The sequence below is a fragment of the Macaca mulatta genome, chromosome X (genome assembly GCF_049350105.2).
Source record: "Macaca mulatta isolate MMU2019108-1 chromosome X, T2T-MMU8v2.0, whole genome shotgun sequence".
NCBI classification, from domain to species: Eukaryota; Metazoa; Chordata; class Mammalia; order Primates; family Cercopithecidae; genus Macaca; species Macaca mulatta.
In genome coordinates, this window is record NC_133426.1 from 160,658,563 (window position 1) to 160,795,645 (window position 137,083).

The window sequence follows — 137,083 nt, forward strand, 5'->3', positions numbered from 1 at the left end:
CTCCCACCTCAGCCTCCTGAGTAGCTGGGTGTGTAAGTACACTCTACTATGCCAGGCCCTTTTTTTTTTTTTTTTTTTAAATAGAGATAGGGTATCACTGTGTTGTTCAGGCTGGTCTTGAATTCCTGGCCTCAAGTGATCCTCACCCCTCAGCCTCCCAAAGTATTAGGATTACAGGCATGAGCCACTGTGTCTGGCCAGGTGAGATGGAATCTTATTATTTTTACTTTTTATGGTTTTTTGTTTTGTTTTGTTTTGTTTTGACGGAGTTTTGCTGTGTTGCCCAGGCTGGAGTGCAGTGGCATGATCACAGCTAACTGCAAGCTCCACCTCCCGGGTTCACGCCATTCTCCTCCTCAGCTTCCCGAGTAACTGGGACTACAGGTGCCCAACACCACACCCAGCTAATTTTTTATATTTTTAGTGGAGACAGGGTTTTACTGTATTAGGATGGTCTCAATCTCCTGACCTCGTGATCCGCCCGCCTCGGCACCCCAAAGTGCTGTGATTACAGGCGTGAGACACCATGCCTGGCCTTTTTTTTTTTTTTTTTTTTTTTTTTTTGAGACAGGATCTTGCCCTGTTTCCCATGCTGGAGTGTAGTGGCAAAATCAACTCACTGCAGCCTTGATGTCCTGGGCTCAAGTGATCCTCCTGCCTCAGCCTTCTGAGTAGCTAGGATTACAAGTGCTTGCCACCATACCCAGCTGTTTTTTTTTTTTTTTTTTCTTTAGTAGAGATGGAGTCTTGCTGGTCTTGAATTCCTGGGCTCAAGTGATCCTCCTGCCTTGGCCTCCCAAAATGCTGGGATTACAGTTGTGAGCAACTGTGCCCAGCCAAGTGAGATGCAATTTTAAATAGGGTGACTTGGACAGCTTGGAGGCCACCTGAGTTGGGTTTAAAAGCTGCCAGTTCCAGCTGTCCAGCTATGGGGCCACAGTGCCAGACAGTGGTGGTGGTTACAGGACTGTAGGTATTTACCAAAACTAGACACGTCCACGTAACAACCAACTGCACAAATAAGGAGTAAAATAATAAAGAGATGGACGTGTGAGGCAGGACTGGATTGTAGCCCAGGATAAAGAGAAGTTGTGGGATGACAGCTGTGCCATTGGCCCAGACAGAACCATCTGGACAGGGGACAGAGGTAAGGGAGATGGTTGAAAATATTACCATCATATGATAATAACAACTAAGCCACAGGAAAACAAGACAGTTTTTAACCTCAGGGGAAATCCTTCAGAAATTAATGGAATCTAACAGAAGCATCATGAGAGGAAGAGGAAGGGGAACAGAACTAAATTGGGGCCAGGTGTGGTGGCTCACACTTGTGATCCCAGCACTTTTGGAGGCCCAGGCGGGAAGATCACTTGAGCCCAGGAGTTCAGGACCAGCTTGGGCAACATAGCGAGACCCTCTCTCTACAAAAAATAAAAAATGAGCCTGGCGTAGTGGCGCATGCCTGTGGTCCCAGTTACTCAGGAGGCTGAGGTGGGAGGATTGCTTGAGCCTGGGGGAACAAGGCTGCAGTGAGCCATGATTGTGCCAGCCTAGGTGACAGAGCCAGACCCTGTATCAAAAAAAAAAAAAAAAAAAAGATTGGCTGGGCGTGGTGGCTCATGCCTGTAATCCCAGCACTTTGGGAGGCCGAGGCCAGTGGACCACCTGAGGTCAGGAGTTCGAGACCAGCCTGACCAACATGTTGAAACCCCGTCTCTACTAAAAATACAAAATTAGCTGGGCATGGTGGTGCATGCCTGTAATCTCAGCTACTTGGGAGGCTGAGGCAGGGGAATTGCTTGAACCCGGGAAGCAGAGGTTGCGGTGAGCCGAGATCGCACCATTGTACTCCAGCCTGGGAAACAAGAGTGAAACTCCGGCTCAAAAAAAAAAAAAAAAAAAGTGAAAGATCTATACTGTCAACTATTCATCAATAATTAGTCTAAAAAGTATTAAGAAAGGAAGAAAGGGAGAGAGGAAAGTGTCATCTTCATAAGCTGAAGACCAGTGCCAACGTCACCACTGGCAGAGCTCCCCAGATTCTACAAAGGGAAACTGTTCCTCCATATGGAGTAATAGGGACTGAATATGTCCTGCCACATGAAAGAACCCCCCAAACCAGACAAAATATATGGACTGCAGAGTGTAAAGAAACTGGCTGTGGGCCAGTGAGGGACAGTGAGGTGTGTGAACTGGGAAACAAGGTAAGTCATGCGGCTGGCCCAGTGTCATGTGTGGAGTTTCCTGGTGGAGCCTGGCAGACACTCGGACTTTAGGAGTTGAAACTCTGATTCAGAGAATCCCAGCAGCTGGTGTTTGCAGGGCAGAGAACCAGAGAGAAGAGAGCTGCACGGGGAAAGAACCCTGGATATCCACAGAGGCTCCTGCTCCAGTATTGAGCAGACTACGACTACTGGTGAGCACAGGCACATGAGGAAGCTACCCAAGGCCAGGGAAGGCCATCACCCCAGCAGGAGAGGATGAATGGTAACTCCAGTGTGCAAGCAGGACAGGGACTAGCAGCTTTCCCCATCCACCAGGATAGAGAAGCTCATGTTCACCTAGGGAGCATTGGCCAGGGTGCCCAGAATGGTGTTTGTTGCTTCCGTAGAGGGAAACTGAAGCCTACACTAAGAGCTGCTCTGGTCCCACACAGCACATCTTCAAAACAAGATTCAAAAGGATCAAACCATTTCCATGTTTTCTGAGAATAAAAGCAGTTGTACTTCTTCCTTTCCACTCAGAAAATCTGATAGAATCTATGAAAGAGCCCTAAGACTGAGTTTAGCAAGGCTGGAGACACTGTATTTTCCAGGGAGCCAAATCCTTGCCCCAGACACTAGTCAATTGCCCCAGCACTTTCTTCACTGATCGTTACAGGAAAACAGCTCATGTTAGATTTGAAAATAAGGAAAAAAAATTTGACACTAAACTTGCAAATATTATGTGGTGTATATTAGTTACACATTTACTACGTAAATGCAACTGTAAAACTGAGGAAGTATTCCAAAATGTTGACAGTAGTTAATCCCGAATGACAGAACCCAATTGATTTTCATTTTCTTCCATTTCCTAAATTGTCTTCAATTTCCTCGTACTCCTTGAGTATCTGAATTCTGGAACCTCCCCTGCAACCCAAGCACAACGACAAGAATATTGGGAGGTGCTGCAGCTGAAAATAAACTCAGACTTGGAATAGTAGCTCAGTTTTATTTTCTGTAGTAACAAACATTTAAGAACCAGATAAAACAAAGGGCCCCTGAGCACCCAAAGGCCAGTACAAGCCGACCATGAGGCCCTCACAAGAAAGTAGCAACTGGGAATTCCTGCCCTAGGGAAGGATGGATGATGCACTGCCTAGGAGGAGAGGTAAAGTGAGACCTCGCCCCATTTTCCCAGGCCAGGCTTAGCGGGAAACTGGGGGCCCGAAGCGCTGCATGGTCCGCACCACCAGGGAAAGCTGGTCGAGAAAGTTGATGACGGAAATTCGGAGCAGGCGGCAGTCTTCAGCTTTCCAGCGGCTAAAAGGGGAAAAGAAAATCAAATTGGAGGTAGCAACTCCTGGTCCCTCGCTCTGCCCCTCAGGCACCCATTACAGCAAACCCTTGGGAGCCCTGTCATTACACAGCCCCTCAGGCAGAGACCAGCCCAGCGCACCTGGCGCTCCTTAGGGCTCATCCTTGGGTGTTCCCCATGTCTCCGTCGGCCGCCTACCCCAACCCCGGTCCCCTTCAGAACTTACATGGCCAGGATCCTGCCGCTCACTGTGAGCTCCTTCCCAACCACCCTTTGGTGGGGCTCGGCATCTGGAGCCAGGGACCCATGGGCGATTTCCGCCTCCAAGGGGGTTGGGAAAGGCACGCTGAGGGTGCTGGGAGTCATTCGGTTAAGGTGCCATCTGATACGACTTTGCCTATGTCTCAGGCCTTCTTGCTCCTCTGAAGCCCCCTCTCAGGTCACCCTGCCCAGCATCACCCGCTTCACTCCTTACCTCGCCCAGGCCACCGTTGGCAGAGCTTCTCTTCCTCCATTTCAATTTCTTCCCCTCCTCCAACCACCCCTGACCGTATACCCCAGCCCCTGGTCCCCCTGCTTCCCTTTCCGTCGGCCCCCGCCCCGCCCCGCCCCGCCCCGCCCCGCCCCGCCCCGCCCCGCCCTCCTTTCTTTCTCCCGGAGTCCTGCCCTCGCCCCGCCGCAAGCAGCCCCCAGACCGTTCCTTGGCCTCCCCTCGGAAAGGACACAATATGTGCGGCCGCATTCCTGGCCCCCTGGCCGCAGACGCGGCGTCTCTGCCGGGACCTGGCGCGTGCGGTGGGGGAGCTCCACTGGCCGGAGCTGCAGCTGTGTCCGCGCCCCCGGGGAAGCTGTGGCCACCCTGGCCATCCCCGCCATCTGCGCCTCCGCCTGCGTCTGCCTCCGCCTCCCACATGACCGCCGCCGCGCCGCTCCGACTCCACCCACGAAGCGCAGGCCCCACGCCCCGCCCTTTCTGTGGCTCCTTCCTGAAGCCCCTCCCCCTGCGCACGACTCCCTCCACACGCGCCTGCGCAGGTCCCTGGAGAGCCTGCCTGGCGCGTGGTCAGTTCCCGCCAAGCGGCCCTGCCTGGGGCCTTCTGAGACCCGGTCAGCGGTTGAGAGGCTGCGGTTTCCTCCAGAAACTCTGCCCCTTCGCTTGTAACTCGATCCCAGGGCGCTGGTGCAAACTGACCCACAATCGGTCAGGCCCCAGGAAGCCAGCCCTGACGGGGCTTTTGAAGACACCGTGGACGCCTAGCCCAGAGGCGCACCCCGCGAGGCTCCGCCCCTAACCGCACCTTGTGATCCTAGCGCGCCTGCGCTGGCAGGGCCTGCCGCCTCGGCCCCGGGGGCCCCAGTGAGGCCCTGGGGTACCTGGACGCTTCCCGCCCTGTTTCTTACCTGGACCCAAGATCCGCAGGAGATGTGGCACAACATCCATGCTGCGATTCGCGGAGGGAGGGTGGCAGGGTCTGGTAACCCCCAAGGATACTGCTCGCCCTCGACCCCATTGCCCAACCAAGGAGGCTTCACCATGGATTGTGAAGCATTGGATTTGCATTTTACAGGAAGCGTTTTAGAGTGGGTGGGCTGTGCAGAGCGGGAACCTGTCAGCAGAAGGCCTGCACGGAGGCGAAAAATGACAGGGCCTTGAACGAAAGTACTGGCAGTGGGTCTAGGTCTAATATAACGTGAAAAATCAGACTGCACAACTCTTGAGTATGAAAATGCCAGTTTAGGCCAGGCAAAGTGGCTCCCGCCTGTAATCCCAGCACTTTGGGAGGCCAAGGGAGGAGGATCAGTTGAGCCCAGGAGTTCAAGACCAACATGGGCAACATAGTGAGACCCCATCTCTACAAAAAATACAAAAATAAATTTTAAAAATTAACTGGGCGCAGTGGAGCGTGCCTGTAGAACTAGCTTCTTGGAGGCTGAGGAGGGTTGATTGCTTGAGCCCAGGAGTTCGACACCAGCCTGGGCAACCCTGCCTCTACAAAAAATACAAAAATTACCTGGGTGTGATGGTGCACACCTGTGGTCCCAGCTACTAGGGAGGCTGAGATGGGAGGATAACCTGAGCCCGGGAGGCAGAGGCTACAGTTAGCCGTGGTCGCCCCACTGTACTCCAGCCTGGCTGATAGAGCAAGACCCTGCCTCAAAAAATAAAATAAAATGCCAACTTAGTCTCTTACAGTACATATGTAGAGAAATCCTAGAACAATACAGCAACATGTAAATCCTCATGATCTCTGCTAATAGTATGGTGGGTGATTTTAATTTCCTTTTTGTGTTTTCCCTCCAATTTTTCCAAAGTGGTCTTTTATGACATTTACAATACAAAAAAAAAAAAAGTATTTAAAGTGACATCAGGCCAGGCACGGTGGCTCATGCCTGTAATCCCAGCACTTTGGGAGGCCGAGGCGGGTGGATCACTTGAAGTCAAGAGTTCAAGACCATCCTGGCCAACATGGCGAAACACCCGTCTCTACTAAAACTGCAAAAATTTGCTGCATGTGGTGGTGCGTGCCTGTATCCCCGCTATTCGGGAGGCTGGGACAGGAGAATCACTTGAAACCGGGAGGTGGAGGTTGTGGTGAGCCAAGATCACACCACTGCACTCCAGCCTGGGCGACAGAGGGAGACTCTGTCTCAAAAGGAAAAATAATGCAAATAAAAAATGAATAAATGAAGTGACATAAAATTTCCAACAGTGTTTGTCATGTTTGGACAACCTATTTTCCTCCTTTGCAGTCATAAGGAAGGATTGAACACTGAACTATATCAGCAAATCCTGTTGGGTTTCCCTCTGAAATAAGTTCCACATCAGCCCACTTCTTGCTCTCCACTGCTAGTCTGCAGTGGAAGCCAGCATCTTTCCTTGACCGCCCTCAACAGCTTCCTGGCTGATTCTCTTTTACACTTTCCCCTCTACAACCTATTCACCACAGCGCAGAATGACTTTTTAATTCTAATTTAAATTGCATGGGGCTGGGCGCGGTGGCTCATGCCTGTAATCCCAGCACTTTGGGAGGCCAAGGCAGGCAGATCACTTGAGGTCAGAAGTTCCAGACCAGCCTGACCAACATGGTGAAACCCCATCTCTACTAAAAATACAAAACTTAGCTGGGTGTGGTGGTGCACGCCGGTAATCCCAGCTACTCAGGAGGCTGAGGCAGGAGGATCACTTGGACCCAGAAGGTGGAGGTTTCAGTGAGCTGAGATTGTGCCACTGCACTCTAGCCTGGGCAACAGAGTGATATTCCCTCAAAAAAAAAAAAAAAAAAAATGCATGGGATCACATCCCTGCTTAAAACCCTAAAATGATTTCCCTTTGCACTTGACTAAAGTCCAAACTCCTTGGTCTATCTTCTAAAAGTCCAGTGTGACCTAACTCCCAGCTCCTTCCCTTGCCTCTTACCCCACCTGCCTGCTCCCTCATTCTTTGTGGCCGCTGGGACCTTCTCTCTGCTTCCGACCAAGGGCAGCCTGACCCCAGCCCTTTGCACTTACTCTTCTATTTGTAAGACTGTCCCCAAACTTTCCCATGGGCTAGCTCCTCCTCGTCATCAGGACCTTGTCTCCAATGTCACCTCCAAGAGGCCTTCAGGATCACCAGTGTAACTCAGTACCCGCAGCCATTCTTCATCACATTTGCCCATTTCAATTTACTATATAGTATTTATTCTTTCCCTCCCTCCCTCCCTCCCTCCCTCCCTCCCTCCCTTCCTTCTTTCCTTTTTTTGAGACAGAGACTCACTCTGTTGCCCAGGCTGGAGTGCACCAGCGCGATTTCAGCTCACTGCAACCTCCACCTCCTGAACTCAAGCGATTCTCCCACCTCAGCCTCCCGAGTAGCTGGGACTACAGGTGTGGTACAGCTGTGTGCCAGCACGCTCAGCTAATTTTTGTAATTTTTTTCTCCCCCACCCCTAATTTTTGTATCTTTTGGTAGAGGTGGGTTTTCACTATGTTACCTGTGCTGGTCTCCACCTCCTGGGCTCAAGTGATCTACCCGCTTCAGCCTCCCAAAGCGCTGAGATTAAGGCATGAGCTACCGTGCCCCACCACATAGTATTTCTACCCACCCCCCACCCCCCAAAAAAAGAATTGGCTTGGCCAGGTGTCTTGACTCAAGCCTGTCATCCCAGAACTTTTGGACGCTGAGGGAGGAGGATCACTTGAGGCCAGGAGTTCGAGATTAGCCTGAGCAACATAGTGAGACCCGGTCTCGACCAAAAAAAAAAAAAATTATTAAATTTTAGCCAGGCCTAGCATGGTGGCTCACTCCTATAATCCCAGCACTTTGGGAGGCCAAGATGGATGGATGGATCACCTGAGGTCAGGAGTTTGAGACCAGCCTGGCCAACATGGTGAAACCCCATCTTTACTAAAAATACAAAAATTAGCCGGTTGTGGTGGCAGGAGCCTGTAATCCCAGGTATTCGGGAGGCTGAGACAGGAGAATCGCTTGAACCCAGGAGGCGGAGGTTGCGGTGAGCCCGGGTTGCGCCATTGTGCACTCCAGCCTGGGCAACAAGAGCAAAACTCTGTCTAAAAAAAAAAAAAAAAAAAAAAAAAAAAAAAAAAAAAAAAAATTAGCCGGCTGTGACAGTATGTGCCTGTGGTCCCAGCTACTAGGGAGGCTGAGGCAGGAGGATTTCTTGAGCCCAGGAAGTCGAGGCTACAGTGAGCTATGATCTAGCCACTGCACTCTGCATAAGTAACAGAGTGAGACTCTATCTCAATCAAACAAACAAACGAAAAAGTCCATGATGTTCAGGAAATAAAGCAGAGATAAAGGAAAGGTTTTTATAGGGAAATGGCGAGTAATAGCTGTAGAAAAAACTATCAGAAAATTACCATTTTGCAACCGTTATTATCATTAATGTAATAATTAATTGTTATTAACTTAATAATTGATTCAGGATAGCCAGGTGCAGTGGCTCACGCCTGAAATTCCAGCACTTTGGGGGGCCAAGGCAAGTGAATTGCGAGGTCAGGAGTTTGAGATCAGCCTGGCCAACACACTGAAACCCCATCTCTACCAAAAGTACAAAAAAATTAGCCGGGTGTGGTGGCGTGCACCTGTAGTCTCAGCTACTCAGGAGGCTGAGGCGGGAGAATCTCTTGAACCCAGGAGGCAGAGATTGCAGTGACCCAAGACCACGCCATTGTACTCCAGCCTGAGTGACAGAGTGAGGCTCCGTCTCAAAAAAAAAAAAAAAAAAAAATTGCCGGGCACAGTGGCTCACGCCTGTAATCCCAGCACTTTGGGAGGCCGAGGCAGGCAGATCGTGAGATGAGGAGATCGAGACCATCCTGGCTAACATGGTGAAATCCTGTCTCTACTAAAAATACCAAAAAAAAAAAAAAAATAGCTGAGCATGGTGTCGGGCACCTGTAGTCCCAGCTACTCGGGAAGCTGAGGCAGGAGAATGGCATGAACCTAGGAGGCGGAGCTTGCACTGCACTCCAGCCTGGGCGACAGAGCGAGACTCCGTCTCAAAAAAAAAATTTGATTCAGGCAAGGATTGTCACTGGATGGCAAAAGCATTAGCTGAAAGGTTGTTGGGGACAGGATATTCACAAAGTCTCAAAATATTACCCCAAATTACCTGTGAATCAGGAAGGGAAACTGCATCTTTACAGGGGAGAGATCTGGCAGCCGCCACCTGGGCCATGTGATCAAACAGCCTCCCCAGCAGTGGGGCAGCCTGACCCTGCCAGCCGCTAGATGCGGGGCTGGGGGTGAGTGTGGTCAGAGGAGGAAAGGATACAGTATCAGCTGCCTTGGATGCTTCCAAAAATATTCTTGCCTGATTACCTGTGGAGAATGGCTAGTTGGGAGAGGCAAAGATGGCCTCCTGCTCCCTCAGAAGCCTGGCTGAGTGGCATTGCCATTCATCCAGGTGGGTCATGGAGAAAATGTGTGTGCTGAGGAGCTGGCCAGTGCTGGACGTGAGTGCCAAGAGGGAAGGGACTGCGTCGTCCAGTCTCAGGATTGCCAGCACTTGGGACACAGGGGGCACTCAGTGATGAGCAAGGTGTCTGCAGCAAAGTCAGGCGCTGTCTGGAAGACATGGGCTGGAGCTCAGGAGAGAGGCTGGGATGAGACATATACATGGGAGTGAAGCACAGAAATAGAAACAAAGCTAGATGAGCTCCCCCAAGAAGTGATACAGAGAGAGCTGCTATCTCCTGATGTCATCGTAGTCACACTATGGCCGCAGGGTCAGAAACTGTCCCGAGACCCCTCCCTGAGGGGCAGGTGGTGGATCTCAGGGCCCTTCACCGGGCAGGGGGCAGTGGATGACTTGGCGCTACCTTTCAGGGCCGACAATTGGCTCAGAGGGGCACAGCACCTGCAGTAAACATTCTGACCCCCGTTAAAGGATCTCAGCATTGGGGGGCTGCACCCTGTGGCTGCTCCATCTTCATGCAGAGTCCCCAGTGTCCTCTAATGATCCCCCCACTTCCTGTCTCCCATCCCTGCAGTGTTTCCTCTCTCTGGTGCCTTCCCTAACCAAAGCCTCAGGAAATGCTTTGCCTGTGTGATCTTGATGCCTCCAGCCCTCTCCTCCACTACCTGTAAGGTGGCCCTGATATGACACATGCATTTCCCCTGTAGTGGACAGCTGCCATTTGCTGCCACCATTGAGGACATCCATTCATCCAGCCCTCCCCCAGAGCCTTCTGTCCCTTGCACAGCCCATGTGTGTCCAGGGAAGTGACCCCATGCCTAGCTCCAGGGAGCCAGCCCTGATGGATAATCACCCCCTACCCCGGCCAAAATGATTGGACGCACAATCCAGTTCCGACCAACAAGGGTGTTTATTTGCTGGAGGCATCTGAGACAGCAGAGGTGCTACAGAGAAGGTGCTGCTCTGGCAGTGAGGCAGTGAGGGAGGGATTCTGTGGAAGCTGCAGGCAGCCACCTTTTCATCCTTGGAGGTGGTGGCCTGGGATGTGGCAGACACAAACGCAGAGGGAGGCAGGAAGACACTGGAAGAATTGCTCCCCTGCTGCCAATGCCGATACCACTGGGCTTTTCACTTTCATAAGCCAAGAAATTTCCGTTACTGATTAAACAAATTGCCTTTATTGTTAAACCAATGATTGGATATCAGAAACAGCCTAGCTAATATAGCTCCTTTTGGATAAAAGTGGAAGTCTCACATTCACCTTTAATGTTATTTCATTTTCCAAAATCAATTTCCTGGCACCACGCAAACAAGAGCACTGGTAAATGTATCACCTGAGCTGCAGGCCACCCATGCTCACAAGTGTGTCCCTGCCATAGGTGGCTTTGAAGCCATATACATGGCTCTCCAGCTCTCGTGGGGGGCCAGGGGCTTCTGTGTGCTCTTCAAAGCCTTCACCCATTGGGCCTCTGTCCATCTTTCCAGCCCGGGGACCCAATATTTGCCCCATCAGGCCCAGGCAGGAGGGCCTCCAGCACGTGCAGCCCCGACCACACTGTGAGCGGCTCACTTGGCAAGGGTGGAGGGCCCAGAGTGGCGTCCTCCTGCTGTGGCTTCCTTCTAGCCTCTACCACCCCTGGGGGCCTCCAAGGAGCAGGTGGCTAGATGTCCTCTTGTGCCCATGCACAGGGCACAGTGGAGAAGGAACCGGAACCCAGCCCATGTTTCTGTCCCCACCCTGGCACCCCAAGGTTTCCTCTCAGGCAACAAGGAGCACACGAAGTGAGCGGCTGTACACAGGTGGCTGATGTGTTCATCTTCCACAGGGAGGCGAGTGCTGGGGACGAGGACAAAGGCCTATGCCCAGCCCCAGTTCTGACATTGCCTTGCTGAGTCACCCATCAGCCCTAACGCTTCCTGGAGGAGACAAGCAGACAGGGTGCCCAGAGAGGAGCTGTGTCACTAAGGGCCAGGACACCCCATCTCTGGGTCACACTTGGCCACTGCTTCGCTTTTGGCTTCAGTTTGTTTACTGAACAGAAGGGAGGGGGGCACTGTGAGACGAAGGACACTGACTCAGGTCGGGGAGTGGCCCTCACTGTATAAAGTCCGTGGCTGGGGACCAAAGTGGCACTGAGACTCCCCCGAAGTCACATCACAGAGCTGGGGTGACTTGCTGACTCCCTGGCCCCAACCTGCTTTTTCATTTGTCGAAAGCACACTGGCTGCAGCAGCTGCTGGGGGTGTGGTGGTTCCAGGGCTGGCTGTCACTTGGCCTCCTGCAGAGGTAAGCTGAAGGCTATGTTGGACCCGCCAGAGGTCAGGTGACAGCTGCTTTCCCTTTCAGGATTGGGAAGGAGTCACCTGAGGGTATATTCTCAGTGGGCTAAACATGACATGCCAGAGCCCAGCTCTCCAAGCAGCCCCTTCCTCCTTCTCACACCAAGGCACTTTCAGAAGCCGCTGGATTCCGACTGGGGCTCCGCCACTTCACCGCCAGTGCCTCTGCTGTGCTGGCTCACCTCTTCTGAGGGTGTGGAAGCAAACCCAGGTCAAGCTGTGAGGAGTGCCTAGCACGTGGCCAGAGCCAGGTACATGCCAGCTATTATTATGAGCCCAACTGCAACAGGTGAACACACTTAGTGTGACATGCTGCTGTGGCCTGGCACTGGGCACCTCCCCATGCTCCGAGAATGCTATTTGGAGAAGCCTTTCTCCATCGTCTCAGTCACTTCAGGGTGCAGGAAGCGGCTGGCCAACCGTTCGATGTCGTCCAGCGTCAGGCGGCTCAGGGACCTCTCGTAATCCTGGGGAGAGAAGGGCAGGAAGATTCAGGGGCTGCCAGTGGGGAGCCATACACTGCAACAGAGGTAGGGGCTGGGAGGAACTGGGCCTGGAGAGGATACCCAGGGTTACCCTTCTCACCCTCTGTAGCTGTTCCAGGACCCTGCTGGCATCTGCCGCACTGAAGTGGCGGGCCAAGACTTTGGAGATTAGCTGCCAGACATGCGGGGGTGGGGAGTCGGCCAGCCTCTGGGCCTCGCCTTCTTCTAGTAGCACCTTCTGCAGGGGTTTGACCACTAGGTTGAGCTTGGAGTTGGGCCCGATGCTATAATCCGAGAGTCGTTTCCCATCTGCCAAAGACAGATCGATGGGTTCCTCCTCCTCCGCCGCCGTGGGGGTGGCCCGGGACGCGAGACCGCCTCGGGCGGCGGGAGCGGAGCGCTGCGGCATCCGGCAGTGAGGCATGCGGCCGCCTCCCTTGGGGTCATGTGGCGCTTGGCGCCGGCACCCCAACCCGTTACACGGCTGCCGGCCTCGGCCCGCGCACCCCAGTCCCGCTTCCTGCGGGGCTCCCTGGGCGTCTCCTCTCCCTGGGTACCTGCCAGGGCCTTGCCCTTGAAAAGCAGCCGTTGCTGGCGCACGGGGACGTTCAGCTTCTCGGAGACCAGCTGCTTCAGCGTGGACACCAGCTCGTCCTCCGGCACCTGGCCGCGCGGAGGGTGGGAGGCAAGGGTTGAGGCCGCGGTCCCCAGGCGGCGAAGCCCACGCGTCCGCTCCCGAGGGCAGCTCTCCCGGCTCCCAGTCCCCGGCCCGGCCGCCCCGTGCCCGCCCTTGGCCCTGCTGGTCACCCTGCCAGGAGCCGGCGAGAGAGCGCGCCGGACCCGGCCGCCCGGCCCGGGGACCCTACCTGCAGGCTGCACTCCCGGCCCTGCAGCGCCTTCACCGTCAGCTGCATGGCGGTCGCGACGGCGTCCACTCGGGCCGGCGCGCACCCCAACCACCCCCCGCCGCGCGCCGCCGCCCCGGGCGCGCGCTGGAACCGCCCGCCGCCGCCGGAAGCAGCGAGAGGGGCGCGCCCGCCGCCCGCGCTTCCCGGCCCCGCCCTCCTGCCTCGTCCACGCCCCGGCCCCGCCCCCCGGCCCAGTTGCACCCCGGGAGGAGTGCCCCTGGGGTCCCGCCTAGCACACGCGCAGCGACCGCCCTGGCCGGCGGACCCCTCCCAAAGCAACAGCGCCGGGGAGTTGGGAGCAGGAACTAGTCGGGCCAGGTTGGCGTCATCTGGGAGCTAGGGAATGGAGAAGGAAGGACCAGAAGGTACGCTCGCCCCCGCAGACTGCCTGGACCACCCCACGCGCCGTTACTGCTGGCGGAACCTGGCCCTGCATACCCACAGACGGCGCCCCCCCCGCCGGCTCCCTGCCTGGTGGCTTTCTGGCTCCTCCTTTCTGGTCTGGCTGCGAAACACCCCACTGAGCTTGAGAGGGGGTAGGGGGGCCAGCCTCTGCCCTCATCCTCCCACCTCTCCTACAGTGGGGACACGCCCCGGGAGGGCTGATAGAGAAAGCCTATGCAGGGGTCACCGTGTCACCCAAGCTGGCCCTCCACCCTGGTCCACACCTACCCAGCACACTCTTTCTACCCCCACGCCCAGGCCCCAAAGGGCAAAGATTAGAAGGGACCCAAGCTTGCTTCTCTGTTTTATTGAAATATATTTTCTGGGCAGCGCCCACCTACCTAACTCAGCATGGCCTCTGTGGCACTGAAAGCTGGAGAATAAAAAATCAGTAAAAAAAATAAGCCTGGATTTTTCTGAGTGCATAGTGCATGAGAACTTTGGTGGAGTGTGGGGGCTGGGGCTGATGAAAGCTTGACCCAGAGGCCTCAGGAAACTGGGAACAGGCTACTGTAGATGCAGTGGCCAATGACCAAGGCCAGCATCTCGGAGGTGCCGCTCAGCGCCACAATGAAGGGGGCCTGGGAGGCATAGTCAGCTTGAAGGCGGCGGAGGGATAGCTGCAGCATGGCCAAGGCCAGCAGGCTGTTCTGCACCCCTACCTCAATGCTGACCGTCCGCCGCTGGGCCACAGGCAGCTTCAGACATGTGGCCAGGCAGTAGCCCACCAACAGGCCAACCAGGGGCACTGTGATACCCACCAGTACGATAGGTAGCCGGACGCCTGCCAGGATGAAGACCCCCATGCGATAGGCCAGGAAAAGGCCGCCCAGGAGGAGCACAAAGCTGAAGGGCTTGATGACCTGCAGCAGCAGCTGGGAGAACTTGGGGAGCTTGGACTTGATCAGCACGCCCACTGCTATGGGGATGGCGATGAACAGCAGGGTGCCCAGGATTTTGGAGATGGGCACGTGGAGTGTTTCATGGATGCTGAGCAGGTGGCTGTAGATGGCTGAAGACAGAGGCAAGAAACCAGTGGCAGCCACCGTAGAGATGAAAGTCATGGAGATGGCCAGGGTGACGTCCCCTCCAAGAAGGAGGCTGAAGAGGTAGCTCCCTCCGCCGCCAGGCGATGAGCAGGTAATGATGAGGCCCAGAGCCAGGGCCTTGGGCAGCATGAAGACTTTGGCCATGAGGAAAGCGTACAAGGGCATGACCAGAAACTGGCCCAGGAGGCCCAGCAGCATGGGCTGGGGGCTCTGCATGAGCCCCTTCAGAACCTCGAGTTCCACTTTGCACCCAAACGAACACTTGTTGACAAAGATAAGAGGCAGGAGCAGGTAGAGTATTGGGTTTTCCGAGAAGTGGGCCAGGTCGGTGCTGAGGGGGGCGGGGCTGTCTTCAGCAGGTGAGACCTTGATGCAGAAGTCCCTCCGCTCCTCGATCAGTGTGGGCGGGGCCTCACGGGGGTCCAGGAGCTGGATGTGGAGTGGGGCCAGCCCAGCCAGGCCTGAGTGGATGCTCACCACAAAGCCACCCCCACCTCCCCAGGTTATGGCACTCACGTTCTTGATGGTCAGCACCTCTGTGTCCAGGGATGTAACCCTGAGCATGGGGCTGGGCACCGTCCTGTTGGCTTGGCCTGGGTACTGGCTGGAGATCACAATGATGCCCTCACTCTCCTCAGGAAACTCAAACTCCATCACAGAGCCATCTCCAATGCTCAAGTAGCGGCCCCCAGTCAGCGGCACAGTGCGACCCCCAGCAGTGCTGAGGCTGCTGCTGGCTGTCCCTCGGGCCCCCCACGGCAGGCTGATGAGCAGCAGGGCAGCTCTGAGCATGCCTAAGGGACCTGTGCCACCATCCTCGCCTCCCACACCAGGCCACTGCTGAGAGCTGCCCCTGCCCTGCATTAACACCATGGCTCTTCCTGGAGGGCGGATTCGTGCCCAGGCCCTCTGTGGCTTAGGATAACATCCCCACTGGTGCTGTTGGGTTGTCCTGAGAAGGATTCATGGGTGGGTCCCAGTCCTGTGCTGCCTTCCTTGATGGCAGGGCTCTCCCTGAGGAGGTAAGGGACACAGAGAGGCAGCTGGTGAGGGCGTGCAGTCAAGAACCCAGGAGCATGGGGATCTGGAAACCCGCTGCTAAGAGTAAAACTCAGCAGGGACCCTTGCCCCACACTCAGGAATGGAGAGGCAATGCCTAGTGCTGGCCCTTGAGTGCTGTTTGGCTGTGGCTCCCTGGCCTGCTCTACCTGCCCCTACAGTGACTCGATGAGGGTCCTGCTGGGAAGCAGGTCCTCCCTCCCCAGGGAAGTTGCCAGAATGGGCAGCAGGAATGGATCAGACAGAGCCACATGTCTACTGGGGGGCTTTCTTCTCCTTTTGTCAGAGCTCCCACTGGTCCCAGACTTTGAGACTCCCAGAGCCACTGTGATATATCTGAGAGGCTGTGCTCAGAGTCCAGGGCTCCCCTCCATGCTCACATGCGCCCCTACCAGAGCCTCAAAATCCCAATGGAACTATGAGTGTTTCTAGGGACCAGCAGCACCTCCTTCCATTTCTCAATTTGGGCAGTGACCACTGTAGTGTCACATCACCTGCTAGAACTGGGGCAACCAGGCTGGAGACGCAACAGCTTTACATCACCCCTGTCAGTTGCCTCATGCACTGTTGTGTCCCGGTCCTAGAAGAGGACTGCCTCTGTAGATCCTATCACTTTGGCACTGGCCTCCCGTCATCTGAGACTGGGGTGAAAGGCAGAAGTAGGGAGCAGAGGTTAGGTTAAGTCAAAAGTTCATCCCGGCGAGCCTCCCCTATCCCTAGCTTAGGATTACATGGTCTCTGCTGGCTTGAAGTTCGGGTCACTTACCCTGGAGGCCTTGGTCCAGCCATGTGTCTTATCTCTGAAGAGGGAGGCAGGAAAACCAGTGGGGTAGGAGAAGCAAAGTAGAGGAGCTAAGATGAAGGCACCAGGGCTGAAGCCACCAGGGTGATACGAACCAGTCAGAAGGGGAAGGCTAGGGGCCATTCACCCCATGCCCCATCCCTCCAGTAGGGCTGGTGGCTCTGACTCACTCTAAGAGGGGTTTGGCCCAGATCCCACACCATTTCTGCTTGAGGGGCCGACAGAGTTTGAGCAGATGCACCCCCAAGTCAGGGGAGGGAGTCCCGGCCCTTCCACACCGGCCAGGTGTTCGGGATAACTGGCAAGGGCTCCTCCGTACCTGGGAGTCCGGAAGTTGTCGGACGGGTCGTTAGCAGAGCTCTGGCGCGGACCTGGGAGGGAGGAAAGGAAGGGCACGCCGCCGTCCCACAGGCGGCGACCCGCTCGGGCCGTCTCGGGGTCTGGGGGAGCACCTTACGACATTCCTGGGCCCCGCGGCCCCGCCAGGCCTCGCGAACGAGCGGCGGCGGCCCTTCCCTGCCAGGCCCGACCGGGCGCCCGAGTGGGCGATCGCGGAGCGGGGTCGGGGCCAGAGGCCGCCTCCCTTCCGGAGGCTCTCACCTGCCACAGCCACGGCGCAGCTCAGCTGCAGCGTCTGCCTGGCCAGCAGACGCCCGCGAGCTCGGCCCGTCAGGGCCCCGCCCCACCGAGGCCCCGCCCTTCCCCGCCCAGCGCGTCAGGGCCCCACCCCTCCCTCAGCGTCCCGCTCAACTCCAGCGGCTTGCTGGGTTCCGACCGGTTGTGACGTCTCTGGGAATGACGCGCCCGCGCGGGCGCGGTGCGGGTAAGCCGGTCGGCGCCCGGCGCTGCCTGGACCAATCGCTTGGCAGCGCATCTGAACTTGTTGTGATTCCTAGGGCGACCCGCTCTGGGAGGGAGCCCCAGGCATTCCCGATTATGCTGCGACCTCTAAAGGCAGTGGGACAGAGGGTTAGCCGTTAGCAGGGCTGGGGCGCCCGTGGGCTGCCGCTAGGGCTGTGAGCCCGGGGTTAGGGTTTTGGCCACGTTGCCGCTCAGGGTGCCCAGCCCTGGGGCCTCAGGGCTGAGTTTGACCGACCTGGACGCCGGCTTCTGTGCGGAGTTCCTCCTTTCGTTCAAGCATTGACCGAGCGCCTTTTTCTATTTATCTTCTGACACTGAGTCTCGCTCTGTCGCCCAGGCTGGAGTGCAGTGGCACGATCTCGGCTCGCTGCAACCTCCGCCTCCCGGGTTCAAGCCATTCTCCTCCCTAAGCCTCCCGCATAGCTGAGATTACAGGCGCCCGCCCCCGCGCCCGGCTAATTTTTGTATTTTTGGTAGAGACGGGCTTTCACCATGTTGGCCAGGTTGGTCTCGAACTCCCGACCTCGTGAGCCGTCCGCCTCGGCTTCCCAAAGTTCTGGGATTACAGGCGTGAGCCACTGCGCCCGGCGAGGGCCAATTTCTATATCGTGGAACATTAAGTGAACTTGTCTGCCTTTCCAAACTTTGGCGCCACTAGCAAGGTGCGGAGGCTTCGTGGTAAAGGAATAGAAGGCAGAAGGTTGGGGACAAATATGATGGGAACGTGTAGAAAGAGTGTCGGAAGACAGTACAGAGGTGCAGAGCGAAGGGGGATCATATGTTCCCAAAGCTTGTTGGGGCAACTGGAATCAATCTGCACACTTCAACCTCTTGTCAAGACTGATGGAGTCGGAGGTATTTGCCGCAGGTAGGTGCACAAGACACATGGTTGCAGATGTGAAAAAAAAACAAAAACAAAAAACTGAACAAAACCACCCATGTCTCTAATGTTTCTTTTTTTTTCTTTTTTTTTTTTTTTTTTTAGACGGAGTCTCGCTCAGTCGCCCAGGCTGGGGTGCAGTGGCCAGATCTCAGCTCACTGCAAGCTCCGCCTCCCGGGTTCACGCCGTTCTCCCGCCTCAGCCTCCCGTGTAGCTGGGACTACAGGCGCCCGCCACCGCGCCCAGCTAAGTTTTGTATTTTTAGTAGAGACGGGGTTTCACCGTGTTAGTCAGGATGGTCTCGATCTCCTGACCTCGTGATCCGCCCATCTCGGCCTCCCAAAGTGCTGGGATTACAGGCGTGAGCCACCGCGCCCGGCCGTCTCTAATGTTTCAAATAAATAATATACATTTGATTTTATTATTTATTTATTTATTTATTTTTGAGACAGGGTCTCGCTCTGTCGCCTAGGCTGGAGTGCAGTGGCCTAAGCTTGGCTCACTGCAACCTCCACCTCCCAGATCCAAGCGATTCTCCTGCCTCAGCCTCCTGAGTAGCTGAGAGGTACAGGCATGCACCACTACCACCCGGCTAATTTTTATATTTTTTAGTAGGCCAGGCTGGTCTCGAATTCCTGACCTCAAACTATCCACCGGCCTCAGCCTCCCTAAGTGCTGGGATTACAGGCGTGAGCCACTGCGCCCAGCCAAATAATATACTTTTATTTAATTTATTGATATTTAAATTTATTTTAAAAGTTTATTTATTTATTTATTTAGAGACAGGGTCTCACTCTGTTACCCAGGTGCGGTGGCTCACGCGTGTAATCCCAGCATTTTGGGAGGCTGAGGCGGGTGGATCACAAGGTCAGGAGATCGAGACCATCCTGGATAACACGGTGAGACCCCGCCTCCACTAAAAATACAAACAAATTAGCCGGGCGTGGTGGTGTGCGCCTGTATTCCCAGCTACTTGGGAGGCTGAGGCAGGACAATCTCTTGAACCCGGGGTGGGGCGGAGGTTGCAGTGAGCTGAGATCATGCCACTGCACTCCAGCCTGGGTGACAGAGCAAGACTCCATCTCAAAAAAAAAAAAGTTTTTTGTGTGTGTTTTACAAAGTTCAAGTTAGTATGTGCACATAATATGAGCAAATATACGTATGCTGAAAGTTCTTATAAGGGTTTGATGTGTGGATGATCAAAAACATTTGCAACCATAACTCTCAGCCATTCTTTAGCCTCCAGGGATCTGTAAGGCAGAAGTGATTTGTGTGTTTGTACTTGGTGTTCTGGAAAGGTTGTTCTGTCCCTTTCAAATGGGGTTGAAGGCTCCTGATGGAAGTAGACAGTATTTAGACTAGAACAGGTGAGAGGGCTTGACTTGGCACATGCTGGGGCTGAAGACTGCAATTTGGAAAAGGGCAGTAAGGGTAGGGACTGTCTAAGGATGGGGTAAAATTGGCCAGAGGGAGAAAGGAGTCAGCTGGAAAACCCAAAGAAGGAAAACCAAAAAGTTGTGTCCTTTTTGAAGGAAATGTGAATTTTTGTATTCTACTTGCCTGTGCTCTTGGGCCTACCTGACGCTGTCAGTGAAACTCACCTGGAACTAACCACTTGGCAGCCGCCAATTCTTGTTTTTGCCAGAGGTCAAGGAGAGCAAATGCAGTCAGAAGACTGCTGTCTGTTATTGTCAATCACTTCAGCCTTCCCTGAAAAGCCCGAGTGGGCAGGTGGAATATCTGACATGAAGAATTGGTGGCTTTGTCTGCAGGAAAAGGGAATAGCTAAATTAAAGGCAAGAGAATGTTCCTAGTTGGTCTAGGGAATCAGTAGTTTACCCCAGGACTCGGTGGCTCACGCCTGTAATCCCAGCACTTTGGGAGGCCGAGGCAGGTGGATCACTTGAGCTCAGGAGTTCAAGAGCAGCCGGGGCAACATGGCAAAACCCCGTCTCTACAAAAAATACAAAAATTATTCTGGCGTGGTGGCATGCGCCTGTAGTCCCAGCTACTCGGGAGGCTGATGTGGGAGGGTCACTTGAACCCGGGGAGATGGAGGCTGCAGTGAGCTGGGATCACGCCACTGCACTTCAGCCTGGGCAACAAAGTGAGACCTTGTCTCAAAATACCCTAGAAGAGAAGGAGGAAGAGGTGAGGATATCTAGTGCCCAAAGAGAAGTCATTTGGACTGAAAAAACAGATGGAACAAATGATAGCAACAACTCTTGAGGCAGGGACCTCCAGAAACAGTTTTTTTTTTGTTTGTTTTTTGTTTTTTGTTTTGAGACAGAGTCTCACTCTGTTGCCCAGACTGGAGTGCAGTGGCACAATCTTGGGTCACTGCAACCTCTGCCTCCCGGGTTCAAGTGATTCTCCTACCTCAGCCTCCCGAGTAGCTGGGATTACACCCAGCTAATTTGTGTATTTTTAGTAGAGATGGGGTTTCACCATGTTGGCCAGGCTGGTCTCAAACTCCTGACCTCGTGATCCGCCCGCCTCAGCCTCCCAAAGTGCTGGGATTACAGGCATGAGCCACCGTGCCTGGCCCAGAAACAGTATTTGATAAATAAGGAGGCCAGGCGAGGTGGCTCATACCTGTAATCCCAGCATTTTGGGAGGCCGAGGGGGGAAGATTGCTTGACCCCAGGAGTTTGAGACCAGCCTGGGCATCATGGGAAGATCCTATTTCTACATAAACAGATTAAAAAATATTTTAAAAGGCATGGAAGGCATATGCTAGTGTAAGTATGAGGTACATTGAGTATCCACAGGGAAGTATGACACCTGTCACTTTTGCCTGCCGGGCATCAGGTTGCAGCACCTTAGTTTTCTTTGGGGGAACCATCTGTCCTCCACTCTCAGTATGCATGGTTTGCATGTGGATGGCCCCAGCGCTGGGCCCTGGAGTGGGCACATAAGCAGGTGCAGCCAGCCAGCCACTCAGACTGATGCAAACATAATGCCATAATCCAATCTGGACCAATGAGGGTTAGTCCCCAGGGACTTGTACTGAAGTGTTGGGAATGCCATCCTACGCCACAGAGAGGGAGACTAAAAGAAAATGATATTTGGAATGGGTATTGCAATGGGAATGTGTGTGCTGTAGTAAACTGTGTATATTCAGGGAGGTGAAGGGAGAAAAAGGTTTTTGTGGTTGTTTTTTGTTTGTTTGTTTGTTTTTAAGGCAGGGTCTCACTCTGTTGCCCAGGGTGGAGTGCAGTGGTGTGATACTGGCTAATTGCAGCCTTCACCTCCTAGACTCAGGTGACCCTTCCACTTCCGCTCCCTCAAGTAGCTGGGACTACAGGCATGTGCCACCATGCCTGGCTAATTTTTTTGTATTTTTTGTAGAGATGGGGTTTAACCATGTTGCCTTACACTGGTCCCGAACTCCTGTGCTCAAGCAATTCTCCTGTCTCAGCCTTCCAAAGTGCTGGGATTACAAGCATGAGCCGTGGCAGCAGGCGGACACAGGTGTTTTTGTTTGTTTATTTGTTTTTCAGATGGAGTTTGGCTCTTGTTTCCCAGGCTGGAGTGCAATGGCGCGATCTCGGCTCACTGCAACCTCCACCTACCGGGTTCAAGCGATTCTCTTGCCTCAGCCTCCCGAATAGCTGGGATTACAAGCATGGGCCACCATGCCCAGCTGATTTTGTATTTTTAGTAGAGACGGGGTTTCACTATGTTGGTCAGACTGGTCTTGAACTCCCAACCTCAGGTGATCTGCCCTCCTCAGCCTCCCAAAGTGCTGGGATTACAGGTGTGAACCACCGTGCCTGGCCAACAAAGGTTTTTAAAGAAAAAATGAGAATTACATAATTGTTTTCAGGTAATTATCCTTGGCTACAAGGATTAATAACAAAGGTGGCATCAGTCCAAGTTTGGACAGGCAGTTGCTGGGTAGATGTCTTCACAGAAGTATTCTCTCTGTGTCAGGTGATGATAGCCATTGTACGGGGTTATAGTTTTTGCAGAGTCTCATGATGGGTTTTGCTGTCAGGTATCACGCATGAGAACCTTCTCTTCATGGCCTTCCCCAGCTCCGGTTTTCAGGTTTTTTTTTTTTTAAGGTGGGGTCTCGCTATGTGACCCTGGCTGGAAGTGCAGTGGCTTTTCATGGAGCGATCCTACTACTGATCAGCATGGGAGTGTTTACTTGCTCTGTTTCTGAGCTGGCCCAGTTCACCCTTCCTTAGGAAACCTGGTGGTCTCCTGCTCCCAGGAAGTTACCATATTGATGCTGAGTTTAGTGAAGACACCAGATCAGAATAGCATACCACAGCCCAGAAATCCTGTGCTCAAGTGATCCTCCTGCCTCAGCCTCCCCAGTAGCTAGGAATACAGGTGTGTACTACCATGCCTGGCTAACTAAAAAAAAAAAAAATTTGTAGAGACAGGGTCTCCCTATGTTGCTCAGGCTCATCTCGAACGCCTAGGCTCAAGGGATCCTCCCACGACAGCCTCCCAAAGTGCTAGATTACAGGGGCGAGCCACCGCACCTGGCCTAGCATGGAAGTTTTAACCTGTTCCATTTCCAGCCTGGGCTGGTTCATTCCTCCCTAGACAACCTAGTGGTCCTCCACTCCCAGGATACTGATGCTGAGCTTTTTTTTTTTTTTTTTTTTTTTTTTTTTTTTTTTTGAGACGGAGTCTCGCTCTGTCACCCAGGCTGGAGTGCAGTGGCCGGATCTCAGCTCACTGCAAGCTCCGCCTCCCGGGTTCACGCCATTCTCCTGCCTCAGCCTCCCGAGTAGCTGGGACTACAGGCGTCCGCCACCTCGCCCGGCTAGGTTTTTGTATTTTTTAGTAGAGACGGGGTTTCACCATGTTAACCAGGATGGTCTCGATCTCCTGACCTCGTGATCCGCCCGTCTCGGCCTCCCAAAGTGCTGGGATTACAGGCTTGAGCCACCGCGCCCGGCCGATGCTGAGCTTTTTGTGGACACCTGATTGGCATGGCACACTATAGCCCAGAACTCCTGGGCTCAAGCAATTCTCCTGCTGCAGCCTCCTGAGTAGTTAGGACTATAGGCATGTGCCACCACACCTGGCAGGGATTTTTTGTTTTGTTTTGTTTTCTTTTGTTTTTTGAGACACAGTCTCACTCTGTCACCCAGGCTGGAGTGCAGTGGTGTGCTCTTGGCTCACTGCAACCTCCATCTCCCGAGTTCCAGCAATTCTCCCACCTCAACCTCCTGAGTAGCTGGGACTACAGGCCTGCATCACTACGCCCAGCTAATTTTTCTATTTTTACTAGAGACAGGGTTTTACCATGTTGGCCAGGATGGTCTCAAACTCCTGACCTCAAGTGATCCACCCACCTCAGCCTCCCAAAGTGCTGGGATTATAGGCATGAGCCACCACACCTGTTTTGTTTTTAATACAAGTGACTCCATTTTGCTTCTGGCAACTTTCACATTTCCCCTTTTTGATCGTGATCTTTCTTCAAAAGCAGTGGGTTTGGATTGTCCCTCAGTACTGGGATGGACCTGTCCTGGGCTGTTGGTCTGGTTCCAGATAAGAGGGAGTGATTGACAACTAGGAGTCAGTGTCAAAACCCCTTTAGGCACATCTGAGCAACACTGGAAATTCGGGGAAAGTTGCACTCAGACTAAGTCTACCTGAAGTCCATCTTTACGTTCAATTTTTTGTGTTCCGTGGTCTTTTGGCCATCGTCTGGAAGCCCCAGGCCAGCATATTCTGTTAGCAGCTGTACTTCTGCAGAAGCTTCACAAGTAATAAGTACAAATTGTTAAAAGGAAAATACAAATTAATATTAATAGTAATATGATACCCCCAGTTTTCATAATGGTTTTGAGCTATGAACCTAGGCTTAAAGGCAATCAAGTCAATAAATCAAATGACCATGGGGAATTTGGTGAGACCCATTATAACCTATGTGACCTGTTATAACCTATGTTTTGTAATTTAATGTATATGGGGCCTCAAGTTCTCCAGGGAAATTTAGCCAGGTTCAGCAGGTGCTATTAGCAATAGAACAGATATTTCCTGATTTAACCAATAGATACTGAAGGTTCTCTTAGGTCAGGTTCTGTGAGGTTACTGATAGAAGCTATTGATTGTGCAGTTTAAATTACACCATTATCCCGTCAACGAAAAGGCAGACATAAGAAAGGAAAAATTAAGAGTGACAAGATTTTCATTTTGATGGGTGAAGCTCTCAACTTTTTTTTTTTTTTTTTTTTTTGAGACAGAGTCTCGCTCTGTCGCCCAGGCTGGAGTGCAGCGGCATGATCTCGGCTCACTGCAACCTCTGCCTCCCGGGTTCAAGCAATTCTCCTGCCTCAGCCTCCCGAGTAGCTGGGATTACAGGTGCGTGCCACCACATGCAGCTAATTTTTAAAAAATATTTTTGGTAGAGATGGGGTTTCACCATGTTGGCCAGACTGGTCTCGAACTCCTGACCTCAAGTGATCCACCCGCCTCGGCCTCTCAAACTGCTGGGATTACAGGCGTGAACCACCATGCCCAGCCAAAAATCTCAACTTCTTGTTCTGGTTTGCAGTTTGAATGTCTCTGGTTATGGCATCAGGTGGTTTGGAGAACTTTCTGTGTGACCCATACATTAGGCATGAGACTTGTCCCTTGATATTTATACCAAGTTTTCTAGCTCCAGCTTCAAGGCCTTTAGCAACATAACAGGTTTTTTTTTTTTTCTTAGTTGGAGAGTTTTAGCCAAATATTAGAGGAAATTAGGAGGATTTGGGGTCTAGTCCTGTCTTCATGTAGATAACAAACAATGCAAAGGGCTGCAATCTAATAACAGTCATATTTTAGTGTTTTTCCTTTAGAAACAACTATTTCTGGGAGGCCAAGATGGGCGGATCACGAGGTCAGGAGATCAAGACCATCCTGGTTAACATGGTGAAACCCTGTCTCTACTAAAAATACAAAAAAAAAAAAAAAAAAAAAATTAGCTGGGCGTGCCAGCAGGTACCTGTAGTCCCAGCTACTCGGGAGGCTGAGGCAAGAGAATGGCGTGAACCCAGGAGGTGGAGCTTGCAGTGAGCCGAGATCCCGCCACTGCACTCTAGCCTGGGCAACAGAGCGAGACTCTGTCTCAAAAAAAAAAAAAAAAAAAAAAAGAAAGAAAAAGAAAAAGAAACAACTTTTTCTCTCTAAGGTCATCCTGATTTTTACTAAAGATAATCAGAGTAATACAAATTTGTTTGTAAAATAAGTTTACTTTGATCAAATTTTGCCTGTAAGAATAGTGATTTGACCACATAGTAATCTCAGATTTTTTTTTTTTCAGATGCAGTTTCACTCCTGTTGCCTAGGCTGGAGTGCAATGGTGCAACCTTGGCTCACTGCAACCTCCACATCCGAGGTTCAAGCGATTCTCCTGCCTCAGCCTCCTGAATAGCTAGGATCACAGGCATGTGCCACCACACCCGGCTAATTTTTGTGTTTTTAGTAGACAGGGTTTTACCATGTTGGCCAGGCTGGTCTCAAACTCCCGACTTCAGATGATCTGCCCACCTCAGTCTCCCAAAGTGCTGGGATTACAGGTGTGAGCCACTGTGCGCGGCCTGTTTTTTTTTTTTTTTTTTTTGAGACAAGGTCTTGCTCTGTCACCCTGGCTGGAGTGCAGTGGCACAGTCATGGCTCACTGCAGCCTCAACCTCCTGGACTGCAGCAATCTGCCTGCCTCAACCTCCGTAAGTGCTGGGATTACAGACATGAGCTACCAAGCCTAGTACTATAGAATCTAAACCATCTCTAGATTATTTATCATGCTTAATACAATACAAATGCTGTGCAAATAGCTATTACACTGTATTGTTTCTTGTTTTTTGATAGGATCTCACTCTGTTGCCCAGGCTGAAGTGCAGTGGTGTGATCTTGGCTCATGACATCCTTGACCTCCTGGGCTCAAGTGATCCTCTTGTCTCAGCCTCTCAAGTAGCTGGGACTACAGATGCGTGTCACCATGTCTGGCTAATTTTCTTTATTTATTTTGTAGAGATGGGGTCTCACAATTTTACCCAGGCTGGTCTCGAATGCTTGGGCTCAAATGACCTGCCCACCTTGGCCTCCCAAAGTGCTGGGTTATAGGGCATGAGCCACTGTGAGAGCCTACACTGTATTTTTTTTTTTTTCTTGAGATGAAGTTTTGCTTTTGTTGCCCAGGCTGGAGCACAATGGCATGATCTTGGCTCACTGTAACCTCTGCCTCCTGGGTTCAAGTGATTCTCCTGCCTCAGCCTCCTGAATAGCTGGGATTACTGCCACCACGCTTGGCTAATTTTTTTTTTTTTTTTGAGACAGAGTCGTGCTCTGTCGCCCAGGCTGGAGTGCAGTGACGCGATCTCGGCTCACTGCAAGCTCTGCCTCCCGGGTTCACGCCATTCTCCCGCCTCAGCCTCCTGAGTAGCTGGGACTACAGGCTCCCGCCACCACGCCTGGCTAATTTTTTGTATTTTTTAGTAGAGACAGGGTTTCACCATGTTAGCCAGGATGGTCTCGATCTCCTAATCTTGTGATCTGCCCGCCTTGGCCTCCCAAAGTGCTGGGATTACAGGCGTGAGGCACTGCGCCCGGCCACTGTATTGTTTTTTACTTGTACTATTTTTTTATTCTTGTATTTTTATTTTTTTCAAATATTTCCAATCTGTGGTTGGTTGAATCTGTGGACATGGAACCCCCATGGATATGAAGGGCTGACTGTATGCTAGTCTGTCTTCTGGAGATGTTTGCAATTTTCCATAGCAAATCTAAAGAGTGAAGTATGTATGATCCTGCAGTGGATCCATCATTACACATTTTTGTCCAAACCCATCGAATGTCCAACAGCAGAGTGAAGCCTCATGTGAGCACCAATGCTGGTTCATTGACAGCAACAGATGGGACGCTGGAGGCTGGCAGGGGGCACACAGGAACTCTGACCTTTCCACTCAGTTTTGCTGTGAACCTAAAATGGTTCTAAGAAAGAACATTTACAAAAAAAAAAAAAAAAAAGGGAATACATGTAGAAAGTTCCTGATACAGAGACAGGACTAGGTGTTGGCTGTGTGATCTTTTCAGTCCTGGAATCACCATCATTTCCTGCCTGGTGAGTCTCTCTTCCAAGGCACCCCTGTGCCTCCAACCCATGTGCCTGCTCCGGAAGCACTTTTGTCTTCTGAGGCTCTGTCTGAGCTCTACACTCTTCCTGGGGTCGGCTCTTAAGTCCATCGCCCCTAATGTGGCCCTGTCGAGGACACCACAGTGCCTCCCATCTAGGAACTGCCTTCTCTCCTTTCGCTGAACTCAGACTGCTTCTGGGCCTCTGGATTTTATTCCAGCAAAATTGCTTCTAACTTGCTGGCTCTCGCTCAGCGAAGGGAGGTATTAACTGTAACCTGCGAGACACGCGAAAAGCCCAAGTGACTCGACCCCTCAAACCCTGACTTCAAAGGCAGTTAAAGTCTGTGGGCGACACGTGCTCTTGGATGATGATGGGGGTGTGGCGGGGGGGCCTGGGCTGGTGTTAATCCCTGTCCCTGTCCCTACAGGCCTGCACTGGGTCAGAGGGAGTTGTTGAGTTTCCTGTAGCCCCTGAATGTGGAATCATGTCTCCCAGACAAAGCCATGGTGGCACTACCTGGGGCTGCTCTGATCACTGCTTGAGTCACATCTCAGTCACAGCAGGGCCTGTTGGTGACAGGAGCCCTTGAGACAAAAGGCTGTCTGCTAGGGCTGTGGGAGCAGGTTGGTTAAGACTCTGGAATCTGTCCTCCCACACCCCAGAGGACACCATCACCCCTGACTCCGCACTGACAACAGCATCTGAAGGCATTTCTTCTGTGGGGCCATCACTTTATTAAGGGGTCATCTAGAAGGTGGGCCCCCTGACAAACTACGGATGGGACCATGATCAGGCTCCAGCTGCTTTACCACCCCGGGCCAGCCTGCTCATGAAGCAGCCACCGGGTTTGGCTCACTGGAAGGAATCACACTGGAAACATGTTTAGCCCGCAGTGCAGAGGGTGCTTCCAGAAGGGAGAGGTTCTGGAAGATGTCCCAACCTGCCGGGGGCTGCTCCCAGAGTTGCACAGTGAGGGGCGGGCACCCAGGGCTGCTCCAGGACTCAGGATGGGGACGGAGATGGTGTGAAGAATGGAGGAGGACAGGGCTAGATGGGCTGACCGGGGGAACAGTGTTACGAAAAGGAGGCGGGTACCCTGGGCTCCCGTGACAAAGTGCGGCAGAGCTAGCCCCTGCAGCCCCCATATCCTCCACCACCTTGAGACCACATTCTGGTCACTGCCTCAGAGCCCCAATGTGTTGGGGCCACAGAGCACTCCTGCCCAGGCGTGGGGTGTGGGCCTCGGCCTCCGTCCACCTGGCAGCGCGCGTGCCTCCCTTGGCCTGGCCTCCCTCGGCCTGGTCCTGGCGCTGGCCGTGCTAGCTGGCCGTGCTTCTCCGCGGGATGCAACCTTCCATCTCCAGTGCCTCGGGCCAGCCTTCGTACTTGTTGGTGTGCTTACTGTTCTTCACGTGCTGCGGGGAGGGGAGCAGAAAGTCATGACCTTGGCCCTCAGGGACAGGGGACAGGAGTGGACCAGGGCCCAGGCTTTCAGTCACCTGTGCTGTGCTGGCCAACAGTGCACTCTCAGGGCACTCGGCCCCTCCACCCACCCCAGGGAAACATGGCACCAGCTGTGCTGGCCCACCCCTCATAGCTGGACTGGGGATGGTCCCCTGCTGGGGCGTGAGCAGTCGGGGAGCCGCGTGGCATGTAGGCAGAAGGGGCGACGGGCTGCCCTGTGCTGGTGGGGATGATGCCAAGCACCCACCATACCTGCTCAAAGGGGCTCTTGTTCTGCACACCCTTGGCCCCCACAAACACCCAGCTATCCCGGAAGGCCAGCTCCTTGGCGTTCCTGCTACCCAGCTCGCTGAAGAGCTTTCTGGTCTCTTCATTCATCCTGCAGCATGGGAGGAAGAGGTGTCAGCTGTCGCTGCAGAAGGGCAAGGCCGAGGCTGGCCTCCCCAAGTACTTACTTGGTGGCTGGGTCGTCGTAGGATGCCACGAACACCAGGGTGCCTTCGTGCAGTGGCCGAATAAACTTCAACAGGTCGTTGACATCTGGCGGGGGGCAGATGCCACGGAACAGGGGTCATCAGGTACCACTGAGCACCCTCCCACCAGCCCCTGTTCTCCAAACAAGGAAACAGAAGTAGGGATTGCCCTGGGACATGCCCCACCAAGGGACAGACTGGTATAGGAAGCTGAGGCATCCCCATGACCTCCCACAGCCTCTAAACCAAGCTGGTGATGCCCCTGTCATTTCCGAAACCAAGGAGGTGACTGAGAAGCCCCAAGTACAGACAGAGAGAGAGAGCAGTGTCTCAGGGGAAGCTGCCCAGGTCATTTTGCTGCAGTCAAAATGCAAGATGCTGCGCTATAACTCACCTCCGGCCCACATGTCAAAGGCCCGGGCCTCGATGAGCTCGCCGCTGACCCCTGTGTCAGGAGGGAGGGCCCTGCTGGGTGAGCCAGGCCAGCCTCAGGGCACGGCAGGCGGGCAGCAACGGGGGGGCAGCCCTTCTGGAAGCTTTCAAACGGTCCCCCAATATTCATTCATTTGTTCAGGCAGCTGCATCCCACCCCAAGCCATGGTGCCTCTGTCTGGCATTTGAGGCCCTCTGGGGGTTCCATGAAGCACCCTCGACCTCCCAGAACCCTCCCCAGTGCTTTATTTTTTGCCATCGTGCCTTTTTGTTCATTGGGTCACTCCTCTGTGGAGCCTTCGGCTTTGCACAGACTCCTTCCTGGGCCTCCCTGGGAGATCCTGAAGGGGAGGGGAAGGGAGGGCAAACACCCAGAGGTCTCCTGGGGAGGGAGCAGGGAAGGAGGGCGGCAGGCCACACTCAGCCAGGGGCCTCACCGTTCACCAGGGCGATGTTCAGCCCACGGCCCACGTTGTCCTTGACACTGCTCATCAGCCTAGTTAGGGGCGGGGGATGGGGAGATCCCACATGGGCACATCTGCTCCACTCTCCCTTGCAGACCCGGCCCTGGATCCCCCACTCCCTCCCTGATCCCCATTCACCCCAGGGAGCTCACATCTTGTCCTCAAGGCAGATCTTGGGCCCAATGACGTTGGCGGCCCCGCTGACCACACGGAAGGCCAGGTGCTCCTCAGGACATGGCTGGGGCAGGCCGCACTTGTACCTCCTGGCCCGTGGCGCTGGGCAGGGATAGCAGGTGTTACCCATGGGCCTGGCCCTGAGGTCACCTGAGATCTGAAGGGGAGGTCAGGACCAGCACACATGGTAGAACAAGTGACCGCAGAGCAGGGAACAAATAGGGGGATGTGGCTCAGGCCAAGGCTGGGGACACTTCCATACTCTATGTCCTACTGGTGAGGCCACAGGGACCCAAGACAGAAGGATTTTCTGTTACTGGTGGGAGAAAAGAAAGGATGCTGAGGGCTGGCCTGGGCCACTGCACAGCCAGGAACAAAGCAGGGGTGAAGTAAGTCAGGCTGGGGACCTAGCTGCATGGATGAGGCCAACCATAGCAAAGGCAGTGTGGCAGGGGGTAGTGTGGCAGGGGGTGCAGCCTGTCTCCCGATTTTGATGGGGGTTGGTTGGGAGGACTGCAGCAGGATGGCTTCCCTTATGGGTTGAATTATGTCCCCTCAAGATATGTTGAAGTTCTAATCTCTGGTACTTCAGAATGTGATGTTTGCAAATAGGCCTTTGCAGAGAAATGAATTCAGATGGGGTCATATTGGAGTAGGTGGGGCCTTAATGCAACATGACTGATGTCCTCGTAAGAACGGAAGTGTCGGCCGGGCGCGGTGGCTCAAGCCTGTAATCCCAGCACTTTGGGAGGCCGAGACGGGCGGATCACGAGGTCAGGAGATCGAGACCATCCTGGCTAACACAGTGAAACCCCGTCTCTACTAAAAAATACAAAAAACTAGCCGGGCGAGGTGGCAGGCGCCTGTAGTCCCAGCTACTCAGGAGGCTGAGGCAGGAGAATGGCCTAAACCTAGGAGGCGGAGCTTGCAGTGAGCTGAGAGATTCGGCCACTGCACTCCAGCCCGGGCGACAGAGCAAGACTCCGTCTCAAAAAAAAAAAAAAAAAAAAAAAAAGAACGGAAGTGACAAAGACACACAGAGGGAAGACAGCCATGGGACACTGGAGGAAGAGACAGGAGTGATACAGCCAGAGGCCAAGGTATGCCTGGGGCCACTGGAACCTGGGGAGGTCAGAAGGACCCTCCTGTAGAACTTTCAGAGTGAGTGCCGCCCTGGTGACACCTTGATTTCAGACTTCTGGTTTTCAGAATGGGGAGAGAATCCATTTCTGTTGTTTAAGCCACCCAGTTGAAATGGCAGTTCCAGGAAATGGATACAGGTTTTGGCACCAGGAAGTGTCATGCTTAGGTAACAAATACCTAAAAATGTGGAAATGGCTTTGGAACTGGGTAGTCAGTAGAGGCCTGTCTTAGTCCATTTGCTGTGGCCATAACAGAATACCACAGACTGGGTAATTTATAAAGACAACAGATTCATTTGGCTCATGATTCTGGAGGCTGGGAAGTCCAAAAGCATGGCGCTGGCATCTGGTAAGGGTCATCCCATGGCAGAAAGGTGGAAGGCGGAAGCAAGCATATGAGACACAGAAAAAAAGGGGGCTGAACTTCAAGGTAATTAACTTACCCATAATAATGGCATTCATCCATTCATGAGGGCAGAGCCCTCATGACCTAACTACCTCAAAAAGGTCCTGCTCTCAAGACCAACACATTGACATATTTCAACATGAGTTTTGGAGACAACATTTAAACCACATCAAGGCTGTAGAAGTTTGAGGTACATGTTAGAAAAGGTCTGGATTGCCTTTAAGAGACTGTTGGTAGGAGTATGGATGTTAAAGGTAATTCTGGTGAGAGGAGGGGAGAGCAATAGACACAGCCTCTGTGGTCTTAGAGAATACAAACATCATCATGAACAGAACGTTGCTAGAAACATGAATGTTAAAGGTGCTTTTGGGTTGGGTGTGGTGATTCACGCATGTGATCCCAGCACCTTGGGAGGCCAAGGCAGGAGCATCACTTGAGGCCAGGTGATCAAGACCAGCCTGGGCAACATAGTGAGACCCCATCTCTACAAAAAATACAAAATAAGCTAGCTGTGGTGGTGCATGCCTGTAATCCCAGCTACTCAGGAGGCTGAGGCAGGAGAATCACTTGAGCTATGATTGCACCACTGCCCTCCAGTCTGGGTGAGAGAGCAAGACCCTGTCTCAAAACATTCAAAAAATAAATAATAAAAAATAAAACATTAGCTGTGTGTGGTAGCACAGGCCTGTAGTCGCAGCTACTTGGGAGACTGAGGTGAGAGGGTCGCCTGAGCCCAGGAGTTTGAGGTTACAGTGCACTGGGATGATATCACTGCACTCCAGCCTGGGCAACAGAGCGAGACCTCTGTCTCTACAAAAAAAGAAAAAGAAAAAAAAAGGTGCTTTTGGTTAAGCCTCAGAGGAAAATGAGGGACATGTTTTTCAATTATTGGGCACTGGAGGAAAGCTGATGCTTGTTATAAAGGAACTTGGCCCAGGCGTGATGGCTCACACCTATAATCCCAGCACTTTGGGAGGCTGAGGTGGGAGGATCACTTGAGGTCAGGAGTTTGAGACCAGCCTGACTAACATGGTGAAACCTCATTTCTACTAAATACGAAAATTAGTTGGGTGTGGTGGCAGGTGCCTGTAATCCCAGCTAATCAGGAGGCTGAGGTGGGAGAACAGCTTGAACCCGGGAGGCAGAGGTTGCAGTGAGCCAGGATTCCTCTACTGCACTCCAGCCTGGGTGACAGAGCAAGACTCCGTCTCAAAAAAAAAAAGAAAAAAGACCTTGGTTGAATGTGTTCTAGTGTTTTGTGGAAAGGAGAATGTGTAAGTGCTGAGTGCTGAACTTGGATATTCAGCTGAGGAGATTTCCAAGCAAAGTGTTGAAAGCATAGCCTGACTTCTCCTTGCTGCTTATAGTAAAATGTAAGAGGAGAGACATGAGGAAGAAACTGTTGAGCACAAAGGAGCCAGAAAGCAAAGATGTGGAAAATTCTCGGCCTAATCATGTTACAAAAACTGCAAAAGTGTCCCCTGGAGAGAAGAGCAAGGCTGTTCAAGCGTTTGTCCCAGAGCTGAGGTATGTGACTTGTGGGTCCACTCAACCCTTTCAGCAGAAATCTGCAATGAAGATGGGGTTATCTAGGAAGCGTCTGTAGGAAAACTCTGGCTTTATAGCTTGACCAACAAGGCTCTTGAGAATCGTATACCAGCAGAAACACTGCTGACCTGGAGTGAAGGGGGTGGAGATGAGATGAAGGGACGGAAGGGTGGTCCCGAGGGTGGGGCTGTCTCCTGTTTCAGAGCATGGGGTCATTCTGGCAGGCCCAGAAAAAAGAATCTCAGGTCACAGAGGATTCCTGATTCCCCTCAGGCCTTGAAACCAAATGAATTTTGCCCTGCTGGGCTTTGGGCTTGCTTGGGACTGGTGACCTCTTTCTTCCTTCCAAGTTGCCCTTTTGCAAGTGGGAGTACCTATCCTAGGCCGGCCCACTATCACGTTCAGGCAGGAAGTCACTCGGTTTCTAGGTTTCCAGTGGTGAGCAGCCCCCGTGAACCGCGATAGCTGGTTTTGGGAGGAATAAATGGAAAACAGAAGCCCTACAGGACTGGGAGCAGGCAGGGGCATCACAAAGGGAAGGGAGGTGACAGGGGCCTTACCTGCAGTCACCGAGCTCTCTGGACCTGTGGATACAGAGTGGTTTCTGTTAGTGTGGAGCCTCCCAGGGCCTGCGGCAGGGCAGCCTGGCCCTCCTTACACCGTGAAGTGTAGACACAGGCAGTCAGGCTCAGGGGCTGGGGGCTAAGCCAGGCTGACCTTGGCATGCTTCCCGCTCAAGTGTAAGTCATGTTCAGATGAAAAACTCCCTACTCCAGGAACAGGGGGAAACGGATTAGAAAAAGTACTTAGATGACCTGGCCGGGCATAGTGGCTCATGCCTGTAGCACTTTTGGAGGCCGAGGCGGGTAGATTGCTTGAGCCCAGGAGTTTGAGACCAGCCTGGGCAACATGGTGAAAACCCATCTCTACTAAAAACACAATAATAATAATAATTAGCCGGGTTTGGTGGTGCACACCTGTAGTCTCAGCTACTCGGGAGGCTGAGGCACTAGAATCACTTGAACCCAGGAGGTAGAGGTTGCAGTGAACCGAGATCGCACCACTGCACTCCAGCCTGGGAGACAAAGTGAGACACTGTCTCAATCAAACAAATAAAAAAGTACTTAGGTGACCTATTACCAGTCAACAAGGTGTAGAGTCCCCTCTCCATTTCAGAGCCTACAGGGAGCAACCCGGGCATCACTCCCCATGTTCAGTGGAAGCTCCCTGCCCCTTACTCTGGCCCTACTGACTCCAGTTGGGCACAGAATTCTAGTGATCGGGTATTGGCTTTCCTAGATGAAGCAACTGGGTGGTGGGGGAGGCTGTGCCTGATGTCAGGAGACAGACTGGGGACAGCCAAAGGTAGCCTGCCAGGGATGAGATAGAAAACCCAAGTCAACCCCCAACCCCAAGCCTCAACCACACGCCCATGTGGCCACCTTGGTGGCCTCCAGAGAAGGATAAGGCGGGGTCCCACACTCACTGGTGAAGAGTTGCTGGATGCGAGGAAAGCCACTGCCAGGCCCACCCAGGAGGATGCTGACCACGATCCATGTGAGACCCACACTGACGACTAGGGCCACAATGCGGAGAGGGCCTGCAGGCAGGACAGATGCGGGGTGGGGTCACCTCAGATACCAGCGAACTCCAGAATGACCCCATAGCCTTGCATGACTGGATCTCCCCTGCCACTTGGGAAGATGGAGGACAAAGAGGTGGAGAGCTGTTGCCTTCCACCAGGCCTGAGAGGGAGACTTGAGCTCCCTGGCAGGTGGAAAGAGGAAACTGAGTTCAAATCCTAAGGCTGCTGGGTTTGGTTCTCCCTGGCGGGTCTGAGAGGGGACTCTCTGCTCGAGAAGGGCTCCATCCCTCTTTCCAAGAACCCCCTCAACTTCCTGCCTCTGAAACCACCAATATATTTGGGTACCCACCTGCCCCTCCTTTCCTCCTGTTGAGGGAGAAGGGTCCCTACTCCCTTTTTTTTTTTTTTTTTTTTTGAGACAGAGTCTCACTCTGTCACCCAGGCTGGAGTGCAGTGGCCGGATCTCAGCTCACTGCAAGCTCCACCTCCCGGGTTCATGCCATTCTCCTGCCTCAGCCTCCCGAGTAGCTGGGACTACAGACGCCCGCCACCGCGCCCGGCTAGTTTTTTGTATTTTTAGTAGAGACGGGGTTTCACCTTGTTAGCCAGGATGGTCTCGATCTCCTGACCTCGTGATCCGCCCGTCTCGGCCTCCCAAAGTGCTGGGATTACAGGCTTGAGCCACCGCGCCCGGCCCCTACTCCCTTTTAAGATCAGTCCCAGCCAGGCGCAGTAGCTCACGCCTGTAATCCCAGCACTTTGGGAGGCCGAGGCGGGTAGATCACGAGGTCAGGTGTTCGAGACCAGCCTGAAAAACATGGTGAAACCCCGCCTCTACTGAAAATACAAAAATTAGCCGGGCATGGTGGCGCGCGCCTGTAATTGCAGCTACTCAGGAGGCTGAGGCAGGAGAATCACTTGAACCTGGGTGGCAGAGGTTAAAGTGAGCCAAGATCATGCCACTGCAGTCCAGCCTGATGACAGAGCAAGACTGTCTCAAAAACAAACAAACAAACAAAAAAAACAGTTCCGTCATCTGCTGGGACCTGGATTGCAAGCTCCCCAGCCTTCTCTGATTTCTTGTAATAGTGATCACTCTCTCTAGCTCGCTCTTTCTCCTGTATTTTCAACATCTCCAATGTTAAGAAAGCAAACACTCTTCTTCAAAACCACATCCCCATCCTCTTTCCCCTAACCTTTCTTTTCCCTGTCAACCCCCTCAAAAGTCATCTATACTCATTCCATCATCTCACCTCCTACTCCCTCCCACCCTACTCCAGTCTGGCCTGGCTTCCACCACCCCACCAAATCAGCTTGTTGCCAAGGCCGCTGATGACCTTTGTGGTGTCACCACCCCTGGTCACCTGTCAGCCCCCATCTTCCTTGACCTCTCAGTGGGCTGCCCATGTCCTCCTCACAGAAGCACTCACTTCTCTGCTGGCTTTCAGGACAGCACACTCTCCCGACCCGATCTCTCTGGACACTCCTCATTCTCCTTAGTTAGATCGTCTCCTCTACCCTCCCCTTAAAAGCTGGACTTTCCCAGGCTTCCATCTCAGGCTGCCTTCTGGTCCCTACCTGTAGTGTCTTTTTTTTTTTTTAATTTTTTGAGATGGAGTCTTGCTCTTGTCCCCCAGGCTGGAATGCAATGGCACAATCTCGGCTCACTGCAACCTTCGCCTCCTGGGTTCAAGCGATTCTCCTGCCTCAGCCTCCCGAGCAGCTGGGATTACAGGCACCCGCCAACACGCCCGGCTAATTTTTGTATTTTTAGTAGAGATGGGGTTTCACCATGTTGGCTGGTCTTGAACTTTTTTTTTTTTTTTGAGACGGAGTCTCGCTCTGTTGCCCGGGCTGGAGTGCAGTGGCCGGATCTCAGCTCACTGCAAGCTCCGCCTCCCGGGTTTACGCCATTCTCCTGCCTCAGCCTCCCAAGTAGCTGGGACTACAGGCGCCCGCCACCTCGCCCGGCTAGTTTTTTGTATTTTTTAGTAGAGACGGGGTTTCACCGTGTTAGCCAGGATGGTCTCGATCTCCTGACCTCGTGATCCGCCCGTCTCGGCCTCCCAAAGTGCTGAGATTACAGGCTTGAGCCACCGCGCCCGGCCGGTCTTGAACTCTTAACCTCAGGTGATCAACCCGCTTTGGCCTCCCAAAGTGTTGAGATAACAGGCGTAAGCCACTGCGCCCAGCTGTCTTTTTATTTTTTTGAGACGGAGTCTCGCTCTGTCGCCCAGGCTGGAGTGTGCAGTGGCACAATCTCGGCTCACTGCAACCTCAGCCTCCCGGGTAGCTGGGATTACAAGCACCCACCACCACGCCCTGCTAATTTTTTTGTATTTTTTTTTTTTTTTTTTTTTTGAGACGGAGTCTCGCTCTGCCGCCCAGGCTGGAGTGCAGTGGCCGGATCTCAGCTCACTGCAAGCTCCGCCTCCCGGGTTCACGCCATTCTCCTGCCTCAGCCTCCCCAGTAGCTGGGACTACAGGCGCCCGCCACCTCGCCCGGCTAGTTTTTTGTATTTTTTAGTAGAGACGGGGTTTCACCGTGTCAGCCAGGATGGTCTCGATCTCCTGACCTCGTGATCCGCCCGCCTCGGCCTCCCAAAGTGCTGGGATTACAGGCTTGAGCCACCGCGCCCGGCCATTTTTTTGTATTTTTTAAGTAGAGATGGGGATTCACCATGTTGGCCAGGCTGGTCTCAAACTCCTGACTTCAAGTGATCTGCCCGCCTCGGCCTCCCAAACTGCTGGGATTACAGGTGTGAGTCACCGCGCCCAGCCTGTAGTGTCTTTTTAGATGATGTCATCTACTCCCAGCTCTTTAATTAACCACCATGTGTCAATGACTTCCTATTTTCTAGTTCCAGCTGTGGCCTCTCTTGAAACCACTCCCTGCCAGCTGGTTCCTCACTGGCCAGCTCCACTTGGATATGTCCACAAAGTTACCACCTTAGCAAGTCTGAAGTTCAATTCCTGAGTTCTTTCCACTCTCCACCCCGCCCCAACCTATCCCTCCCCAAGGATCTTCATCTTAGTTGTCCAGGTGACAGTAGGGCTGTCATCGGGTTCATGTCGAAGCCCACAGCCACTTTTGTCACTTCCCCTCTAAGATCACGCCTCTCCACCTGGACTCCCCACCTCCTCTCTCTCACCACTCATTTTCCAAAAAGCAGCTGGTCTACTACCTGCATTGGGAGATACTGACTATACTAATCCTCCTGTCATAGCTCGGGGAGCTGATGTCCTCAGAGGTGAAAGGATTTGCTTAAGGTCAAGGAATGAGTGTTTGTACAGAGTCCTCCGAAATTTCCAAAACCAAACCCAGTGGTCCACTCGCGCCTCTCCAGACACAGATGTCGGGACGCTGGGCCTCCATCCAGGTGCCCTTTTCAACTCCCTCCCGTTCGCTGCGGAAGCCACCCACCTGCCAACCTCATGTCCACTCTCCTCCTGCTGGGTTGGGACCGCCGGCAAGTGCACTGTTTGGGGGGAAAGCGGAAGAACGGGTTTGGGTGGGGGTCAGGGACAAGCCTGTGCAGGACCCCTGCTGGGGGCGGGCGCGATCGGTGCTACGACCTGTTTGTCCAGCCGCCCGGCCAGGCAGGGCTCCTCGGAAACGCGCGGAGAAACCCTGCCTGGCCAGGAGGGGCCTCAGGAACCCGTTGGCTCACGATCTTGCCCACAGGAGCCTCCGGGGCTGGGACGTAGATGTGGTTCTCCTGGGCTCGGGCCGTTCCTCCAAGCCTGGGGACTGGCGACGCGGGCCGGGCCGGAGACTTGTCTGGCCGTGGGGAGACGTGGGCTCGGTCAGGAAGGCTCCCTGTCAGGCCCGCTGACCCGCTCCGCCGGGCAAGAGGAGGCAAGGTCGCTGCGCAGAGCGGCCAGGCAGGCCCGGCAATGGCGGCCAAGGGCGGGGCCACAGCCCGTCGGCCCCGCCCCCGGTAGCAGCCGCGCCGTCTGGCTCCACGCAGGCCCCGCCTCCAGACCCGCCTCTACCGCTCGCCCTGGCCGCCTGATGGGAGGGGCCTGAACCTGCCCGGTCCCTGGATCCCTCGTCGGCCCCGCCTCCGCAGTACGTTCAGGCTGAACCCACCGCCCGCGGAGTGGGAGGGGCCGCGTCGGTTCCGCCCTGGAAGCCTCCCCTCGGCCCTTTCTCGGATGGGAGAACCCTGCCTACCTAGGCTTGGAGGGCTGGGGCTGCGCTTGCGCCCTGAGGTCAGAGGCGTGGGAAGACGCAGATGGATCTGGGGCGGAATTAGAACCTGTTCCAAAGTTGATCCATGCGCCTTGTAAGGGCAAGAGAGGCACAGAGGCGCAGACAGGGAAGACCGCAGGATCCAGCGTGAACCTCTGGCTACCTTTCCTTAGAGTCTGTTTTCTGTCCAGAAGCACGTTCTTGCTGTCTCTCGTATCACTTTTATAATGGGACGGGGCGCCTCAAACTATTTCGACATCCTTGAAAACTCTTGCCTTCTCCACCTGCCTGATCTCTAACACCCTCCCCCTCAGAGCTGCTCAAGCTGTTGTTTACGCCACACCCCACCCTAAAAGCAGAGGAGAATAAAACTTTCGGGGGGCAGTGGAGGGGGGAGTTAAGCGCTATAACCCGAGGCTTTCACAGCAAACCAGAATTTATTTTGAGGCCTCTCAGGGTCAGCTTTCAAGTCACGTGATTTTCGTGGCCTACACAACTCTTTTCACTTGAAAACAAGTGTGACGTCGTGAATTCCCTAACAATAGGAAAAAAAGAAGGCTCTAGAAAGAGCGGTGCTTGGCTTTCCCTGCGGCTCCAAGCGGTGCCGGCACCCAGCGGACTGTGTGGACCTGGGGTGGTCTCCAGCCTCAGGCAGACACGGCCCTTCGGCTTTTCTCCAGTCACTTCAATTCTGCCTGACTGCCTGGCTCTCTCCCCTCCTCGCCTGCCCGCACGCTGCCCCCACCCCTGCCCGGGCTCCCTCTGCCCATCAGAACCCGGGTCAAGCTCCCGTCCCTTCTGCCCTGCCGGCTGCCCCAACTGCGCCCTGACCGCCTACTGCGCTGACATGGCCGGGGCCACCCTGGCAGCTGATCCGTCTGGAAGGCAGCAGCAGGACCGAATGAGAACCACGGAAAACTCCCTGCCCTTTGACCCAACTTACGGGAATCTCCTACCCTCAGGGAAACAATGCAAAATATAGAGAAAGTTTATAGAGCCGGGCATGGGAGAGCCCTGGTTAGAATCCAGCAGTTCCTATACTGGAGCACGCAACAGGGTCAAGGTAATCCCTTTCAGCTGCCTGCTGCTGGAGCCAGGGCTTTGCATTTGCGTTTTGTCATGGAATTTGAAAGCCTCGCAAGTAATTATGGTACCAAATCTTGGGCTCCATGCCCTCCCCAGGGGGGGCCCAGTCGAAGAAGTTCCAGGTTACTCACATCCTTGAGCTGCCAGCCAGGCCCAGGGCGGCTGCCATGCGGTAGTTCTTCAAGGACAATGTTTACGTGTTGCTCAGAACAGGCAATTATGAAAGGTTGCTTTAATGAGTCCCCCTGAGCATTGGGAAGAATCACTTGAACCTGGGAGACAGGGCAGGGGTTACAGTGAGCCAAGATCACGCCACTGCACTACAGCCTGGACAACAGAGTGAGACTCTGTCTCCGAAAAAAAAAAGAAAGAAAGAAAATAAAAGAAAAGAAGAAATATCTATTGATAGAATTTTTTATTATTTATTTATTTATTTATTTATTTATTTATTTATTTATTTATTTATTTTTTGAGACGGAGTCTCACGCTGTTGCCCAGGCTGGAGTGCAGTGGCGCGATCTCGGCTCACTGCAAGCTCCGCCTCCTGGGTTCACGCCATTCTCCTGCCTCAGCCTCCTGAGTAGCTAGGACTACAGGCGCCCGCCACCGTGCCCGGCTAATTTTTTGTATTTTTAGTAGAGACGGGGTTTCACTGTGGTCTCGATCTCCTGACCTTGTGATCCGCCCGCCTCGGCCTCCCAAAGTGCTGGGATTACAGGCTTGAGCCACCGCGCCCGGCCTGATAGAATTTTTTAAAGAATATTTCTTTCAATATTTATATTTATATGGACATATATATGAACCCATAAAAGTAATACACGGGCCGGGTGCGGTGGCTCAAGCTTGTAATCCCAGCACTTTGGGAGGCCGAGGCGGGCGGATCACAAGGTCAGGAGATCGAGACCACAGTGAAACCCCGTCTCTACTAAAAAATACAAAAAAAACTAGCCGGGCAAGGTGGCGGGCACCTGTAGTCCCAGTTGCTTGGGAGGCTGAGGCAGGAGAGTGGCGTAAATCCGGGAGGCGGAGCTTGCAGTGAGGAAAAAAAAAAGTAATACACGGCCGGGTGCGGTGGCACACGCCTGCAATCCCAGCACTTTGGAAGGCCCAGGCGGGAGTATCACTTGAGCCCAGGAGTTCGAGACCAGCCTGGACTACGCAGGAAAACCTTATTGCTACCAAAAATACAAAAATTAGCAGCATGTGGTGGTGCACACCTGTGGTCCCAGATATTTGGGAGGCTGATTTGGGAGGATCACTTGAGGCCAGCAGGTCAAGGCTGCAGTGAGCAACAATCACACCACTGCACTCCAGCCTGGGCGGCAGAGCAAGGCCCTGTCTCAAAAAAATAAAATAGGGGCTGGGCGTGGTGGCTCACACCTGTAATCTCAGCACTTTGGGAGGCTGAGGCAGGTGAATCCCCTGAGGTCAGGAGTTCAGTACCAGCCTGGCCAACATGGTGAAACCTTGTCTCTACTAAAAATACAAAAATTAGCTGGGCATGGTAGTACACGCCTGTAATACCAGATACTTTGGAGGCTGAGACAGGAGAATCACTTTAACCTGGGAGGCGGAGGTTGCCGTGAGCCGAGATTGCACCACTGCACTGCAGCCTGGGTGACAGAGCCAGACTCTATCTCTAAATTAATACATAAATAAGGCTGGGTGCGGTGGCTCACGCCTGTAATCCCAGCACTTTGGGAGGCCGGGAGGCCAAGAGGCCAAGGCAGTCGGATCACGAGGTCAGGAGTTCGAGACCAGCCTGGCCAAGAGACCAGCCTGGCCAATATGGTGAAACCCCGTCTCTAATAAAAATACAAAAATTAGCTGGGCACGGTGGCGGGCGCCTGTAATCTCAGCTACTCAGGAGGCTGAGGCAAGAGAATTGCTTGAACCCGGGAGGTGGAGGTTGCAGTGAGCTGAAGATAGCGCCATTGCACTCCAGCCTGGGTGACAGAGCGAGACTCCGACTCAAATAAATAAATAAATAAATAAATAAATAAATAAATAAAATCCAACCCCAGCAAGCTATTCATTCAAGTTTCCCTCAGTGGGGTGTATCTGGCAAGAAAATTCCTTCAAGTATGCTGATAAATTTGGCTCTTTGAATGATGCTTCCTTGGGCTAGGAAATCCAGCATTAGGCAAACTGCCATACCAAGTTGCCCAACTTGGTGAAACCCTGTCTCTACTAAAAATACAAAAATTAGCCAGGTGTGGTGGCGGGCACCTGTAATCTCAGCTACTGGGGAGGCTGAGGCAGGACAATTGCTTGAACCCAGGAGGTGGAGGTTGTGGCAAGCTGAGATCATGCCATTGCACTCCAGCCTGGGCAATAAGGGCGAGACTCCATCTCAAAAAAAAAAAAAAAAAAAAAGCAGCTCCATTAGGAAGACTAAAATGATGGTGCGCTAACTTGAACAGTTAGGTTGTACAAGAAAGGACTTGAAAGTTCCTTTTCTGGCCGGGCGCGGTGGCTCAAGCCTGTAATCCCAGCACTTTGGGAGGCCGAGGCGGGCGGATCACAAGGTCAGGAGATCGAGACCACAGTGAAACCCCGTCTCTACTAAAAATACAAAAAAAATTAGCCGGGCGCGGTGGCGGGCGCCTGTAGTCCCAGCTACTCAGGAGGCTGAGGCAGGAGAATGGCGTGAACCCAGGAGGCGGAGCTTGAAGTGAGCCGAGATCGCGCCACTGCACTCCAGCCTGGGCAACAGCGTGAGACTCCGTCTCAAAAAAAAAAAAAAAAAAAAGAAAGTTCCTTTTCTGATGTCCTTCAAGACATGGGTTCCATTTATATGCACCTTGTTCTTTCCTCAGACCTGTAACTTCAGCCTGGAATTGAGCAAAAACATGGCTTCCTTGTCCTCAAGTCATTCTTGGGCTTCAGAGAGAAGGTGCTGGACCTTTATTTTATTTTATTTTATTTTATTTTATTTTATTTTATTTTATTTTATTTTTTGAGACGGAGTCTCGCTCTGTCGCCCAGGCTGGAGTGCAGTGGCCGGATCTCAGCTCACTGCAAGCTCCGTCTCCCGGGTTTATGCCATTCTCCTGCCTCAGACTCCCAAGTAGCTGGGACTACAGGTGCCCGCCACCTCACCCGGCTAGTTTTTTGTATTTTTTAGTAGAGACGGGGGGTGCTGGACCTTTAAATCAACAAGCAGGTTACTGGTATCTTTGCCCTGAGAATACGCTGGTGGTGCTTGTGGCTGCAGCATTTACCCCAAGATAACTTTGCTATGAAATATCTCGCTTTTATTATTTTTGCATCGTTCTAGTATATCGACTTTGGAAATGAAAGACATCATTCTATTTATAGCATTCCGTTTTTAGTGTTGGCATTTCCATTGACAGAAAAAATTAATTCTTGATTGCTGAAAATGTCAAATCGTAGAAAATGTAGCATTCCTATGCATTTCGTTAACACTGTTCTCCAACAGTTGTTAGCTGAAGATTCATCTGATGAATCAGATTTTTCCAAAATAGATGATTCTGATGTTAGTTCTGTTTAGAAATAACTCCAAGTACAGTTTTTATATATTAGTTTCACATTGAAAATCAGTCAGATTTGCTTCAACCTCAAAGAGTGTGTTTATGTAAAAATAAATGAGCACTGGCAGCCTCCGCCTCCCATGTTCAAGCAATTCTCCTGCCTCAGCCTCCCCAGTAGCTGAAATTACAGGCGCCCGCCACCACACCTGGCTAATTTTTGTATTTTTAGCAGAGATGAGGTTTCACCGTGTTGGCCAGGCTGGTCTTGAACCCCCGACCTCAGGTGATCCACCTGCCTCAGCCTCCCAAAGTGCTGAGATTATAGGCGTGAGCCACGGCACCCGGCCGGCTTTTCAATGGTATATGGGAATGAGCTGCTTGGTCAGCTGGATAAATGTACTGTCAGCCTCAGGACTGCCTGCATTCACCCTAGGAGGCAATCAAACCCCATATAATGGGTCATGAGATACTGGAACATCACTGTATTGCTGGCTTTGGAGAAAGATGGATTTTTTTTTTTTTTTTTTTTTTTTTTTTTTTTTTGAGACAGAGTTTCACTCTGTCGCCCAGACTGGAGTGCAATAGTGTGATCTCGGCTCACCGCAACCTCTGCTTCCCAGGTCCAAGTCATTCTCCTGCCTCAGCCTCCAGAATAGCTGGGATTACAGGCATGCGCCACCATGCCCGGCAAATTTTGTATTTTTAGTAGAGATGGGGTTTCTCCATGTTGGTCAGGCTGGTCTCGAAGCCCCAACCTCAGGTGATCTGCCTGCCTTAGCCTCCCAAAGTGTCAGGATTACAGGCGTGAGCCACTGCACCTGGCCAGTTTTTTTTTTTTTTTTCCCTGAGACAGAGCCTTCTCTGTCACCCAGGCTGAAGTGCAGTGACACAATCTCGGCTCACTGCAACCTTAGCCTCCTGGGTTGAAGTGATTCTCCTGCCTCAGCCTCCCGAGTAGCTGGGAATACAGGCACCTGCCACTAAGGAAGGAGACCACTACTACTCCTGCTGCCCTCCTCCCCCCACCTTGCCTAGTTCACAAGACAGGAGGAAAGAGAGAAAGAAACAAAAGTAAGATAAATAGCCAGACAACCTTAGCACCACCACCCGGCCCTAGGAGTTAAACAAAGTAATAATAATAACATCAACCCCTGGCCTAAACTACTTGTGTTATCTGTAAATTCCAGATACTGTATGAAAAAAGCATTGTAAAACTTTTTGTTAGCTGATGCATGTAGCCCCTAGTCACGTTTCCCACGCTTGCTCGATTTATCACGACCCTTTCACATGGACCCCTTAAAGTTGTAAGCCTTTAAAAAGGCCAAGTATTTCTTTCTTGGGGAGCTCGGCTCTTAAGACGCAAGTCTGCCGACGCTCCCGGCTGAATAAAAAACCTCTTCCTTCTTTAATCCGGTGTCTGAGGAGTTTTGTCTGCGGCTCGTCCTGCTACACCACCAAGCCTCGCTAATTTTTGTGTTTTTAGTAGAGACGGGGTTTCACCATGTTGGCCAGGCTGGTCTTGAATTCCTGACCTCGAGTGATCCACCTGCCTCATCTTCCCAAAGTCCTGGGATTACAGGTGTGAGCCACCATGCCCGGCCAAAAGATAGATCTTGTCTCATTATCCTGCCAGAAAGCTCCCTGAGGCTGAACATCTGAAAAAAGAACCCAAACAGAAAGAAGACCCCTGACATTTGCTGTGTACAGCGCTACTCAGAATTATTTGAAGAAAATGTTCAATTTCCTTCTTAATTTCTTCATTGACTCACTGGTCATTCAGGATCATATTGTTTAAGCAAATATTTCCCATAAATACCCTCAGCTCTGTAGGTTACACAAGTCTCTGTCATGACCACAGTCAGCCCTTTGTATTTGCAGGTTTCACATCCTCAGATTCAATCAACCTCAGATAGAAAATATTTGAAAAACAGCAACAACAACAACAACAACAACAACAACAACAACAACACATAACAGCACTGGGTAGGTGTGGTGGCTCATGCTTGTAATCCCAGCACTTTGAAGGGCCAATGAGGGCAGATCACCTGAGGTCAGGAGTTCAAGATCAGCTCGGTCAACATAGCAAAACTCCGTCTCTGCTAAAAATACAAAAATTAGCCAGGTGGTAGTGCGTGCCTGTAATTCCAGCTATTCAGGTGGCTGAGGCACAATAATCGCTTGAACCAGTGAGGTGAAGGTTGCAGTGAGCTGAGATTGGGGCCACTGTACTCCAGCCTGGGCTACAGAGTTGGACTGTCTCAGAAAACAAAACAAAACAAAACAAAACAAAACACCAAGCAGCAATACAGTGAAACAACTATTTACGTAGTATTTATTTTCTATTAGGTACTATAAGTTATCTAGAAATGATTCGATTATTTCAAGTATATGGGAGGGTTGGGTGTGGTGGCTCACACCTGTAATTCTGCACTTTGGGAGGCCAAGGCAGGAGGATTGCTTCCGCCCAGGAGTTCAAGACCAGCCTTGGCAACATGGCAAGATCCCATCTCTATTAAAAAAAAAAAAATAGAAATTTAAAAAGTATATGGGAGCGGCCGGGCATGGTGGCTCACGCCTGTAATCCCAGCACTTTCAGAGGCCAAGGCGGGCAGATCATGAGGTCAGGAGATCGAGACCAGACTGGCCAATATGGTGAAACGCCATCTCTACTAAAAATAGAAAAATTAGCTGGGCATGGTGGCATATACCTGTAATCCCAGTGACTCAGGAGGCTGAGGCAGGATAATCGCTTGAATCTGGGAGACGAAGGTTGCAGTGAGCCGAGTCTGTCACTGCACTCCAGCCTGGGTGACAGACAAGACTGTCTCAAAAAAAAAAAAGTATACAGGAGGATGTGCGTAGATCATATGCTGTGCCATTTTATATGAGGCACTTGAGCATCTATGGATTTTGGTACCCCAGGTGTCCTGGAACCAATCCCTGTGGATACCAAGGGAAGACTCCACTGAACTCTGCCACTACAGACAGTATGTAAGCAAATGAGTGTGGTTGGGTTCCCACAAAACCGTATTTACAAACAGACAATGTCTACTTAGGTGAGCTGCACATTGACCTCTTTAGCTCATTATTCCTTCTTGCATCTCAAATTGTTCCATCTAGTACTGGGTTTCTTCTGCTTGAGGCACACAGTTTTTGGTGAGAAAATGTTGGTGGCAAATTCTCTGCTTTTGTTTGCACTTCACCATCATGCTCTTTTTTTTTTTTTTTTTTTTTTTTTTTTTTTTTGAGACAGAGTCTTGCTCTTTTGCCCAGGCTGGAGTGCAGTGGCACAATCTAAGCTTACTGCAACCTCTGCCTCCCGGGTTCAAATGATTCTGCCTCAGCCTCCCACGCAGCTGGGATTACAGGCAAGTGCCACCACGCCTGGCTAATATTTGTATTTTTATTAGAGATGGGGTTTCACCATGTTGTCTAGGCTGGTCTGGAACTCCTGACCTCAGGTGATCTGGCCACCTTGGCCTCCCAAAGTGCTGAGATCACAGGTGTTAGCCACCACGCCCGGCCAGCAACCATCATGCCCAGCCAGCAACCATTATATCTTCAAGTTTTGCTTCTGCCTCACTTGCTCTTTTCTGTTTCTGTGAAATCAGTTAAATGCACGGAACACCTTCTCATTCTCCTTGCGGCTTCTTCCTCTGTCTTCAGTGTCTTCCCTGAACTTGTCTTTCTGGGTTGTATTCTGAATACTTTCTTCTGAGCCAGTTTTTGGTTCCCGCATTCTCTCTTTCATGTTCCGTAATTTGCCACTAAACCAGTCCATCTACTTTTAAACTTACAAGCTCATATTTTACCTTTTTTTGAGACAGGGTCTCACTATGTCGCCCAGGCTGGAGCACAGTGGCTTGATCTTGGCTCACTGCAACCTCCGCCTCCTGGCCTCAAGTGATCCTCCCATCTCAGCCTCCTGAGTAGATGGGACTACAGGCACTTGCCACCACACCCGGCTAGTTTTTGTATTTTTTGTTGCCCTGGCTGGCCTTGAACCCCTGGGCTCAAGCAATCCCTCTGCTTGATCCCTCCCAAAGTGCTGGGATTACAGGCATGAGCCTTGCAGCCAGCCTAGATGCTTCTATTTGTAATTTTCAGATACTCTATTGGGTTTACCAGATAGAGTAAGTTGGCAACATCACTTTATACAGTTTCCTGTTCTTTGCATCTGTCCCACCATGACTTCTTATTTCGTTAAATTTGGTAAGTACGGTTATTTTATGATGTCTGGCTAACAATTCCAGCGCTGGAAGACTGCATGATCTGTCGCTATTGCTCATTGTTTCTCTTGCAATGTTGTTTCTTGGTGCGCCCAGTTATCTCTGATGATGTGCTTGCTCTCATGCTTTAAAAAGTACCTGTATGAGGAAGGAGTCTCTCCTGAGAGGGTTAGCATTGGGTTCTGCCAGACTGGGCGTTGGGGAACTGCCCATTCAGGATCCCTTAAGCCAAGTGAAAGGCTTAGGATTCCATGGTCAATCCCGGGGAATTTGAACCCTGGCTCAGTTGCAATTCTGGGTTTACTCTCAGTATGATGGGGAAGCAAGTTGGGGGCCTCAAGATTTGATTTCTGTCCACTTCGCTTTATAAGGCTGTCAAGGAAAAGTTCCTGGGTGGGCAAAGGCAACTTGGGGGTTAATTTATATAATGGGGGTCCTAGTTTTCTCTGAAAATTTTGGCCTTACAAATATATATGTGTGCATATACATATTTATATATACATTATATATATATTTTATATTTATGTATACATCATATATATTATATATCAAATTATATATATAATACATATGTAATTTGAGATGGGGTCTTGCTGTGTGGCCCAGGCTGGAGTGCAATGGTGTGATCATGGCTCAAGCGATCCTCCCACCTCAGTCTCCTACATAGCTAGGACTATAGGTGTGTGCCAACATGCCTGGCTAATTTTTGTATTATTTAGAGACAGGGTTTCACCATGTTGCCCTGCTGGTCTCGAACTCTTGGGCTCAAGCAACATGCCCAAAGTGCTGGGATTACAGGAGTGAGACACTGTGTCCAGCCATAGAGTCTAACTGTCCTTACTGAAAGCCAGAATTCAGTCTGCTTCTTGTTCCCTCAAAGCTTCCTCAAGTGTTCTAGCAGGGGAAAGCAATGAAGCTCTAGGAGGCAAGAGGCCTTCTCAGGGACCCCAGCTTTGGCCTGTATGTCTGGGTGTGGTCCTGGGATGGTCTGGTCAGGTCTCATAGCTGAGTTTCTCAGCTTCTCTTCCTGCAGCACAGGAAGGACAATCCCTTCCGGCTGCTTCTCACAGGGAGAGGGCAGTGGTGAGCCTAGAAAATAAAGGCCCCAAGTCAGCCCCGCCCCATTTGTGCCTCTCCCTCTCCTTTTCTGCTCCTCAGAGCAGACAATGCAACAGTCGCCGCCACGCAGCTCAGCCTGAAGACCCCTTCTCCACTCCCATCCCTTTCTGGCTCAGCCACCGAGCAGTGGGCCAGGCTCGGATGGAAGGAGGGAGAGGAGCTGGAGAGAGTTTTAAGTACTCTCTGGGCTTCTCACATTGCTGGTTTCAGTGGTTGCTGGACGCAAATTGATGTGATGTCAGACACTGGCAGCAGAGGAGCTAAGGCATTTGGGTCTGTGCTGCTGTGGCACCTGGGACTCAGTGTGAAGGGGTCAGGCTAGGTTTGAAATTCTCCTCTGGCTTAATTTGCAGGTCTGGGCTGGGAGGTGAAGCTCTGAGTACACTACGAGTGTCAGAGGTCTGGCAGGGGGGCTCTTTCCAGTTCCTGCCCACTCCCACGTGGGGTGAAACCTTGAGAGATGAGACACCAATCCAGGGCCTCTGAAGACCCACGAGGTAGAGTACACTTAAGAGTAAATTGTTGACTGGGTGCAGTGGCTCACGCCTGTAATCCCAGCACTTTGGGAGGCCGAGGCGGGTGGATCATGGGGTCAAGAGATCGAGACCATCCTGGCCAACATGGTGAAACCCTGTCTCTACTAAAAATACAAAAATTAGCTGTGTGTGGTGGCGCACACCTGTAGTCCCAGCTACTCGGAGGCTGAGGCAGGAGAATCGCTTGACCCCAGGTGGTGGAGGTTGCAGTGAGGTGAGATTGTGCCACTGCACTCCAGCCTGGTGACAGAGCAAGACTCCATCTAAAAAAAAAAAAAAAAAAAAAAAAAAAGACTAAATTGCAGCCAGGCACGGTGGCCCACGCCTGTAATCCCAGCACTTTTGGAGGCTGAAGCAGATGGATCACGCGGTAAGGAGTTCAAGATCGGCCTGGCCAGCATGGGGAAACCCCGTCTCTCCTAAAAGTAAAAATTAGCTGGGCATGGTAGTGCGCACCTGTAATCTCAGCTACTCAGGAGGCTGAGACAGGAGAATCGCTTGAACCCGGGAAGTAGAGGTTGCAGTGAGCCGAGATCGTGCTACTGCACTCCAGCCTGGGTGCCAGAGCCACACTCTGTCTCAAAAACAAACAAACAAACAAAAAAACCCACACAAAAACAAACAAAAAACCTGGTAAATTGCCAGACTGGGCGCAGTGGCTCATACCTGTAATCCCAGCAGCTTGGGAGGCTGAGGCGGGTGGATCACCTAAGGTCAGGAGTTCGAGACCAGCCTGCCCAACACGATGAAACCCTGTCTCTACTAAAAATACAAAAATTAGCCGGGCGTGGTGGCATACACCTTTAGCCTCAGCTATTTGGGAGACTGAGGCAGGAGAATCACTTGAACCCAGAAGGTGGATGTTGCAGTGAGGCAAGATCACACCAGTATACACCAGACTGGGTGACAGCAAGACTCCATCTCAGAAAAAAAGGACATTGCGGGCCAGGCGTGGTGGCTCACGCCCATAGACCCAGCTACTCAGGAAGCTGAGGTAGGTGGATGCCTGAGCCTGGGAGGCGGAGGCTACAGTGAGTTGTGATTGAGCCACTGCACTCCAACCTGGGCAACAGAGTGAGATCCAGTCTCCAACAACAACAAAAAAACAAATTGTAACTGAATTCTTTGGCATTGCAGACAGAGAAGGGGTGAAAACAAGGCTCCAGCCTTGAACTGGTCAACAGGGGTCGGGCAGGCTGAGTGAGTCACCCTGTGGAATGGACCAGGGTGGATCTGGGCTCACAGGCAAGGGCCTCAGTGCTCCTGTGAGCTCCAGGGGGCTGGGGAGGACTGCCTTCTTGTTCAGGGTACAGCTCCTGTAGTGTGTTTTCTGGGGCTTATGTCCCTGTCTCAGTGTAGGCACCCGCAACTGAGGCAACAGTGGAATGCCCTGGCCTGATCTCTCATTTCTCTCCCATTGTGGCCCCAGCACTGCCCTCACCTGGGACCTCCTGCCTCCACCCAAGTAGGTGCTCAGAGCTGACGGGACAGTTGCCTGTTGTCCTCCACCTCCCAGGTTCAAATGATTCTCCTGCCTCAGCCTCCCAAGTAGCTGGGACCACAGGTGCCTGCCACCACATCCAGCAAATTTTTGTATCTTTTTTTGTAGGGACATATTTTTGTCATGTTGGCCAGGCTGGTCTTGAACTCCTGGCCTCAAGTGATCTGCCCACCTTGGCTTCCCAAAGTGCTGGGATTACAGGCGCGAGCTGCTGCACCCAGTCTTACTTGGGTGTTGTGCCCTGTCCTGGAATCTAACCTGCTTAGCCTTGCCACACCCCATCAGTCCCCAGCCCAACCCAGCTTTCAGCCTTGCCACAGCCCCTTCTGGAAGCCACAGGAACCAGGACAGAGGACTAAAACCACTGCCCCGTGGCGGAAGCTTGGCCTCCAATCTTATGCACACAGAGCCCATAAGAGCCCATGACCTGGCCTTGGCCCCCATCAAGCTCCTTTACCTATCTAGGGTCCAGGTGAACTTCGTATACTTCCTCCCTCTGAAAACTCAGAGGTGCCACTCCCCATGCAGGGGACAGGAAGAGCAGGAATTGAACACCGGGATGCAGCGTGTATGTCCCTGTTGCCACAGGTCTCACTAGAGGCCTCCTTCATCCTAGGACATCGGGCCCTGCTACCTGCAGGGCCCAGGGTGTGCGTTCTCACCCGTGCTGCAGGTAGAACACTCCTGCCTGGCCACTTCCAGGCCACTGGTTTGCTCTCCGCAAAGGACAAAGGCCAGCACCACCTGGTCATTTTGTTCCCTGCTGGCCTCACCTCCTAGAACCGAGGCCACGAGTACAGGTCTTGCACCATAGTGTCTGGTCTTGCCATCTCCCTGGCACGACACATGCTGCACTGAGACACCCAGGGGCTGCTGCCCGTGTGGGGAGCAGTGTAGGGGCTGAACAGCGGCCCCCAAATGCATGTCTCCTGGGAGTTCCCGATGTGACCTTATTTGGAAATAGGTGGTCTGCAGATATCATTACTTGAGTTAGAAGCAGGTCATACTGGAGTGGTGTCTTTACGAGGACACAGAAGAGGAGAAGCCGTATCATGGTGAGACCATGAGAAGACAGGCAGAGTGAGTGGAGTGAGGTGACCACCAGCCCAAGATGCCTGGTTCCCCAGGAGCTGGAGAGGGCAGGAAGGACCCTCCCCTTGGGCCTCTGACGAGAGTGCTGGAACATGGACTCTGGCCTCCAGAACTGGGAAAATCAGCCTATGCTGAGAGCTGCCCGGTGAGTGGCACTTGGTTACGTGCCTTGGCAGCCCCCAAACTCGGGCCCTTCTGCCTGGAAGGGGCGGCCGGGCCGTAGCTGTGTATCACTGTGGACCATCCCATCCCCCTTGGCCTCTGATATCAGTTACAAAACCCACCCTCTCTCCTTCCTAAATACTTCTGGGATCTGTGGACTGGCAGTGTTGCCGAAAACCATCTTGGGTGGGGCAGGGACATGGACAGTAAGAGTGGAAGGTGACCCCACGTCCTTGCACCTCAAGCCGGTCTCACAATGACAATATGCGTGGAGTGGAGGGGAACTCAAGAAGTGTCTCCGACACCAGGCATGGTCACGGCTGGACATGGGGTCAGAACGAGAGGTGAGGAACCCAAGGTGGGGAGTCCACAGAGGAAGCACCCGGGTGACTCAGGGAGTGGGACGAGGAAATGGGTCCTCAGGGAAGCAAATGACAAGGGGACAGGAGGGGCTGTTTGCGGATTTAATGGCAGGGGATTGAGGTTGGGAGGAGTCCCAGCTGCTGCTTCTGCTTTTCTTGTAACAGGGAGGCTGCCTATGGGTGGCACAGGGTGGCCACGGAGTGCAGAGTTGGTGGGACAGGGGACATCCAGGGGCTCAAGATGTTGCTGGTGACGAGGAATGTCAAGTGGCACTGAGGCTGGCAGGTTCTCTCACGTGGGCGCTCGCCCCTTTCCTCCCCCTCGTCCCTCCCTCCTGCCCCAGGCCCCACTCAGGAGTGAGCCCCAGTGACCGAGAAGCTCTGGGACAGACGAATGGGCACCCTCCTCCTTCCTTCTGTTGGGCTGGAGTGAGCGCAGGAGGTGGCTCAGCTCCTGGGCTCAGGCAGGGTCTGGAGGGGCCAGGATGGTCTCGAGTGCTTGGCAGCTGAGGAATGTAGCTGGGCTTGGGTAGTGGCAGCAGCGAGGGGCGGGCCAGGGTGGCCGGAGCCCAGGGCCAGGAATGTGCAGCTGAGGCCAATGGTCCCAGAGTCCTCCCGACTCAGGGTTGGGCGGCGGGAAGGAGGGTGGCCATGGCGAGGGTGGAGGTGGGTGCCCAGGCCTCAGAGCTTGTGGGGGTTCACCCACTTGTAGGTGCCCTCATACTGGAAACCCACTCTCTTCATCAGCTCATCTGCCTCCATGGGGCCTCGGCTAGAGAGTGACGGGTGGAGGAAAGGCATGAGGCAGCTCCGCCCTCAACCCGCCCCTGCCTGCTGGGCTCTGCCCCCAGACCCTACCCTTTCCTCACCTGCCATAAAGGTAGGGGATGGGCTTGGGCTTCTCCAGCTCAATCTGGTGTAGCAGTGGAGTGAAAATACGCCAGGCCTCCCGGAGCTCGTCGCTGAGGGTACATGGTACGGGGCTTGGGAGGCCGGCACACAGGGAAGGAGGGAGGGCAAAGGCCACCCCATTCCCCACAGGCACACAGGGGCCAGCAGCTGGGCCTCACCTGCGCACGAAGTGCATCTGGCTCCCGCAGAAGACGTCCAGGATGAGGCGCTCGTAGGCGTCAGGGAGCTTCACGTTCTGTGAGGGTGAGGGTGTCTCACTCATGTCACTGCCTGCCATCATGCTGAGTCCCCCGGGTCCAGGCCCCCCACCCTCCATGCTGCTCCTTCTCTGTGGGGCACCTTGTATCTGTTGCCGTAGGTCAGGTCCAGCTCCGACTCCTCGGGGTTGAAAAACATGCCTGGCTTCTTGGTCATCATCTTGGTGTACACAGCCTCATTGGGCTGCACGCGGATCACCAGCTCGTTGCGTTTGCACTGCTGGTGGAAGATGTCACCGGCCACATCATGGAACTGCAGCCTCACCTCAGCCTTGCGCTCGTTCAGGGCCTTGCCACAGCGCAGGATGAAGGGCACTCCTGCGTGGCAGAAAGGGCAGCCTCAGCACCAGCTCTCGGGGTGTGGACCAGGGCGTGAGTGTCTCAGTGGGAGCTCCAGTGCCCACACAGGCAAACGTGAAAGCAACTATAGCAGGGTCCCGTGTCCCGCACGGCTGGCTCCCCTGCCCAGCAGCAAGCAGGTCTGACCCCAGCGAGGGGTGTCTCCCGAGGGCATGCCCAGTTCCGCCTTGCTGGGCCTTGAAGGTGTCACCTACCATCCCACCTTTCATTCTCCACATAGAGGACGACGGCTGCAAAAGTGGCGGTAGTGGACCCGTGGGGCACCGTGGGGTCGTCCAGGTACCCTTTGGTGGCCTCGCCCTCTCCATCGGGGTTCCCCACGTACTGGCCCAGGACCACATTGTTGGCCTGCACCTCTGAGATACATTTCAACACCTTGACCTGGGAGAAAGCCAGGGGAGAGAATGGGCCCCTTGGGTGTTGAGCTGGGGTGCAGGGATGACTCTGGCCACAGATGCGCAGCCCTCAGGGCAGAAGGCGGCCCCTGCTTGGCTCTGCTCACCTTGCCAGAGGCCCAGCTCAGGGCCCCTCCCTGAGGGCCCTCCAGGACCACCCTGGTCCATCTCAAGTCTATTCTGATGGACAAGTTGAGGCCCAGAGAGGCAACGGCCTTCCCTAGTCACACAGTGACTGTCAGACCTGGGACATGACAACTTGGGCTTCGTGACTGCCAGTCCAGGTCACCTCTGGGAGGCCAAGCTGTGCTCAGAGCTGGTGACTTCTCCGGGGTTGAGGACACTTGCTCTACGTGCACACCCCTGCTCAGTGCCTCGTCACAGATGGGCCCGTGACGGGGCGTGGTCCTGGGGACTGGGGTACACCCCCCACCTTCTCATCACGGACGTCATCCGAGTTGGTGGAGGCGGGCTTCTCCATGGCCACCAGACACAGCATCTGCAGGAGGTGGTTCTGCATCACGTCCCTGGGGACAGAGGAGGCCGGGGCTCGCCTTAGCTCCCGGCCCTGTTCACCTGGTTCAAGGGCGTGGGGGCCCCAAACAAGGCTTCCTAGTGACAAGCTGCAAGACTCACTTCCTGGCCCCCCTTGTCTTCCAGGTCCTCTTAAATCAAGGAAGGACATGGTGATGCTGTCACTGAATCATGAAACCCTGGGGTGCTTGGCTGAGTTGGGGTCCAGCCCTTTCCAGCCCCGTCTGACAGCTCAGACACTCAGGTTTTGAACTGCATGGTGAGGAGAAGCTCCCTAAGACAGGGAAGGGCAGCCCTGCAGGGTTACTGGCTCTGCCACCCTGTGCCAGCCTCCCAGGAAAGGGGAAGAGCTCTCACCGGATGATCCCAAATTCATCGAAATAGCCCCCACGACCCTCAGTGCCAAAGGGCTCCTTGAAGGTGAGGATCACGCAGGCGATGTTGTCCCGGTTCCAGATGGGGCCGAAGATCCTGTTGGCAAATCTGCAGGGAGGGGCAAGGTGGAGGAACCGCCCTTGGTCCTCTGTGGTGCAAGGGCCACATGTGAGGGGTCACCCTTGTCCAAGTTCTGGAGGAATACGTCCTCGTGGAGGCAGTGGGCCAGGTGAGGCCCCTGAGCACCACCCCCACCCTGGTCCCCCAGCCAGGGCTTGGCCCCACCTCAGCACCATGAGGTTTTGCACCATCTCCTTGCCCAGGTAGTGGTCGATGCGGTAGATCTGGTCCTCGCGGAACAGGGAGGAGATGTGGTTGGACAGCCTGTCGGAGCTCTGCAGGTCCCTCCCGAAGGGCTTCTCCACAATGATGCGGTTCCAGCCTCTGCTGGGAGCCCGGAGCTGTGTTACCCCCTTGAACCCCTCTTCAGGGAGTGAGGGTCAGAGCTGCATCATTCAGGTGCCCTCCCAGGGGAGTAGGGGTCAGAAACTCCTCGCCTCCATGGCCACCTCCCCTGCCTTGTGTTCCCAGGTGACCCTCTGGCTCAACACCTTCTGGGAAGCCTTCCTACCCTGGGTGCCAGGGTGGTGTTGCTGGCATGCTGCTGGGGGCCCGTTCCCCTCCTGCCTCATGCTGGGTCCCCAGTGGGTCGGAGTAGCCTGAAGGCCCATAGGGGAGCAGAAGGAGGAGGCGTCCAAGGCATGGCTTCCTCATTGGTTTGAAAATGAGAAGAGGACCCTTGCTTTACTACCCCTGCATTCAAAGCCAGCCAGAAAACAAGAGCCTCTGCCTGGGTTGGGAAACCACCCAGCGTGGGCCATGCTGCACTCGCGGAGCGAGGCTGCCACCCTGCGGCCTGGCCGGGCCTTTGGGGAAGCAGAGCAGGCAGGTGGTGAGCGTTTCGTGGAGCGATGCTGCCACCTTGTGGTCCCAGTGGGGATGGCCCCGGCACCATGGATGCTGCAGGGGACAGACAGGCTGCCTAGATCCCCGGCCCCTGACACAATCGCGGTGGGGAGCACTGCCTGGGCCAGCCTGGGAGGCAGGAAGGGACGGCAAGGACAAGCCTTACATCTGACTCATGCAGGACTCGTGAATGTTCTTGGTGACAGCCTCGTAGACGGTGGGGGGCAATGCCAGGTAGAAGAGGCGGTTGGCCTGTGACCCCAGGTGGAGGGCATTCATGTGGCTGTTGAGGCGCTGGTAGGAGGCTGCCTCATCGTACTGGCCAGCCACATAGGAGTTGCGGGCAAAGAAGTCCTCCAGCTTGAGCTTCTCCTCTGGGGTGGCCTGGGAGACACGGACGGACAGACAGAGACAGATGTCAACCCCTGTCTTGGAGTTCGTGTGTGTTGTCCCAGGGAAGTGGAGGGTCTTCCCTGGAGGCCCAGGGAGGGTGCCCTCAGAAGTCAGTGTCCCCATCCCACACTGGGTTCAGCCCCATCTCAGCAGCTCTGCACATCCAGAGAGAGGGAGGCCAAAGGAGGCAGCACAGACACTGTCCCAGGCTGGAACCCTTGTGCCTTAGGACACAGGCCAGATTTCAGTACATTTTGACCTGGGAGAAATACACTGGAGAAAGCTCTCTCTCCAAAATCATGACACCTAACTGTGATTGGCAGAGAAAACGCAGCAGAGCACAACAGGATAGGACCCGTGAGTCCTGGTCATGGAGCTGGTAATGGGGGTCTCAAGGAAGTACAAGAGCGGGGGGGGGCGGGGCAGGAGGCGAGGAGAGCATCCCGGGATGGGATGGGGGGAGGTACCCTGGTGGCCACCTGAAGCTGGCCATGCTGGGGGCTGGCAGAGAGGGCAGAACCAGGCCGGGGGAGGCCCTGAGGCCACTCACCTTGAAGAAGGGCTCACTCTGTTTGCGGATGTCAGCCACTGTGAGGCGGGAGCGGGCGTAGCCCACGATGAAGGTGTTTTCGGGCAGAAGGCCATCCCGGAACAGCCACCTGAGGGCAGAACAGCCGTAATCAGTGCGGGCAGGGCAGGACCAGGCCTGTCCCTGGCGGGAGGTCACAAGGGCAGTGGGGGGACACACTTACCAGACGGTGGGGTAGATCTTCTTCTTGGCCAGGTCACCCTGTGGCAGAGGGAATAGGTGTGTGGTTAGAAGTGGCTGGGGACACAACCTACATACATCATCCTCCACCCTTGGTGATCTGGGCACTACTCAGGATCACTACTGGGCCATAAGCATATCTGTCTTGCCTGATATACAGACAGAAGAGCCCCGAGATTCAAGCCTGTGCCAGCTCTCCACCCCTGACCCAGAAGGCATAAACGCATCTCCTGTGTTCCAGAAGAAAGCCTGAAAATTCAATTCAGTAGAACTAAGGGACGACAGAAGTATCATGTAGCCAAATTTGTGAGATGTGACCTCAAATGCTTACATTAGCAAAAAAGAGTGGCTCAAAAATAAGGAGCTAAGCATTTCACTTAAGAAGTGAGAAAAAGGGCCAGGCGCAGTGGCTCACACAAATAATCCCAGCAGTTTGGGAGGCCGAGGTGGGTAGATCACCTGAAGTCAGGAGTTCAAGATCAGCCAATGTGGCAAAACCCCATCTCTATTAAAAATACAAAAATTAGCCAGGTGTGGTGGTGGGCACCTGCAATCCCAGTTACTCAGGAGGCTGAGGCAGGAGAATCACTTGAACCGGGAGGCGGAGGCTGCAGTAAGCTGAGATTGTGCCAGTGCACTTCAGCCTGGGTGACAACAGTGGGACTCCATCTCCAAAAATTAAAAAAAAAAAGGTGAGAAAAAGCATAGAATTGCAAGCCAAATTACAAGGAAGGAAATAATGACAAGTAAAATTAATAAAATGAAAAGCTAACCCAAAGAAAAGATGAACGAAGCCGCAAGTTGGTGTTTGAAAAAGACTAATAGAAACAGACAACCGTCTGGCATGGCTGCTTTTTTAAAAGGGCATAAACAACTGGTACAATAAGACAAAACCCCAGACAGGAAACAAGAGAGGGTTTTATGAATTTTATTCCTTGTCTGACAACCTAGATGAGATGGACAAATTTCTAGAAAAATCCAACCTACTAAAACAGACCAATGGGGCTGGGCACAGTGGCTCACGCCTATAATCCAGCACTTTGGGAGGCCAAGGCGGATCACCTGAGGTCAGGAGTTTGAGATCAGCCTGGCCAACTGGCAAAACCCCGTCTCTACTAAAACAGAAAAATCAGCCAGGTGTGGTGGCTAATAATCCCTGTAATAAATAAAGCCTGTAATCCCAGCTACTTGAGAGGCTGAGGCAGGAGAATTGCTTGAAACCCAGAGGTGGAGGGTGCAGTGAGCCGAGATTACACCACTGCACTCCAGCCTGGGCAAAAGAGCGAGATTCCATAAAAAAAGAAACAGGCTGGGCGCGGTGGCTCATACCTGTAATCCCAGCACTTTAGGAGGCCGAGGCGGGTGGATCATGAGGTCAAGAGATTGAGACCATCCTGGCCAACATGATGAAACCCCATCTCTACTAAAAATACAAAAATTAGCTGGGCAAGGTGGCGTATGCCTGTAATCCCAGCTACTCGGGAGGCTGAGGTAGAAGAATCACTTGAACCCGGGAGGTGGAGGTTGCAGTGAGCCAAGATTGCACTACTGCACCTCAGCCTGGGCAACAAGAGTGAAACTCCGTCTCGAAAAACAAAAAACAAAAAACAAGAAAACAACCAAACAGCCAGGCACGGTGGCTCACGCCTATAGTCCCAGCACTTTGGAAGGCCGAGGCAGACGGATCACTTGGGGTCAGGAGTTCGAGACCAGCCTGACTAACATGGAGAAACCCTGTCTCTACTAAAAATACAAAATTGGCTGGGCATGGTGGCCCATGCCTGTAATCCCAGCTACCCAGGAGGCTGAGGCAGGAGAATTGCTTGAACCTGGGAGATGGAGGTTGCGGTGAGACAAGATCAAGCCATTGCACTCCAGCCTGGGCTACAAGAACGAAACTCCATCTCAAACAAACAAAAAACAGAGCAATGGACCTGAGAGGGGACAATGGCCACAAATCTTCCTACATAAACCACCCCCTCGCATAGAGTGTTGCCAGTGGGTTCTACCAAAATGCAAGCACAAGAGAATTCCAGCCTGAAGCAAACTCTTCCTGCAGAAGGAAGAAAGGGGAACACTTCCCAAGCCACCTTATGGGGCCTACAGAGCTTTGGTATGGAAACCTGATGAGAAAGGCACATGGGAAAACTCACACGCCTCATTCACACACACATGCAGATGCAGAAATCCCACATGAAATATCAGCAGGCTGGGCACAGCTCACACACGCCAGCACTTTGGGATACCAAGGTGGGAGGATTGCTTGAACCCAGGAGTTTTTCTTTTTTGACCCCCCCCTTTTTTTTAAGACATGGTCTTACTCTGTCATCTAGGCTGGAGTGCAGTGGCACAATCTCAGTTCACTGCAACCTCTGCCTCCTGGGCTCAAGCAGTCCTCCCAACTCAGCCTCTAGAGTAGCTGGGACTGAAAGGTACATGCCAAAACACCCAGGTAATTTTTTGTATTTTTTGTAGAGACAGGGTTTCCCCATGTTGCCCAGGCTGGTCTTGAACTCTTGGGCTCAAGTGATCTGTCCGCCTCAGCCTCCCAAAGTGTTGGGAGTACAGGCATGAGCCACTGTGCCCCACTAACCCTGTCTCTTTAAAAAAAAAGAAAGAAAACATCAGCAAACCAAATCCTGCAATGTTAAAAATGGTAACACATCACAACCAAGTTGGGTTTATTCTGTAAATAAAAAGTTTGTTTGATATTAACATAGGAAAAAAATCAATCATTGAAATTCACTGTATTAGGAGATTAAAAAAAAAACCTCTAAGAACTCTCTGCCTACTGCTATTTTGCTTGTTGAAATCTAGCAATCTTGCTTAACCCAACAAATGTAGATAAAGTGTTTCAGAAATTACCTATTCATGATAAAACTCTTATCAGAGGAGGAATACAAGGGAACTTCATTAACTTGATAAAGAGCATCTATAAAATACGATTATGGCTGGGTGCGGTGGCTCACGCCTGGCAGCACTTTGGGAGGCCAAGGCAGGGCATTGCTTGAGGTCAGGAGTTTGAGATCAGCCTGACCAACGTGGTGGAACCCCATTTCTACTAAAAATACAAAACTTAGCTGGGCGTGGTGATGTACGCCTGTAATCCCAGCTATTCAGGAGGCTGAGGCAGGAGAATCGCTTGAACCCAGGACGCAGAGGTTGGAGTGAGCCAACATCGCACCACTGTAGCCTGGGCAACAAAGCTAGACTTCGTCTCAAAAAACAAACAAACAAAAAAACAAACAATAAAAACGCCCAAAACCATCATCCTTACAAATACTACAGGCATCACACTTATGGGAAATGTTGAAATATTAATAATTCCTTTAAGCAATCAGGAACAAGAAAAGTGCAGTAAGGCAAGAAAATGAAAACAGCTAAGGTTGAACTGTGAGGTGGTGCGGGTGCTCCCCGACAGTCTGCAAGCCTCTGATCAAGTGAAACACACACCTAGCATGTGACCTGGCCGTTCCACTCTAGGTAGTACCCAAGAGAAACGAAAGCGCAAGTCTACACAAAGACCTGCACACGAATGGTCACAGCAGCCTTAGTTCATAGCGGCCCCAAACTGGAAACATGTCAAACATTTGAATTAACACGTGACCCAGCAAACTGTGCATTCATACAATGGATACTACTCAGCAACACTGGGAAATCACAGCATCAGAGATGCAATCCTCTGTGAGCTCCCTCACATGGAGTTCTGGAATAGGCAAAACCAATCCATTGTGACAGAAATCAGATCAGCAGTTGCCTGGAGCAGGGGCAGACTGGTTGGGAATGGGTACCCAGGAACTTTCTGGGGAGATGACAATGGCCTTTATTGTGATGAGGGTGTAGAGCCAATTGTACAGTTAAGATTTGCGCACCAACAAAAGAGGGCGAGAAAACCAACAATGAAGCGGAGGGTGGGCAGTGGGTCAGAAATCACCCTTTGGGGGCCAGTGACTGTGAGGGCCCCAGGTGAGGGGGCTTCCTGGGTGCAGAGCATATTCTGTTTCTTGATCTAGGAGCAGTTTCTGTGGCTGTGCTGAGTTTGTGAAAAGTCATCAACAAGCTAGATCTGCACCATTCGTGTTCTTCATGACATATATTTTCTTTTCTTTTTTTTTGAGATGGAGTCTCACTCTGCCGGCCAGGCTGGAGTGCGGTGGTGCCATCTTGGCTCACTGAAATCTCCACCTCCTGGGTTCAAGTGATTCTCCTGTCTCAGCCTCCTGAGTAGCTGGGACTCCAGGCACCTGCCACCATACCCTGCTAATTTTTGCATTTTTACTAGAGATGGGGTTTCCCCATGTTGGCCAGGCTGGTCTCGAACTCCTGACCTTGTGATCCAGCTGCTGTGGCCGCCCAAAGTGTTGGGATTACAGGCGTGAGCCACCATGCCCGGCCCATGACATATATTTCATTAAAACACAGTAAAAACTAATAGTCTGGGCGTGGTGGCTCACGTCTGTAATCCCAGCACTTTGGGAGGCAGAGGAGGGTGGATCACCTGAGGTCACGAGTTCGAGACCAGCCTGGCAAACATGGTGAAACTCCATTTCTACTAAAATACAAACAATTATCCAGGTGTGGTGGTGCGCGCCTGTAGTCCCAGGTACTCGGGAGGCTGAGGCAGGGGAAGTGCTTGAACCACGGAGGTGGAGACTGCAGTGAGCCAAGATCACGCCACTGCACTCTAGCCTGGTGAAAGAACAAGACTCCATCTCAAACAAACAAACAAACAAAAATTAGCCGGGTGTAGTGGCAGGCACCTGGAATCCCAGCTACTCGGGAAGCTGAGGCAAGAGCATTGCTTGAATCCGGGAGACGGAGGTTGCTGTGAGCCCAGATCGCGCCACCAAACTCCAGCCTGGATGACAGCAAGACTCCATCTCATGAAAAAAGAAGACATGCCCTTCAAAGCGATCAGGCACTGCAACCATGGATGGGTCCATTTCTGCAAACCATTACAGAATGGGGGCCAAGCCACCAGGACAAATGCACCCGCCCAGAGCCAGGCGGTTAGGAAGCCACCAGAGGGCTTCCAGGAGGGAAATTGCTATGGTGTGGGTTCCTTGTGTGCTTGCGCTCTTCAGGGGCCCTGCTCCGCTTCCGACCCTCCTCAGGTGAGCTCAGTGCCAGGACTGCAGCCACATGGACCTCTCACTGCTGCATCCTTCAAAGTCCAGCAGACGACCCCTCACCTTGGGGTAGGAGCTCCTCCACTCAGCTCCTCACAGCACCCTGCCATAAGCGGGGCTGGGGAGGGGAACACTGCCCATGTCACATCAACTCACGGTTGGCCCCACACACAGAAAGGACCAGCTTGCTGGGAACTGGACCCTGAAATAAACGGTAAGAACCACAGCCTGCAAATACCTCTAAGCCTCACCCAAAGCAGGTCATGTTTGCTCATGACCAAATTCCAGAAGATTGGGAGGCATCAGGACAGACTCCAGAAAGGTGCTGGTGGCAGAAAGGTGCTGAGTCACAGCAGCCCCACGCTCCAGGCTGTTTGTTTCTGCTGCTCCTTTTGGGATTAACTGCAGATTGAACCTGCTCACCTTGTTTCAGCTCAGCCCCTGCAACCGACTATCTGCTGGGCTCCAAGTCACCTGAGAGGCGAGGTGAGGTAAGTCGGAGGACAGCGGGGGTGGGGGAAGGCAGGCCGCTCCCTCCCATGGTTATGGGGAGCTAAGCTAAGCTAAGCTGAGCCGGACTGAGCTGCTCTCCTGAGGGCTCAGGGGTAGCCCTGCCCTCCCAGCTGGCTGCGACGCTCTAGTGGGATTTTCTGGAGGAACAAACACGAAAAAACATCGGGAAACCTGACAGCTTGGTCAGGGGTCTACTCGCACCACATGGGTGGGGGCAATTCAAGGGGTCCTTAGTGAAAAGCAGCTGGGAGCTTCTCCTCTTCCCCATGCCCTCCTCTCTCCCGAGGACCACAGCAAGGGAGGGATCTGCCCAAGGACACAAGGTGACTTAGCAGAAGCAAGACATGATGAAGATCTCCAGCTACTGATCTCTGGCTAGGCCAGGGCAAAGGGACCTGGGACATGACCTGTCTGTTTTATAAACCCAAATCGCTGCAGCCCTTGTCTTGGCATGAGTGTTTCATGGTAGAGTGCAATGCCTGCTGGAGGGCCAGCAAGGGTGGGCCATCCCTGGCCCACCCATCCCCAAGGGTCACTGGGTTCAAGGACCTGCCCAGACTCCCTGGGTGGAGCCCTGGGCCTTGGCAGGGGCCCAGTTGGTTCCTGGCCACTGGGTCCAGAGAACCTGGGGGCTGCTGAGTTAGTTCAGCTGAAAAACCAAAAAAAGGGCCTCCCTCCTATACCCAGGGGCTCATGAGTCACCGGGGCTTTGGGGAAGTGCCAACATCATCATGACACAGCAAGAATCTTATCAGACCAATGGGGAAGTCAGCCCAGAAAAGTTCCGAGGAAAGTGGGGGCGGGGGCCGCTGGGTCATCCCTCACACAGGCTCATCATTGGGATGCGTCCTGAACGCCCATCAAGCCCAAGCCCATGGCCCTTGTGATCCAGGTGAGGAAACTAAGGCCCAGAGAGGTGAATACCCTGCAGACTCTCAGTCCCAGTCTCTTCCCCTCACTCCCTGTGAGGCTCTCCGGCCTCATCGAGGTCCCATCAGGTGGGGAAAGATGCTGTTCCAGGTGCACACTGGTCTACAAGGCCAGAGCTTTCTGGAAGGGGGCAGTAAGTACCTCGGCTCTCTTTCTGGTAGGGGTGGGAGTCCTGAGAAGGCGGGAAGTGGCCCACTTGGTAACTCTGAGGTGCCATCAGGGCCCCCAGGAAGGAAGCTGGGTGTGTGCGCAAGTGTGAGGTAAGCTGGCCAGGGAGGAGGAAAGGACAGAGGAAGGCCACGTGGGTCCAGCCTGCCCCAGGGTGTCCCGCTTGCCCAGGCTGTGGGTCTGCCAGCCACTTGCCTGCTTTCAGTTTCTAGGTCATGCTGAGCTTGTTCCCAACTTGGGGCTCCGGGCATTTGCTCTTCCTTCTGTGTGGGTGCTCTCCAGGCCCTCCTCGTGGGATCTACGTGCTCTGGGGGGCTGGGGACACACGGCCCACGTGTATCTTCTGAAACACACGCCAGCCTGTGCTCTTGCTCGTCTGCTTACTTGCCATAGTTTCCTGGCCACAATAACACATAGGTCCCATGAGGAGGGCAGGGACTGGCTGTTGTGGCCCAGAAGTACCCAATCGCTGTCTGCTGAATGAATGGAGAATGGGCTGCTTTCCTGGAGCAGCACATTCTAGGATCGTGTGCCCTCAAGTGCCACCCTGCCTACCTCCCACATTGAGTGAGGCATCAAGAGCAGAAGGAGCCTGGGAGCGGGAGCTGTTCCAGGTGCTGCCTGAGCACACCACCTCCCACCTCCCCCTCCAGCAGGAAGAGGAAGAAACAAACCACGAGGCTCTTCAGAGACAGGACCCCTTGTCCCCTACCCACAGTGCTGGAGCTGGCACTTCCTATTTCTGCTTTGAAAGCCTCAGGTTGTCACTCTCAGAGCAGAAGAGAGCAAAGGGGAACCCTACTGATTTCAACAAAACAAAGTTGCCCAACCCCAAGCTGGCCACAGGCGAAGGCAGTGAAATGACACAATCAGCTTGGAAAAGCCTAAGGACCCTGGGCACTCTTTTCAAAAGCTGTCATTTGCTATACGAAATGCTGAGGTTCAGGGAAAGGAAAACACTTGCTCCAAGTCACACAGCAAGCTTGCATGCTCTCAATGAGGTGTCTAATAAGAGCTGAAGGCCTGGAGTCATAAGCCATCATTACGGTCTGAGTTGCTCTGTTGCAGTGTCCCTGTGGCAGCATGGGGTGGGGACGGGGAAAGGAGGAGAAAGCAACCTCAGTTACCTTCTCCTCCAGTCTGCTTCTTGGACTAAGGGCTTAACAGTCAGAGTCCTAGCTGTTAAGGTTTGTGGCCGATGAAGGTATGGCTCTTTTTATTTATTTATTTTTTTGAGATGGAGTCTCACTCACTCGGTCGCCCAGGATGGAGTGCAGTGGCGCCATCTCGGCTCACTGTAAACTCCACCTCCCGGGTTCAAGCGATTTTCCTGCCTCAGCCTCCCAAGTAGTTGGGATTACAGATGGGTGCCACCACACCTAGCTAATTTTTGTTATTTTTCTTTTTTTTTTTTTTTTGAGACAGAGTCACACTCTGTTACCCAGGCTGGAGCGCAGTGGTGCGATCTCTGCTCACTGCAAGCTCTGCCCCCTGGGTTCACGCCATTCTCCTGCCTCAGCCTCCCGAATAGTTGGGACTACAGGCGCCCGCCACCACGCCCGGCTAATTTTTTGTATATTTAGTAGAGACGGGATTTCACCGTGTTAGCCAGGATGGTCTCCATCTCCTGACCTCGTGATCCACCTGCCTTGGCCTCCCAAAGTGCTGGGGTTACAGGCGTGAGCCACTGCGCCCAGCCTTTTTCTTTTTGTTTTGAGATAGAGTCTCGCCCTGTAGCCAGGCTGGAGTGCAGTGGCACGATCTCAGCTCACTGCAACCTCTGACTCCCTGATTCAAGCGATTCTACTGCCTCAGCCTACTGAGTAGCTGGGACTACAGGCACGTACCACCACGCCCAGCTAATTTTTGTATTTTTAGTAGAGATGGGGTTTCACCATCTTGACCAGGATGGTCTCGATCTCTTGACCTTGTGATCCGCCTGCCTTGCCCTCCCAAAATGCTGGGATTACAGACGTGAGCCACCGCACCTGGCCAATTTTTGTATTTTTAGTAGAGACTGGGTTTTGCCATGTTGGCCAGGCTGGTCTCAAACTCCTGACCTCAGGTGATCCACCTGCCTCGGCCTCCCAAAGTGCTGGGATTGCAGGCGTGAGCCACCATGCCCGGCCAGGTATGGCTCTTCTGAGGGGACCAGGCTGAGGCTGGGGATAAGGCCAAGTCCAATCTACTGTGGGCTCCACCTGGGTACCTCTCCCGGGTCTCAGGCTTACGGGGAGTCAAAAGACAACGGCCCCTCCTTACTCTCCCACTGGCAGAGCCCTTCTCCCTCGGCTGCCTCATTCCTTTTTGGCTCTCCTTTTCTAAGTTCTGATCAGAAGTACAAAGGTGTCAAGGAGTAGGTTTGGCAAAGTGTGACAACGCGTTGTCTATGTGAACAAAGAACCACTGAGCTCATCCAGCACTGAGGGGCGCACAATGTGGCAGAGCTAACTAGTTTTGACAGAGCTCCTTCTCAAGTTACAAGGTAAGTTAATGGCAAAGGTGGTCATACAGTAGTGAGCAGACAGATTCTTGAGTGCATCCAGGGTTAAAAGTGAAAACTGAGACCACGTGTAATTTGAGATGAAGCCCTTGTTCCACCAGCCCCTGCATAGTCTCACTGCCCCATGGGACACAGGGGAGGGTGCTCTAGTCTGGGGTGATGGTTGTCCTAGGACCACCCCTCCTTCCCCTCCCACGGAAATCCTCATGCTATACTATTCTTTGGTCTTTCCTATGAGTGCAAAATGGCGGTTCCACAAGCTGGACAATTGGGGCCAGGTGGGGTGAGGCAGAGCTTCTTGGTAGGCTTTCGAAACTGAGGCAAAGAGATAGTGTTTAAAGAAAGGTTGAGTGTTTGTATTGACAGAACTTGAAGTGTTAGTGAAGAGGCAGAGATCAGGCCTCAGATCCTGCCTTTGGAACTCACTTGTTAAGGCATGAAGAGGTTTGAAATAAACCACAGAATGAATAGCATTCCCTGTTTTCCCCAAGAAGTCCATCTAGACAGTCCCTAAAGAGCCTGCAACTCCAGGACTAAGGGCTACATTCAGAGGCTAGGCACAGGGTTCGGAAATGTCCTGTGGCCAGGTGCAGTGGCTCACACCTGTAATCCCAGCACTTTTGGAGGCCGAGGCGGGCGGATCACTTAAGGTCAGGAGTTTGAGACCAGCCTGACCAACATGGTGAAACCCTGTCTCTACTAACAATACAAAAATTAGCCGGGTGTGGTGGTGCATGCTTGTAATCTCAGCTGTTCGGGGGGCTGAGGCAGGAGAATCGCTTGAATACAGGAGGCCGAGGTTGCAGTGAGCCAGTATTGGGCTACTGCACTCCATCCTGAGCGACCAGAGCCAATCTCCGTCTCCAAAAAAAAAAAGAAATGTCTTGCAAGTGCACATGCACATCAGGTAGAGCTGGGATGATCCTGGCACACTAGCAGGAGCGGGAGGAGGAGCTCAACTTAGCAGAGCCTGTGTGGTCCTGCAACAATTAGTTGGAAAAGCTGAGGCATGGAGCAGGCACTTCCTGGCTTTCAAGACTGGGGCCTGGGAGAGACTCACCGATGCACCCATGATGATGAATATGTGTGTATCCGACTGATGGAAGGCATCGCCCTGGAACAGCTCTTCCCGCAGGATCCCGCACACCTGGGTCCGGCTCAGGGCCACCTGCTCTGCCATGACGCTGTCTGGTAGAAGAGAGGCTCGTTAACAAGGCAGAAGAACAGGAGAGCATTGAGAAGTTAGCCCTTTTCTTGAGAGTTCCTCTGGGGTCTCACCGGGATGACACCTGATCACCCAAGCCACTCCTTGTGAACGGCTGGGCATTGGGGAGTGCTTGATGGGTTAGAAACTGCTGGCTCTGGGCTCCAGCCACACTCTCCCAGGCAACCTTCATTCAGGGTGTACATTACAAAATTACCCAAAGCATTGGTGGATTCCGGCTAGAGCATAAATTCTGGACAACCAAGTAAAATCCTTGTGGGGCACGGAATTATGCGCCCAGGACCATTCATTCCCGACTGTAGCGGGAACTCCACAATGACCTGGACCAAGGGACATGATGCAGATGCCGGAGTTCAGCTCCAGCCCTCCCCTTGCCAAGCTGGGAGACCCCGGCCGGCAAGTCCCCTTCGCTCTCGGGGTCTCAGGGGCTCAAGAGAGGAGGTGCGGGGTATAAACGGATTAAGACCCTCTCGAACAAACAGCGTGTGTTTTACCGCCGCGCGGCGCAGCGCCGGGCAGTACGCTCCTCCGGCTGCGCGGCGCCCGCCCGCCCGGTTACCTGCGCTTCGTCGCCGCCGCCCTCCGCGCTCGCAGCCCCGAAGTGTACGGCCGTTTCCGGGGGCTGAGCCCCGCCGGCCCATTTAATCTGCGGGGGCGGGGGCGGGGGCGGGCGCCTGGGCTGAGCTGACCCGCCTCAGGCGAGGCGTGCGGGGCGGGGCCTCGACCGCCATCCCTCGTGCGGGCGGGGCGGCGACAGGGCAGGTGCGCGCGCATCCCAGGCCAGCCCCGCCCCTCGGGCACCTGCGCTGGAGGCCGGCCCGCCGGCTGCCTGCCATACCCGCTGCCGCTGCTCCGCATCCCCAGTGTCCGGCGGGCACGGGTGCAGCTCCGCGTAGTGCTCCCGCATCCCCATCGCCGCCCAGGCCAGGCCCCGCCCCTACTGTCCGGTTTTCCCGCCTGCCTCGGCGGCCTCCCGCACTCGCGGAGGGCTCCGCTTCCGCCGGCAGCGTGGCCACGCCTCCTCTGGGCTGTCCCTCGGCTCCTGGGCGGGGCCTTCTGGCGCGCCGCTCCCCCGGGAACCCTCGCCCGTTCGCGGTTCAAGCCGGCCCTATTGGGCAGTCTCTTCTTGACTCCTCCCCCGGAGAGGGCGGGGCGGCCGAGCGCCCCGAGGCTAGACGCCGCCGTCCGAGAGACGAGGGGGCGTGTAGGCCGTGACGCCCTGCAAAGTGGCCGGTGTGCTTATCATTACCGAGCTTCCGCGGGCCTGCAGAGCCTGGCTGACTCAGACTTCTCTCCGGAGCGGGATGCGGCCTTACCGCGACCTCGCACTTCTCGCCGGCTTCCCGTGTTCCCGGGGCGGGGCTTGTATGTTTTTACTTCCGGATCCCACAGCTATGACACCGGAAGCCGGAAGCGGGGCTTTCGACAGCGGAGAAGGAAAGGGCGACCGCGGAACTGGAACTTTCTCGGAGCGCCGGGGCCCTACCTGCGTTCACAGTCCGCCGCTCCCACCCTTCTCACGTCTGACCGACTCTGCTGACAGGTGTGGTCCTTTTCCCTAAAGACAGGGTTCCATCGGTGGGTGTTCCGCCGCTTCCGAGACTCCCCCGGACGTTCAGGCTCCCCCATCTGTCTTGGGCCCCAGCCCGTTCCTGCCGCGCGCTTCTGGAGCACTGGCCAAGGCGGGCCGATTCAGGACCCAGGTTACTTGGGCGGCGAGCTGGACTGGTTTCTGCTCCTCCCTTCTCTTCCACTGCGGGGTCTGACCCTACTCCTTGTGCGAGGACTTCTCTAGTTCAGAGACATTTTCTGTTCTCCAAAGTTGACTGCGCTCGATCAGGGTCGTTAAATTCTTCGAAAATGCCTCAAATATAGTTTGGCAGCTAGGTATCTGATCTCATGTGCCTGTTTTCTCGTTTTGCAAGACAACATCTGCCTGTTCTCATACTGTTTCTGTGATCTGAGAATGAATGGGCTGTCCTGGCACATTAGAGGAATAGCACGGAGGTCACTATAGCTGGAGCAGAGTGAGGGAGGGGAGCATAGTTGGAGAGGAAGGGATGGGGTACCCGATGGTACAGGGCCTTGTAGGCCGTTGTAGGGAGGTTGACTTTTACGCAGAAGGCAACGGGGAGCCATGGTAGGGTTCTCAGTAGAGAAAGAATGTGATCGGAATTACGTCTTACACTGATCGTTCTAGCAGTGGTGGGGAGAACAGACCATAGTGGGCAAGGGTAAAAGAAGGGCGACCTATTAAGAGGTAATTGCAGTAATCCAGCTAAGAGACAGTGCTTTGAGCATCTTATTATTGAAAATTTCAAAAATGTACACAAGTAGAAAAATTAGTATAGTAAATCTTTTTAGTTTGTTTGTTTTTGAGAGATGGAGTCTCGCTGTGTCGCCCAGGCTTGAGTGCAGTGGCACGATCTCAGCTCACTGTAACCTCCTCCTCCTGGGTTCAAGCGATTCTTCTGCCTCAGCTTCCCAAGTAGCTGGGACTGCAGGCATGCGCCACTACGCCCAGCTATTTTTTGTATTTTTGGTAGAGACGGGGTTTCACTGTATGTTGGCCAGTGTGGTCTTGAACTCCTGACCTCAGGTGATCTGCCTGCCTCAGCCTCCCAAAGTGCTGGGATTACAGGTGTGAGCCACTGTGCTCGGCCAGTATAGTAAATCTTACATTCACAGCTCCCAACTTCAACAATTGAAGTTATCAACTTGTGACTAATTTTGTTTATACCCCTCGCAATTCTCTCCCGTTATTATTTTTTTCTTTTTCTTTTCTTTCTTTTTTTTTTTTTTTTTTTTTGAGACAGATTCTCCCTCCGTAGCCAGGCTGGAGTGCAGTGGTGTGATCTCCACCCACTGCAACCTCCGTCTCCTGGGTTCAAGCGATTCTCCTGCCTCAGCCTCCCACATAGCTGGGACTACAGGCGTGCACCGCCACGCCCAGCTAATTTTTGTAGTTTTAGTAGAGATGGGGTTTCATCATGTTGGCCAGGATGGTCTTGATCTCTTGACCTTGTCATCTGCCTGCCTTGGCCTCCCAAAGTGCTGGGATTACAGGCATGAGCCACCGTGCCCGGCCTCTTTTTTTTTTTTTTTTTTTTTGAGACCCAGTCTCACTCTGTCACCCAGGCTGGAGTGCAGTGGCATAATCTTGGCTCACTGCAACCTCCATGTCCCAGGTTCAAGCGATTCTCCTGCCTCAGACTCCCAAGTAGCTGGGATTACAGGCATGCACCATCACTCCCACCTATTTTTTTTTTTTCTTTTTTTTTTTGTATTTTTAGTAAATACAGGGTTTCGCCATGTTGGCCAGGCTGGTCTCGAACTCCTGACCTCAAGTGATCCACCCGCCATGACCTCCCAAAGTGCTGGGATTACAGGTGTGAACCACCATGCCTGGCCACCATTATTATTTTCAATAACAGCTTGAGATATCATTAGCATGTCACACAGTTCATCAATTTAAAGTGTACAATTCAATGGTTTGTGGTATGTGTATTCACAGAACATTTTCATCACCTCCCCAAAGAGACCCCATACCCTTTAGCTCAGCTTATCTTCCCCCCAGCCCTAAATGGCTCTCCCCAGTAACCATTAATCCACTTTATGTCTCTATGGATTTGCTTGTTATAAACATCTCATATAAATAGAATCATACAGTGTTTAGTTTTTTGTGACTTGTTTATTTCTCTTAGCATATTTGCAAGATTTGTTCATGTTATAGCATGTGGATGTACTAGATTTTGTTTATTCATAGTTGGTGGACATTTGGGTTGTTTCTACTCTCTGGCTGCTATGAGTAATGCTGCTACAAGCATTCATGTGGAGACATGTGTTTTCATTTCTCTCGGGTATATACCTAGGAGTTTTCCCATTATTTGGAGGTGAATTCAGACATCATCTTTAAATATTTAAGTGTGCCTCTCTCTAAGACAGGACTCTGAAAAACAACCACAATATCATTATGACACCTAAAATAGTTAATGTTAATTGCTTAGTGTGATCAGATGGGTCGGGGGATACATTTTGACAGGATTTCCTGATGGATTAGATGTGCTCTTTGTGTGTGTGTGTGTCTGTGTGTGTGTGTGTGTGTGTGTGTGTGACAGAGAGAGAGAGAGAGGAGAGAGAGAGAGAGAGAGAATCAAAAAAGACTTGACAGCTGGAGGATGGATTTGCCATCAGCTGATAACAGAGGCGGCCTTGGGTAGATCTGAGTTTTGGGGACTGTCGGGGGTCTTAGAGAGGTTCGTTTTGAGAGGACTACTAGATAACCAAGGAGAAATGTTGAGATTGATAAATGAATGTGGAGTTTAGAAAAGAGGTCTAATTAAGCATCAAGATTGGAGTTCAAGGCATGAGACTGGATAGAATTCCTGCGGGAGCGAATGTAGTTACAGAGGAGAAGACGTCCTAGGACAGAGCCCTGGGGCACCCCAACATGAAGGGTGGGAACCCAGTGAGAGTGCCTGGGCAGGAGTAGCCAGCAAGATAGGGAGGAAACCAGGAGAAGGGGCTGTTCTGGAAGCCAAGGGTGGAGTGCAGTGGCGCAATCTCAGCTCACTGCAACCTCCACCTCCTGGGTTCAAGCAATTCTCCTGCTTTGGCCTCCCGAGTAGCTGGGACTACAGGCGCGTGTCATGTCACCACACCCTGCTAATTTTTTTTTTTTTTTTTTTTTTTTGAGACGGAGTCTTGCTTTGTCGCCTAGGCTGGAGTGCAGTGGCACAATCTCGGCTCACTGCCAGCTCCGCCTCCCGGGTTCACGCCATTGTCCTGCCTTAGCCTCCCGAGTAGCTGGGGCTGCAGGCGCCCGCCTCCACGCCTGGCTAATTTTTTATATTTTTAGTAGAGACAGGGTTTCACCGTGTTAGCCAGGATGATCTCGATCTCCTGACCTCATGATCTGCCTGCCTCGGCCTCCCAAAGTGCTAGGATTACAGGCGTGAGCCACCGTGCCCGGCAATTTTTTTTTTTTTTTTTTTTTAGTAGAGGCAAGGTTTCACCATGTTAGCCAGGATGGTGTCTATCTCCTGACCTTGCGATCGGCCTGCCTCGGCCTCCCAAAGTGCTGGGATTACAGGCATGAGCCACCGCGCCCTGCCAGACATTTTAATCTCACAGTTCTGGAGACTAGAAGTCCAAAACCAAAGGGTTAGCAAGCCCACACCCTCAAAGGCTCTAAGAGGGCGATCCTCCCTTGACTCTCCCAAGCTTCTGATGGCCCCATTTATTCCTGGGCTTGTGGCTGCTTCACTCCAGTCTCCGAGGCAGTCCCGACATGGCCTCCTCCCCTTGCATCTCCCTCTGGCTTCTCTCTTCTGTCTCTCATAAAGACACTGGTTGTTGGATTTAGGGCCCAACCACGTCACCCAGAATGATCTCATCGTGAGATCCTACGTCTTCAAAGACCCTTTTCCTAAATCACATTTATATGTTCCAGGGGTCGGACCATGGGCATGTCTTTTCGCGGGGCTACCATTCAGCCTACTACACTGGATGAGGGGCCAGTACCCTCCACTTCTCCTGCTTGGAGGTGTGTAGGGAGTCAGGATTCCCAGCATACTGACATCTCCCTCCACAAACAGTCCTCTTGTGACTCTCCCACCTCTGGTGAAATTCATCTGTTTCCAGCCTGGAGATAGGCCTTTCCAAGTCCCACATGGGTGGTACAGCACCTCCCTTTGGAATGGGAGTATCTGCTGCCCCTTAGACTGAAAACCCACTTTAGCATCCTGATACACTAGGCGAATTATCAGCATTCTGTTTAAAATGTAGCCCCAGAACTCATAGGCTCGTTCTGGTGGGTAAGGATGTGGGTCTCCTGTGACTCCCCTGCTGCCTTTCTCTTTCAGCCCCTGCCCTGTTGGATGAGCAGGCACCTCTGGAAGAGCCAACTGTGTGAGATGGTGCAGCCCAGTGGTGGCCCGGCAGCAGATCAGGACGTGCTGGGTGAAGAGTCTCCTCTGGGGAAGCCAGCCATGCTGCACCTGCCTTCAGAGCAGGGCACTCCTGAGACTCTCCAGCGCTGCCTGGAGGAGAATCAAGAGCTCCGAGGTGAGGAAAGAGTCAGGGGATCCGACCCTGCTGAGGGGAAGGCATCTTCTCCCCACCTGCACCTCTGTGTTTCCTGGGCCTGGGGTGGGGATGTGCTGCCTTCCCTCTTGGTTTCAGGAAGTAGACTCTGAGATGCAGATTAGCAGGGAGGAAGTTTAGAGTGCTCTCAGGACCAGTACTGGGAAGGGAAAGGAGGGACAGTGGAAGAAGCCGGGGTGGGCAGAGGGAGAAGCACGCTGCCGGGTAGGCTCCAGGACAGCCTTGTTGGACCTTACAGGGAGCTCTGGAGCTGGAATGAACCTTCCAGGTTGGACCAACATGTCCAGGCCTCTGTGTCCCTGCACTGAGCACTCGTGAAGTACTGTCCATCCTGGGACAGGGCAGAGTCGGCCCTGGGAAGAGGCGTGGTCTGCCCAGAGAGGGGGTGGGCCTGTCCTGGAAATGGGCGGGGCATGCCCTGGTAGAGGGGCGTGGTCTGTCTTGGGAAGGAAGGTGTGCGGCCCCCACAGGCAACATTCCTCTGGGGCAGTCCCTGCGCACACCTCAGCGGAGGTGAAGGCTGACTTCCCACATTCAGCGGCTGGGACTGGGGAGTTCTCTCCTAGGCTGCCATCTGGGCGCCCCTCACCCTCGGTGCTGCTCAGCTCCAGGTCGTCGTGGGTTCAGGGCTCAGCTGCACGCTCCTGCCCGCGCCCTGGGCGTGATGGCACCCCCAGCCCCTGCCATTCTTCCCCCTCGCCTCCTCTCCCCACCATTGCTCTGCATTGCCCTGGGTTAGCCCAGGGGTGCCAGGTGGCTCCCCACCATACACTCTTGCCTTTCTGCTGCGGCGGCCTTCTAAACCGCCGGTCCCAGAGCTGCAGGGAGGGGCGGCACAGCCTCCCCACGTGGCTCATTGTGTGTGGTGCGGCCTGTAGCCCCTTTTGCTTCACCCTTTGGTTCCTGCTGGGGACTCAGGCCAAAGTGTCCACCCCATCGTGGAGGACAACACCCCTTCCTTGCGGGAGTCATCCCTGAGCTGGCACCTCAGTTGTGTCTTCAGTTGGCTCTCCGTGTCCTGGCTGGCTGGCTGGCAGCTCCTGGGCGAGGTGGCATGTGCTGTGACTAGTAGAGGCCGCTATCATGGGCCCACTCTCCTGCCTTGTTTGCTGGACTGTGGTCCAAGATGTTATGTGGGGCTCTGTGCTGACAAGTCACATACTCTGTAGGCTTCAGAGAGTGGCTCTGGCTAACACCCTGTGGGAAGGGACAAGACCCATGCCTGGATGTGTCTCCTCTTCCTGTCACGGCAAATCACCTTTCCTTCCATGGAGGAAGGGGTCAGTGCAGTCAGCTTGCTGTCAAGGGGCTGCTTGGTCTGCTCGACAGCGAAGCTGAATTGAAGAGGCCCTGCTGGAGCACGGAGACCCAACACAACCTGCCTGCCCCAGGACAGGGTCCCCCACCTCAGTGCTATCGGCACCTGGAGCTGGAGAATTCTCTTGTGCATTGTGGGTTGTGGAGCAGAGTCCCTGGCGTGTACCTGCTAGATGCCAGTAGCACCTGTCCTGTTGTGTCAGCTAACAATATCCCCAGATATTTATTGCAGAATGACCCCTGGGCGGATACAGTTGTCCCTGGTGAGACCCACTGTATTGAGATCTTCAGAGCACTGGTGCACAGAGAGGTGACAGCTAGACTGAGGGCCTCTGCTCATCCCCAGGAGAGTGCTCTGTTGAGGGGGAATTGAGGGTGAGTGTTGCAGGCCAGCCGTGCTTCCCTTCCAGGCTGTGTGTTCAGCGCAGCAGCTTCCCCCGGGCTTCAGGGGCACAGGGAGGCCTCAAGGCTGTATTGACTCCCCTTGCTCTGCCTGACCTGAGCTTTGTGGGTGGCAAGTGAAACTTGTGTCAGGCCCTGGGCCAAGCCCCCAAGGGCCCAAAAGATGTCTGTCCCGCAAGATGTACATGCTTATGTTTATGGAGGAAGCTGTATTTAGAATGTTTAGGGGGAGATTCACAGAAGAAATTGCATGTCTCTAGTGTGTGACTCCACTTATGAGACATGTCCAGAAGAGGCCAATCTGCAGAGGCAGATGCAGATGAGGAGGGGCCTGGGGAGTGACTGCTAATGGGGTCCCGGAACTGTTCTGGAATTAGATAGTGCGGATGGTTGCGCAACCTGATGGACATGCTGAAAACTGCTGAATTAGTTAAAATGGTGAATTTGATGTCATGTGAATTTTACCTCAGTTCAAAACATTTTTTAAAAGACAAGTTGCCAGCCAGGTGCAGTGGCTCATGCCTGTAATCCCAGCACTTTGGGAGGCCGAGGCGGGGGTATCACCTGAGCTCAGGAGTTTGAGACCAGTTTGGCCAACATGGTGAAACCCCATCTCTACTACAAAAATTAGCCGGATGTGGTGGCAGACACCTGTAATCCCAGCTACTTGGGAGGCTGAGGCAGGGAGAATTGCTTGAATCTGGGAGGTGGAGGTCGCAGTCAGCCGAGATCGCACCACTGCACTCCAGCCTGGGCGACAGAGTGAGACTCTGTCTCAAAAAAAAAGACAAGTTGCAGATGAGCTGAGCTTTGGGCAGAGCCAGTGGGATTCTAATGGGGGTTGGATGTTGTGCTCATCAGCAAGCAACAGTTAGTTGGTTGAGGGTTTTGATCACGGGGTAGCTACTGCCTTCCCCATTTTATCCAGCTCTGTAGTTGCTATAAAGTTGCTAGAACCTTGGCATATCACTTATCAGTTTTGTCACCTCAGATGGCTCCTTCACTGCTTGGGGTGTCTCCTGGGTGCGGGGCTCTCCTTCCTGTGGCCTCTGCTGACTGCCTGGCAATGGCATATGCTCTGGTGAGGGGAGGACCAGCGGTTTTTCCTGTTTGTTTTCTGCTTTCTCGTTTAACCCTCCTCGTCTTGTAAGATGAATGTTGTTGTCTCTGTTCACTATGCAGATGAGGACTTTGAGTCTCAGAGACACCACTAACTTGCCTGGTCCAAGACTTCTGGGCCTCTCAGGCTGCAGCCATCAATGCTGCAGTGACGTTTGCCTGGGAGGCTGACCCTGGGAGTCTGCAGGCGTATTAGGACCCCCTGATCCAGAAGACAGCAGAGATGTAGGCCAGGAAGGACCACTACCGAGCATCTGAGGGCAGGCACACCTCAGACTGACCAGAATACAAATGAATTCGAGTCACTTACAAAGAAAGTGGCATAAGGCCAGGCACAGTGGCTCATGCCTATAATCCCAGCACGTTGGGAGGCCGAGGTGGGAGGATCACTTGAGACCAAGAATGTGAGACCAGCCTGGACAACATAGCAAGATCTTGCCTCTACAAAAGTAAAAATTCAAAAAAGTGGCATTTGACACTTTTTTTTTTTTTTTTTTTTTTTTTGAGACGGAGTCTCGCTCTGTCACCCAGGCTGGAGTGCAGTGGCCGGATCTCAGCTCACCGCAAGCTCCGCCTCCCGGGTTTACGCCATTCTCCTGCCTCAGCCTCCCGAGTTGCTGGGACTACAGGCGCCTGCCACCTCGCCCGGCTAAGTTTTTTGTATTTTTAGTAGAGACGGGGTTTCACTGTGTTAGCCAGGATGGTCTTGATCTCCTGACCTCGTGATCCGCCCGTCTCGGCCTCCCAAAGTGCTGGGATTACAGGCTTGAGCCACCGCGCCCGGCCATACACTTTTTTTTTTTTTTAATTGAGATAGTTTCACTCTGTTCCCCAGGCTGGAGTGCAATGGTGTGATCTCGGCTCACTGCAACCTCCACCTCCCAGGTTCAAGTGATTCTCCTGCCTTAGCCTCCCAAGTAGCTGGGATTACAGGTGTGCGCCACCACGCCCAGCTAATTTTTGTATTTTTATTACAGACGAGGTTTCACCATGTTGGTCAAGCTGGTCTGTAGCTCCTGACCTCAGGTGATCCACCCACCTCAGCCTCCCAAAGTGCTGGGATTACAGGCATGAACCACTGTGCCTGGCCGACACATGCTATTAAGTGAAGCTGATGTGTTTGGTATTGTTTTCTTGTAGAAAGTGAGGGGCATTTGTGTAATGGATTTTGGAAGTGTTTAAAGAAACAAAAGGGAGTGTTGAGACGCCATCCACCCCTGAGAGAAGCTGCATTGGTATTATGGGGGGGAGGGGCACCAGGATGGGTGGCCCCACTTCTAGCCTCTGACTTCCTGAGCCTCAGGCCCATGTGGGCCCAGGCAGGGCCCAGCAGGCCGGGCTGCCCAGCTCCCCTCCACTATCCCCTCTGCCACCAGATGCCATCCGGCAGAGCAACCAGATGCTGCGAGAGCGCTGCGAGGAGCTTCTGCATTTCCAAGCCAGCCAGAGGGAGGAGAAGGAGTTCCTCATGTGCAAATTCCAAGAGGCCAGGAAACTGGTGGAGAGACTCAGCCTGGAGAAGCTCGACCTGAAGAGGCAGAAAGAGCAGGCTCTGCGGGAGGTAGAGCACCTGAAGAGATGCCAGCAGGTAGCCGGGGCAGGGCCAGGTTCTGAAAACCCATGGTGACGCCAGTGTTCCACGAGGGAACTCGTGGTCGGGGTCTCCCAAAGCACCCTGGGGCTCAGGGCTGTGCTGGGAGGGCTCAGAACTCAGAAAAGCCGTCACACTCTGAGTTCCGGTTTATTACAAGGAAAGGACACAGGTCACGGTGAGCGAAGGCTCAGGGTGCACAGGACAGGCTCCAGGAGAGACCAGGCGTGAGCTTCAGTGGCTCCTCGCCCAGGGCACAACAGGTATTGTGCCGACAGCACCTGTTTCTTTCAGCAACAGTGTGGGGGCAGCATGCGTGGAGTCATAACTAGGGAAGCTCACCCAGCCGTGGCGGCCAGGGTTTCCGTGGGGGGTGGGCTGTGTAGGCGTGGAGCGCCTGTGTGGCCAACCCTGGTCACTCGGGCTACAGCCACCAGAGGTCCAGCTGTGTGGCCCAGGGCTCCCCCATAAATCGTGTGGTTAGCACAGACCCCCTGGTTTCAGGGCCTTTGTGTGTGGGCTTGGCTGATTGCAGGATCCTGGCGATGTTAGTCAGGAAGGGGCTGTGCTGCCTTTGAGGGGCAAGGTGGGGAGAAGTGGTGGAGAGGAAACTTGCTGGCGGGTACCTGGCACTTGCCACAGCCAGGTTCCGCTCCCCTGGGAAAAGGCGTGGATGGTGGGCTGTGCACGCCACTCCACTCAGGGCTTGGAGCGCCTGGCTTAAGGTGTTGATTTCCTGTGTGGGAAGTGGATGAGTTTTCTACAGCTGCCGTGACCAAGCACCACAGACTTCAGCGAGGCCGAAGCCCCAGAAACGTGTGGCCTCCCGGTTCCGGAGGCCTGGAGGCTGAGCTAGCGGTGGTGTCCCCAGGGTGGGCTCCCGGCCAGGGACATGAGGGAGCGGCCTTCCAGGCCTCTCCCCGGCGCTGGGGGCCCCCGGCGGCGCCTCTCCAGCCTCCGCCTCCGTCATCCCGTGGCCTTGTCCCCGCGGGCCTCTGTGCCTGTCCTCCTCTTTTGACAAGAACACCGGAGATACACAAAGATACACAAAAGCGGGCCTTTGTTCAAGCTGGGAAAAGAGATTTTCTTCAGAAACCCCCGCTCACGGGGGAGAGAGCTGAGCTCCGTTCCCGCCCCAGCAGAGGCGGCATGGCCTTGCGAAGGGAGGATGAGGGAGTCGGGAGGGGGCGAGTGGAGGCTCAGGTGAAAGATGACGGGGCAGCCAGCGTCCGTGCCACGAGGCCAGCCGTGTGTGGGAGCTGCCGGTGCTTACCAAGGTTGGGATTCTTCCCTCCCGTGGAGACTGGGAGACCGGGCCCCGTGCCTCCTGAGGTTTCCATTTCCAAGGAGTGGCTGCGGGGCCCTCGGGAAAGACCCTGGGTTGTGGGTGCTACACAGATGTCTCAAAGGGACAGGCTAAGCCCTTGCTAGTAAATGCTGTAAGAAGGGGAGGTCAGGTGTTGGCCGGAACAGACAGTAAATGCTTTGGACAGCCCTGAGCGTTTCCAGACGGGAACTCACTCAAAAGGGGGCCGGGGCGTCCCAAGGGCGCGGCCTTAGGCTCCCAGAGGCCCCGTGAGGTGGTGGCCGGGTGTCTTCGTGCAGGGGTTTGAGTGGAGCGTGCCTGCCGAGACGTTCTGCAGTTCCCAGTGTTTAACAAAATTCAGTGTCCACTCTTTGATTTGCAAAAACTCTCCCATCCTAGCGGCCCCGGGTGTGGACTGGGGCCTGTGTTTACTTTGCCCTGTTCGTGCCTGACCTCCTTTTGCCCCAAGTCTCAGAGAGGCTGAGAGAGATCCCCTGCTGGGGCTGCAGCCGCAAGGCCACCGGGTTCAGCCCTCAAGGCCTGCTTGCCGGGGCAGTGACTAAGCCGTTGACAACCTCAAGGCAGCTTTGTGCTCCTTCGTCTCTTTGGGGATCTCTTTTGGCCCCATCTGTGTGTCTCACCCTGTGGCGGAGGGTTAAGGTGGGCAGCTGGGGAGGGTTGGGTGGCCCTTGGGCTCATGAGGCCCCAGGGCACCCAGGTTTGGGGGTGCCGAGGGCAGGAAAAAAGGCCTCATGGTGCGCAGGCCTCAGCCTCTTGCGGGTTGCCCCGGGGCTTGTGGATGGCAGGAGTGGGCCGCTGGGGAGAAGGCAGTGCTGACAGGAAGTGGCTTTTTCTCCTGCAGCAGATGGCTGAGGACAAGGCCTCTGTGAAAGCCCAGGTGACATCCTTGCTCGGGGAGCTGCAGGAGAGCCAGAGTCGCCTGGAGGCTGCCACTAAGGAATGCCAGACTCTGGAGGGTCGGTGAGTCGTGGGAGCCAGCTCCGGAGACCCCTTCCAGGGTTTCCAAAAGCATGAGGTGGGTTTAGGGGCTTCCAGGCTGCTCCTTGATGAGGCTAGACCGGGGCAGGCTGCGTAAACACGTTGGGGCAGGTGTCAGGAGAGGTCTGGGCCAGGCATCCGGGACCTGGGTCCCAGCCAGCTCTCCGCACTCTGTGACCCTTTGATGGAGTTTTGATTATTTCCTTAGGAGGCATTTTGGGGGCCCTGAGCCCACACCCACGGTGTCTAGTTCTCTGGAAGGACTTCTGGGACCGGTGCACGGTTGCCCGCGTGGCTGAGGTAGATGACAGTTTTGGAAAAGGGCACAGGGCAGGAGCCGCCAGGGCAGGAGCCGCGGGGGGAGTTGGAGAAGCCCTGTCCCAGCCTCCCACCGCCCTGCGAGCGGCACAGTGAGACGCGCCTCCCACACGGGCCATGTTCCTGCCCAGAGATGCCCACTAGACACTTGGCGCCCTGGGTGTTTACCGGGGACAGGTCCTGTGAGCGCCCTCTGCCAGGCAGGTACCTAAATCTCCGACTCCCAGCAACAGAGTGGGTGCTCATGGCAACCACGTTGTTCCTACAAATGGCGCAGGTGCAGGGACCGCCCTGACCACTAGGGAAAGTGTCACTGTGTCAAGGGAACTTTACCAGCCAAGGGCCAACCTTGCCAACCAGTGGCCTCAGGCCTGCTGGTTACTCTCTTTTGCAAAGGGGTCTTGGTTCTTGTGAGTGGGACCATTGGGTCAAAGGGCAGGGAGGTTTCTGTGGTTCTCATTCGGCCCTGCTTCTGCCCTCCAGACAGATGGATCAGCTGCCAGGGGGGCCCCGGCCACCCCAGCACAGTAGGCGGTCAGGGTGTACTTGGGGCAGCCGGCAGGGCAGAGGGGAGGGGAGCTCGACCCAGGCTCTGATGGGCAGAGGGAGCCCGTGCAGGGTGTGGGGGCAGCATGCGGGCAGGCGTGGAGGGGAGAGCCAAGAAGCAGAGTTGGGGTGACTAGAGAAGGGCCGTGTCTGCCTGTGGCCAGAGGGCACCCAGGACCTGCACAGAAGCACCCACCATCATCCCTGCAGTGAGGCTGTGTGGTGGGCTGAGGCCAGACCCTGGAAACTGGAGGTTAAGGGAGCTGTAGGGGGGCAGGTGTGGGAACTGAGCATCCGAGCAGGTGGTCTGGGACTCCAGCAGAGCTCTGGGCAGCACCAGGGATGGGGCCGAGTCCTAGTCGGCGTTGAGCTCAGTGCTTGCACGCCCAGGTGGGCAGTCTCTCACTTTTGGAACAACAGTCTCTCCTGACCCCTCCACTGAGACTTCTTTTGCTGGGGCCCCCAGCAACCCCCCATTGGAACTCCACAGGCAGTTCCAAGGGCTCCTCTCATCTGGCCCCAGCACTGCGGGATGCAGGTGACCCCATCCTTTTCTCGGACCACCCCCTTCCCCTGGCTTCCAGGTCTCCTTGGCATCTTGACCCTGTACTTGGTCACCTGCTGGGCCCCTACATTGAAGCAAACACGTCTCAAGCAAAGCTCCTCACCTGCTGCTCCCACCTGGCCCCCTGCAGTTGTCCTTGTGTCTGGTGACGGTGCCTCCACCCTGCTGCCTGGCTTCAGCTCACGGTCACAGAGTGTTCAGAGCCGACCCCCACCCCCCCGCCCATGCCCTGCGCATAGCCCCTCCTCTCCCCGTTTGTCCTCCCTGAGTCTGCTCTTTCCCTGTGCCAGGGCCCGGGCGGCCAGCGAGCAGGCGCGGCAGCTGGAGAGTGAGCGTGAGGCACTGCAGCAGCAGCACAGCGTGCAGGTGGACCAGCTGCGCATGCAGGGCCAGAGCGTGGAGGCCGCACTCCGCATGGAGCGCCAGGCTGCCTCGGAGGAGAAGTGAGTCAGCCGGGGCGGGGCCGCACCACGGGGTCTGTGGTTCTACACTTGATCTTAGCCAAAAGGCCGAGAAGTGTTGGGTCCATGGTTCGTTCTGCCTTCTGAGGAGTCCTTCAGATTCTGTCTGTGGCTGCGGGCCCATTCTGTCCCTTAGCCTTGCTAACAGTAGAGGCGACTATGATGACACCCGGTTTGTCTTTGACACAATCATGCCCTCTGCTATCCAGACCACGTCTCACTGCCTGTCCACACGTGGCCTTTTTTGTAGTTTTTTTTCCTAGCCACTAGGTCATCAGGGGACTTGTCCTTTAAAACCCCATCTAGGCTGGGTGCCGTGGCTCACGCCTGTAATCCCAAACACTTTGGGAGGCCAAGGTGGGTGGATGGCTTAAGCCCAGGAGTTCAAGACCAGCCTGGGCAACAGAAAGACAACAAAAATACCCCAAGCCTCCCTTCTACCGGCATCCAATCTGGGACCTCAGGTTCCTGTCCTTGGCGTGCCTTTTGAGTCTCCTTTAGAACAGTTCCCCTGCCTTTCTGAGCTGTTTGTGAAGTTCACAGTTTTGAAGAGTGCAGGGTAGTTCCATTGTATTATTACTATTAATTATTATTATTACTATTACTATTGTTATTTTCAAGACAGGGTCTTGCTCTATCGTTCAGGCTGGAGTGCAGTCACATTATCTCAGCTTACTGTACCTTCTGCCTCTTGGGCTCAAGCGATCCTCCCAACTAGCCGGGACTATAGGCACAGGCCAGCACACCTGGCTAATTTTTGTATTTTTGGTAGAGGTAATGTTTTCCCATGTTGCCCAGGCTGGTCTTGAACTCCTGAGCTCAAGCGATCCTCCCGCCTTGGCTTCTCAAAACGTTGGGATTACGGGTGTGAGCCACCGCATCTGGCCGCGATTTTATTATAAACATTTTAAAATACTAGCTTTTAGGAAAACGACATTAACTGCCTGGTGACCAGTCCAGCGTTCTGCTTTAGAGCTGACAGCCTCAGGAGTCCTCACACAGCCTTGGAAGACCCCATTCCAGGCCTGTGATGCGAGGGAGGGAAGGGAGCGGGTAGAGTTGGAAGCAGGCAGGAACTGTGACTGGACTGGGATGAGGTGGTTTCTCCAGCAAAAGCTCCTTTTCCTCAGGCGGAAGCTGGCCCAGTTGCAGGTGGCCTATCACCAGCTCTTCCAAGAATACGACAACCACATCAAGAGCAGCCTGGTGGGCAGCGAGCGGAAGCGAGTAAGTGCGGCTGCCGGGGCTCTAGGGCTGGCCTTGTCTCTTCCTCTCCCCGCTTCCCTGAACCTTGAGAATGGGCTTCTGGGAGGGACGCTTGACTTGCCTTAGACCTTTATCAGGCTGCAGCTGTGACAGCTCAGGGAAGCTGTGGGGAGATGGCAACCCCGGGATGTGGCTCTCAGGAGTGTGAGCAGGCCACCATAATAGGGGGCTGGACCAGAGCCTTGGGATGCTCCCTCTGTGGGGCTGGGGATATCTTGTCTCCATGGACATTCCCTCTTGCCAGCCATCGCCATCTAGGCACCTGGCTCAGCTTCCCCCAAGCCAAGGTAAGCCCGGCAACATTTCCACCCCAGTGTTGGTTGGGAGCCTTTTCCTAGTTTGTCCTCATCAGACCTAAGCTGGGTGCAGTTTGCTAGCGATCACGTTTTAGCAGGACACCATCAATCGTAAGTGTACCCAGAGGAGATTTATAAGGACAAAGCCTGAAGCCAGGTCACGTGGGGAAGAGTTAGCTACAAAACTGGCCACTTAATTTCTGGAGGGAAGCGTTGGTGGGGTGTGTCTGCGTGTGTCTCAGGGAGCTGGGGATGCCTGTGTGGGAGGAGTGCACCTCTGACCAGGTGGCAGAGTGGAAGGACTGAGGACTCTCAGCTTAGCTGTGCACGTGGCGGGCACAGGACCGGCTCGCTGTGAGTGGGTGTGGCCTGTGTCCTATGAAGGGTGGGAGGAAGGCTGTGCAGCTGGGGGTTCTGGGAAGGGAATGTCGGCCTGGCTGGAAGGTTGTGCCAGATGACCTCAGCGGCCTCTTCAGTCCTGAAAAAAACCTCAGCATCTCCTCCTCTGTCGTTTTGGGCCGTGACAGGACGCAGTCTTCTCCCTGTGCACGCTGAGATCCTGCAATGGGCCCTCAAATCAGGGGCTGGCATCACCCAGCTTGGTCAACCACGGCCACTCTTTCGTCCTTCTCAGTTCTTCTCAGCCAGCCTCGCCCCGGGCCAACGAGGCTCCGTCAGCTCCCCTTGCCCGTCTTTAGGGAATGCAGCTGGAAGATCTCAAGCAGCAGCTCCAGCAGGCCGAGGAGGCCCTGGTGGCCAAACAGGAGGTGATTGATAAGCTGAAGGAGGAGGCCGAGCAGCACAAGATTGTGATGGAGACCGTTCCGGTGCTGAAGGCCCAGGTGAGGGCCCTCCTCTCTGGCCCACCCTGGCACTGGGACCTGGAGTGCCTCTTTGGCGTCTCTTTTTTTTTTTTTGCTTTTTGAGACGGAGTTTTGCTCTTGTTGTCCAGGCTGGAGTGCAGTGGCACGATCTTGGCTCACTGCAACCTCTGCCTCCCGGGTTCAAACGATTCTCTTGCCTCAGCCTCCTGAGTAGCTGGGCTTACAGGCGCCTGCCACCACGCCCGTCTAATTTTTGTATTTTTAGTAGAGACAGGGTTTCACCGTGTTGGCCCGGCTGGTCTCGAACTTCTGGCCTCAGGTGATCTGCCCACCTCAGCCTTCCAAAGTTCTGGGATTACAGGCGTGAGCCACCGTGCCTGGCCTCTTTGGCATCATTTTGTAGTGGCCTTTCGTAAGCTTCTGAACCACTTGTGCTGCTCCTTAGACCTCTCGGTGAGCTTGGCGTTACTCGCCGGCGTGTCTGTTTCCTCTGCGCCGCTGGGGTCTCTGGGAGGGCAGCAGTGGGCTCTGCTTTGTTCCTATGGTGCGCGGCACAGTGCCTGGTGGGTGGCTGGCTTGTGGCGGGCACATCCCTTTCTGTTGGATTTGCCAGGCGGACATCTACAAGGCGGACTTCCAGGCTGAGAGGCAGGCTCGGGAGAAGCTGGCCGAGAAGAAGGAGCTCTTGCAGGAGCAGCTGGAGCAGCTGCAGAGGGAGTACAGCAGACTGAAGGCCAGCTGTCAGGAGTCGGCCAGGTGGGCCTCTGAGAACGTGCCCGTGTAAGCAGTGGGTGCGACACTGGGGGGTCGCCAGTGGTGACCGCAGGAGACGGATGGCTCCTGGTGTTCTGGGTTAGGGCTCACTGTGGTCCCTCTCCTCTCACCTGAGCTTCCAAGAGCTTCTTTGACACTAGTCCAGCCAAGGAGCTTTACAGAAACGCGTGCCTTGACTGGACGGTTTCTGTTTTCAAAGGATCGAGGACATGAGGAAGCGGCATGTTGAGGTCTCCCAGGCCCCCTTGCCCCCCGCCCCCGGTGAGTGAGTGAGCATTGGGCCTGTGGGAGGAGGTGGGTGGGGAGGGCAGGTGCTGCGCCGCGGGAGGTCACAGTTCGACCTTCCTGTCGCTCTCTGGAGACTTGACGGCGGGAGCTCGTATAGGCCACCCCATCGGTAGCCCACCCCCTTCCCTGAGGCTAAGGGAGGCGTGCCGTGGTATCGGCGGCTCCTGGTTTTACATGAGTGGCCTGTGAGACCAGGCCTGCCATTGACAGTCCTGCCAAGTCTCCGTCCCCTTCCATCCTCCCCTTCCCTCTGACTCTTCTCTTTTCCCAGCCTACCTCTCCTCTCCCCTGGCCCTGCCTAGCCAGAGGAGGAGCCCCCCTGAGGAGCCACCTGACTTCTGCTGTCCCAAGTGCCAGTATCAGGCCCCTGATATGGACACCCTGCAGATACATGTCATGGAGTGCATTGAGTAGGGCCGGCCAGTGCAAGGCCACTAGCTGCCGAGGACGTGCCCAGGACCGTGCAGTCTGCGCTTTCCTCTCCCACCTGCCTAGCCCAGGATGAAGGGCTGGGTGACCACAACTGGGATGCCACCTGGACCCCCACCCAGGAGCTGGCCGTGGCGCCTTACGCTTCAGCTCTTGGTCCACTGGTCGCCTCTTTTAGGGTAGATGCGGCCCTGATCAGGCCTGACTCGCTGCTCTTTTTGTTCCCTTCTGTCTGCTTGAACCACTTGCCTCGGGCTAATCCCTCCCTCTTCCTCCACCCCGCACTGGGGAAGTCAAGAATGGGGGCCTGGGGCTCTCAGGGAGAACTGCTTCCCCTGGCAGAGCTGGGTGGCAGCTCTTCCTCCCAACGGACACCGACCCACCCACCGCTGTGCCCTGGGAGTGCTGCCCTCGTACCGTGCACACGGGTGCTCTCCTTTTGGGCTGCATGCTATTCCATTTTGCAGCCAGACCGATGTGTATTTAACCAGTCACTATTGATGGACATTTGGGTTGTTTCCAATGTTTTTGTTACCATAAATAATGGCGTAGTAAAAATCCTTGTGCATTAGTTGTGCGTATCTTTGGCATAGATTCTGAGAAGTGACACCACTGAGTATGGGCGATGGGGTAGATGGTACCTGAGCCCCTTCCTCCTTGGAGCTTGGTCTCCCGTCTCTCCCCACCCGCTATTTCCCTAGCCTTGCCAAGGAGGAGGTGGGAAAGCCCGTTTGGGTTTTTGTCATTCGCTAGGCCATGCAGTTCTCCGTCAAGTGTGAGCTTCAGCATCTTTTCTGAGACTTAAGGATGCTTTTTAGTTCTGCTTGTGAATGGGCTGCTCATATCATATGTATATATGTATGTATATGTGTATATATGTGTGTGTGTGTGTATATACATATATATATATATATATATATATATATATATATTTTTTTTTTTTTTTTCTCCTTTTTTTTTTTGAGACAGAGTTTTGCTGTTCTCACCCAGACTGGAGTGCAGTGGCGCAATCTCAGCTCACTGCAACCTCCGCCTCCTGGGTTCAAGCGATTCTCCTGCCTCAGCCTCCCTAGTAGCTGGGACTACAGGTGCCTGCCACCACGCTCGGCTAATTTCTGTATTTTTAGTAGAGACGGGGTTTCACCATATTGGCCAGGCTGGTCTCGAATTCCTGACCTCAGGTGATCCACCTGCCTTGGCCTCCCAAAGTGCTAAGATTACAGGTGTGAGCCACTGTGCCCGGCCAATTTTTGTATTTTTAGTAGAGACAGGGTTTCACCATGTTGGCCAGGCTGGTCTCAAACTCCTGACCTCAGGTGATCTGCCTGCCTCGGCCTCCCAAAGTGCTAGGATTACAGGCGTGAGCCACGGTGCCCCGCTGGGCTGCTCATATCTTTTATCCATTTGTCTACTGGGTTGTTGTCTTTTGTTGCTCAGCTTTTAGAAACTCTTTGTCCATGAGCAGGATTAGCTTTGTGCCTGTGATAGAAATTGCAGATATCTTTTCCTGCTTTGACCTTGCTACTAGTGTTTCTTTGTTTTTTGTTTTGAGACAAGGTCTCTGTCTGTCACCCAGGCGGGAGTGTAGTGGCACAATCAGAGCTCACCGCAGCCTTGATCTCCCGAGCTCCAGCAGTCCTCCTGCCTCGGCCTTGCGAGTAGCTGGGATCACAGGCGCGGGCCACCACACCCTGCTAAACTACTGTGCTTCTCGGCCTCGAAGTTTTTTTTTCTTTGTGTAGTCACATTTATCCATTTTTTTCCCCTTTTACTACTTTTGAGTTTGGAGTCGTCATGACCACCTCGTGGTCTGATGGAAGGATGCTTCACACACAAGCACTTTTCTTTTTCCAACACCGAAGCATGCTCTTGTCTTCACCAAGAGTGTTGCTGCTCAGTGTGACCGGTGGTGGCTGTTTCATCACATTCCAGAAGTTTGTGATGCCGTTTCCTACACTGGCCCCAATTATGAAGAACAGACGACTCTACTTGTTTTACAAGATTCTGGAAATTTCCTAGGATGTCAGAGCCCTGGGCATTAACCCTGCAATTGTAGCAAAGGAAACAAAGTTGGAAGTTGACTCCCCAGCACCCGGGCCTGCCTTCCTGCCCTCCTCCAAGCTGCCCTGGTTGGGAACGGGATGTTGTGAATCCACCCCGAGGCTTCCTCACAGGGCTTCTTCCTGCTATTTGACAGTGTGAGGCTGGCTAGAATTGGGGTATGAAGCCTTCTAAAAATTAACCTGGCCTGAGGGCTTTCTCAGCATCTGGGGGTGGGGTGTGGCGGGGAGTGATCTTTCCCCTTCTTCAAGCCAGGTGTCCATCAGATTGTACTTGGGAAACTGAAAGGCACAGACAGCTTCTCTGCTCACGGGTGCTGCACTTAATTCCTAATCTTGCAATTTTTCTACAAGAGCACTTTACATTTTTTTTTGGAGGGAGGGTGTATGAGTGGACTGTGGCTGCTGTAACAAAGCACTGCACACTTGGGGCTGAAAACAACAGAAACTCCTTCACAGTGTTGGAAGCCAGAGTCTGCAATCAAGTTGTCAGCAAGGCTGGTTTCGTTTCTTTTTCTTTCTTTCTTTCTTTTTTTTTTTTTTGATAGAGTCTTGCTCTGACACCCAGGCTGGAGTGCAGTGGCGCCATCTCAGCTCACTGCAATTTCCGCCTCCAGGGTTCAAGCAATTCTTGTGCCTCAGCCTCCCGAGTAGCTGGGATTTCAGGTGCCTGCCACCACATCCTGCAAGGCTGGTTTCCTCTGCAGGCGCCAAGAGAGTCATTTACGGGCCTCTGTCTCAGCCTCTGCTGGTTGCTTATAGAGCCATCACCCCAGTCTCTGCCTCTGTCATCACACAGTCTCTTCCTCTTCGTCTGTGTCTTCCCTTTTGTCTCATAAAGGACACCAGTCACTGGATGTAGGGCCCACATGGATAATCCAGGATGATCTCCTCATCTCGGCATTCTTTACATCTGGAAAGACCCTTTTCCCAAAGAAGGTCACACCCATGAGATATGCACGTATCTCTTCAGGGCCACCACACCACCCAGTATGGGGACATCCTCCAGAGCACACAGATGAGGGCAAATGCAGCAGCAGTGCCTGGGAGCTGGAAGAACCCACCGCCCTGCCTCCTTCCTCCTCTGGTAGCACGGTGTAGGGTTGACCGTATACCAGACACCAAGGATTTAAAACCATACCATTTGCCCGGAAGTAAGGCATTCGAAGGTTTTCCTTTTCGGCTTTACTTAGGTTGAGCTTCCAGAACAACTGGTCGGATTACTCTTGGGAGGGAACCAGCCTGCCTGCCCTATTGGCTGCGGCCCCTTGATGCACAAACCAGAACCCCGTTCCTCCTGGAGCTTGTGGCGTTCTCTGGTGTTTATGCGCGCTCCCCCTCCTGCCAACCAACGCACGAGAGCAGTGCGGGTGACCAGTAAGCACAGTGAGAAGGTGTTTCGCCCTCATCGGTAACTAAAACAACACCAAGTCCAACAGCAAGCAAAAAGTGATCTGAAAATGGCAACTGACGAAGCCCTAGGTGAGCGCTCTGCCGGCAAGGTGCAGGACAGAGGCCTTGCAATGCCGTCCCTTCCAAGGGGGCCATTTGCTGGGATGGAGCAAGCCCGTAGGCAGCGTCCTCAGCCCTGGTGTGTAACCCTAAGAGAGAGTCGGGCACTCACGATGACTCTGGCTTTGGGGAGGCGCTTCACTTCATCGTTTGTAGCTGCCAAAGGTCGGGGTAAGATAAGAGGCTGCATATGTAACGACGTGGCCCGGCACAGCTGGCATTTCGAACATCTCACACGCAACATGCCTTATAGCATGTTGGTGTGAACAGGCCAGGTGCCAAACTTATGGATAAAGCGTGACCCCAGTAGAGAAGTAAAAGCTCTGAGTGCACACCCTGCTAACATTTGGAGGGACGTGAGTAGCTGGGTGGCCAGTAATGAGAAGTTTCCCTTACATGTTAATATATTTCCTAAATGCTTATAATTTGCACGCATTCCTTTGATACACACAGAATACGTCTTCCCACACAGTCGCTCGGGTGTTAACGCAGCTTGGTTTTCTTCTGTGCCAGTGGCAGGGAAGAGCTCGCTGTTGACACGGCCACCCAGCAAGGCACGGGCAGGGGCTTACCGTGTCTCCTGGGGCTGCCGTGACCAAGCACCACAGACTTCGGCGAGGCCGAAGCCCCAGAAACGTGTGGCCTCCCGGTTCCGGAGGCCTGGAGGCTGAGCTAGCGGTGGTGTCCCCAGGGTGGGCTCCCGGCCAGGGACATGAGGGAGCGGCCTTCCAGGCCTCTCCCCGGCGCTGGGGGCCCCCGGCGGCGCCTCTCCAGCCTCCGCCTCCGTCATCCCGTGGCCTTGTCCCCGCGGGCCTCTGTGCCTGTCCTCCTCTTTTGACAAGAACACCGGAGATACACAAAGATACACAAAAGCGGGCCTTTGTTCAAGCTGGGAAAAGAGATTTTCTTCAGAAACCCCCGCTCACGGGGGAGAGAGCTGAGCTCCGTTCCCGCCCCAGCAGAGGCGGCATGGCCTTGCGAAGGGAGGATGAGGGAGTCGGGAGGGGGCGAGTGGAGGCTCAGGTGAAAGATGACGGGGCAGCCAGCGTCCGTGCCACGAGGCCAGCCGTGTGTGGGAGCTGCCGGTGCTTACCAAGGTTGGGATTCTTCCCTCCCGTGGAGACTGGGAGACCGGGCCCCGTGCCTCCTGAGGTTTCCATTTCCAAGGAGTGGCTGCGGGGCCCTCGGGAAAGACCCTGGGTTGTGGGTGCTACACAGATGTCTCAAAGGGACAGGCTAAGCCCTTGCTAGTAAATGCTGTAAGAAGGGGAGGTCAGGTGTTGGCCGGAACAGACAGTAAATGCTTTGGACAGCCCTGAGCGTTTCCAGACGGGAACTCACTCAAAAGGGGGCCGGGGCCTCCCAGGGGCGCGGCCTTAGGCTCCCAGAGGCCCCGTGAGGTGGTGGCCGGGTGTCTTCGTGCAGGGGTTTGAGTGGAGCGTGCCTGCCGAGACGTTCTGCAGTTCCTAGCACCATCATTTTCTCCTCCTCAGACCCCTTGGTTCTCCTCCCATGCCCCGGCAGCTGCTTCGCAGGCTCCTTGCTGGTTCCTTTGTCTCCGAGCTGAGTCCTGAATTCTCTTCCTCTCCTTGCTCTGACGCCCCCCCCTTCGTGACGTCGTCCATCTTCAAGGCATTGATGCTGATGACAGATTTCTATCTTCCAGTCCTGATCTGTTCCTTCATGAAAATGAGCCCAGTAGCCCGTCGAAGCCAGAACTGGACTTTTAGCCCTCACCCCCTGCCAACTCTGCCCTTTCCCTTATGCCCAGTTGCTTAAGCCAAAGTGGATTCCTCTTCCTCTCATGATCCAAACTCCTGAGTCCCTTCACCTTTTGCCTAGACTATCACGGCAACCTCATTGCTGCTTTCACAGTGGAGAGCGTGGGCTCCCTGTGATCTACTCTCCACACGGCAGCTGGTGTCATCTGGTAAACCCTTGCTGAAACCCTCCCATGCCCTTCAGTTGCCCTGGAAACCTGAACTCCATCCGCAGCCTGGCTCCCAGAGCCCCCACGCCACTGGCACTCACGTTATGTCCCTCTCCTGCTGGCCCGCTGCACCCAGCCGCACCACATGCTGGCCGTACCACATACACGCTGGCCAATTTTGGCCCTTCCTCGAACACACGGCGCTTGTACCTGTTGTCCCCTCATCTTTGCATGGCCGATTTCTTTTTCTCATTCAGCTCTAAGTTTAAATCTTCAACAGTTCTAAGTGGATCACCTTCTTCACCTTAAAGTCCTCATCCTAAATCACACTGCGCTGTTTTAACTCCCTGCTTGGCAGTCCAAATGGCCTCATTTATTCTGCTTTGTTTTCTCTCTCCTTCCACCAGAGGGAGAGCAGAGGCCTCCTCCAGCTCAGTCAGGCACCATCCCCCGGAACAGCGGTCCCCAACCTTTTTGGCACCGGGGACTGGTTTTGTGGAAGACAAATTTTCCACAGACAGGGGTGGGGTGACGGTTCAGGGATGAAACTGTTCCACTTCAGATCATCAGGCATTAGTTAGATGCTCATAAGGAGCACACAACCTAGATCCCTCATACACGCAGTTCACAATAGGGTTTGCGCTCCTGTGAGAATCTAAGGCTGCCGCTGATCTGACAGGAGGCAGAGCTCAGGCGGTCACGGGAGCAATGGGGAGCGGCTGTACATACAGATGAAGCTTCACTCGTGTGCCCGCCACTTGCCTCCTGCTCTGCAGCCCAGTTCTTAACAGGCCACAGACCCGCATCGGTCCCCGGCCGGGGGGTTGGGGACCTCTGCCCTAGAACGACGCTCAGCACAGCCAGACTCGGTACACATTTCTTGGTGGCCTGAGCTTGTCTTGAAGCTCCATCAGGATTTCTCGGTCAATATTTTTGTAGACCCTACCCTGTCACCGTAAGTGGTGCTTGGTAGAAATGACTGTATTAATGTGATAGAGATAACACGGAAAACCCATGGTAGAGAGCATGGCGACTAACTTGGGGGGACTTCTTTTTGCCTTTTTTTTTTTTCATTTTTGCAGAGATGCAGATATTGTCATATTGCTGGGGCTGGTCTCAAACTCCTGGGTTCAAGCAATCCTCCCGCCTGTGCTTCCCTAAGTGTTGGGATTACAGGCCTGAGCCACTGTGCCCTGCATGGGGGGACTTCTTATAAGCATTTTTATTTATTTATTTGGAATTCGGATGCATAGATCACGTTGACCTGATAATGTATGCGCAAGAGCACAGACTCTGGGGTCTTATGGACAAGCCCCACTCTGCCTCTTGCTTAATCTCTCTGAACCTTAGTTTCCTCATCTGTAAAAAGGGCAGAAATGCCATCCGTGTGCAGCAGAGTACTGATGAAAGGATGGATGCAATGCTCTTACAGCAGTGCCCGACCCAAGGCACAAGGAAAAACCACGAAAGCAATTCCAGTTTACACCACGCCCCAAATTGGATTTTCCATTCGACTATAATTCCTCCCAATAAGGGCTCAAAACGTTGTCTCAGGGAAGTCGATTGGTGGTTGGTTGCCCACGGCTGGAGGAGTTGGGGGAAAATGGGGAGCGACTGCTAATAGAGACAGGGTTTCCTTTTGGGATGTAGAGAATGTCCTGAAGCTGGTCATGCTGATGGTTGCACGTATCTATTAATATACTAAAAGCCATCCAATTGTACACTTTAGACATGTGAATTGTGTAGCGTGTGAATTAAACCTCAAGTTGTTATTTTAAAAATGCTGTCTAGGACACCTGTGCGCCTCCTGTAAGCTCCCATGAAAATGCAAATGAAGCCGGGCACGGTGGCTCACGTCTGTAATCCCAGCACTTTGGGAGGCCAAGGCGGGCGGATCACAAGGTCAGGAGATCGAGACCACGGTGAAACCCCGTCTCTACTAAAAATACAAAAAATTAGCCGGGCGCGGTGGCGGGCGCCTGTAGTCCCAGCTACTCAGGAGGCTGAGGCAGGAGAATGGCGTGAACCCGGGAGGCGGAGCTTGCAGTGAGCCGAGATCGCGCCACTGCACTCCAGCCTGGGCGACAGAGCGAGACTCCGTCTCAAAAAAAAAAAAAAAAGAAAATGCAAATGAAGACACAGAAGAAGATCAACATTGAACATTTACACCATCACCTAAAGCTATGTTTGACAGGTGACCTTTTTTTCCTTCCTTCCTTCCTTTCTTCCTTCTTTCCCTCTTCCTTATTCCTTTCTTCCTTCCTCCCTCCCTTCCTTCCTTCTCTCCTTCCTTTTTTCCTTATTCCTTCCTTCCTTCCTTCCCTCTCCTCCCTCCCTCCCTCCTTCCTTCCTTCCTTACGTTTTTAACAGTAGAGACAGGGTCTCACTGTGTTGCCCAGGCTGGACTTGAACTGCTGGAATCAAGTGATCCTCCCACCTTGGCCTCCCCAAATGCTGGGATTACAGGCTTGAGAACTGGCAGGGAGAATGGGCGACTGACTTTGTCTCGTGAAGCAGAGTGACCCTACTCTGTCCTTTCCTCAGAGACTCAGGGTTGGTACCAACCAGGAAACTAGCAGCTGCTCTTGTACTGGGCCCAGGTTGCTTTCTCTATAGTCATTGAGAGGCAAACCCTCAAACAGAGAGTGTGTCAGCAGGGGGCAGGCAGCTGATGGATGTCATTGTACCCTTGGGGGAAGAGAACTCAGCAGGCAAAGGAAGTGGGGAGATCCAGGGATTCCATCGGTCGCGGTCGCGTTGGTTCTGAGTTTCGCAGGCCTGAGGGGAAGGGGTGGGATTTTCTTTCTGAGTCTAGGAGAGCCAAAGTCGATAAATGTGTGCTATAGCTGGAAATAAGTCTTCTCCCGCACCTAGTGGGCGGTGGCCAGGGTGGTCTGTCTGTCCATCCCCAAAAGCATTGCAAGACCTGCCATCCGTTTCTGGTGATGCTGGCTGGTATTATTGAGACTGATATTTCTGCTGAAAATAACTGCAAATGAAACAGTTTGAGACTGTTCAAAACAACTGAGAACCAGCAAGCGAGCAAAACCTGAGAGGAAGTGGGAATCCAAGAAGAAGTACGCCACTGAAGCTGCTTATTTCCCGAGGACGCTGGGTGACCTGGGCAAACTTGGGTTTTGGTTCTGGAGGCCGTCCAGGCAAGGGAGGCAGCAGGCAAGGACCAAAGCCTTTGTGAAGTGTGGAGAGTTGAAGAGCAGCCCTCACTGCATTAAGGAAACCCCACCCCAGCTCTGCAGACTGCGGGGAAGCAGGAGATGAAAGGAAAGGGAAAACACCCATCTGCAAAGTTGTGGCCAAGGGCCAGGTTCTGTGCAGACTCGCAGTCTAGGTTTTCCTGGTGGGGCCATTCAGTGGCCCTGAAGTCCTAAATTTGGTCTGAGGTGGTCCTGGGCCGACAGTACCCATATTAGTTTCCTAGGGCTGCCATAAGAAACGGTCACAAACTGGGGGGCCAAAAACAACAGAAATGGATTCTCCCGTGGTTCTGGAAGCTACAAGTCTGGAATCCAGCTGTCAGCAGGCTTGGTTCCTACCGGAGGCTTTGTGGGAGAATCTGTTCCATGCCTCTCTCGTAGCTCCGGGTGGTTTCCGGCAATCCTTGGCACTCTCTGTCTTGTAGAGGCACCGCTCCAATCTCTTTGCCTCCTTCTTCGTGGGGTCATCTTCCCAGTGTGTCTACCTCTCTCTCCTATGAGGACACTAGTCATATTTGATTAGCGCCCACCCCAATCTAGTATGACCTTAACTTGATTACATCTGCAAAGACCCTATTTCCAAATCGGGTCACATTCCCAGGCACCCAGGTGTTAGGACTTGAACATCCCTTTTTGGGGGACACAGTTCAACCCACAATGGTTATCCCAATGGATGTGCGGACTTGTGGGAGCCTAGGGTTGAGATGCAGTTCCATAAAAGTTCCTGAACGAGAGCGTGTCCTTTGCAGGAGCATGGATGGAGCTGGAGGCCATTATCCTTAGCAAACTAACGCAGGAACAGAAAACCAAATCCCACATGTTCTCACTTATAAGTGGGAGCTAAATGATGAGAACACACGGACACATAGAGGGGAATGAAGCACACTGGGGCCTTTTGCAGGGCAGAGGTTGGGAGGAGGGAGAGTATGAGGAAAAATGGCTCATGGTTACTAGGCTTAATACCTGGGTGATGAAATAATCTGTGCAACAAACCCCCATGACACACGCTTATCCGTATAACAAACCTGCACATGTACCCCTGAGCTCTTAAAATAAAAAGAGCGATATATTAATATAAGAACTTCAGGAGCACTGGGGAAAGAAGTTCTTAATGATAATGAGCAGTGCACATAAAAACTAAGCACACCCGGGGCAGGAAAGAGACCATGAGACTAAGAGTTCAGATGCTGGAGGCTGGGTGCAGCGGCTCACACCTGTAATCCCAGCACTTTGGGAGGCCGAGGTGGGCAGATCACAAGGTCAGGAGATCTAGACCAGCCTGGCCAATATGGTGAAACCCCGTCTCTACTAAAAATACAAAAATTAGCCAGGCGTGGTGGTGGGCGCCTGTACTCCCAGCTACTCAGGAGGCTGAGGCAGGAGAATCACTTGAACTCGGGAGGTGGAGCTTGCAGTGAGCCGAGATGGCGCCACCGCACTCCAGCCTGGGCGACAGAGTGAGACTCAAAACAGATGCTGGAGCCACCACACAGATGACAGAACAACTGAACTTTAATAAATAAATAAATAAATAATAAAAATAAACCCTTGAGAATATCTGCAGGGAATAGGGAATATATATATATTCAAAAAGTAACAGCTGTCTAACTTCGTATTTGTTCGTTTATTTATTTATTTGAGACAGGGTCTCACTCTGTCACCCAGGCTGGAGGGTAGTGGCACAATCACAGCTCATTGCAGCTTTGACCTCCCGGGCTCAAGCAATCCTCCCGCCTCAGCCTGTCGAGTAGCTGGGATTACAGGCGCGTACCATCACGCCCGGCTAATTTATTTTTATTTTTATTTTTATTTTTTTGCAGAGATGGGGTTTCGCTATGTTGTCTAGGCTGCTCTCGAACTCCTGGGCTCAAGCCATCCTCCCACCTTGGCCTGCCAAAGTGCTGGGATTACAGGCGTGATGAACTCAGTTTATTTTTCTCTTTCTAAAAACTACCTACTTGCTTTCTCTGTGCCCGGAAAAGCCTTCAAAGCAATGCTAATGCGTCGTAGCTGGCACCAAGACTGTGGACTGAAGTGCTCCTGCTGAAGGTAAATTTGAGACATGACCACAGCGTTTGTCAAGAGGACACTGCTGCCAACCAGTTTGAGTTGCCATTGGCTACGAATGGAGCATCAGAAGGAACAATGGCCCTTCCTGCCGGCTGCTCTGCCGGTCTTCCTTCCCGCCTCTCTTCCTCGATCCTGTCCTTCTCCCCATCTTCTTCCAAAAGCCCCTGGGATTGGGGGCCCACTCAAGGCAAGTGTGGAGGGCGGCTGGGGACCAGTGTGAAGCATGATCCTCCACTGAGCGCAGCAGTGTCCTGCACAAGGAAGTTTTGTGGAGTAAGGAAGGGAGTCGGCGAGGGTGACAGTGTCCTGGGGAGGGGTCAGGGGTCCAAGAGAGGAACGTGTGCCAAGTTGGGTGGTGACCTGATGGGCTCAGATGATTGATTGGCTTTGCAGTAAATATATGAATTATGTAGGGACCTGGCTTTCTCACCATTTGGAAAAGGAGTTGCAGATATGAAAAGGGAGAAGGCTTGAATGTGGGTTCGATTTGGAGTTGTTGGTGTGAACTCATTGATCTAGTCTGAATGTTTGTCCCCACCCAAATCTCATGTTAACTTGTAATCCCCAGGGCTGGAGGTGGGGCCTGGTAGGGGGTGTTTGGGTCACGGGGGTGGATCCCTCAGGAATGGCTTAGTGCCGTCTTCGTGATAGTGAGTTCTCGAGAGATCTTGTCATTTTAAAGTGGGTGGCATTCCCCCCTTCCCCCCACACACATTCTCATTCTCTCTCTCTCTCTCCCTCACTCGCTCCTGCTTTCGCCATGAGATACACAAGCTCTCGCTTTGCCTCCCACCACAAGTAGAAGCTTCCCGAGGCCTCTCTAGAAGCCGGGCAGATGCCAGCACTATGCTTCCTGCAGAGCCTGCAGAACCAAGAGCCCAGTAAATCTCTTTTCTGTATAAATTACCCAGTCTCAGGTATTTCTTTATAGCGGCACAAGAGTGGCCTAATACACTTATGGCTTTCAATGTACAGATAGGTATAGAAATAAACATAGCTGTAATGTAGGGCTGTGCGTATGCATATGTCTCAGCTCCATCACTTAGAAGGCCTGGGACCATCTCAATAGCAGTGAGTCGACTTAGCGCCTGGGTCTCGATTTCTAAACAACAGTCTTGATTAAAAAGAACAGAGCTCATTAGAGAAATGACTGATTCCAGGGCCAGGGCAGAGAAAGTCCAAGATTAACTGGATCATCTTGTTGTCCCAGAAAAATAAGGAAGTGCTTAAAGAACAACGGAGACACATTTAGCTGGACTAAGACAGAGAGAGAGAGGACTAACATCAGAAACGAAAGTAGGCACGTTACTACTGACCTTGCAGAAATAAAAGTATGCATGAGAGCACGGAAACATATGACTTCCTTTAACTTCATTCTCCTCCTTTACTTCTGAGTTGGTCAAGAATTAGAAGCAAGAGTTTGGGAACACTTTGCTAAAAGGGTTTCTATTCACTGCTGCAGATATAGCTAAGCTATACATATATAGATATAGATGATAGAGATAGATAGAGATGATAGATAGATAGATAGATAGATAGATAGATAGATAGATAGATAGAGACAGACAGACAGAAGACTGGGTCTCACTTTGTCACCCAAGCTGGAGTGCAGTGGCGTGAACATGGCTTACCGCAGACTTGACTTCCTGGGCTCAATGCCATCTTCCCGCCTCAGCCTCCAGAGTAGCTGGAACCACAGGCGTGCGCCACCACGCCTGGCAAATTTTACAATTTTTTGTAGAGAGTAGGTACAGCCATGTTGCCCCGGCTGCTCTCGAACTCTTGAGCTCAAGCAATCTGCCCAGCTCAGCCTCCCAAATTGTTGGGATTACAGGCGTAAGCCACCATGCCCGGCCAATTGCAGCAATAATATTCTTTTGCAAAAAATTTGTTCACTGTTGGTACCGAAGAGCTGTTGAACATCCTATTACTGGACAGGAAGCATTTGTCATGGTACAGGCCAGGGTTTTCTGCCCCAATCAGGGTCTGATGTTAGGAGGTACGTGGAGAGATGGGTAACCCTAACAGTGTCACCGTTTTCTTACTTTCCCCCAACAACTCATCTCATTTATTCATGTTTGTGTTTTGCAGACAATCGGAAATAACACGTCACAGTTACAAGTGCCATTACATATAGTGGTAGTTTTTCTGATCCTAGACAAAGACCACTTGAGTTTATTACAACCCCTATCAGCCATGGTACTTTGGGACAGTCACTCAGCCTCTCTTAGGTTTAGTTTCCACGTCTATGAATAGGATGACAATCATATTCTGCATGCTTGCTCTGAGGATGGAAAAGACCATTTCCCTTTTTTTAGAGTCAGGGTCTCGCTCTGTCGCCCAGGCTGGTGGGAGTGCAGTAGTGCGATCACGGCTCACTGGAGCCTCGACCTCCTGGACTCAAGTGTTCCTCCCACCTCAGCCTCCCGAGTAGCTGGGACCACAGGCATGAGCCACCGTGTCTGGCGGAAAAGACAGTTTTTATAATGACTTTTATCTCTTTTATTTCTTGACAAAACCATGTTTTTGTTCACTACTTCAAGGTGAATGATGTCCTTCCGGTTCCAAATCTAGTGTCTGATTTGAGTGCTAGCTAGCCACTGGATAGATGCTGGAGGAAAAACAACTGCTCTCTGATTTGATTTTATGCTTAAGCAGATTTTCTGGAAGCTTGCACACCTGTTATCTTTGAAAAAATAAATCGGTTATTGGTTAATTTTTTCCCCAAACAGTGATACAATGAGTTATGATTATAACATGACATACGTGTACCTCAAAATCATTGTGTAGTACAAATCACAAAACTTACAGGAAAAATGGGGTTGGGGCACAATACTCAAAACCTTTGTCAGTGACACATAAAAAAAGAAGATGGGAACCTAGTAACAATGGTAGCACAGTTCTATGCATGTTAAATGGCTAAAAAATACTTAAGTGCTGCAGCAAGTATGGCACCTCACCTTGAATAAGACCTGAAGTTTGCTTGTGGAAATGGCGGTGGAAGGGTTGCAGGCCATGAATTGGTGAAAGGAGGGTGTTCTGAAATTGGACAGAAAGTTGTAACACCAGATGCGGACTAGTGTGGCTTATACTACGTGTGCTGAGCCGAGGGAGTGGAGTAAGGTGGGAATCCCCTGGGAATTTAAGTAAACACTGATCCAAATGTTTGTTTAAAACCAATTCTCTTGTATTCATTACGTTGGCATTTAGGAATGAAGTGATGTTTCCAGGACCTATGTTGATTGAAAGACCAAAGATTTTGTACCTGTTGAGTCTACGTCTTTACAGTACAGTAAATTTGTAAACTCAGAAGAGTTTAAAGATTCAGTCAACAATTGGGTATTTAGCAAGGCACTCTGGGAAACAGAAAAACTATAAGACAGTCTCTGCCTCGGGGCGACCAACTACTTTTTAAAAATTTAACTGGAGTGTATATGAAAGAGGAAATGGAGGCGGCCTGGTGCAGTGTGGCTCACGCCTGTAATCCCCACACTTTGGGAAGCCGAGGTGGGAGGACCGCTTGTGTCCAGGAGTTTGAGACTAGCCTGGGCAACATAGTCAGATGCCATCTCTACAAACCATTTTAAAAAATGAGTCAGGCGTGGAGGTGCGCACCTATAGTCCCAGCTACTTGGGAGGCTGAGGTGGAAAGATGGGTTGAGCACGGGAAGTCAAGGCTGCAGTGAGCCGTGATTGCACCACTGCACTCTGACCTGGGTGACACAGTGAGACCTTGTCTCCAGAAAAAAAACAACAAAAGGAGGAAATGAAAATCTAGAAAAAATATGTGAAATCTTTTCCTATCAGATGTTCCCCCCTAAGCTTTAATGATCCTATTTCAATAAAGGAAATATGGGAGAATATTGATGACTGGCAGCATGTAGTGGTTAAGAGCACCGGACTGGGAGCTGAAGAGTCTGTGATTCCCGAACTCCTGGGCTCAAGCGATCCTCCCACCTCGATCTCCCAAACTATTGGGACTATAGGCATGAGCCAACATGCATGGCCGAGTCTGTGATTCTTTACTGGAATTGAGTGACGTGTGTTTCCTTCTTAAATGACATTGTGAATTTCCAAGATCCTTGAAATCTCTTTGCATCTCTTTCCAATTTGCCATCACTATGCCTGAAGTTCAGCTGAAATGCTTATATTTCAGCTTAGACCATTACCTGTATTCTGATCAAATATGTTATGGCATCGAAGCTAATTTTGAGACATGGTCCCTAGGCCACGGGACCTAATGACCAGAGATGGAAGTCCATGTGCTGCTTCTGTCCCAAGGGAGATGAGTATCTGTTAGGGGCTCACTCGGGACTCTGTGCTGCTACCTGAGTGCGACGCAGATGCTGGAGACTTGAAAAGATATCACTGTAGACCCCAACCCTGTTATAGCTGATGAGGAAAAAAACTGAGACCATGTATTATTGCCCCCACAAAATGCATGTATTATATTGATAAGATGTGAACAATATATTATTCCTCACTATTCTGCAAGTTGCCTTTCCATTTTGTTGATCGTTACTGAATTCTTCCACCCTCAAAAAGGATTATATGAGAAGATTGTGAACAATTGTTTGCCAACACATTAGATAACCTAGATGAAGTGGACAAATTCCTAGAAATGTACAAACTATGAAAACTGACTCAGGAAGAAACAGATTTCATTTCCTTCAGATCTATACCCAGAAGTGGATAGCTGGATCATATGGTAGTTCTATTTTTAATTTTTTGATGGACATTCACAGGCCTGGAGGCCAAAGAGGCAAGAAAGGATTTTTGGACCCGGCCCAGGACCCTGCTGGCCTGCGCACCCTCGGGACACTGCTATCTGTGCCCCAGCTGCTCCAGCTTCAGCCATGTCTAAAAGGGCCCCAGATACACTTCCGGCTGCTGCTCCAGAGGGTGCAAGCTGTAAGCCTTGGTGGCTTCCATGTGGTGTTAAGCCTGCGGGTATGCAGAGGGCAAAAGTTGAGGCTTGGGAACCTCTGTGTACATTCAGAGGATGTATGGAAACACCTGAATGTCCAGGCAGAAGTCTGCTGCAGGGACGGAGCCCTCCTGGGGAAACTCAACTAGGGTAGTGCAGAAGGGAAACCTGGGGTTGGAGTCCCCACACAGAGTCCCCCCTGGGGCACTGCCTGGTGGAGCTGTGAGAAGGGGGCCACCGTCCTCCAGACCCCAGAATCGTAGATCCACCGGCAACTTGCATTATACTCCTGGAAAAGCTGCAGACACTCAACACCAGCCCAGGAAAGCAGCCGAGGGGGCTGTACCCTGCAGAGCCACAGAAGCGGAGGTGCCCAAGGCCTTGGGAGCCCACCCCTTGCATCAGTGTGGCCTGGATGTAAGACATGGAGTCAAAGGAGGTTATTTTGGAGCTTTAAGAATTAATGACGATTTTCTGCTGTGCCCGCCCACACATGTAGTTTCCTCCGCACATGCGTGCCTTCCCTCCTTCCGGCCTTCAGGGTCCATGGCCACCATGGCGTATTAGGGGTAGCAGTGCCTGTGGCAGCATTGGCCTTTGCAGTGGTGGCAGCAGCACCAGGCTCTGCAGTGGCACCCACCGGCGGCTTAAGCCATGGCACTTCTCACAGCATTCAGCAGCAGCATTGCTGTAACTGACAAAGACACCTTCGAATTAAGCACATTCCTTGATTCCAGCAAAGCACTGCACCATGACCAAGATGAGCTTCCTGAGCAGTGAGGTGTTGGTGGGGGCTTGATGTCCCCCTTTGACCAGTCAGGTTTGGGGACTGAAGAAAGCCTAGGTCTCTTAGATGACTACCTGGAGGTGGCCAGGCACTTCAAACCTCATGGGTTCTCCAGCGACAAGGCTAAGGCAGACTCCTCCGAATGGCTGCCTGTGGGTGGGTTGGTCAGTGCCTCCGACAATGGCAAGGAGGATGCTTTCTTTGGGACAGATTGGATGTTGGAGAAAACGGATCTGAAGGAGTTCGACTTTAATGCCCTGTTGGGTATAGATGACCTGGAAACCATGCCAGATGAGCTTCTGGCCACGTTGGATGACTCGTGTGATCTCTTTGTCCCCCTAGTCCAGGAGACTAATAAGGAGCCCCCTCAGACGGTGAACCCGATTTGCCATCTCCCAGAAAGGTGAACAAAACCCAACCAGGTTGCCCCCTTCACCTTCTTGCAACCTCTTCCCCTTTCCCCAGAGGTCCTGTCCTCCACTCTAGATTATTCCTGTAGTCTAGAGCTGGGAAGGGAAGCAGATATCTCTGAAGGAGATAGGAAGCCAGACTTCACTGCTTACATTTCCATGATCCCTCAGTGCATAAAGGAGGAAGTCACTCCCTCAGATAATGATAGTGGCATCTGTATGAGCCCAGAGTCCTATCTCAGCTCTCCCCAGTACACCTCCAGGGGCTCTCCGAGTAGGAGCCTGCCATCTCCAGGTGTCCTCTGTGGCTCTGCCTGTCCCAAACCTTATGACCCTCCTGGGGAGAAGATGGTAGCAGCACAAGTAAAGGGTGAGAAACTGGATAAGAAGCTGAAAAAATGGAGCAAAAACAGAACAGCAGGAACTAGGTATCACCAGAAGAAGAGGGTGGAGTAGGAGGTCCTCGCTGGTGAGTGCAAAGCCCTGGAAAAGAAGAACGAGGCACTGAAAGAGAGGGCAGATTCCCTGGCCAAGGAGATCCAGTACATGAAAGATTCGATAGAAGAGGTCTGCAAGGCAAGAGGGAAGAAAAGGGTCCTCTAGTTGAGGGTAGTCAGGAGCATCAGTGTGCTTGTACACAGGAGTCTCACGCTGTAGCTGTGTGTTTGAATAAATTATTTTGTAGTGGAAAAAAAAAAAAAAGAATTAGTGGCTGTCCTGTTGGGTTTTGGACTTGCATGGGGCCTGTAGCCCCTTTGTTTTGGCCGATGTCCCCCTTTTGGAAAGGGAGTCTTTACCCAATGCCTGTACCTCAATTGTATCTTGGAAGTAACTAACTTGTTTTTGATTTTACAGGCTCATGGGCAGAAGGGACTTGCCTTATCTCAGATGAGACTTTGGACTGTGGAGTTTCGAGTTAGTGCTGAAATGGGTTAAGACTTGGGGGACTGTTGAGAGGAGATGATTGTATTTTGCAATGTGAGAAGTACATGAGATTTGGGAGGGGGCAGGGGTGGAATGATATGGTTTGGATTTATGTCCCTGCCCAAATCTCATGTTGAACTGTAATCCCTAGTGTTGGAGGAAGGGCCTGGTGGGAGGTGATTGGATCATGGGCGTTGGTTTCTCCTTTGCTATTCTCATGATAGTGAGCTCTCACGAGATCTGGTTGTTTAAAAGTGTGTAGCATCTCCCCCTTCACTTTCTCTTTCTCCTTCTCTGGCCATATAAGATGTGACTCCTTTCTCTTTGCCTTCTGCTATGATTGTAACTTTCTTGAGGCCTCCCCAGCCATGCTTCCTGTAGAGCCTGCAGAACTGTGAGTCAATTAAACCTCTTTTCTTTATAAATTACTCAGTTTCAGGTAGTTCTTTATAGCAATGCGAGAACAGACTAGTACCGTCACTATTGATGAGAATGTTGAGCTATAGGTACTCTCATACATTACGGTGGAAGCGAAAATTGGCTCAAACCACTTGGAAAAACATGGCATTATCTAGTAAATTTCGAGATATGTATTGCCTGTGATACAGCAATTCCAAAAAGAAACTTGGACGTGTGCTTCAAGAGACCTGTACAAGTATGTTCATAGCCAAGGGATGGAAACTATCCAAATGCCTGCCCATCATCAGCAGAATGGATAAATTAGAGGACTAGGAAACTCTGCTGTAATGTAATAGGTAGTTTCCAAGAAATCCAATCACATACAATGTGAAACTGTGTTACTGTGGGGTTAATGAAGTGAACGAGGCAAGCCTACTGGACCATCCAAATCTGTCCTGATCCCGGCTGGAGTTTGATGCCATCTAGTGGCAGATGTTGCTCTGGCTGAAATATTGATGGAGGAGATTTCCGGCCCAGTGGCTGATTGAGACTTCCAGGACAGTGGCAGTATCTCCGGGAATCTCTCAATCAGTTAGGACTTCCTTTCTTGACTTGATCTGGTGATAATAGGCCGGGAAAATAATGGGGACCAGGAGACCCTCCCTCTGTCTTCCTGCTTCCTAAGACAGGGTCACGTGTACTTTACTCTCCCTTCCCTGACCTGTTGAAGGTAAGAACTTTAGCCTGCCTCTGTCTGAGAATGGGGACTGAGCAGAGGATGACAGGAAGGATGGCAATCACTAAGTGGGTTATGTCTCATTTTCAGCTATTCCAGGTGTAATTGTGTTACCAAGTTCTCTGGTTTTTAAAATTCATCATTTAATGAAATATATGCAATGAAATACAGTAGTGAAAATAATGAACTGGAGGTACACGCAAGAGCTTGGGTGAATTTTTCTTTCCTGTAAGTAAAAACATTTTTAACTGATGTATGATAACTCCACATATTTATGGAGTATATGTGATATTTTGATACATGCAGACGCACACACTATGTAATGATCAAGTCGGGGTATTTAGGATATCCTCCACCACCTCAAGCATTTATCATTTCTTTTTTTGGGGAACATTTCCTATCTTTTAGCTATTTTGAAATATACAATAAATAGTCCCTCTACAGTGCTATCAAACACTAGAACTTACTCCTTCTATCCAACTATATGTTTGTCCCCAGTAACCTCCCCACCCTCCCCACCTTTCCCAGTCTCTGGTAACCATTATTCTGCTCTACCTCCAAAAGATCAACTTTTTTAGTTTCCACGTGAGTGCCAATATGCTTTTCCCAGGTGCAGAGGCTGCTGATTCCTGGATTTGGACGGTGGGGGAGAGTGGTTTGGATTGCAGTACCTCCCCCTTCCTCAGGGCTAGACCCTGTCCGGTCACCTCCTGTTGCCACAGGTGTGCCTGGCACAGACATCCAGCTCCCAGGGCCGTGCCGCCCTTACCCCTGCATGCCTCTAGAGGTACCTGTCCCGTGGATTTGACCCCCCTTCCGGACACACAAGTAGATCAGCACCCAGCAGACACAGGGTCATCTCCTAGCTCCCCACCAGGTAAGAGCGACCAGGACAGGGACTGATACTGCCGAATCCAGGAGCCAGGCCCAACCCAGCCTCAGGTCCAGCAGGTCCTGCCTGTCCACCTGCGCCGGGCCTAGAGCCCGGGAGCCCCTGGCTGCTGGGAGGCCACCCGCAACCCACCCCACACGCAGCTCCAGCTCCCCCACCAGGCGGGGCGACTAGGACAGGGACAGAGCCTGTTGAACCCAGGAGTGAGACCCGGCCCTGGGTCCCGCTGGGCCCTCCCGTCCACCTTGGGTGGACCTGGCACATGGGAGACCTTGGCTGGCAGGAGGTCACTCCCACCTGACATGCGGTTCCAGCTACCCCACCTGGCTGGGTGACCGGGACAGGGACGGAGGCTGCTGAACCCAGTTAGAGGCCTGGCCCCGGGGTCTGTCCTGGACGCTCCCCCAAGGACAGGCAGGATAGGCAGGGTCCGGGACGACGGCCGCACAGCCCCGGCCCTGTGTTCCCAGGCCCGCCTTGCTCCTCGATGTGAGGAAGACCAGGGAGACGGGACAGGCTGGGCCCCGCGGTACCGGACTACCTGCAGGGCTCCCGGGACAGGGGCCTGGTGGACTGCCGGCTTCTCAGGGGTGACGGGTCCAAGCTGGCATGGCGGCCACCTTCCGGCCCGGGCTCTCTTGGGGCGGGGCAGGGTTGGCGAGAACCAGTCATGTGCTCCGGGGCTCGCTCGGGGTCTCCCAGGGCCGGAAGTAGGGCCCCTGTGCGCAGGCGCCCTGAGGATCCCAGGCTGCCCCTGTCACGCCAGGGGGCGGAACTTCCTGCAGCCTCACTGCCTCCGCGTGCTTGTGGGCCCTGACTTTCTCTCTGAGCACACCACAGAGGCCCAGGAGCCATGCAGGCTGCAGGCCAGGGCACAGGGGGCGCAGCGGGCGATGCTGATGGCCCAGGGGGCCCTGGCGATCCTGGTGGCCCAGGGGGCTATGCTGGCGGTCCAGGAGAGGCGGGTGCTGCGAGCGGCGGAGGTACTCAGGGCATCGCGGCAGCAAGGGCCTCAGGGCCAGAAGGGGTCTCAGGGCCAAGAGGAGGCGTCCCTCGTGGGCCACGTGGCGGCCCGGCTTCACGGCTGAATGGATGCTGCAGATGCGGGACCAGGAGGCCGGACAGCCGCCTGCTTGAGTTGTATCCTGTTCCGTTCTGTTCTGTTCTAGACAGTTCTCGTGGCGGGGTGGGGGCCGGGAGATGGGGAGGGCAGGACCCGGTGGGGGAGGAGGCGGGGGAGATGTGAGTAAGGGGTTGGGTGGGGGTGGGGGTGGGAGTTGGGAGGTGGGGATACGGGAGGCCAGCTGTGAGGAGGGCAGCAGGTAAGGGCTGGGAGGTAGGGGGTGTGCAGGGTGGGGGAGAGGGGATGGGTGATGGGGTTAGGGGCACTGGGTCATGCAGGAAGGGGGGCAGGGGCCAGGAGATAGGGGGACCCGGGTGTAGGAGGGGATCAGGAGGTGGGGGGAAGGGGGCAAGATGGGAGCGGGTGGCGGGAGGTGGGGAGAGGGAGGGTTGGGTGACGAGGAGGGGGCCGGGTGATGCGACAGGGGACAGGGTGGGGAGGGGCCTTGTAAGGGCATGGAGGAGTCACCTTGAGGTGCAGCAAAGGAAAGTGTGGAACCAAGACAGCTGAGTGGGATGTGCTACTGGGCCAGTGCCTGGGGAGACAGCCTGGGGGGGATGAGCTGGGCAATCGGGGGTGGGGGTGAGGAGTGGGGAAAGCTGACCTGGGGTAAGCAGCAGGCCGGAGGCACAGGCCACGTCCTAGGAGATGATGCCTTAACTGGGCCCCCACCAGCTACCTCACCATGCCTTTCCCGACACCCATGGAAGCAGAGCTGGCCCACAGGAGCCTGGCCCGGGATGCCCCACCGCTCCCCATGCCAGGGGTGCTTCTGAAGGAGTTCACCGTGTCTGGCAACATACTGACTATGTCAGTTCAGGACCAGGACAGGGACGGGGCCTGGGTGGGTGGCGTGCGCAGCGTGGCAGGGTGGGGACTGGGATCCGCCTACACCCCACGGTCAGGTTTCTAGAGACCTGGGAACACCCCAGCACAGGGTCTCAGAACAGAGACCTGGTGCACCAGGCCCGCCACCACCCGAGGGAGCCCGGGGAGATGGGTGCAGAGGTGTCACCTTTAATGTAATGTTCTTCGCCTCTCACATTTAGCCGACTGATTGCTGCGGACCACCGCCAACTCCAGCTCTCCATCAGCTCCTGTCTCCAGCAGCTTTCCCTGTTGATGTGGATCGTGCAGTGCTTTCTGCCTGTGTTTTTGGCTCGGCCTCCCTCAGGACAAAGGCGCTAAGCCCAGCCTGGTGCCCCTTCCTAGGTCGTGCCTCCTCCCCTAGGGGATGGTCCTTGCACGAGCGGCCACTTCATTGTGGGGGCCTGATTGTTTGTCGCTGGAGGAGGCCGGCTTACATGTTTGTTTCTGTAGGAAATAAAACTGAGCTACAATTCCGTGTCTGAGTCTCTTCTCGGCGAGCGAAGGCACCTTCAGACTTGCGTGCCCTTGTCCTCGGGTTGCAGGGGAGGCTCTGGGATTCAGAGATTGAAGTAGCACAAGGTAATGGAAGACAATTTGGGAAATGGGGGAAAATGAAAAGCCACTGGGTCCCGCCGTTCAGCTTTAAGTACTGTGGACATTTTAGAATACTTTCCTCAATATGCTTGCATTTATATGTTAAATATATGACAGTAGCATATATGATGTTTTTCCAGCTCAGCATTAAGTTTGTTCCCAAATTGTCTTCATTGAACATACGAGCTTTTTTACTTTGAAAAAATTCTTCAAAAACATGTACTTGAATAGGTGCATAAAACCAGTATTATCATTTCACTCTTAAGCATGTGATATGGGTCGGGCATGGTGGCCCACACCCGTATTCCCATCGCTGTGGGAGGCTTGAGGCGGGAGGATGACTTGAGACCTGGAGTTTGAAGCCACCCTGGGCCATATATTTATTTATTATATATTTAAATAAATATATATATAGACACGTATATATATGTGTGTGTGTGTATATATACACGTGTGTGTGTATATATATGTGTGTGTGTGTCTGTGTGTGTGTATACATATATATATTTAAAAATTAGGGGTGGAGGGTGTGGTGGCAGGCACCTGTAGTCCCAGTTACTCAGGAGGCTGAGGTGTGAGGTGGAAGGATGTGTTGAGTCCAAGAGCTGGATGCTGCAGTGAGCTATGAATGCACCCCTGAGCTCCAGCCTTGGTGACAGAGCGAGACCCTGTCTCTGAAATTATGATAACAGTAATTCAAATAATTCAAAATCTTTGTGTACACGCAATATAACCAAAACACAGGTTCATTCTCTCACCTCTTGGAGATCGAATTAACAAGAGCGATGTCTGCTACGAAGAAGCAGACTTTCTGCCATGCTTGGTTTAGGGGAAGACGTACAGGCTCCTGCCTTTAAGGGCTCTGCTTCCCTTTGTGGGCAGACAGCAGGGCCTTTTAAAGGGGGACTTGGCATGAATGGTAGGCAGGGGAGGGGGCAGGCTGCTGCGGGGTCTACGTGACATGCTGAGGTGCCTTGTCTGCTGCGCGGACATGCTGGCACCATCTTGGCCAGAGCTACATTGGAAAGGGGCTGTATGTCAAGCTGAAACAGACATATTCTTGAGCTGCGTTCCGGGATGCTCTTAAGTTGCTTGGAGACAACTTGATCCCTTTGAGTTTTGTTTTGGAATTTGCTCAGTGGGACCAGAGCATATTTTAATGTAAATTAATAGTATTAGTTGACAATCTCCAGTGCTTGGCAAGGCTGTAGTTGGAAACGAAGACTCATACGCTGTCAGTAGGAGTGGTGGTAACCTCTATCTGGACATTTATTTGGCATTTTCTATTGAGGGAAAGATGTACATACCCTTCCACCTGTAGGGAAAAGAAAGAAAGATCAGAGTGTTACTGTGTCTATGTAGAACAGGAAGACATAAGAAACTCCGTTTTGACCTGTACCCCGAAGGATTGTTTTGCCCTGAGATGCTGTTAATCTGTAACTTTGCCCCAACCTTGAGCTCACAGAAACATGTGTTGTATGGAATCAAGGTTTAAGGGATCTAGGGCTGTGCAAAGTGTGCCTTGTTAGTAAAATGTTTACAGGCAGTATGCTTGGGAAAAGTCATCGCCGTTCTCCATTCTCGATAAACCAGGGGCACAATGCACTGCGGAAAGCCTCAGGGACCTCTGCCCTGGAAGGCCGGGTATCGTCCAAGGTTTCTCCCCATGTGATAGCCTGAGATATGGCCTCGTGGGATGGGAAAGACCTGACCATCCCCAGCCCGACACCCGTGAAGGGTCTGTGCTGAGGAGGCAGGCCTCTTGCAGTTGAGATAAGAGGAAGGCCTCTGTCTCCTGCCTGCCCCTGGGAATGAAATGTCTCGGCATAAAACCCGATTGTACATTTGTTCTATTCTGAGATAGGAGAAAACCCGCCCTGTGGCGAGAGGCGAGACATGTTGGTGGCAGTGCCACTCTGTTACTGTTTACTCCACTGAGATGTTTGGGTGGAGAGAAGCATAAATCTGGCCTACATGCACATCTAGGCATAGTAACTTCCCCTGAACTTATTTGTGACACAGATTCCTTTGCTCACGTGTTTTCTTGCTGACCTTCTCCCCACTCTCACCCTGTTCTCCTGCCACATTCCCCTTACTGAGATAGTAAAAATAGTAATCGATAAATACTGAGGGAACTCAGAGACCGCTGCCCATGCGTGTCCTCCGTATGCTGAGCGCCGGTCTCCTGGGCCCACTGTTCTTTCTCTATACTTTGTGTCTTATTTCTTTCCTCAGTCTCTCGTCCCACCTGACGAGAAATACCCACAGGTGTGGAGGGGCTGGCCCCCTTCATCCACCCACCTTGAGGAATCCATCTGAGAAACTCCTGGACAGGCAAATGAGGTCGAAGACAGGTAAATGCGTCCAGACAACTTTGACCAGGCGCTGAGCCACCGGCCCCTGCAGACAACATCACGGGCACAAAAGCAGAAGCCCAGGGAGCAAAGATGAAGATCCAGGAGCACAGTAACTGTCAGGTAGGGACCTGCTGGCCCACTGAGTCTGGGAGCAATGCTACAGGCTCTGCAGGGAGACCCCCGGAGTGACCCGGGGCCTGTCTCCAGAGGGCGGCCCTTCCTTAACTGGAGCTGCCTCTTTCCCTCCTGCCCTAGGACGTAAACCTTGCTTGGCTGAAGTATTGAATTCACAGGGGATCTGACCCTGCTTCGCCCATGATGCTCATCTGTCCTCTGGGGTCTCATTCCCTGAGCTTCCCAGAGCGGCCTCCTTTGTTTGGCTCAGCTCTGTGTCTTCCTTCCCAAAGCTGTGTCTCCAGTGTGCTAGGCTTCCCCTCTTCCCTCAAGTGACCTCAAGGGCCCAGGAGGAAACACAAGAGGGCGGGAGGGCTCCCTGAGGTGGGGAGCAGACAGACAGCAGGTTCTCCTTCTGCCCTCCCTTGAAAGATGCCCCCAATTCACACCCACGCGGGCGCCGGCATGGCAAGGTGGGTGAGGAGGGGGAATGGGCGAGGCCTCAGGTGATCCTCCCACCTCGTTTTCTAGCATTAGCATATGGCATGGGGGAACAGCGTGGGGAGGTACATGGCTGTCAAAATGAGACTCAGGTTGGGGACATGACAATGATGAATGTGTCTGGGTCATGCAGCATACATGTGTGCTATGCACTCTCCGTATGACTGTGTGTGTGTGTGTGTGTGTGTGTGTGTGTGTGTGTGTGTGTGACTGCATATGCAGAGGCAATTGCAGGCGGCAGGGCCACCAGGATCCTGACAGTCCTCTCATGTGGCTGTGGGTGACAGTTACATTCTTCTCTATAGTTTTCTGTGTTGCTCGTTCGTTTTCCCTCCCGTGAAACTGTTTTATCTACAGAGTCAGAGGAAAAACAATAAAATACTTTTTTTTTAAAGATGAGATCTCACTTTGTTGTCTAGGCTATGAGGGATTATAACTCACTGTAGCCTTGAACTCCTGGCCTCAAGCAATCCTCCCACCTTGGCCTCCCAAAGTACTGGGATTACAGGAGTGAGCCTAGGATACGAAATGTCTTTCATAGATCGAAGGCTATTCAGGTTTTCTACTTCTCTTGAGCAAGTTTTGGTTATCTGAGTCATTCAAGGAATTTGTCCATTTCATCGAAATTGGCAAATTTATTTCCAAATATTGTTCCTAATATTTCCTGGTTATTCTTTTTTCAGTTTTATTGGTATTTCAAAAAGCATTCAGGTTCGTGGATTTTTCTCTATTGTTTGTTCATTTTACAGTTTTAAATTTCTGCTCTTATCTTTATTATTTCTTTCCTATTAGAAATTTAGATGTTTCAAAGTTATTTGTTTTTAAAATTGGCATGTAAAATTGTATGTATTTACCATATACATTGAGATGGGTTTTTATAGCTTTTATTTCTTTAATTGACACATACCAGTTCTACATATGTATTGGGTACATAGTGAAGTTTTGATACATATAATGTAGAGTGAACAGATCAACGTAATTAGCATATCCATCATCTCAAACATTTATCATTTCTTTGTGTTGGGAATATTCAATATCCTCATTCTAGCTGTTTAAAACTATATAATAGATTATTGTTAACTCTAGCCATTCTACAATGGTATAGAACACTAGAACTTATTCCTCCTATCTAGCTATAATGTTGTATCCTTTAACAAATGTCTCCATATCCCTTCCTTCCCCTCCCCATCCCAGCCTCTAGTATCTTCCGTTTTACCTTCGTAAGACCAACTCTTTTTAGCTTCTGCATATGAACGAGAACATGCAGAGTTTAACGTTCTGTTCCTGGCTTACTTCACTTAACAAAATGTCCTTCAGTTCCATCCATGTTGTCACAAATGACAAGATTTCATTCTTTTCATGGCCGATAGTATTCCATTGTGTATATACACCACATATTCTTTATCCATTCACTTGTGGTTGGACCCTTGTGTTGATTCCAATCCTTGGCTATTGTGAATAATGCTGCAATAAACATAGGGGTGCAGCTGTCTCTTCAATACATTGATTTCCTTTTCTCTGGATAAATTCCCAGTAGTGGGATTGCTGGACCGTAGGGTCGTTCTATGTTTAGAGTTTTGAGGAACCTCCATACCATTCTCCACAGTGGCTGTACTACTTTACAATCCCATGAGCAGTATGTAACAGTTCCCTTTCCTTTGCATCTTTCTCAGCATTTGTTATCTCTAGTCTTCTTGATACTGGTCATCCTAACTGGGGTGAGGTGATACCTTATTGTGGTTTGATTGTCACTTCCCTGCTGATGTTTGATGGTAGCCACGTTTTCATTTATTTGTTGGCCATATGTATGTCTCTTTTTGAGAAATGCCCGTTCAGATCATTTGCCCATTTTTCTTTTTATTATTTATTTATTTTTTTTTTTGAGAGGAAGTGTCGCCCTGTCGCCCACGCTGGAGTGCAGCGGTGGGATCTCAACTCAATGCAACCTCCGCCTCCCAGGTTCTAGCGATTCTCCTGCCCCGGCCTCCCGAGTAGCTGGGATTACAGGCCCCCGTCACCAAGCCCAGCTGATTTTTGTATTTTAGTAGACACGGGGTTTCACCATGTTGGCTAGGCTGGTCTGGAACTCCTGACCTCCAGTGATCCGCCCACCTCGGCCTCCCAAAGTGCTGGGATTACAGGCTTGAGCCACCGCGCCCGGCCACATTTCTTTATGAAGTTTTGTAAATGTATAGCTACAATTTAATACCAAAATGGAAATAATTGTGGTTTTATTACATGAATGATAATCTTTCACCCCTGGGTTTTATGAAGAGGAAAGGTTTTATGCAAAACAATGTGTCTCCATTCCTAATTGTTTTAAACACTTTAGGAGGGATTGGATTATATAGATTGGTTGTGTGATAAAGGAGATATTTTAATTATCATTTATCTTTTTGTATTGCGAGAAATTTCTTGTTCGTGAATCAGATTTTGCTGTATGTAATAGAAAGCATCCCAGGTGGCTGTCTGAAATGGCTATCGGTACATTTCTTGAAAAAAAAAAAAAAAAATTCCTGAAGCCTTTAAGTACTGCCACTTTCGGTCAAACTTTAAAACTGTTAGCAGTTTCAAAGTGCTCAGGAGGTGTGTGCAAAGACAGGTTTAATGGAGCTTGCACAGGTTGCTTTTTCCTTTGAACCTTTGAAAAAATTTACTCTTCACATTTTCTGACTCGAAAATTATTGAATCTTGTTGAACAAAACTTTTACATATTGAGATACTGTTTCCTTTTCATGGCAGAATTCTTTATAAGAGTTCGTTTGTTGAAAACCAGGGATCCTTTTGAATACCACAGCCTTAGTTCAATGTTGCTTTTTAATATATGGAAAATAGTTTTAAAACCAAATAGGAGTAATAGTGAATTATGAGGAACAACATAGACTTACAAATTCCAAAAATACTAACCTGGTGTCATAAGTTTGTATGATGCAATACATAATAATACTCTCACTTGAGAAGCTGTGATTGAGTACCCAGGCTAAGACTTTGCCCCTGTCTCAAACGCTAATCGCTTGGAGGGAGAACACAGCTGACTGCTGTCTCCCTGAATACGTTTGACAGAGACTGTCCAGTTGGGGTTTCTGGCAGCTGAGACATCCAGGCAAGTTCCGACTTATGCGGGAAGGCCAGCACCGGGGCGCTGTCCCAGGAGACATGGGGCCGCTGGTCACCAGGGCGGGGAAGGAGAGAAGCGTGAACACAACCCTTGCACACGATGACGCTGCTGTAAACGTGTACACCACAGACTGTGGCTCGGCACGGGCTATCCGGTTCCCTGGAGGGCCAAGTGGCAGATACTCAAGCTGAGTGTGAAGAGATCTATCTAGGTCCCAGCGGAAAGAAGCGGGCCAGACCCCACTCCCAATTCAGTGCCTCCCTTTTGCCTGTCCCCTAAGCCTTCTCTCCAGCCCAAGAGAAAGTGGCAACTGGTCTGGAGGAGCCCTAGGCCCTACCCTGCTGGTTCTGCTACCAGCCCAGCACCTGTTGATGCCAAAGCTGGTGTGTGTCACGCCCCCTCACCAGCACTGTAGACACAATGACTCGGCCAGTTGATAGTAGCCAACCTTCATCCTCAGCTATGCCAGAACCGGCATCCTTTAGCATCATGAAAATGGACAGTGAGACTGAGATATCACCACATCATACTTGCCACAGTGAGATGCCATCAAATACTTAGTAGAAGGGCTAACATGAGAAAGACTGACCGTGCCAAGTGTTGGGGGAAATGGTAGAAAGAACCGAACTGTTGGAGATGTGTCCGAGGCTTCTTGTCACTTCCACAAGAGTCCTACAAGAGGAAGATGAACTTGGACTAGAGCTAGGAGTCTGCAAGCCAGAGCTGGGAGGGGATGCACTTCTGAGAGCGTTGCTTTCCTCCTCCTGAGACCTGAAGTCTTTGTTGAATGAGAACCTGAACATTTGGAACCTTACAGGCTGAGAAAGCTAACTACTTCTAAAGCTCCAACTGCAGCCATTTGCGCAGGTGCCCTGGAATCAGCATCCTGAGGAGGCGATACAGACTTTAGGAGCCAGTCAAGTAGTTAAGATCAGCACTTCAGAAGTGAGACAGCCCAAGCCCCATTCATGAGGGATTCACCCCCATGACCCAAAATCGAGCTGGCACTTCACATGGTGAAAACAGGAGGGAGGGAGGGAGGGAGGGAGAGAGAGAGAGAGAGAGAAAGAGAGAAGAGAGAGAGAGACAGTGGGGGAGGACGTGCCACACACTTTTATTTATTTGTTCATTTCTTTGAGACAGGGTCTCACTCTGTCGCTCAGGCTGGAACACAGTGGTGTGATCACGGTTCAGTGCAGCCTCAACCTCCCTGGCTCAAGCATTCCTCCCACCTCTGCATCCAGAGTTGTTGAGACCAGAGGTGTGTGTCACCACGCCCAGCTAACTTTTGTGTTTTTTGTTGAGACGGGGTTTCGCCATGATGCCCAGGCTAGTCTCAAACTCCTGGGCTCAAGCGATCCACCCACCTTGGACTCCCAAAGTGCTGGGATGACAGGCGTGAGCCACTGTGCCCGGCTGCCACACACTTTTAAAGACCAGATCTCGTGTGAGCTCAGACTGAGAGCTCACGCATCAGGAAGGAGACAGCCCAAGCCCCATTCATGAGGGATTCATCCCCATGACCCAAAATCACCTCCCACCAGGCCCCACCTCAAACACTGGGGATTACAATTCAACATGAGATTTAGTGGGATCAAACACTCGAGCTGAATCACTGCATGACCTCCAAGAAGGCCATACTCCCCAATGCTCACATCAGGTGTGGCCCAGGGGGACAGATGGATAAGGAGAGACCGCCAGAAGGCAGAGCCAGTGGCCACAGAAGGCAATGTGAGGACAAGGGGTTCTTTCCCAGATGACAGACCCAAGGGCTGCCTGATGGAATAACCAAGGACTTTGCTCCACTGCTGGAGGAAAGCCCTCACGTTATCCCTGCCCAGAGGGATTTGTTCCATTGCTGCGAACCAGAGACTGCGGTGTGTCTCCCATCTTCCCCTTCTGGCTAACTTCAAGTTACCCTCCAGTAATGAGTCTCACCTTCTTCTTTTTTGAAATAAAGCTCGAGTTTTACCCGTGCACATTACCGTCTAGCTGGGGACTTATACCCAGGCTCCCTCGTCGTTAGATATGATTCCATGTGACCAGGGCCAGCGTCCTGCACACGGGACCTCTGCATGGGGCCCTGCTCTCAAAAGGACCTCACTCTTGGTCCAGTGCTCTTCTGTGGCCTCTGAAATTCCTCATCATTTTATATTTGAACTTGTGTTATGTAGGTGAAGTCCCTTGGGACAACAGAGCATGTGCAAGGGCAGAGGAGATACGCCGGTGTCAGCATGCAGATGTGTGGGCCCAGGCCCGCAGGTGCCAGAGGCAGTGGGCAGCACCCGTTCCATGCCTGGGGCAGTCTGGGGTGACATGGGGCCTTGACAGGTGGCCAGGGTGAGGCCTGGGCCCAGACTGGCAGTGGAAACAGTGGCTGGGACACGGAGGATGTGAAACCCCTGAGCCCTTGGCCATCCACTTCTAACTGCCAGTGAACAGACTCCCCCAAGTTGGGCCAGAGTCACCAGAAGACATTCACATCCCTCCCTTTTGATTCATAAGCCACCGTGCTGTGACTTCTGCCTCTGCCCCTCTACTGAAACTAAGGAGAAGTGGCAGGTGATGGTGAAGGAGGAGAGGACAATGCACAGGTTCTGGTGGAGTTCTTCATAAACCTGATGGGAGATAAGAAGCCTAGAAAGAGAAGCAGGCCTGAGTAGAAGGAAGATTAGGTCACCTGTGCTGTCTAATTCCTGCTGAAATAACCACGCAGGAGAGGTTGACCGACATCAAGCCAGGGGAAAGATATGAGGTGTTGTCGCGGCAGAGAAGAGAGGGGAGAGCCAGGAAGGTCCCAAGGAGGAGCGGGAAGTGGGGCGCGAGCTCTGGAAGGGGCTAATTTGCTCCTGCCGAGGGGTTGGGAGGATAACGGTGACGGATGAGAACGACGAGACCACAGAAAGAAGAGATGAGGGAAGGACAGCATCGTGCACGGAAGGGCAGAATCACAGGGTCCCCAGACCCAGGTCACTATGGCCAGCAGACTGGAGGGCTCCTGCTCAGAGGGTAGCCCAGGCTGACCTGATGGAGTAAAGGCAGACCACATACTCTGAGAAGTACTTTAAGTTAAGACTGCAATGAACCGGGGGAGGAAAGCCATGCTAAACTTCAGGAAGAGAGGAAGCATTGGCAGGGCAGCAGGGCAGGGCTTTCCGACGAGACGCAGGCAGAACAGGGGGAACTAGCGTCGCCATAGCTCCTTGACTCTAAGGGGACCTGCTGCTTCTGTGTATGCAGATGCTGTGTTCAACCTGTCACAGAGAGTAGAGTCAGACTGAAGCCTCCCATCGGAGCCAGGCCCCAGCCGTCCCACATGGCCAAGACCTTGGGAAAGGGTACAGAATGTACACCATTCACTTCAAAGGATCTGGAATTTCTCAATGAGGCACTGTGTGGCCACTGAAACAGAGAGAGGCATAACTAAGCATTCCAGGCACAGGGAGACAGACGCCTTCCCCTCACCCCCTGGGACAGGCTCAACCTGGCAACATGAACACCCCATCCATACCTGGTGGTGTCCAGCCCCAGGAATGACCCACCCACCTGTCACCCCAGATACAGGCAGATATGTTTTCTAAATAAGGTCACCATGTATGAGTCGTGCTCAAACTTTGGTACATATCAGAATCTCTCAGAGCCTGTTAAAATATGGACACTCCCCACCAAGCAGCAGTTAGAAAAAGCAAGTGCAGTGTGCAGCAAATGTGCTAAAATAAGGTCTCTGGGACTTGTTGGCAAAGTTTACGTGTGGTTCAAACGATCTATTTCTACCTAAAGGTGGGTGGGTGGGTGGATGGATGGATGGATGGATGGATGGACGGACAGACGGATGGACAGGTAGATTAGCTAAGCAGATTGGCTAACCCCATTTGTCCTGATGCGATGATTACACATTGCATGCCCATATCAAAATATTTCAGGCACCCGAAAAATGTATCCACCTACTATGTACTCATAAAAATTAAAAGTCAAAATTAAAATCAACAAATAGATTAGATAGGTTGGACAGGTGGATGGGTCATGTAAATACACAGACGCCTCCAGGGCCAGACCTGCCAGAGTCTCCCTCCCACAGGAATGGTGGTCCCTGAGTGGCCAGTTACACCCCCAGCCCCAGCTCCACACCACCTCAGGTTCCGCACTAATATACACTGGTCTTCCCCCCTCCCAGCCTACCAAGTTGATCCTTGAGGTTGTCGATTTCTTTCTGCAGCAGAGGACGCTAGCCCTCCTGCCGGCAAGGTCTAGGATAGGTCTGTCCTATCACCCACCATGGTGTCACATGCTCAGGGCATCAAGACTTGGCCCCACAAGTTACTCTCCGGAGAGCAGCTTGCACAATCTTATTTCTCGGGGCATAGATGACAGGATTTAGCCTTGGGGTCACTGCTACAAAAAGCCACCTCTTTTTGTAGATGGGCTCCCTAAAAGCCATGCGAGCCTTCTAGGGATTAACCTTCAAGGGATTAACCTCCCTTGCACCAGGAAGATGGGATCTGACATCTTGGTGGGGGCTTGCTGGAGAAGACAAAGCCGGCCCCAGACATGTGTCTGACTCCCGTGTCTATGCTCCCAGCCACTGTGCTACGACTGATCCACAGACCTTCCGTGCCATTTATCCAGGTATGTACCTCCATTTGTGCATTTGCCGTCTCCTTAAATACCACTTGATCAACATCGAGCTCGTTATCTGGTCCTGTTCCTTTTGGAGCCAATGCCGTTTTCGACTTTGCCGTCTCCACCAGTGTCTGGCACATATGAGGGGCTCCCTGAATGTTGGATCCCTTCTCCGTCTTACTCTCCCTATGTCATCAGTCAACCAGCTCTGTTAATGTGTTCATTTAATTGAATAGGCATTTACACACACACACTGTGGAGCGGGTGCTGGGAAGACTCTTCCTTTGCAATACCCCGTATAGCCATCCCTTCTTCTCTATTCGTAAGTTTTGGGGCACTCATTACCTCACTCCAAGCCTCACTACGAGCAACCTCCTGCACAGAGTCCCTGCCCTCAGGGAGTTCACAGTCTGATGGGAGGGACACGGAAGAACAGACAATTAAATCTTATGTGATATGTCATATGTCGGGGTAGGCTCAAGGTCCTACGGAGAGCACCCAAGAAGGGTGCCTAACCAGTTCTGATCAGGGACGAGGTGACATCTCTGCTAACACACAAAGAATGAGTAGGAACTAGCCAGTCAAGGAGTGGAGGAGAGGTGCGAGGAGACGCAAAGGTGAATGCCCCAGTTCCTGCTCACCATCTGTGGGGTAAGAATCTGACTATTCCAATATAGGATGAGGAGGGTGAGACAGAGGGAGGCACCAGAGAGGAAAGGACTCGCTTGGCTCATGAGTGGCTCTACTGATGAGTGGCTCATCAGTTACCACAGACAGATGCGTGTGCTTAGACCAGGGGCTCTCCAAGTGGGGCCTGTGGACAAGCGGCCTCAGCTTCCTCTGGGACTTGTTAAAGATATGTGATATGGTTTGGCTCTGTGTCCCCACCCCAGTCTCACCTTGGATTGTAATCCCCATAATCCCCATGTGTCAAGGGCGGGACCAGGTGGAGGTAATTGAATCGTGGGGGCAGTTTCCCCCGTGCTATTCTCGTGATAATGATTGAGTCTCACCAGATCTGATGGTTTTCATAAGCGTCTGGCATTTTCCCTGCTCACACTCATTCTGTCTCCTGCTGGCCCTGTGAAGAGATGCCTTCCGCCGTGATTGTAAGTTTCCTGAGGCCTCCCCAGCCGTGCAGAACTGTGAGTCAAATAAAGATCTTTTCTTTATAAATTACCCAACGTCGGGTACTTCTTCACAGCAGAGTGAGAACGGGCAAATGCAATATGGATCCTCAGGTCCCATCCCAGACCTACTGAGTCAGAGACTCTGAGAGTGGAGCTCAGAAATCTGTGTTTGAACAAGTCCTGCAGCTGATGCGGACGCCTCTAAAGTTTGAGAACCACTGGATGGAATAGAGCTTAACTATTCCCTGGTGGTTTTCAATTTGCATCTGAAAGCAGGAAGGAGTAACACACACACACGCACACACACACACACACACACACACACACACCCCACGTTTTAAACCTAGCTTCTGGAATTTTTCATAAGTTTCATCAGTTGCAAAGATATGATCTCTGGCTTACTATAAATATTCATCGTTGAAAACTATCCGTGCCTGGGTATTCTTTGGAGAGACCTTGTTTGCCCTCAGCAGTGTGCATACCTGGCTTTGAAGAGCAGGCACTGAGACCACACAACCACGCCAAGGCTGTTGACGGGGCTTGCTCCCCGGCGAGCTCCCACTGAAAGACTTCCGCCATGTTCTAGAGCACGGGATGGGCTAGTCATTCTGGGAAGCGGTCTCTTCCTGTTGGCATCAGGGCCAACTCTGACCTCAGGCAGATGTGCCTGAGTGAGTGGACTGACTCTTCTCTTCTGGGGACATCATGTGGATGATGCAGGCAATGCAGTAGAAAGTGAGCATGTGGACAGAGCCGAGTACTTCTTCTTTCCCAGGGGTGTGGACTAAATGTCCGTCTTTTTCCATAACTATCAACATTTCCTAACTAACTAGTTGGCACCCAGATTCTGAGGTCCAGCTGGGACAGACACAAGGGACAGCTCTTTAGGTACAAGATTGCCAAAGATGCCAGAGGTCAGGGCTGTGCCAAGAAAGTCACCTGAATCCAAGTGACCCTGCAGCCCTCCACTGTCGACCCATGGCCGATGATTCGGGGCTGCAGTGAAGCCAGGATAGGTAACGTGAAAGTCCGGTCCTCTTGCTAGGGACAGACAGAGGCCAAGCCGCAGCTGGCACATGTTCAGCTAGACTCTAGGAAGAGAGACACTCCAGGAAGAGAGACCCACTTTCCAGAGTCACGTGGATCACAGAGTGGCTCAGTAAAGCAATCCAGACTTTTCAGCCTGAAGTTGGGCTGACTTGGGGGTTAACTCCGCTGACCTGATTAAGCCGAGTCTTAGGAAATACAAAAGGACCTTGGCTAGAGAGGCTCGAGGGAATCACTTAGAGGTGTCTGCCAACCCTATTGCTGAAGTTGTGGGTACCCTCTGTGGGCAGCCACGATTGTAAGTGTCGTCCCTGGTGGAGCAAACAGACTGACTCTTTGAGCCAACGAATGACGACAAATAACAAGTCCCTGCTGCAACCTCACAGCCCAATGCATGGGATTTCTGCACTCCTTGTCCAAAACCGAAGATGACCATGGGAGTTCACGGTTCCTTTTGGGAAACAGTGACTCTCATGTCAAAACATAAGAATTATGGGATGGACTGCCATCATTTTCCCGGTGCCGCTTCTATGCCAGGTCTGTGCTGGCAGCTGTGAGGAAGGCTAACACTTGGAGTGGACGTTAAGAATTCAGCATCAGAATTAAGTCAGCTTAGGATGCTTACATTTAGAATCAGCCTGCTTAGAAGGAAAACTGAGGGCGAGACTTGACTGAGGGAGGGACTTAAGCTGGAGCCAGACAGATGGCCAGAGGTCAAGCTCAACTCCACCCCTTCCTGGATGTGTGATTTAGGGCGAGCTAGGATACTCAGCCTCTCTCTCTCAGCTTTAGATGTTTCCTCTTTCACGTGCAGCGAATAATAGCAGCTAGCTCACTTCGTTGTTTGGAGGAATAACAGAGAGAACATGCAGATACCTAGTTCCTAAGTGCAGGCATCCATTCAGAAAAGAAGCATGACACTCCCCCACTCCCACTAGTGAGGCCTCACCCTATGGCTCTCGGAGCAACTACACTGGAAAACAACGGTCCTGTATCAGCACATACCGGGGTATTCTGTGGTTAGCAACAACACACAGAGCATTGGCAGCGTAGGCAGGTCCGGCTACTTTGTCTCCCATTCTGTGCAGAAGTGGAGATGGGCCTGAGACAGCCCCAGCACGTCTCCCAGGGACATTGAAGGTACTCAGGTGGAATAACTCCTGGGGAACAGGAATTACACAGCTAGATGCACGGAACAAAAACAGTTTGGTGTTGAAGAAGAAACAGGAAGGCTGGTCAGTGAAACAGATTTAAGAGTCCAGACATAGATGGGTTTAATCCACGTGGGAATTTGGCGATATAATAAAGGAGAAATTTAAATTTCAGAAATGATAGAGGCAGCATTGAATAAATGGCGTTTCGGGCAACTGGCTCTCCATTTGGAACACACAAAGGCGGATCCCTACCTCTAACTTGTTGTGAATAGTTTCTCATTTGTCTTTTGCTGCCCATACACTTTTAATTTTATGCAGCCACTTTATCGTTTTTATGGCTTTTCTTCTCTGTGGTTTCTCAGCTCAGAAGTGTTTTCAGGACGCTCAAACGAGAAAATATTCACAGCAGTCTGATGAAGCCAACTTTGTTAACAGAGAATTTTAGGACAAGACAAACAACCTGATTTTAGAAATGGGCTAAAATATGAATAAGGAGCTCACAAGAAAAGAAATACAAAAGCAAATAAGCACATGAAAAGATGCTCAGTTTCACCAATTTTTAAATAATTTTCATTTCCTTCTTCAGTTTTTTTTTTTCTTCTTCTTCTTGAGACAGAGTCTCGCTCTGTCACCCAGGCCAGAGTACACTGGTGCAACCTCAGCTCACTGCAACCTCCGCCTCCTAGGTTCAAGCGATTCTCCTGTCTCAGCCTCTCGAGTAGCTGGGATTACAGGTGCGTGCCACCACACCCGGCTAAGTTTTGTATTTTTAGTGGAGACGGGGTTTCATCATGTTGGCCAGGCTGGTCTCAAACTCTTGATGTCAAATGGTCCCCCCGCCTTGGTCTCCCAAAATGCTGGGATTACAGGCGTAAGACCCCCCCACCCCAGCCTCCTTCTTTCGTTTTTAAAGAAAAATTAAAACAATGATTTGTTTTTCCGTCTGATTGGCGAAAATTTAAATAATTCCCATCAGTTCGGCAAGGATGTGAGGCTAGCAACACTGTCATAGGCTGTTGATGACAGTGCATATTGGAGGGCAAGTTGGCAGTGATGTAAGATAAGGGTAGGGGAAGGAGAGTCCAGATGGCCGGGGAATCTCCTCTGGCCAGAGCAGAAAGTACTGAAGGAAGAGAAAGAACAGGCAGGCATACTGAGCACCTTGTCCTGTGTTTTAATTGAGGGGTTTCCTGGGGTCTCACCCTGTGCACTGCAGAGAGCAAGTCAGGACTGTGGAACAGCCTGAGCTGCAGGGAACCTGAAGGAAGCTTTGGCAAAACTTGGTGATGTGGTTTGGCTGTGTCCCCACCCACATCTGATCTTGAAGTGTAGCTCCCATAATTCCCACGTGTCATGGGAGGGACCTGGTAGGAGGTAACTGAATCATGAGGACGGATGTTTCCCGTGCTGTTCTCGTGACAGTGAATAAGTCTCAGGAGATCTGACGGTTTCATGAAGGGGAGTTCCCCTGCACACGCTCTCTTGACTGCCGCCATGTAAGACGTGCCTTTGCTCATCCTTTGCCTTCTGCCATGATTGTGAGACCTCCCAGCCATGTGGAACTGTGAGTCCATTAAATCTCCTTCCGTTGTAAATTACCCAGTCTTGGGTATGTCTTTATTAGCAGCATGAGAACAGACTAATACACTTGTCCTCTCTCCCAAACCCGTGCTCAGTGTCTGTCCTGTTTGGAAAGCCTTTCCTGGAGATACATGCTCACATCTGAAAGACACCATCCTTCCACCCCACAGCCATATTAGCACATTGGCTTTCATATGTGTTCATTCAACCACCATTTATTTAGCATCCATGAAGCAGCAGACACTAGGGCCAGGGCTCTAGCGACGTGCCCAATTGCAGAAACTCCTGGGAACACTAGGGACCCAGCTGCCGCCAGTCAACACATGCTTGTCCCAGACTGGAGAGCTCATGGGCTAGAGAGAAACACGGAAAGAGTCAGCAGAAGAAAGGTGCTACGTGTTTGCCGGTCAATCCTGAGGAAGTCGTTTCCTTACCCTTAGACTGGCGTTCCATGCCATGTCCCTTTCTTCTTGTGTCTCCTTTTGGTGACCTGGCATGACGGTGTGGTGTCATTGAGCCAGCTTTCACCACAGGGGAAGGGCAAGAAGAGAGCCAGACAGGCCAAGGTCCCCACGGAGCTACTGCATCTGGAGATCATTGTCATGTACATGAGCCGGTACTTTGCTCGAACTGGCTAACATCCATATTCCCATCATCCCCTCCTATCTGTCTCGTCGGCCAACACTGCAACGCAGACCACATCCAGAAGGCCCTTCTGGCTCCTTCTTAGTGGATATGGGAGACTCAGAGAGATAGTCCTGATGATGTTTTAGAGCAGGAGGGTTTTCAAGTTACTCCACACCTTGACTGTCACCTGGGGATAGAGTTTGGATATTCGTCCCCTCCACATCTCATGTTGAAATGTGATCCCCAGTGTCGGAGGTGGGGCCTGGTGGGAGGTGTTTGGGTCATGGAAGCAGATCCCTCAAGAATGGCTTGGGCCATCCCCTTGGTGATGAGCGAGCTCTTTCTCTGAGTTCACATGAGATCTGGCAACTCCCTACCCCCTTGCTCCTGCCCCAGCCATGTGATGGTCCAACTCCACCTTTGCCCTCTGCCATGACTGGAAGCTTCCTGAGGCCTCACCAGAAACAGATGCTACTATGCTTCCTGTACAGCCTGCAGAACCATGAGCCCATTCAACCTCTTTTCTTATCAATGACCCGGCCTCAGGCATTTCTTTATAGCAGTGCGAGAATGGCCTAATACACCTGTAAATTTGGGAGCTGGCTGCGGTCATCCTGGGAAAAGGTGCAGAAGACATTTGTCTTCAGAGAAAAGGAAGAAAGGAGCAGATCCACGGGGCTGAAAGACACAGGGAGGGAGGAAGTCTTGATGGTGTCTGAGTCTCTGGCTTCAGTTTGTTCCTGAGACTCAGCTGCAGTCCTGTCCTGGGCTTCTGAGAGACAACCACCCCGCATCCCATAAACCTAGTATTCACATTAGAAGGTCCCATGCTTTCCTGACCTTGGTGGAGTTGCTTTCTGCTTCTTTTGACCCACAGAATCCCAGCTGCCACATCTGCTTGATCATTACTACAGTTTGGATGTTTTTGTCCTCCAAACCTCATGTTGAAATTGATCTCCAATGTCGGAGGTGGGGCCTGGTGGGAGGTGTTCTGCTCAGGGGGGCGGATCCCTCACAAAGGGCTTGGGGCTGCCCTCATGGTGGCAAGTGAGCTCTCCCTCTCTTAGTTCCCAGAATATCTGGTTCTTAAAAAGAGCCTGGCACCTCCTCTCTCTCTCTCTTGCTTCCTTGTCCTGTGACCTCTGCACATGCCACCTTCCCTTCGCTTTTCACAATGGGTAGAAGCAGCCCGAGGCCCTCCCCAGGAGCAGAGCAGACGCCACCACCATGCTTTCTGTACAGTCTGCAGAAACCTGAGCCAAATAAACCTCTTTTCTTTATCCATGACCCAGCCTCAGCTATTCCTTTGGAGCAACACAGATGGACTAAGACACTCATCTTTACAGAGGAAGGTCTCTGTCTACCAAAATTGGGAGTTAAGGAGGCTCCATCAGACACACTGTGTTCCAATCTTTCAGGCAGGATGAAGAGAGAGGGAAACAGTCTAGACTCTCTGTGGTTCTACTTTCCAGCTAAGAGATCTGGTAAAATGTGAAGAGCGCAAGACAATGGCAGCAGAGAGGTGGGGCCGTGCCCCCTGACCCAGCACATTCCCCCTCAGAAAGCCAGATCATGGCAGTGGCCAGCCCTTTCCACGGTGCTGCCACATGTAACCAGTATAAGGCAGGAGTAGAGACTCCTGTGGACTTCTCAGAAAGCTGGACTTCCAGGGGTGCTGGTGGGGCCAGATGTTTCTCCTTCCTCCAGCTGCTGCAGAACTCAACCTTGCTTCCAACCCAGGCCCCTCTCAGTTAGTGGGTGTGATTCGCCAAGATGCTGTGTTTTCACAGGCAGGGAGCCACAGGCTGCCCCTGCCTTTAAATTAGTCTTGCACCCTCTCCATGAGAGCCACAGAAAGTGAAGTTCACAAAACGAGGATGCTCCGTGTAGCGGGTTGAACTGTATCCCCCAAAAGTCATGTCAACCCAGGACCTGTCGATGCAACCTTATTTGGAAATAGGGTCTTTGCAGATGTAACCAAGTTAAGATGAAGTCCTTACGGTGGGCCCTAATCCAATAGGACTCGTATCTTAATTAAAAAGGGGAAAATTTGGAAACAGACGCATACGGGAACAAGGTCATATGATGACAGAGATGGAGATTGGAGTGATGTGCCCAAGCGTCTAAAAGCCACAGAATATCAAGGAATGCCACCAGCCACCAGAAGCTAGGAGAGACCAGCAACGATTTTTCCCTGGGAGCCTCTTTGGAGGGAGCGCGGCCCTGCCAACACCTTGATTTCGGACTAGTGGATGCCAGAACCTGCAAGAAAATCCATTTTTGTCATTTTAAGCCGTGCAGTTTGTGGTATTTTGTTCTGACAGCTCTAAATAAATGAATACAGTCTGCAAGTGGACGGTAATCCAGAAACTGCTTCCAGCCTGTAATAAGTACAGGAGTTGAGTGTATAGGCAGGCGGAGTAAATCTGTTTAATCAGAGTGTCTGTTGACTCTAACAATAAAGTAGATGGGCTTGGATTTGGGATCCTTTTCAGTTAATCGTATGATAAATGTTATTGTTTTTACAAAAATACCAATCCATGATAGATTGGAACTACGACAGAGAGACAGAGAGAGAGAGAGAGAGAGAGAGGAGAGAGAGATTGAAATTCCTCAGTTCCTGGTGAGGGGCTGCTGCTGTTTCCTAGTTAGCTGATGAACTGGCTTCCCCTTACACTTTATATTTCATTTGTTTCATTTGTCATTTCAGGGTAACTCTGGGGAGAGGACTTAAAAATCTTTGCCCTCCGGTCACTATTTTACCCAGAAGTTCTAATGCTTATGGTTTTCTTGTATCAAAGTTAAAACATCCTTACGAATTATTCCAATATAGAAGTGATGCAATTTCTAGATTCTGAGGTGACATCAATGATTGTAACATCATTTTTGTATATTCATAACCGAGAGAAAGAGAGAGAGAGAGAGAGAGAGAGAGAGAAATAGGATAGCAAAACCAAAACCTGAGGGCAACATCCACAATAAAACTAAGTGGTGACAAGATATCCGCATGAACTCCAAAATCTGGACTGGCTCAAACCAAATCATCCCTCCTGCACCTGCTCCAAGATCTGCAGAGCCTTAGCATCTGAGGGAAGGAAGTGAGTGGGCACCTGGCAGACCCAGAATTCCAATACTTACGTGCCTTCAGGCAATTGCAGCTATGGAATTCTTTGTGGTTGCCTCCACTACAAAACAAGGTAATAATAAAAATCATCTATAAATCTGTAGCTAACCATTTCAAAACACAAATGGACTGTAATGAGTAAGCTCGAGTGAGACAAAAAAGTGATCAACCAGATGGCTTCATCACGTCTCAACCTGGTATTTGCAGAGGGTTCCATTGAGCAGAGCTTAGTGTTGAGGCTGTGGGTGCAGCTGTGGCTTCCTCACCCCCTCCAGGCAGGCGTGGAGCACCATGGTGAGCGGAGGGGGGCCAGAGTTCGCTGTAAAACCAGAAGTGGTAGTTAAGAAGCCAGAGGAATTCTGAGCCTCCCCCCACCAACCTTCCTGGCAACCAGAATTGCATTCCTGCATATCTAGCACCAGAATTCCTAAGCAATTTACAAGCATTAGCACTGAAGTTGACAATCGGGGGAGCGGGGAGGTGGGGGGGGGCAATAAATAGCACATCTTCCCTGCTAGGGTTCCTAACCAACTGAGAAATTCCACAAATGTACCAGCAGATGGGGAAGCAGCCTTGGTGGATAGGACTTGTCAGGAGAGCCAAATGGGCTTGCTAATTCCTCACAAGCCCCCTAGTCTAGACTTAGAGCGACCCAACTGGAGGAAGGTTTTGGGTCTGTAGAACAGGCTCACATCCCCAGGATTGCTGCCTGCCACCAAACTGGGCAGGAAGGAAAGGAAAAAGAGGCCAGATCTCCCACAGTGAGAACTTTTGACAAATTAACCACTTGATCTAGAAATGTGGACCTATGGGTACCACCCACCAACTGGGTATTTTACTGCATCTCCATGGGGCGTCTCCTTCCTCGAGGAGACTGGGGGAGAGAAGAGTTACTGCCCCAGCATGCACACCTAATGTTTCACAAATTTTTGCACCTCGATATGGTTTGGCTGTGTCCCCTCCCAGATCTCATCTTGAACTGTAGCTCCCATAATCCCCATGGGTCGTGGGAGGGACCCAGTGGGAGGTAATTGAATCACGGGGGCGGGCCTTTCCCATGCTGTTCTCACGGTAGTGAATAAGTCTCACGAGATCTGATGGTTTTACAGAGGGCAGTTCCCCTGCACACGCTCTCTTGCCTGCCTCCATGTAAGACGTGCCTTTGCTCGTCCTTCGCCTTCCACCATGATTGTGAGGCCTCCCCAGCCATGTGGAACTGTGGGTCCATTGAACTCCTCTTTCTTTATAAATTACCCAGTCTTGGGTATTTCTTCATAGTGAAACAGCCAAGTAGAAAGGAGTCCCAGAGAAGCTCCAACCGGCTAGGGCACTGGGAGAACAGGGTAGCGCCATGGAAGTTCGTGCCCTTTCCAGGCGGGAGGAACCTGGCCCCTCCTGTTCCTGTGTGGTAACCTGGGATTCAACCTGTGAGATGGGGGCCTGTTAACAGAAGCCCCTCTGGCTTTGCTGAGAGTCTTTTTCCTTTTCGCTCAATATATCCCATAACCCCTCACCCTTCAAAATGTCTGCATGCCAAATCTTTCCTGGTCATGTGACAAGAACCCAGTTTTTAGCTGAACTGAGGAGAAAGTCCTACAACAGTAGCAGTGTGAAAATGGTCAAATACATACCTCTTGACCCATTGGGCTTAACTACTAAGTCTATGGTGTACCCACAGCCAAAAGTTTACCCCTTACTCTGTTTGCTCATCCCAAATTATTTCTGGCCATCGTTGCCCACCATATCTCATCAGAGGTTCTGCAACAAGGTCAAATGGTGTCTATGAGATATTCTAACAATGACAGGCCAACATAGTACATGTCCCAAACGTAAACCCTCTCCCATGAAGAATTACCTGCAGAGACAATAAAGTTCAAAATTCTCCTGGTCAGCCTGGGCAACATAGGGAGACCCCGTCTCTACAAAAACAAAAATAAAAATAAATTAGCCGGTGTTGGGGTGATCGAACTCAACACCAGGTCGTGGGGGTGACGAAGTCTGGCAGAGTCAAAGGAATGAGAAAAGACAGTTTGAGAGAGAAAGTGGGTCCAGGGGGCCATCACGAGTGTATGGAGGCTGCAAAGACCCCGAGCTCTGGAAGCCCAGACAATTTATTGGTGATCAAACAAAGAAACAGGTGGTGAGAATGTGGGGTTGAAAGGGAGCGTTGCTGCATTAAGCACATGATTTACAGCTGTGATGGTTTAGCATATGCTCTGCTACTTGAGATAATGGAGAGCAGATTCTTTTAACTCAAGATACAATTGATTCTGGGAGAGCAAGGAGCAAGGAGCCAGCAAGTCTAGACACATTCCAGAGCCATGAGCCCTGGATTCTATCCAAGCCACGCCCTGGGCTTAGATTATGGTGCGTGAGGGTAGCCTTCCACCCTTTAGCACAGAGCTTGGTGTTCCAAAGGCCACAAGGGGTTTTAGACCCTGGACCCCGGACATGTTCCAAGACTTTTACATTATGTCAGACATGGAAGCCCTGCCTCAGCTTCTCTCCCAACACTCAGCTTTTCTCCCAACAAGCTGGGCGTTCACCTGTAGTCCCAGCTACTTGGGAGGCTGAGGTGGGAGGATCGCTGGAGCCTGGGAGGTCGAAGCAGCGGTGAGCTGTGATCGTGCCAGTGCACTCCAGCCTGGCTGACAGAGCCAGACCCTTTCTCAAAAAAAGAAGATGAAATAAAAATTAAATCTCCCGGCAAGCTGAAGCTCAAAGGCATTAGAGAAAAGCCCTGCCCCCCACCCCAGGCCCCCGCCCCCCAAAGTCTTTTGATCTTGTGAGCTAATGTTGGAAGAAACTGAAGTCCCCAATCACTCTCTCCAACCTCCTCTCTGCTCCCACTCAGCTAGATGCTCTCGATGGCTTGTGGGCCCAGAGGTCTGCAGTCTAAACCGCCATCCACAGGAATGGGTGCTGTTTATTCAGTGCCTCGGCAGTTGGGTTATTTAAATGCCAACTCACTGTCACTTTCCCCTTTAAAGAGTTCATAGGATGCACAGGAATATCTAGCCCCAGCCTTACAGCCACCAAATGTAGAAGACAAGCCAGTGTCCCATCCCAGTAGAATTATGTTCCCAGAACTCAGTCCCACGTCGTCCCAAACCCTATCAGAATTGGTGATCTCTAACTGATATCTAAGTTGAGGGAGGTGCAGAAAGTCTGGGTAATTTTCAGAGCTGTGGTACCTGAGCTATTGCTGCTTTAGGATGTCTAGAAATTTGCAAAGGTAACAGCCACAGTTACTGAGGGGTCATTTGCAGTGCCTTTCTTTCAAAATGTTCAGTTTCTATTGGAATCTTCTTCCCTTTCCACCCCTCCCTCAGGGCCCTATGCCGAGGCAATCCTGGCCGGAAAGCTGCCTGCCGAAGGTGCCCCAAGGTCTCCCTGAGCAGGCACTCTCAGGGCACTCCGTCATTCCCTGCCTGCCGGCCGCAGCCACTCTAGACTGCCAACCCCACGTCCACCACCACTGCCCTTTCCAGGTATACCAGTGCACAGGTCAATGCCACCTGGGCCTCTGGGCCAGCTGTCTCCCACAGTGTCCTTGGGTTTCTGCTGTTGGCCGGCTCAGTTCAGGAAGTCTCGGCAACTCCGGAACAGTCCCGCATGCTTCCCACTTGCAAGGCAAGATCCCTCGTAGGGCACCTCCCAAAGCCTGTTCCCTGGGTGCTGAGAACAATAGGGTTTCCATGGCCTGAGCCTCCATTATAAGCAGAAGAGCTCTGTTTCAGCAACTGTGGCTGAGATGAGACAGATGCCCGAGAGGAGGAAGGGGGAAGAGCAAGGTGGAGGGGCTGGAAACGTGCCACCGTGCGATGTTGGGAGCCCCTTTGGGGGTGGAGGCAGAGGCAGAAGCTACTGGAGTGGTTCGAGGGGGAGAGTGTGTGATTCTAAGCTCAGACAGGGCTGTTTGGGGGTCCTGTTTCCTGTTTTGTCGTTTCCAGTAAGAAGCCGAGCTGGCCCTCCAAGGACTGGAAGCTTCCGAGGCGTGGCAGTGGCAGTGGCAGTGGCCTGTGCACTGGTATACCTGGAAAGGGCAGTGGTGGCAGATGCGGGGTTGGCAGCCTAGAGTGGCTGTGGCTGGCAGGCAGGGGAAAATGGAGCACCCTGACTGGGCTGGGCAGCGGTGACCTCGGTCCTGCTCTACTGAGAGGGTGACCGTGGTGCGGGCTGGACGTTGGGCTGCACCCCAGTTAGGAGTCATTGGGATGTGGCTACACTCACCTGGGGTGATGATGGGGTTAGGTGGAAGGTTAGGTCAGCTGAGTGGTAGCATTCTCGGGTTCTCTGACTCTGATTCCCCACCTCACTCCGTGAAGATGACTCACTCACTTTGATGACTGTGGTTTTGCAGATTAAATGTGGAGGCCTTGAGAGCCCGAAGAATGTCCCCTCCGAGTTATTACAGAGAAGCACAGAATCCCAGTGCAGTTTGTGTGTGTGCGTGTGTATGGGGGGGAGCGGGGGAGCGGTGTCTCAAAGGCCACCAATCTCAAGCCCCGTTGCCCACTTTATGCGTCTCTCTAGCAACGCGTGGGCACGGGATTCCACCCAAGCCAACCCTCTGCATTTCTGGCCTCTGGAGTCAGCCTGAGGTCCATTCACACGCTGGTAATTGCACAGCGGGGGCTGCCTTTTCAGCAGATCTGACTGAAGCAACATTGCCCAGACCTATGCCATCTCTAGGGTTGGCACATAAGACACAAGTGGTCGGGATTTGGGTTCCACTGGGAACCTGAGGAACTGAGTGACCTGGGGAAGTCACTCCCCTCAGTGGGTGAGTCCCAGTACGGTGGCTGGCCAGCGCCTTCCTGGCCTCTCCTGGGACTTCCCGAGTCCCGCCTTCGCCGCTATTTAAGGCAAGTTGCAGACCTTGGCGACTCCTCGAAGGACACTCCCTTTCTAAGAGCTGCCAGCAAATCCTTCTGAGGGCTGCTCCCCGTGGTCCAGACAGGCTGGAAAGCCACCGTCTGAGCTCCAGGAAGCCACTGGGCCCCGCCACTGTTCACCCGAGGATGGACTATTCTCACTGATAGCAGACGGTTCTCAACGGAAGAGTCTCCCAGACAGGGCTGCTCTCCGGATTTCTGCCCCTCCCAGGTCACCCCAGGCCTCCTCTCCAGGAGTGCTCAGGGGAGTGAGAAAAGCCAGGTATGCCATGCTCTATGCCAGGATGCGCTCGGTGCCATGGGCTGTGGTAAAAAATAAACGCCAGAAGCCACTTCAACAGCAAGGTACTCAAAGTCTGATGAAATTATGATTTATTTTAGTTAGATTTTGTTTTTGCTTATGTGTGTTATTACTTTCTGTTATTAATATTAGTCTACAATTAGTTAAATTAGAGCACATTCATACTGTGGAATGCAGCAGCTACAAAGAATGAAGTAAGCCAGTAAGTGCTGACTGAAAACCGCTCCCAGACATTTCGTTAAGTGACAAATTAAATCACTACAATAAGGGTGGGAAGTTTGTAGACTATGATCCCATTGAATGTTTGCAGTGGGTGAGTGGGGTGTTTGTGCACATGCACATGTGTGTATGTGTGTGTGCGTGCATGTGTGGGAACCCGTGTGTGCGTGTGTGTGCGAGTGTGTGAGTGTGTGTTTGCGTGCATGGCACCAAGCACGGAAGAAAATGTCCCTGGCAGCTAAGAATGGTTCTCTCTGGAGAGTGGGGAAAGACGGAAGAAGCAGGAACCTTCACTCTGACTTTCACGTCTTACTTTTCAAGTGTTTGCACGACGTGTGACTTTTACCTTCCTTTTTGTGTCTTTCAGTGTTTTCAAGGTTAAGGGCCCAAAGGAAACAAAGCACGCCCCACGTCTCTGCAGCGCTGTCATGGGAGAAAAGAGTGGACATGATTTGATGTGGCAAAGCTACAGGCAAGGGCACGAGTCCAAGGAAGACAGACATGAACCCAGAAAGCAGGTTCTCGCCTACCCGCAGGGAGGGCCGGCCAGGGACCATGGAGGGACTGCGGGAGGCTGGGCTGGGTCGCAGGAGGGGGCTGGGCCCTCTCTGGAGGGAACCCCTGTCTGGAGGGAGGCCGGTCACCCTGCCTTCTGCCCGTCCTTCCAGGCTGGGCTCCTGTGACCATAGCGAGAGGAGATGCCAGAGGGGAAGCCCGAGCTGGGCTGGGCTCCGTCCGGACAGGGGACCTGGGGCAGAAGCCAGGGGCGGGGGCAGGAGCAGGAGGTGGGTCATCCAGGGAAGAAGGTTTCCTGACCCTGTACTCTAAGGCGAGGAGTGGGCACGTGGCCCTCTGGGGACCTGTCCGGCTCAAAGACTCCAGGTGCCCTTCAGGTGAGTGAAACAACCGAGTAATCCTCAGTGCAATGTGAAAGCGGCTGGAAAGCTGGAATCACAGTCACCACCTATGCTGAGCAAAACCACGATTAAAATGGGTTTTCGGCTTTTGCTGAACCCACTTTGCGCCTCAGTGGTCCCAGTAGAAATGGCTCCTGTAGTTGACAGCTCCACTGGCACTGGACTCTCCTTGATTCTTACTTTGCTGAATCTCGAGAATCTTTTAAGATTGCTGGGATGGAGGGACGCACGGGGAGAAATGGCAGGCGAAACGCCAGGTCCTGCCAAGGGAAGGAGGAAACAAACGCCTCCCCGATAGACTCCAGGGAAACAGACCAGCCAAGGGTGTGGTCCCACACCGGGTGCTTGAGCCCCTGTTGTCCTGAGACCATTCCCTCCCTGACTCTCTCCTAACTCTGTCCCCGTCGCTCCCACTCGGTGACCTGGCTCGCCCTTTGCCCTCTGCTCTTCTCACTCTATGCCTGACCCCACACTAACTGTAGAAAATGCAGAAATGAGAAACAGACATTCATTCAACAAACACTTATTCTTTTATATTATTTATTTATTTATTTATTTATTGAGAGATGGGGTCTGGCTCTGTCACCCAGGCTGTAGTACAGTGGTACGACCATAGCTCACTGCAGCCTCCACCTCCTGGGCTCAAATGATCCTCCTGCCTCAGCCTCCTCAGTAGCTGGGACCACAGGCGCATGCCACCATGCCCGGCTAACTTAAAACAATTTTTTTTTGGTAGAGATGGGGTCTCACTCTGTTGTGCAGGCTGCTCTCGAACTCATGGCCTCAAACAATCCTTCTGCCTCAGCCTCCCAAAGTGCTGGGATTACAACCATCAGCCACCTTCAGGCCAGCCAACAAACATTTATTGACACTCCTAATCTGTGCCAGCCGTGGTTTGAGAGGCCGCATTAACACACTGTGCCTGCCGTCATGGAGCTCATAGGCTGTTGCAGTAGACAGAGAAGTAAACAAAGAATTACAGGGCTCAGAGATAAATCACCCAATCGACTGGGGATGCCAGAGAGGCAGCAGATCCGAGGTGGGTTGGGCCCCTTCCGCTCTAGTGTCCTGCGCTCTAGCGTCCTGTGCTCTAGCGTCCTGCTCACAGTCGGCTGCTGGAACCCTGGGAGTTTGGAGGTGGTAGTCAGGGAAGGACAAAGTGGCTGACGCACAAAGCCAGGAGTGTCCACACCCTACAGCAATTCCCTACAGCCTGGTGACTGTGTCTAAACCTATTTAGTACCTCGAGCTCAGCCCCCTGCCCCCGCCCCAGAAAAGTCTTGAAACCATAGAACAGCGCTGACAGAAAGATTGTCTTTAGCATCTGGGAAAAACAACTTCGTGTTTAGAATTTGCTCATCTGGGTTCATTTTGATAATAATTCAACAGGTGAACTGATGTGGCATCCCATAAGCAGTTCCTCATTTTCAGCGAACAGAGGGCAGAATTCGAAAAGCTGGTGGAGTGAAACCCAGGGCTAAGCCTGGAAAAGAGGGTTGGAGGGCTGCGAGAGCTGGCTGCACTCCCATTCCTGGAAAGGGCTTCAGGGTTTCTCATGACTTGGAGAATTGCTGGAAAAACAAAACAAAAACAAAACCTAAACCCTGTAACCCAGTTCTACAAGGCAGCCTGTAGGATGAACCGATTGCAGGAAAACCACACCTTAAGCTCTGAGTTTGTTATCTTGGGCTTCGGGGACCTGGCGGAACTGCAAATCTTCTTGTTTGGACTGTTTCTAATCATGCATCTTGTCACCCTGGCGGGGCACACAACTATTGTGCTCCTCACCCTCATTGACTCCTGCCTGCAGACCCCCATGTATTTCTTCCTCCGAAACCTGTCCACCGTTGAGATTTGCTATACATTGGTTATTGTCCCCAACATGCTGGCCAATTTCCTGTCCAGGAACCAGCGGATGCCCTTTCTGGGCTGTGCCCTGCAAATGCACTTCTTCGTTGCCCTGGGCGGGGCAGAGTGCTTCCTCCTGGCCGTGATGGCCTACGACCGCTTTGTGGCCATCTGCAAGCCCCTTCACTACACACTCCTCATCACCAGGACCCTCTGCCTGCA

General features: G+C 52.5%; 8 protein-coding genes, 1 long non-coding RNA gene and 1 pseudogene across 78 annotated transcripts in view; 5 read left to right on the forward strand and 5 right to left on the reverse strand.

Annotated features, from left to right (window-relative positions):
• Positions 1-3,196: 3,196 nt before the first annotated feature.
• LAGE3 (L antigen family member 3) lies at positions 3,197-4,466 on the reverse strand. Its single transcript, XM_015128561.3, has 3 exons — positions 4,242-4,466; positions 3,743-3,871; positions 3,197-3,521 (listed from the first exon to the last, which is right to left on the reverse strand). Exons 1-3 carry the CDS (start codon positions 4,427-4,429, stop codon positions 3,407-3,409), a joined length of 432 nt encoding a protein of 143 aa, XP_014984047.1. The 5' UTR covers positions 4,430-4,466; the 3' UTR covers positions 3,197-3,406.
• Positions 4,467-10,331: 5,865 nt separating this feature from the next.
• UBL4A (ubiquitin like 4A) lies at positions 10,332-13,184 on the reverse strand. The gene is given in 4 exon segments (NM_001266701.1): positions 10,332-12,244; positions 12,363-12,571; positions 12,820-12,925; positions 13,129-13,184. Coding segments are annotated over 4 exon segments (474 nt in total). The 5' UTR covers positions 13,177-13,184; the 3' UTR covers positions 10,332-12,133.
• A 722-nt stretch (positions 13,185-13,906) lies between these two features.
• On the reverse strand, positions 13,907-17,187 carry SLC10A3 (solute carrier family 10 member 3). 25 transcript variants are annotated; one of them, XM_077988969.1, is made up of 6 exons: positions 17,125-17,187; positions 16,844-16,895; positions 16,489-16,522; positions 16,217-16,363; positions 15,180-15,677; positions 13,907-15,092 (listed from the first exon to the last, which is right to left on the reverse strand). In XM_077988969.1, the coding sequence occupies exons 5-6, from the start codon at positions 15,534-15,536 to the stop codon at positions 14,103-14,105; spliced, it is 1,347 nt and encodes a 448-aa protein (XP_077845095.1). In that variant the 5' UTR covers positions 15,537-15,677; positions 16,217-16,363; positions 16,489-16,522; positions 16,844-16,895; positions 17,125-17,187; the 3' UTR covers positions 13,907-14,102. The 25 variants fall into 25 exon arrangements, with proteins under 25 accessions (XP_077845095.1, XP_077845094.1, XP_028698169.2 ...); XM_077988968.1 differs by having other exon boundaries at positions 16,489-16,594; XM_028842336.2 differs by having other exon boundaries at positions 13,907-15,677.
• Positions 17,188-17,284: 97 nt separating this feature from the next.
• LOC144338635 (uncharacterized) lies at positions 17,285-26,060 on the forward strand. The gene is made up of 3 exons (XR_013412894.1): positions 17,285-18,253; positions 24,482-24,599; positions 25,543-26,060. It is a non-coding gene; the product is annotated as an uncharacterized LOC144338635 (long non-coding RNA).
• Positions 26,061-28,067: 2,007 nt separating this feature from the next.
• Positions 28,068-38,954, reverse strand: FAM3A (FAM3 metabolism regulating signaling molecule A). 7 transcript variants are annotated; one of them, XM_015128489.3, is made up of 10 exons: positions 38,622-38,954; positions 38,470-38,524; positions 34,947-35,060; positions 34,021-34,044; positions 30,343-30,466; positions 30,164-30,222; positions 29,689-29,739; positions 29,277-29,361; positions 29,074-29,200; positions 28,068-28,772 (listed from the first exon to the last, which is right to left on the reverse strand). In XM_015128489.3, exons 2-10 carry the CDS (start codon positions 38,480-38,482, stop codon positions 28,677-28,679), a joined length of 693 nt encoding a protein of 230 aa, XP_014983975.1. In that variant the 5' UTR covers positions 38,483-38,524; positions 38,622-38,954; the 3' UTR covers positions 28,068-28,676.
• A 13,955-nt stretch (positions 38,955-52,909) lies between these two features.
• G6PD (glucose-6-phosphate dehydrogenase) lies at positions 52,910-69,619 on the reverse strand. Of its 10 annotated transcripts, none has more exons than XM_077987643.1 (13): positions 69,500-69,619; positions 68,086-68,213; positions 57,766-57,803; positions 57,564-57,672; positions 56,787-57,004; positions 55,940-56,098; positions 55,637-55,762; positions 55,179-55,272; positions 54,545-54,731; positions 54,073-54,308; positions 53,892-53,968; positions 53,691-53,783; positions 52,910-53,593 (listed from the first exon to the last, which is right to left on the reverse strand). In XM_077987643.1, exons 2-13 carry the CDS (start codon positions 68,203-68,205, stop codon positions 53,503-53,505), a joined length of 1,548 nt encoding a protein of 515 aa, XP_077843769.1. In that variant the 5' UTR covers positions 68,206-68,213; positions 69,500-69,619; the 3' UTR covers positions 52,910-53,502.
• IKBKG (inhibitor of nuclear factor kappa B kinase regulatory subunit gamma) lies at positions 63,192-100,372 on the forward strand. 29 transcript variants are annotated; one of them, XM_077988944.1, is made up of 12 exons: positions 63,221-63,402; positions 74,115-74,316; positions 74,594-74,674; positions 75,905-76,047; positions 78,570-78,781; positions 80,953-81,071; positions 82,809-82,961; positions 84,110-84,206; positions 85,240-85,383; positions 85,979-86,121; positions 86,339-86,400; positions 89,758-90,853. In XM_077988944.1, the coding sequence occupies exons 5-12, from the start codon at positions 78,593-78,595 to the stop codon at positions 90,015-90,017; spliced, it is 1,167 nt and encodes a 388-aa protein (XP_077845070.1). In that variant the 5' UTR covers positions 63,221-63,402; positions 74,115-74,316; positions 74,594-74,674; positions 75,905-76,047; positions 78,570-78,592; the 3' UTR covers positions 90,018-90,853. The 29 variants fall into 29 exon arrangements, 27 of the variants coding, with proteins under 27 accessions (XP_077845065.1, XP_077845064.1, XP_077845063.1 ...); XM_077988942.1 differs by lacking the exon at positions 74,594-74,674 and adding an exon at positions 78,334-78,428; XM_077988954.1 differs by lacking the exon at positions 89,758-90,853 and adding an exon at positions 86,699-87,414.
• Positions 100,373-103,179: 2,807 nt separating this feature from the next.
• On the forward strand, positions 103,180-104,469 carry LOC144338627 (cyclic AMP-dependent transcription factor ATF-4 pseudogene; annotated as a pseudogene).
• LOC144338631 (cancer/testis antigen 1-like) lies at positions 104,408-109,181 on the forward strand. 2 transcript variants are annotated; one of them, XM_077988992.1, is made up of 5 exons: positions 105,022-105,085; positions 105,917-106,054; positions 106,549-107,858; positions 108,517-108,651; positions 108,891-109,181. In XM_077988992.1, exons 3-5 carry the CDS (start codon positions 107,572-107,574, stop codon positions 109,027-109,029), a joined length of 561 nt encoding a protein of 186 aa, XP_077845118.1. In that variant the 5' UTR covers positions 105,022-105,085; positions 105,917-106,054; positions 106,549-107,571; the 3' UTR covers positions 109,030-109,181. The 2 variants fall into 2 exon arrangements, with proteins under 2 accessions (XP_077845119.1, XP_077845118.1); XM_077988993.1 differs by having other exon boundaries at positions 104,408-107,858.
• Positions 109,182-133,613: 24,432 nt separating this feature from the next.
• Positions 133,614-137,083, forward strand: part of LOC144338629 (olfactory receptor 10Q1-like) — a 7,638-nt gene continuing 4,168 nt past the window's right edge. Inside the window, exons 1-3 of one of the 2 annotated variants that reach the window (XM_077988982.1) lie at positions 133,614-133,838; positions 134,464-134,568; positions 136,403-137,083. The exon at positions 136,403-137,083 is cut by the window's right edge and continues 4,060 nt beyond it. In XM_077988982.1, coding sequence (XP_077845108.1) covers positions 136,569-137,083 — 515 coding nt within the window. In that variant the 5' untranslated portion in view covers positions 133,614-133,838; positions 134,464-134,568; positions 136,403-136,568. Of the gene's footprint in view, positions 133,922-134,463; positions 134,569-136,402 lie in introns of both variants that reach the window. The other variant, XM_077988983.1, reaches the window with a different exon arrangement.

Bases quoted from the DNA above. Each gene is read 5' to 3' on its own strand.
- FAM3A (XM_015128489.3), bottom strand. The intron at 34,045-34,946 runs GTGAGTGTGGGA...CTGTATCCACAG, and splicing joins CATCCAGCAACTCTTCACCA to GTCCAGAGAGCTCGGTGACT. The intron at 30,223-30,342 runs GTGAGCTCCCTG...GCCCCTAACTAG, and splicing joins ATCTGCCTTGAGGACAAGAT to GCTGATGAGCAGTGTCAAGG.
- LOC144338631 (XM_077988993.1), top strand. From the start codon at position 107,572: ATGCAGGCTGCAGGCCAGGGCACAGGGGGCGCAGCGGGCGATGCTGAT. The intron at 107,859-108,516 runs GTATCCTGTTCC...GGCCCCCACCAG, and splicing joins GACAGCCGCCTGCTTGAGTT to CTACCTCACCATGCCTTTCC. The intron at 108,652-108,890 runs GTCAGTTCAGGA...TCTCACATTTAG, and splicing joins TCTGGCAACATACTGACTAT to CCGACTGATTGCTGCGGACC.
- LAGE3 (XM_015128561.3), bottom strand. From the start codon at position 4,429: ATGTGGGAGGCGGAGGCAGACGCAGGCGGAGGCGCAGATGGCGGGGAT. The intron at 3,872-4,241 runs GTGTCCTTTCCG...AATGACTCCCAG, and splicing joins GGAATGCGGCCGCACATATT to CACCCTCAGCGTGCCTTTCC. The intron at 3,522-3,742 runs GTAAGTTCTGAA...TTCCCCTTTTAG, and splicing joins AGCGGCAGGATCCTGGCCAT to CCGCTGGAAAGCTGAAGACT.
- SLC10A3 (XM_001094935.4), bottom strand. From the start codon at position 15,536: ATGGTGTTAATGCAGGGCAGGGGCAGCTCTCAGCAGTGGCCTGGTGTG.
- G6PD (XM_077987634.1), bottom strand. From the start codon at position 68,891: ATGGGCCGGCGGGGCTCAGCCCCCGGAAACGGCCGTACACTTCGGGGC. The intron at 54,309-54,544 runs GTAGGTGACACC...TCTGCCACGCAG, and splicing joins GGAGAATGAAAGGTGGGATG to GAGTGCCCTTCATCCTGCGC. The intron at 53,784-53,891 runs GTGAGGCCCAGC...ATGTACCCTCAG, and splicing joins CAGATGCACTTCGTGCGCAG to CGACGAGCTCCGGGAGGCCT.
- IKBKG (XM_002806446.4), top strand. From the start codon at position 64,299: ATGGCCCTTGTGATCCAGGTGAGGAAACTAAGGCCCAGAGAGGTGAAT. The intron at 64,488-74,114 runs GTAAGTACCTCG...TTTCTCTTTCAG, and splicing joins GAGCTTTCTGGAAGGGGGCA to CCCCTGCCCTGTTGGATGAG. The intron at 82,962-84,109 runs GTGAGTCAGCCG...CCTTTTCCTCAG, and splicing joins CAGGCTGCCTCGGAGGAGAA to GCGGAAGCTGGCCCAGTTGC.